The sequence below is a fragment of the Budorcas taxicolor genome, chromosome 6 (assembly GCF_023091745.1).
Source record: "Budorcas taxicolor isolate Tak-1 chromosome 6, Takin1.1, whole genome shotgun sequence".
Lineage (NCBI taxonomy): Eukaryota > Metazoa > Chordata > Mammalia > Artiodactyla > Bovidae > Budorcas > Budorcas taxicolor.
The window spans coordinates 63733673-63877851 of NC_068915.1; the positions used below are offsets into that span (position 1 = coordinate 63733673).

The window sequence follows — 144179 nt, forward strand, 5'->3', positions numbered from 1 at the left end:
ATTTATGTTAAATTAAAGGATGAAAGTTTACATAGATGGATGAATGATCACTACTATTAATTTAGCTTACTCAGAAACCAGTGTTTCAATTGTGTAAATGAATGGCACCCCACTCCAGTACTCTTGCCTGGAAGGTCCCATGGATGGAGGAGCCTGGTGGGCTGCAGTCCATGGGGTCGCAAAGAGTCGACTGAGCGACTTCACTTTCATTTTTCACTTTCATGCATTGGAGAAGGAAATGGCAACCCACTCCAGTGTTCTTGCCTGAAGAATCCCAGGGACGGCAGAGCCTGGTGGGCTGCTGTCTGTGGGGTCGCACAGAGTCGGACATGACTGAAGCAACTTAGCAGCAGCAAGCATAACATATGATTATGACATTCATTACTGCAATTTTTCAATATAAAAATAGAGGCTCAAAGAGGTTAAGTGACTTCTGCACAGTCACACATTTAATGTGTAACAGATCGAATGTGGAAATTCAGTTCTGTCAGCCCCATTTCCTTTCATTAATTTTCATTTCTTAGAAGACTACTTATGGTTATCTAAAGTACCAATGTTAGGGTATATCTGTTTGGAAATATTAAACAATATTTATTTACAACCTCCAGCAAATATTTTTTAGCTAAACAGAGCTGCTAATGAGCCAAGAGATAGATATGTCATCATTTTCTACCTCTGGTGACAGAGAAATAGGTTTGTTTTTTATCAGTGTTTATCAAGTAATTATTTTGGCAGTCTATATTGCAGCTTAAGGTCTCTATACTATAAATTACTACTCTTATTAAGGCAGAAAAAATACATGTTGTGTTCCATTAATTTTTTAAAAATACATTTTGCTCAGTGTTCTCTACATGCTCCTTTTGCTAATACCACATAAGATTTGTTCAAGATCATCTGCCCTTTAAAGACCATGCTGCTTCTATTTTATGAGCCACAGTCACATGAAAGTGGGCATAAATTCTGCTTCATTGAATGAACTTTAAAGAGTTCAATATGTCCTATGACACGAAAAGAAAATTACAGGGTTTTCCTTCATTAATATGAACATAATTACCTTGACTTTTAATTTGGCTATTTCTTATTAGCTTCCACTTTTGTCTTAGAAGAAAAATCGGAATCTAGCAGAATTATTACTGAACACTTACAAGTTTTCAGTTTGATAGTGAGTAAATGTTAGCAAAAACATAATATACACCTGAAATTATGAAAATTGATATAAGTGGTAGTTAATTAGTACATTTTTATAATAATAATTTCAAAATGTAATAAATTTTTATATAATATAAATTTACCCTACTGATATAATTAATTTTTATAGAAAAATTTCCTAGGAATTACATATATTCTGCCACAAGTTATCTAACTGCAAGGATATTCAGCTCCCTCATGCACAAAACAAAAATAAAATTTCTACCTGTCTCTTAGGTAGTATGTATTTTATCTTGATCTCAACCACTTAATTTTATTTTTCTCTGTGTTCCATAATATACCTAAACTTCATAATATACCTAAATCAAGGTAAATATAACATATATGTACATGTATATATAAATGTGTATAAAATGTGAGGATTAAATCGAATTTTGAACAGGAACAGTTAACACAGGCAGGGGCAAGTTGCAAACACTCAATAAATATTACTAGTTATGATTATTATGATTACACTTGTCAGCAACAACAATAATTTCTGCTCACACATTTGACTTTAAGTTTAAATCTACTGCAATCTACAGAGATTACTTTCAGTGGAGTCTTAAACTTTTTTTTGAACAGTTGTATATTTTTTCATCTTCCTAGAATAACTTTAAAAGAGTTTATTCTTCTTATTCTCTTTAATGTGATAATTTTTTTCCTTGGGAGCAAGAAAGAAAATGTTCCACAACTGCCAAAGAGAAATAATTGCAGAATTTTGGAAAAGACACTGTTCCAAACATAACTAACTCCCTTTCAAATAAATAAATATTTATTTGAGGTGTTTAATAAATCTAAAACTAATATTAAGAATCAAAGTAATTAGAATGGGAAAATTAATAAGCAAATAATGATTCACAAAGAAAGAATAAGAGATGTCAGAGAAGCAAAAAATTAAGCAGATGATAGCTGGATGCTAATATGATTTTCTAAGATAAATGTAGTCACAGAAAAGTTAATTCCCTTCAGGAATAAAGATCTATTTTTCTTGGCATTTGTGCACTTAGGAATGTACTTTCTTGGCTTGTATCCTTTATTCCTTTATTCTTGTAATGGGCATTTATTGCTCCCCAGTATCCAGGTTCATTTTTCTTTCCTGTCAGCACCTAGTTTTTCCTTTGGAGAACACCCTGCTGACTTTGTGAGTTATGTGATTCTGACTAGAATGACAGCACATTTGGAAGAAACATTGTAATACCTACTGTTAACTCCAGAAAGAATGAAGGGATGGAGCCAAAGCAAAAACAATTCCCAGTTGTGGATGTGACTGGTGATAGAAGCAAGGCCAGATGCTGTAAAGAGCAATATTGCATAGGAACCTAGAATGTTAGGTCCATGAATCAAGGCAAATTGGAAGTGGTCAAACAGGAGATGGCAAGAGTGAACGTCGACATTCTAGGAATCAGCAAACTAAAATGGACTGGAATGGGTGAATTTAACTCAGATGACCATTATATCTACTACTGTGGGCAGGAATCCCTTAGAAGAAATGGAGTAGCCATCATGGTCAACAAAAGAGTCCAAAATGCAGTACTTGGATGCAATCTCAAAAATGACAGAATGATCTTTGTTCATTTCCAAGGCAAACCATTCAATATCACAGTAATCCAAGTCTATGCCCCAAGCAGTAACGCTGAAGAAGCTGAAGTTGAATGGTTCTATGAAGACTACAAGACTTTTTAGAACTAACACCCAAAAAAGATGTCCTTTTCATTATAGGGGACTGGAATGCAAAAGTAGGACGTCAAGAAACACCTGGAGTAACAGGCAAATTTGGCCTAGGAATACAGAATGGAGCAGGTCAAAGGCTAATAGAGTTTTGCCAAGAAAACACACTGGTCATAGAAACACCCTCTTCCAAAACACAAGAGACGACTCTACACATGGACATCACCAGATGGTTAACACCAAAATCAGATTGATTATATTCTTTGCAGCCAAAGATAGAGAAGCTTTATACAGTGAGCAAAAACAAGACCGGGAGCTAACTGTGGGTAGGATCATGAACCCCTTATTGCCAAATTCAAACTTCAATTGAAGAAAGTAGGGAAAACCACTAGACCATTCAGGTATGACCTAAATCAAATCTCTTATGATTATACAGTGGAAGTGAGAAATATTTTGAAGGGACTAGATCTGACAGAGTGCCTGATGAACCATGGATGGAGGTTTGTGACACTGTACAGGAGACAGGGATCAAGACCATCCCCATGGAAAAGAAATGCAAAAAAGAAAAATGGCTGTCTGGGGAGGCCTTAAAAATAGCTGTGAAGAGAAGCAAAAAGCCAAGGAGAAAAGGAAAGATATAAGCATCTGAATGCAGAGTTCCAAAGAATAGCAAGAAGAGATAAGAAAGCCTTCCTCAGTGATCAATGCAAAGAAATAGAGGAAAACAACAGAATGGGAAAGATCAGAGATCTCATCAAGAAAATTAGAGATACCAAGGGAACATTTTATGCAAAGATGAGCTCAATAAAGGACAGAAATGGTATGGACCTAACAGAAGAAGAAGATATTAAGAAGAGGTGGCAAGATTAATGGAAGAACTGTACAAAAAAGATCTTCATTACCCAGATAATCATGATGGTGTGATCACTCACCTAGAGCCAGACATCCTGGAATGTGAAGTCAAGTGGGCCTTAGAAAGCATCACTATGAACAAGCTAGTGAAGGTGATGGAATTCCAGTTGAGCTATTTCAAATCCTGAAAGATGATGCTGTGAAAGTGCTGCACTCAATATGCCAGCAAATTCGGAAAACTCAGCAGTGGCCACAGGACTGGAAAAGGTCAGTTTTCACTCCAATCCCAAAGAAAGACAATACCAAAGAATGCTCAAACTACTGCACAATTGCACTCATCTCACACACTAGTAAAGTAATGCTCAAAATTCTCCAAGCCAGGCTTCAGCAATATGTGAACCATGAACTTCCAGATGTTCAAGCTGGTTTTAGCAAAGGCAGAGGAACCAGAGATCAAATTGCCATCATCCACTGGAAAATGGAAAAAGCAAGAGAGTTCCAGAAAAACATCTATTTCTGCTTTATTGACTATGCCAAAGCCTTTGACTGTGTGGATCACAATAAACGTGGAAAATTCTGAGAGAGATGGGAATATCAGACCACCTGACCTGCCTCTTGAGAAACCTATATGCAGGTCAGGAAGCAACAGTTAGAACTGGACATGGAACAACAGACTGGTTCCAAATAGGAAAAGGAGTTTGTCAAGGCTGTATATTGTCACCCTGCTTATTTAACTTCTATGCAGAGTACATCATGAGAAACGCGGGGTAGGAAGAAGCACAAGCTGGAATCAAGATTTCCGGGAGAAATATCAATAACCTCAGATATGCAGAAGACATCACCCTTATGGCAGAAAGTGAAGAGGAACTAAAAAGCCTCTTGATGAAAGTGAAAGAGGAGAGTGAAAAGTTGGCTTAAAGCTCAACATTCAGAAAACGAAGATCATGGCATCTGGTCCCATCACTTCATGGGAAATAGATGGGGAAACAGAATTGATGCTTTTGAACTGTGGTGTTGGAGAAGACTCGAGAGTCCCTTGAACTGCAAGGAGATCCAACCAGTCCATTCTAAAGGAGATCAGTCCTGAGTGTTCTTTGGAAGGACTAATGCTGAAGCTGAACCTCCAATACTCTGGCCACCTCATGCGAAGAGTTGACTCATTGGAAAAGACTGATGCTGGGAGGGATTGGGGGCAGGAGGAGAAGGGGGCGACAGAGGATGAGATGGCTGGATGGCATCACTGACTCGATGGTCATGAGTTTGAGTGAACTCCGGGAGTTGGTGATGGACAGAGAGGCCTGGCGTGCTGTGATCCATGAGGTCGTAAAAAGTCGGACACGACTGAGCGACTTTACTTTCACTTTTCATTTTCATGCACTGGAGAAGGACATGGCAACCCACTCCAGTGTTCTTGCCTGGTGAATCCCAGGGATGGAGGAGCGTCCCAGACGGGAGGTCTGCCGTCTATGGGGTCGCACAGAGTCGGACACGACTGAAGCGACTTAGCAGCAGCAGCAGCATTACTGCTAGACGTCTAGAAAGTTTATCTTAAGTGATTTAAAAAATTTTTTGAATGAGGCTTAAAACTTCCAATCCAATTCTAAGAATATAAAGAAATACCATGTTACAAAAAAAAGCTAGAAATTAATGTGATAGAGTATTATTAACTAAAGATTTTGTTCAATTTTCAGAAAATTTTTATGCTAGTGTCCATTATTTGTTTTCATACCTTATTCAAGACTCCACAGTGCATTTAATTGCATTGAGCAGCTTCAGCTGTATGCAACAAAATTTGGTAAACTCTCTTTACATTTTCATTCTATTACAAATATTTTCTATTTCCTTGTGGCATCTTAGACACAGCTATCATTTAAAAGTGGACATAATTTCCAAATACACGGGATTTTTAAAGTATTTTTGATAGTAATTTCTCATTTTGATATTAATTTCTCATTTAAATGGTTTTCTTCTCTGCAATCACACTCTCTGTTTTTTCAGTCTTCTAACTTTATTGAGATTTCAATGGCTTAGTTAAAGATTTCTCTTGGTAAAAGTCACACTGCACTTGAAATTATGTGGGTTATTTTAAAATATTTTTTGATATTGAACTCTAAAATAATACCAAGTGATATGAGAACAGATTCTGTATGATCTCAATAACTTTAGACAATCAAATATTTGTACCGGGTCTTACATCCCTGGATATGTTCCAGTGTTTCCTAGTTTACAGTCTATGGGAACTTAAATAGAATTTGTATCCTACTGTTGTGTGAAAACTGTATGAATCTTAATTATGTTTAATTCATTCATAGTATTTTTTGGTTTACTATATCTTTCTACTTTTCTGTATTTTCATTATATTAATTTTTGAGAGTTTGATATTAAAACTCCAACTAAAAATCTTATCTGCTTAAAAAGTAATTGTAATATACAGTGGAACTATATGTAACTTTGTTCTGTATTTTCCAAGTCTCCTGCAAATTTATTTTCATTAAAAAAATAATAAAGTCTTTAAACAGGTAATTAAGTTAAAAAATGGTCATTAGAGTGGGCCCAAATATAGTACAACTGATATCCCTATCAGAAGAGATAAAGAAGGGACAGGTATTGAGAAAAGACCACGTGAAGACACAGGAAGAGGATCCTCATTTATAAGCAAAGGAGGGAGGCCTCAGAAGAAACTAACACTGCTGACATGTTGATCTTGAACTTGTAGCCTCCAGAACTGTGAGAAAATAAATTTGTTTAGGCCACCCAGTCTACAGTGCTTTGTTATTATAGCCTTAGCAAACAAATAGACCCTTTAAATGCCTTTAAAAGCATAAACAAAACAGCTGTGGTTTAGTGTACTATGCGAGACTGTAGCTTCCCTATTAAACATTCATTGTATGGGGAAATAAGCCTTGGCTTATGTGAGTTTTTAATTATGTGTGCTCTTCAGAAATCCTTGCCTCAAGTAAAATGCCACTGTTCCAAATTCTGGCCTTGTTTCTTTTCTCAGTATTAACTCAATATGTCATACCTTTTTACTCATTTATCCTCACTCAGCAGAGCTTTTTGGGCATGGTTAAGGGTGTTGATGCCGAGGCCAGTAACTAAATGTACAACTTAGGCAGTTACTTAAAAAGCTAGCGCCATATTTTTTTCTCAGATATGTGTACTACAGAAAGAATCATAAGAGTACCTGCATTAGCGTCCTCTGTAAGGATTAAATGAGTTGATATATACAAAGTGTATATATAGTACGTGCAATTATTCTGGAAATGATCACTCTGCTTGATTAGGCTCCAGTTATCTCTTTCAGAAAAACTTTATAACCTTCAAGGCCCAGGGGGGGAAAAAAATGAAACCTCAATTCTGAAACTTCAATGATTCCACTTCCTCTTTATTCCTAGGTTCAGTGCTAAATCATTTTGTGTTATCAAAGGTATTATAGAGGTTTGAGCTTTGATTTTTAGTAATCTGGATTCAAACATAAATTTTTTTCCATTTATCTATTATACAATTTCAGATAATTTGTCTAATTTGTCTGAGTTTCCACATCTAGCACATTACATGACACAGTGATGTTCAGTATTTTTTTTTAATAAACATGTGTTTCATCTGTGGATCTAGGAGTATAATGTCAACTACCTAACATACTGCAGTATTCCCAAAGTGTGGGAGTAGTGAAGGTACCAAGATTATTCTGGTGAGACACAGACTGACACTAAGGACACTGAACCATACAGAGAAAATCCGCCTTTCAATTTTATTTCAATACTTCTGATTATGTCAAGAAGAAAACTCTCATTTTGGTGCTATGTTTTCAAATTCCTTAATGCTTGTTAATTTCCAGTTTTAATCAAGAAAGATTCTGAGCCTTTATCAGGTAACATCTATTGAAACTGAATCACATTTTTTATTAATTATACTTATTTTTACTTTTAAATTTGTGACAGCTAACAGCTCTTTTTCCACTTACAGAAAATAATACATTTTTCTTCTTTTAAAAGAAACCCATTCAAGTGTAAGAGGTAAATTGATTTAAAGAAAAATGTTATGGATATAATAGAGGTGTGAGGACATGGTGAAAATCACTAAGGATAATAAGTAACTTACTGAAGTTTCAGGCAACTAACTTATATGAACTATATTAGGAATGATTGTGCTCAATACATTTCAAGGTGGTTCTTAAGTTCACTCTCTAACAAAGAAGAGAGTAGCAAATTGTGATGTACAGTTACTGTTTTAATATATATAGCAGTCCCCTAAATGAACTAGAAACAATATAATGGTGAACTCAACAGGTGCCGCTTTTCCCCCTGAATATTGCGAAAAAGAACATGGGGCGAGGGGGGCAGGGGCCGCTGGGCGACACTAGACACTGTCTTATTATCTCTTATCTTTATCCTTAGCCAGAACTCTCTTCCCTGCAAGGTAAACATTGTTTAATTAGTAACCCAAAGGTCACGAAAACTCCAGGACTTTCAGGATGCAACTTTTTTCCACTTTCACTTCCGGCCCAAATTTTCCTAGGATACATTGTTGTTTAGTTGCTAAGTCATGTCTGACTCTTTTGTGAACCCATGCACTGTAGCCCACCAGGCTCCTCTGTCCAACGGATTTCCCAGGCAAGAATGATGGAGTGGGTTACCATTTCCTTCTCTGGGGAAGCTTCCCAACACAGGGATGGAACACGCCTCCGATGCATTAGCAGGCAGATTCTTCTCCGGTGAGCCACCAGGGAAGCCCTAAGATATATTATTGCTATCAATTTTACTGCCCGTTTCCATTCAGATGCATTTCAACATTAGCGATGTTGCAGGCAACATGGAGAATGCAGCAGTAATTTTAAAAGTTACTCTAGTATGTTGCCATCTGGCAGTTGGTTAAAAAGCAACCTTCTCTTAGGAGGACAACTCGCACCGCGCTAAACCTTCGCTCAAGCGATCGCGCTGACGTATGCAGACGTCACGACGTAATGCGTCGTGCAAACGTCTGCGAGCGGCGCTGTTCTCGGTCGTCTGGTCCCTGCAGCTAGATGTGGCGTGTTGGCTCCTCACGTTTTTTTCCGCGGGTGGCCGAAGTGTGTTTGAATCCTGTCCGCCACCTCTTAGCGAGGGGGCAGTTTTGAAGAAACCGGAGCCTGGGGTGATGGCGCCATTGCGTCCCGGGACCTTCTCCTGACGCCTCCGCTGCGCAGGGGAATGTGGACGCTTGCAGGTCAGGGTTGGTGGCGCGGACGCGCGCTCGCGGCCTGGGTCACCCAGGCGGCGCGTAAGGGGCTTCTCTGGCCTCACCTCGCGCCGGCCCGGGGGACTGCAGCCGAGTCCAGGCCTCCGGACCGGCGCTACAGCTCTGCAAACCGCAAGGTGACCGCCTTGAGTCATTCACATTTTAAACCTAGGGAGGGTGCTCCTGGTGAATTAGTGAGGGCTTCTTAGTACTGACTACTTGAGAATGCAAGTTGCACTGTTGTGAGGGAGGCAGGGCTCGGAGCGCGGGGGTGCGCTTCCGTTTCGGACCACAGTGCTCACCAGTGTGACCTTTCCTCATTGGTAATATCAGGATCTTTGTTTATGCGAGGGATTGTTCTCAGCATGTATTTAGTTTTAAAAGCGTATTGAGGAAGCTTCTAGTTAAGTTTTCTTGCGACTTTTTAGCCACGTGACCTAGGCAAGTTACCTGACCTTTCTCTGTTTCTTCGTTTGTTGAATGAGATGCTTATAAAAAAACGTTGAGTGGCTGTGAGACTTGCGCGAAGTGAGGCATAGAACGTTTAGTTCAATACCTAGAATCTAAGAGGTGCTGGGTATGCCTTAGCTTCTTTTTATTATTTCCTCTTAACTCAGCTAGAGCAGACGCGTGCTCATTCTGTCCCCGTGGTGGGGAGGTGGGGCTTTTTGCTCCTCAGTGAACGACCGACTCTGCGGTCCCACGGACTGTAACCCGCCAGCTTTTCTGTCCACAGAATTTTCCTGGCAAGAATCCTGGAGTAGGTTGCCATTTCCTACTTCATAGGATCTTGGTGAACAAGGCACGGAAACCGCGTTTCTTGTGTTTCTTACACTGGCAGGATTCTTTACCACTGGCGCCACCTGGGAAGCTTCAGCGACCCTAAAACTATACTTCGTTATAGTTGTGAAGAGAAACGGTTTAGGCAGTAAAGTACTTGAATGAAAGTTATGAGTAACTGGAGAAAGAAAAAGACTATCATTATTCAGTTTTACTCTTTTCTAAAATGCCTGTAGAATGGATTTATGTTGCAATTGTAAGACTAAAAACGGTGCAGTACCTTTTGAATGATGGATGGAAAAATCACAGGGCAGACAATTCAGGTTTAGATTTTTGCAGAATATCTTTCAGGTATAGTTGCACTTGTATTGAAGCGCTTACTGGAATAAAAAAAGGAAACAACCTCATGAAAATTTTGTATTTCGTTGTAATTTCACTTTTTTTTCTCATTATGAGATAAATTTGATTGGAAAAGTGAAACTTTCTGGGTCCAAAAAAATGACATATTCTATGTGCAACTGAAAATCACAAATTAACTTTTTAAAGTACTTTAAAAATTTAAGTGGAAAGTGAGCCTTTTTTTCCTGATAATATAATTTTTTCCCCTTCTCTCTCCAGAGAAGTTGTTAAGTAACAAAGTCATCTAAATTAAACTTTTGAAGGCTCTGTTAGGAGCACAAATTTCTAAGTAGACCTGACTCTGTTGATTAAATATGTGATGGGGGCCAAAAAAAATTTTTTTTTCTTTCAGCTTCTCTGTAGCTTTTTTTAGTTCAAGAAATTTTGTTAGACCAGGTGCTCTAAGGCTGTAGAGGAGTTCTAAGTATCTTGTGTTCTCCATTTGTGAAAATACATTCAGCTCCTTTGAAATGGTGAAAATATTATAAGGGACTTTTGTTTACCATATGGTCTGTATATGGTCATATAGCCTTTGTCAGTAAAACTAATGTATTTGATGGGCCCTGTTGTAATCCATTGCTTGTAATATGACTTTAACCATACATCTCTTTACTGTCAGAGAAATAATATAAACAATATGAATGCTATAAATAAAGTTGTTAAAAGAAGACTAAAAGAGTAGTCTTTTATTTAGTGTACTTGTTTCATATTGTAGACAATTTATACTCATAAATGTAATATTTCCTTCCCCTTTTCTAGGAAAAAATTGATATGTCTTGTTTTCCCGTTGAAAACACTAGAAATTTCAGTATCATTGCACATGTGGATCATGGCAAAAGTACTTTAGCAGACAGGCTCCTGGAACTAACAGGTATTTTCATTTTATAGTCTACACCTAATTAATAGCAATGAGTAATTGATAGTTACTTTTACTAGCATACTTTTACTATGTTTTTTAAAATTTTGGTTTTAAGTTTATATGCAGTATTGTCTATTTTTGAAAGCTTATAGAAATATCAATACACATTTCTCTTTTTAGGGGCAATTGATAAAACAGAAAATAATAAACAAGTTCTTGATAAATTGCAAGTGGAACGAGAAAGAGGAATCACTGTTAAAGCACAGACAGCATCTCTCTTCTATAACTACGAAGGAAAGCAGTACCTTTTAAATCTTATCGATACACCAGTAAGTTTTAATATCAATTTTGTCTCTGTTGTTAAAGTCAGCTTTGTATTAATAGTACAAGCAAATCCTTTTTTTCAGTTTTTAAACTGAACATTAAACACTTCACTTTGCTTTTTTTTTTCCTCTGTGTTCTTAGGTTAGTGAAATTATTTCACAAGAACAGGCTACAAAGAAGCTTAATAACTTTTTATTCAGTGGAGTCAGTAGATTTGCCAAAATGCCTCTCCCTAAGAAACATTTAAACTCTTTAACATTTAGAGGTTTTAATATTTTTTGTTTCTCAGGGTCATGTTGATTTTAGTTATGAAGTATCCAGGTCACTCTCTGCTTGCCAAGGTGTTTTACTTGTGGTTGATGCAAATGAGGTAGGTACATTTAATTTTATATGATGTGATATGCTGTTTTGTTGTTCCAAGATTTTTCTTTTAAGATGTTTGGAAATAGAATTTTTGTGTTTGAAGAAAGTAAGAATTATTTTATTATTTAACCAAAATTATGTTTTGGTCTTGTTAATTTTAAGTTTTATTACACTAAAATGGCCTGTGAAATTGACTAATTCATCCTTTAAAATTTTTAAGCTCATCAGAGGAATGGTTCAAAAGATTTTGGAAGTATGTCATATATACATCCTACCAAAAAAAACCTCCCAGTTTTAAGCACTTCTTAATCTGTGGTTTCAGTTTTTAGCAGAACTAGAAAATCTATCTTTGATGTCATTTTGGGTGTTTTTAAGGTAATAATTTGAGAAATGTTACATTTAAAGAAACATGTCAATAACATTACCAAGTTCTCTGTTGTGAACATAACCATGAAAACATACTGAGGAGATAGTATAAGAGCCATGATATACTATTTATAGTAAGCTTTTGATATACTTCAGTATTCATGGACTTTTCATTCAAAACCCAAGGATTTTTTTGTTGTGTTAAATCCTCCCTAATCCTGTCAAGGACAGTCAATCTCTACCTTAACGTACATATACTTGGCTTTATAAAATATGTCTCATAGTCCTTTAGGAGGCTTCGAGGTCCTTAAGGATCCATGTGTTACTGCTTTGTTTCCAAAGCTTAACACAGTACCCTCTAAAAAATGTTTCTAAAACTGAAAGGAATTTTCACAGGGAATGATCCAGATGCATAGAAGTATAGATACCATAGTTTGCCTTGTACCTTTGCTTTTGATGAAGATGTGTGGAATGGTCTTAAATTTCAGCTTTTGTGATAGATAATAGAATGATTATCTTAGTGTCTTGTGTCTTCTTGTTTGCTGTTCTTCATAGGGTATTCAAGCCCAAACGGTAGCGAATTTTTTTCTTGCCTTTGAAGCACAGCTATCAATAATTCCAGTTATAAACAAGGTAATTTGTTAGCACAACAGTGCCATTTATTATTTTACTTTCTAAAGGTAAATTTAGTGTTTGAGTATCACTTGTACTATTTTTTATATGAAAATCTTCAGGTATTTATTAAATGGAATTAACTATTGAACATCATGGAGGTTGACACAAAACTCCTGTGCAGTCAAAAATCTGCATGTAACTTTTGACTTCACACAGACTTAACTACTAATATCCTCTTATTGACTACAATCTTACCAATAACTTAAACAGGCTGTTAACACATACTTTGTATATTATATGTATTGTATATAGTGTTCTTACAATAAGATAGAGAAAATGCTAATCAAATCATAAAGAGGAGAAAATACATTTACAGTACTGTTTATCAATACCCTGAGTTTACATCATCTTTTATAAGGTGAATCCTCTCTCAGTACTCACATCAGTATTGTCTTATGTGATAACAAAACACCATAGATGTTATATGTATTACTGACACTAAACGTCAACAATTAAAAGATAACGTGAAAAGGAACTTCACATTTATTTATAGGTAAATGATAGATGCATTGATAACAATGAAGCAGAAATATTGCTTTATGCTATGACATTATGTGACTGCTTCATGGTAACCTAGTGTATACACTAAGGAAAGATTCATTAAAGTTTTTATAGTATACAATATTATAGTCACATTCATAACAGTATTGGAAACATTGTTACAGTAAAAAATGTTTATCTGTAATTATAGGCTGATATTTTCTCTAATTATGAGAGGCATACTGAATGGTAATGTAATTCCTTGAAAGCAAAGTTATAAAACTGAAAGCCAGCACATTATTAATTTTATGTTAAATATCACTTATGCCTTTGTTAGGGATAAGCTATCCACCTCAATACAAGTCTTGCACCTGATACTCTACAAGTGTAGTTTTACATATTTATTGAAAAAAATCTGCAGATAAGTGGGCCCATGCAGTTGAAACTCTTTATTATTCAAGGTCAGTTGTATATTGGGATTTCTTTGAATTGCATATGATAAAATTTCAACTCTAACTCCTCTATCCTGGCATGTAGTTGAGAAGATAGTCTCCCTGAATTACATGGAGCGATGGAGAGGCTGTTTCTGTAGGAAAGGGCAGGGCAGGCCAAATAGTCTGTTAAACTAAACTGTAGAGGAAAAGAAAAGGACATTATGAAGTAGGATGAAACAGTGTAACACAGGATGCTTAACAGTTAAGTGCTAAACTGAGAACAGTGTTGATAAAGCTTAACTTTTATGTTTTAAAATTAATCAAGAATCTTAATTAATCTGCTTTGCATTCAGTTTTATTTTTTGATATTGAAGATAGGTTTAAAGGGAGCAAAGAAAGACAGTTTGTTGTTATAAGCTATATATAACATAAAATCAGTGTACATGATGTTGTTATTGATCTCTTTGGCTCTGAGTAGCTAATGACCTCAATTTCTTGCTTGCTTTGCTGTCTGCCTTCTAATTTCAGTGGCCATGAGTGTTAAAATTTTATTACCTTTTTGTCATTTTTCTTTCAATACTTTTGAAAATAAAATTGTTAAGGGGTCAGTTAGTTCAAAAGCAAGTATGCGTCTATCTCCAAATATTAATATGTAATACATTTTAATTTCATTATATTAAGATGTGGTGATTTTTTTCTTTTAAGATAGATTTGAAGAATGCTGATCCTGAAAGGGTTGAAAAACAAATTGAAAAGGTGTTTGATATTCCAGGTGATGAATGTATTAAGGTAAATTTTTTTTTTAGAAGACTTGATTTTACTTTCCAAACTGTCAGGTAATTGGCTTAAGTAAAATTTCATAGTATTTGATAGCACATCATTATTATATTGTGTAATTATAATATTATAGTTTTACAAAGTTCTTTTCACTGATATTTCACTTGATCTTTGCCAAAAATCCTTACTACATGGTTAGGACAGATAGAAATTTCTCTTATGATACAGTTGAAAGGATGAAAACTGAAAGATTTTATCACTTTATAGATCTAGTTAGCTAATGTGCCAGGACTAAAATGTAGGTCTTTTGCAACTCTTTGTAATATTTCTAATATGCCATTTTGCCTCTGTGGAAATATTTTCCTTGAAGAGTAGGGTCAGACTAATTTCAAGGCATCGTAGATATCATTCTTAGAACTATATTTAATGTAAATCAAAGTTGATAATATTTTAAATTAAAATTTTTAAATCTACCTTTTAAATGATAGTTGAGTGTTAAATCAGTTCAGCTCAGTCACTCAGTTGTGTCCGACTCTTTGCAACCCCATGGACTGAAGCACATCAGTCTTCCCTGTCCATCACCAACTCCCAGAGCTTACTCCAACTCACGTCCATCAAGTTGGTGATGCTATCCAGCCATCTTATCCTCTGTCGTCCCCTTGTCCTCCTGCCTTCAATCTTTCCCAGCATAAGGGTCTTTTCCAGTGAGTCAGTTCTTCACATCATGTGGCCAAAGTATTGGAGTTTCAGCTTCAGCATCAGTCCTTCCAGTGAATATTCAGTACTGCTTTCCTTTAGGATTGACTGGTATGATTTCTTTGCAGCCCAAAGGACTCCCAAGAGTCTTCTCTAACACTACAGTTCAAAATATCAATTCTTTGGCACTCAGCTTTCTTTATAGTTCAACTCTCACATACATACTTAACTATTGGAAAAACCATAACTTTGATTAGACAGCCCTTTGTCGGCAAAGTAATGTCTCTGCTTTTTAACATGCTGTCTAGGTTGGTCATAGCTTTTCTTCCAAGGAGCAAGTGTCTTTTAATTTCATGGCTGCGGTCACTATGTGCAGTGATTGTTAAATAGCCATAGCTAAACTGTACTATTCTACATGCTTGTGTAGTAAGTATATCAGTGTAATAATGTTTAGCTTTTATTTTCAGGCTTGTTTAACTTTTGAAAAAGCAAGTTTCAGCTGATGAAGTGGATTTTTTGCTTGTTTTTTAAACTTTAACACATTGGTTGGTTATATACAACTTGGAAAAAGCAATAATTTTTTTTCCTTGGATACATACATAGAATTTAATGTTTTTTATTAAGAGGGACCTCATTGTAAGGCAGTCCTGAAATTATGGTATCATGACTGGAATTATGTTAAAGTATATTTAGCTGAAAATTCATTCATACACTTAATTTGGTGTGTCCCAGCTAGGGATGAAGCAGTGAACAGTACAGGCAAGACATCTGTCTTGTTTTTATATTCTACTTGGGGAGGCACTCATTAAATAAAAAAGAAGGAAGTATAGTAATTAGTGAATGAGACCAATGTTTTCAAGGAACATTCGACAGAGTGTATTGTTCCAGGTAGAATGACCATACCTAACTGAAAAAAAGTCTTTTTCTTAGAGAAGAGCTATGATGCAGAATAACTTAGGGAATTTTTCTCTGATGAACTGAGACTTGAAGAAAAAAAAGAATGGGAGAAATAATTTCTGAAAGAGAAAAGAGCAAGTGTAAAGGCTTGGAATGTTTGGGAAGGTTTGACATGTTTAAGGAACAGAAAGAAGGCAAGTTAGATGAGATGGCTTTGTAGGGAGAGGCAGGGGTCAAGTTATTCTGGGATTCTTGCTGTGCTAAAGAGTTGAAAACTTTTAAGATAATGAAAGGATTACAAAGCAAGAGAGGAAAACTGATCATTCAGAGACTGGATCAGTAAAGGGTAAGAAAAGATACAGGGCAACCAGTTTGCAGTAGTAGTCCAGGGGCAAAATGGTGGTGGCTAAGTATGTGATGCTGATATTTTAATAAGTGGCCAAATTTGATGTGTGTTTTGTGGATATGGTAGATTTTGCTGGTGTGTTATGTGTTCAGTTCAGTCGTTCACTCCTGTCTGACTGTATGGGACCCCATGAACTGCAGCACGCCAGGCCTCCATGTTTATCACCAACTCCCGGAGTTTACCCAAACTCATGTCCATTGAGTTGGTGATGCCGTCCAACCATCTCATCCTCTGTCGTCCCCTTCTCCTCCTGCCTCCAATCCTTTCCAGCATCAGGATCTTTTCCAATGAGTCAATTCTTTGCATCAGATGGCCAAAGTATTAGAGTTGCAGCTTCAACATCAGTCCTTCCAATGAACACCCAGGACTGATCTCCTTTAGGATGGACTGGTTGGATCTCCTTGCAGTCCAAGGGATTCTCAAGAGTCTTCTCCAACACCACAGTTCAAAAGCATCAATTCTTTGGGACTCAGCTTTCTTTATAGTCAAACTCTCACACCCATACATGACTACTGGAAAAACCATAGCCTTGACTAGATGGACCTCTGTTGGCAAAGTAATTCATGTCTGCTTTTTAATATGCTGTCTAGGTTGGTCATAACTTTTCTTCAAAGGAGCAAGTGTCTTTTAATTTCATGTCTGCAGTCACCATCTGCAGTGATTTTGGAGCCCCCCAAAATAAAGTCTGATACTGTTTCCACTGTTTCCCCATTTATTTCCCATGAAGTGATGGGACCAGATGCCATGATCTTAGTTTTCTGAATGGTGAGCTTTAAGCCAACTTTTTCACTCTCCTCTTTCACTTTCAAGAGGCTCTTTAGTTCTCTTCACTTTCTGCCATAAGGGTGGTGTCATCTGCATATCTGAGGTTATTGATATTTCTCCTGGCAATCTTGATTCCAGCTTGTGCTTCCTCCAGCCCAGCGTTTCTCATGATGTCCTCTGCATATAAGTTAAATAAGCAGGGTGACAATATATAGCCTTGACGAACTCCTTTTCCTATATGGAACCAGTCTGTTGTTCCATGTCCAGTTCTAACTGTTGCTTCCTGACCTGTATATAGGTTTCTCAAGAGGCAAGTCAGGTGGTCTGGTATTCCCATCTCTTTCAGAATTTTCCACAGTTTATTGTGATCCACACAGTCAAAGGCTTTGGCATAGTCAATAAAGCAGAAATAAGATGTTTTTCTGGAACTCTCTTGCTTTTTCAATGATCCAGTGGATGTTGGCAATTTGATCTCTGGTTCCTCTGCCTTTTCTAAAACCAGCTTTAAATCTACACAGTTTTGGCATTTGTGGAGAGGGTAGAGTCAGAGATATTTAAGTCATAGTGTGTATGTAGCATTGATGCCATAGGAATGGATGCCATTTCCTAGGGAGAAAATGTAAGTAGAAAAGAGATCCTAGAAACCATTCTACATTATTCTCAATTTGTAGAGTGTTATGAATAAGAATTTGAGAAGGATTAGAGTAGGATTCAGAAGATAAGGGTGTGAGGATTGAGTTTTCAGAAAGGTGGGAAAACATATTGTAGCAGGAGAGAAGGCAAAGAGGTTGTGGATATAGTGCAGATGGATTTGTATATTTGAATAAAGGAGTTTTTGATATCTTCTGTTTCCTTGAATGAAGTAAGAGGCGATGTTATCAAATAAGAGTGAATTGGCCACAGGGAAAGTGTGTAGATTGAAAAGGAAGGTGGTGTGAATTATCTTAATTAGTGTTAACGTGAATTTAGTAAAGGATGTGTCCTTGGACAGCCAGCAGATCTTAACTGCACATTGAGATCTGTGTCATGAACTTACAGAAACCAACCAGACCAGTTACTTGACTGTTCTCCAGTAATGTTGAGCTGCTCTGATTATAAGCATAGAAAAGGCACATAGTTGGATGCAGTTGCAGTTAAGTTTTTATTAATACCAAATGCTTATGAGAGAGAATAGAAAGTAGTTGAATGGAATGATTACCAATAGTGGGCCCTTGGAGTCTCAGCTGGGAAAAGAGGCAGGGGGGCAACATAGATAATGAAAAAAAAGTCCATTCAATAAATTAGAAATTGTGATCTTAAAGGATTGTTGCGAAGAGTGTACTAGAGTCTAAAGCATCATTCTTATTAGGAAGTAGTTTTGCCTCTCAGGAAACATTTGGCAATGTATGAAGACCTTTTATGTTGTCACGCTGGGGAATAGTGAGTGGCTGAGAATCCATGGATGCTGTTATGCATCTTGCAGTGAGCGCATAGAACAGCCCCCCAAACAAAGAGTTATCCAGGTCAAAGTGTCCTTAGTGCTGAGTTGAGAAACTCTGATCTAGAGGGACTTTGAAGGGCAAGAGGAAGAATTCAGGGAACTGAGTTTGAATAAAGATTTCAGGGATAGTTCAGTTACTGGTAATGGCATAGGTGAGTCAGATGAGCATGTTTTGAGTGTTTTGGCTGCCTTTTCAGTGTAAGAACAATAGTGGTACTATACCTTACAGTTAGCCTTAGCTGTATGCCATCCACATATATTGTTTATTCACACAGCAGCCTTGAGGTTTATGTAAAATATGAATAATCACTTTATTTGTCAATGAAGAACTTGAAGCTTGAAGAAAACATGTATTGGCTAAAGTCATGTATTACAAGTAGAGTCATAATTATAACCCAGATATTTTGAACTCTTAGTCCAGTGCTCTTTCAGTACGACAGTCAGAATGCTTTTGTAGAGAAATCAGAGAATCACCTAACCGTAATGGAAGGGCAGTTGTCAATAGATAATATGGTGTGTGCTTCCTTTTACCAGCTTTTCAAGCAAATTGATGACTTTTATTAGAGTTGTTTCTTTTTTCTAATCATACAGCTCAGTCACAGGATAGAAAAGTAAAGTCTTAAGTATTTGTTTCACATACATATTTTCAGATTTCTGCTAAACTTGGAACGAATGTTGAAAGTGTTCTTGATGCAGTCATCAAAAGGATACCCTCGTGAGTATTCTGCTGCTCTGTGTATACTATTTGTTTATCTTTAATAGTAAAAGTCCATCAGTTTGATCTGTTATTTTAACTTAGTTATTTTAACTTAGTTGTTATGACAAATATACTCTTGGTGGTCAGTGAGAATACATTTTAAATTTATATCTAGTAACACATAGAAGGCAAATACAGATAGAAAAAAAAGATAATAGGGATCTCTTAATTATTGTAACGGACTTGAATACATTGGTAATTATTGTTTTTGTTTTAATCCTGAACAAATATATTTCATCCATTTTATAAATAGTTTAAAAATGGTTATTTAAAATGTATTTAGGGTTTTCCTGGTGGCTCAGGTTGTAAAGAATCTGCCTGCAGTGCAGGAGACCTGGCTTCCATCCCTGGGTCAGGAAGATCCCCAGGAGAAGGAAGTGGCTACCCACTCCAGTATTCTTGCCTGGAGAATTCAATGGACAGAGGAGCCTGATGGGCTATAGTCCATGGGGTTGCAGAGTTGGACATAACTGAGCAACTAACAAAATATATTTAAAACTCAAGAGTGAATTAAAATGAATATAAATACAGGCATTATACCTTACAGAAAGGTCCTTTTATTTGGGCTGTCAGTTAATCTTTCTCAAGTACTAGAGTAAATTAAACATAATATTTGAGTTAGGCATTTTGTTAAGATTTTTATTTATTATTTAATTTTAAATTACTAGTATTTGTTCTTTACTTATTTTTAATAGCCCTAAAGCGCGTTGCAGAAATCCCCTGAGAGCTTTGGTATTTGACTCCACCTTTGACCAGTATAGGGGTGTGATTGCCAATGTAGCATTATTTGATGGAATGGTTTCGAAAGGAGATAAAATTGTATCTGCACACACTCAAAAGACATATGAAGTTAATGAAGTAGGAGTTCTAAATCCTAATGAGCACCCAACTCATAAACTGTAAGTAATCTGCATTAGTAATTAAAAGGCACTCGGTATGTGTTTTTGTTGCTGATTTTCTTAATTTGGTGTGTTCAGGATGATCCTAATTTGGTAATTTAGGAAAAAAAAACAAAAAACAAAACTTGACTGTTTAATGCAGCTATGTAGTGAATGCTCTTTCAGAATTTCATGGGTGAGGGACAGTAGGAATTTGATGTGTTTTTTATTCTTTTTGGCCATAACTGATTTTCTAGTTGTGACTGGGTCCAACATTGATATATTTGATTTGACAGTGAAAGAGAGAGTTCTCTCATGCATATCCATACTTGGTATCAATCTTTGATAGTTAATTTTTTTGTAGTTAGATTTTCAGCATAGAATAGTGAAGAAAACTTGATAATTATTTTGTTTAGTGTGGAATTCATGGTAAAACTTTGATTAACTAGAATTTATGGCATGAGATTAGCATAGTAGTGTACCTTATAAAACTGAGTTCTGAGTTCACTTATAAAGTATTTATTGAGTGCCTGTTCCATCAGTACTCTAGATACTAATAACAACGATTACCTTGGGCAAATAGTTTTCTAAGGTCTTTATTTCTTCATTTGTCAAATTTAAGATTGAACCAGGTCTTACTTGATGGCGTAATGTTGTATGTCTAAAACTACCACTATTTTGTCATTTTTTTATGTAATTGAAAGTTGTAAGGTTTATTGTAATTTTACTCAACTATTTCTAAAGTTTGTCTGTATTCTTATTTACTTAAGTATAGTTGATCATTACAGTATCATGTTAATTTCAGGTATACAGCATTGTGATTATTTTTACAGATTATACATCATCAAAAGTTATTACAGATAATAGCTATAATTCCCTGTGCTGTACAAAGTCTGTCTATATTCTGTCACATATATTGATCATTATTGCATCTTCAGTATGATTTTTGTATTTCATCCTAAATGTAAATTATCATATAGGAAATTTGCTTTAAAAAAACAAAAGCTGAAACTCTGAAATCTTTGGATTTGCTCTTTTCCTGTAAGAGGCACATCAAATAGGTATCAGATTTGTAGAGAGTTCACATTTTTATTTGCTAGGTTAAAACCGTTTTTGCTTTTTCTTCCTTTTTTAAAGGACATTTGTAATATAATTCACTACTAAATATCACAAGGAGTGTTTTATGTTTCTGTATCTATCAGTTTCACTATTGTTTTATATGCAGAGATGGGCAGAGTCATGAAGAAGGTCCCTAGGCTTGTGTTGCAGAGGTCCTTGGTCATGGATTGTAAGACTTGGGATGTTCTTTTGCTGACAGTTCTTAGAGCTGAGAATTAGACAGTTAACTAGAATGCAGCACCTAGTTTCAGCTTGGTGAGGTTTTGTTTGGAAAGTGCAATCATTTCTTGGAGAAGTAGAGCTAATTATGAGTATGCATAATGAAACACTAAAATAGTAAATATTTCCATGTAATAATTTTATTTAGATATGCAGGACAGGTGGGCTATCTGATTGCTGGGATGAAAGATGTCACTGAAGCACAAATAGGAGATACATTATATTTACATAAACAACCAGTGGAACCCTTGCCTGGGTTTAAATCAGCGAAGCCAATGGTATTTGCAGGTGAGGAGCTCACATATTCAAAGGATAAGGGCCAATTTATTCTAAGCAGAAATAATAATTATTAGGAATACTCACTTTAAATAATCAATTTCTGTTTAAATAACAGCTACTCTGTTTTTAAAATTTTTTTTGTGGGTATGATATTTAGGTATCAGTTAATTATATATGTATGATACAACTTTATATGGGAGATCATTTCCTCCTAAATTTAAGGACTTCTTAAAAAAATAGCTGTTTGAAACAAGCCCTCTGATAAATTAGAGGAGCACAGTAATAATGCATTTCCTTCTTGTTTCACTAGGGAGTAGGTCATTATATTTGAATACTCTTCTACATAGGGTGTTTTCATGACTAATTATCAGTCATTTTCTGAGTGCCTTCCCCTTAGCTGGCCTTTCTTTAATACTGTACCGTTGTGCTAGTGTCAGCATAGCAAAGAAGAGTGTCACCTCATGTATACATACCTTCAGAACCTGTTACTTCTGTGTGATATTACAGGCATTTGAAAAAGGAAGACCTGACTGAAGGTTATCAGATTACTCTGTGCTGGGTATCCAGTCCTTGTTTTCTCCCTTTTGTATCTCATTGGGAATTACAAATATTAATTTGTAATTAATATTAATGCCCCTGTTAAGACCAAGTCAGTCAGTCATTTAGAGTTTGAAGGACTTAAGTGGTATGAGGACTTGGGTTTGATGTGAAAGAGACACTGATGAATCAGTTTTTATTTCCATTTCTTCCTGTTATTTATCTGCTAATGGGATTTTCTTTGTGGTTGTGGGATATCTTGCACTTTTGTTTTGAAAATAAAGATGATGTATTTTCTTTTTAGGTGTAATTCCCATTGTTCTTTTTCGTTTTCCCTATACTTTTTGCAAAAGCAGAAACATCTCTTTGAATATGAATCTAGTGGTAAATTCAAAGTTTATAAAACTTGCAAAATACTTTGAAGCCAATTTAATTTAATAGTCATAGTTTTCTTAGCAAACCAATATTTTGGTCAGTGAAATACAGAAAGTAATTTAAAAGCTAACTGATTAATTTTAAACTTTGCAGCAATGCATATTAGGTTTTCTGGGCAGAGTGTCACAAGTAATAATTAGAAATCATTGTGTCCCCAGGAGTGTACCCTATAGACCAATCTGAATATAATAACCTGAAGAGTGCTATAGAAAAACTGACACTAAATGATTCCAGTGTGATGGTTCATCGGGATAATAGCCTTGCTCTAGGTGCTGGCTGGAGGTAAGCTTCAATTATGTTGTAGGATTCCATTTTTATTGAAAATAAAGTTTAAATGGCTTACTGGTTTTGACCATTTTTGAAGATCAGTTCATATTAGTGTAAAATGAACTAAAACATGTCTGTCTGTTTCTCCCTGTGGATGCTTATTGTATGGATTAGTTTTATAGCTACTTTAAATAGAATCCCAATGGAAGATTTTATCTTATTTAATGAATTTATGCTAGGTTTTAATTATGATGTGAATTGATTGAATGACTTTTGATTCCACCCTTCCCCCAGAAAATAGTAATATCAAATCAAAGAAAATAGAGCCCATGGGACATAAACATTTTGGAGTTTGGCTTTTTCTCCCTCAGGTTAGGATTTCTTGGACTTTTGCATATGGAAGTTTTCAACCAGAGACTAGAACAAGAATATAATGCCTCTGTTATTTTGACAACCCCTACTGTTCCATATAAGGCTGTTCTTTCATCAGCAAAATTGATCAAGGTACTGTTGTGAGCTAGCATACATAAGAAAACTAAATAATTATATGTGTGTGTATGTATATGCAGAATATGAGACACATTTTAGTATACCAGTAGCTGACTAGCTATTAAAACTAAATATTTATTGATTAATAGTAATAAAAGTTGAATTAACTTATGATAGACAAGTTTCTTCAGAACTAATTATGCATATTTTTCTTAACCTGATGAAATCTCCACATTATCAACACTAGTCTGTTACTAAGAGTAAAAAGTATAATTAGTTCTGAAAATACTGTTCTAAATTCAGCACAAAAAATAAGAGTGTGATTTTGGGCATAAGTAATTCATTTTAGGATTAGTAAAGCATTCTTTCCTATATGATCGTGGGAAATTTTAGATTTCAGGTTAACAGTAGAAACAATATTGTATTCAATGTAAGTTACAATATATTTGTTTTAAACAAATATTAACTTTAGCATCTGTAAATATTTTCCAACAGATTAACTTAGGAAACTAATTACAGTGATGTACATGGGACAGATTGAAATGTATTCTTATATCATATTTTTTCTAAGTGGTATATAAAATGATTTTAGTAAATATCAATAATCAGAATATATTAATAATTGTTATTAAATATTATTTTGGGGAGTTTTTCTCTCTTGAATCTAAAGTGTGATAAGATAATATTCTAACCTTTAGGAATTCTTTTGTTTTTTATTAATTCCAACACATTTAATAACAAAAATTCTAACCTATATTAGTAGCAAATTTAAAAACATGGTAACTACTAAGATTTCTTTTTAACTATTGGTGACTTTTCTTATTTTTTAGGAATACAGAGAAAAGGAGATTACAATCATCAATCCTGCACAGTTCCCTGAGAAGTCAAAAGTAACAGAATATTTGGAGCCAGTTGTTTTGGGCACCATTATCACACCAGATGAATATACTGGGAAAATAATGATGCTTTGCCAGGTATAAATGTAATACAGTTTGATATAAAAGTACATTTTAGTCTTCTCAAACAGTGGTACCCAGCTTAGGTTTTGAATGATTTCTGTCTCTACAGAGCCTGTTGAATTGAACAAAAGAAATTTTCATAAAGATCTTCATATATTTTATGTTTAGATATACATACATATAATTACAGTATTTTTGACTTTTAAATAAGAAAACAGAGCCAGAATTTTTGATCATCTTGAATTTATATTTTAGCTTAAAGCAGAGAAATTTGATGCTTTTTTTCATCTTGAGTAGCTAAAAATATAGTTTCCTTTTACCTTTTTTGACTATTTGGAATTGGGTATTATTTGAAAGATAATTACAATACTTTAGCTTTAGAGACCTTTGATTGAAAGGTATTCCTCATTTTGCTTTAGTTCTTGCCACATTATAATAAATGATTTAATCCATAAATTTGATATAGTCATGAGAAAGTACATATTTAAAATATTCTGACATATTGGAAAGAACTCTCAAGTGATGACTAGTGGACTTGAATTTTTATTGTCTTGTCCCATAAAAGATGTAACTTTAGTCGCTTAATTTCTCTGGATCTAAATTTCTTTTATTTGTAAAATAAGAAATCAGAGCTTGACTCCACCTGTAGCTAATTTGATTTATTGTTAAGTGGAATATTGTATAATTTAAAAAGAGACTTATTTGATTAAAAACAAAAGGTTAAAAGTTTTGGTAGGAAGTATATTATAATTGAAATACAAAATGGTTCTCCCTGTATTATAAATATTTGTCAGCTGTTTTTATTGGACCATTAAAGAAATATTCCTTCATTTTGCCCACTCTTTAAAGTTGATAATTGACATCTGTCTATATTTATTAAATAAATAATTATGTAAATAAGTTATCATTCAAGCCATTTTCCTTCCCTTTTCAGGCTCGAAGAGCAGTTCAGAAGAATATGATGTATATTGATCAAAATAGAGTAATGCTTAAATATCTCTTCCCTTTGAATGAAATTGTGGTGGATTTTTATGATTCTTTGAAATCTCTGTCTTCAGGATATGCTAGGTAAAAATTTAATGGGAAACTCAAATATCTGGACAGTTTTTTTTCAGTATTGACCAGCAGGTGTTTACTAGTATTCCACTTACTTAATCTTGGTGATATAGTGACAGAAATTTTCATGGCCTCTTCATAAGAAATGTACTCTTGTAAGTTGATTAAAAATTGCATGTTATTTGAAAAAGCTACTGTGACCTAAGTGGCACTTTTAAAATGTATTTGAATGTTAAATAATCATAGGAGTATTTGTGTACATTTGGAAAATAGAAGTGCTTGTTTAGAGAAATGGTAGGTGTGCCCCTATTTGTAAACACTTCAATAACTTGTTCTTCCTAGGAGTAAGTAGTCTGCATAATGAAACCCGTTATCTTATCCCATAAAAGTACATGGAGGAATAGCCCGTTAGAATTAAAGGGAGAGTAGAGCATTGTGGGGGTGTTTTTTGTTAGGACAAATAACTAGATGCCCCTAGTGTCCTAAAATCTTATATTAGTGGATAGCATATACTAGGATATAAAGGAAATATATAATGGGGAAGTTGACAGAAAAGTGAATGTTCACATCTGGTAAAACACATGCATACATGAATGTGTATGCATATTTAAAATTATAATTCAAAGAAAAATCCCAGCATTTTGAAGAACATGCTGCAGTGACCTGGACGTTCACTTTGTGAAATGAGCTTTTTGATGAAGCAAGTCAGCATAACTCATGATACAGTTATTTTTTCTAATTGGTCACCGAATTTTTTTTTTTAATGTCTTCTTTCAGACAAGACCTTGAGCAAATAAGTAGCGATGTAATTTAAAATGAATTGAGGCCGCATGTTGTTAAACAGTTACTATAATTAAAAGGATAATTACTAAGAGTTTATAATAGTTAACAAGTCTGTGAATTCTAGCTTGCATTTGGGTACCACTTTCTGAGTTAAGTGGTCTTAAAATCTTTTAGCTGGGAAACAACTTTCACATTGAGAGAACATGGCTTATTTTGAACTATTTAAAAATAATTCCAACTGCCAAAATTAAGTAGTCCTTATGTTCAGGAATACATGAGGATATTTTTTCATATTCTAAAAAAATTGAAATTATAAAATTTGGAAGCACAGAAAATTTTAAATCTGTGAACATAGTGAAAATCTCAGGATTATGTCTATGTCTTGTCTCTTTATATTTTGCATAGTACTTAAATGGTACCTTTGTGTAGTATATGATTAATGTTTATTGAAAAAAGAAAGGATTTGGGGAACACTTTAGACAGTAGTCAGGTTTAACTGACTGTTAGTGTCACCTTTGGAGAAGGCAGTGGCACCCCACTCCAGTACTCTTGCCTGGAAAATCCCGTGGACAGAGGAGCCTGGTAGGCTGCAGTCGATGGGGTCACAAAGAATCAGACACGACTGAGTGACTTCACTTTCACTTTTCACTTTCCACTTTCATGCATTGGAGAAGGAAATGGCAACCCACTCCAGTGTTCTTGCCTGGAGACTCCCAGGGACGGGGAGCCTGGTGGGCTGCCATCTATGGGGTCGCACAGAGTCGGACACGACTGAGGTGACAGCAGCAGCAGCAGTGTCACCTTGTGACCTTCCTGCTGAAAACCTTTCGAAGCTAAACATTTGCAACTATAGGTACTGGTTTGTTTTAGAATTACGGCAGTAGGAATGCACATGTTCTCATACATAACTGCAAAGACACGAGAGCAAAATTGAAATTTTCTTTCTCATCAGATGTTAGTTTTGTAAAACCTGTCTGTTTTGATTATTACTGTAAGCTTTGACCGTATTGTTAGAAATAGTTGACACTTATTAAATGCTTATTGTGCTTAGGTAGGCTCTGTTCTTAACACTTTTTATGTTCTAGGTATATGTATTAACTCATCATCAAAAATGCTCTGTGAAGGTTTATACTAAAGAGCCATATATGAAATTCAGAAGTCTCATTTATTAATGGCTACTTAGCACTGCCCTAGCATTGATTTAACTGGTAATAGAAAACTTAACAGAAACCCAACTCATGAGTCTGAGACTGTATATACATTCACTAGTATATACATTGTCTACAGCCAGCCAGCTTCTAGGAAGGAACTTTGGGAAGGTGACATTTCTTTCAATGTACTTTCTTAGCCTGGTTTAACAGTTTTTTTCCTTTCCCTCAGTGGGGCATGTTGATTTTTGTACCTGATTTTATAAATGTAAAAAGATACAGAAGTTTGTTCTTTACCGTGATCAGGTCGGCCCATTTATCTCAAATTTGTATGTAATTCGTTTGAAAGTTAGATTTTTGGGGAGTGATAACAGAGGAGGTAGAAAAAAGATATTTTGAAAAGAAAAACAAATGTAATCTCTCGGGAAATATAGTGTTTATGGATAACTTGGATATTTTTCTTTGTTAGTTTTGATTACGAAGATGCGGGCTACCAGACTGCAGAACTTGTAAAAATGGATATTCTACTGAATGGAAATACTGTAGAAGAGCTAGTAACTGTAGTACACAAGTAAGCTGAATAGTAACTAATTACAGAATGTGAAAGTTGCTATTTCTTTTTACTTTTTCATTTATTATTTGTTGCTCATTTTTATTTGACAGCTATATTTTGAAAATTAAAAGGTGTAATTAATTTCCATGTACTAGTTTTTCCTTCTTTTTCCATGCTTCTTTTACCAAACTGTTGACAAAAGAATAGAATTAAAATAGCCTAAAAGGATAGTGTCATGGAAAGAAATGTTTTCTTTACCATATACAACAAAGTAATGTTTTCTAAACTATGGTAGACTTAGAATTGAGAAATAAAAAATTTTTTTAAAATTTCCATTTCAAGAAATAGTGGTTGGGTAAAATAAATTATGGAACACCCATATAATAACCTATTATTTTAAGCCATTAAAAGTATATTGTAGAACAATATTTAGTGGTGTAAAAATGTCTATTAAGTAAAAAGGTAGAATATATCACAAACACTGTAATCCAAACTCTAAATAATGTAAATATGTATTCAGAAAAATAACTATAAGTATGGATATATGTTTAAAAAATATTCTAGAGTGTTTAACAGTGGTATTCTGTGGGTGAGGGAAGGGCATTAAGAATGGTTTTTATTCTCTATGTTTTTCTAGATTTTCTGTAAGAGATCATGTTATTTTTGCTGTCAGAGGTCACATATGATTCAGAGATTAAGTGGTGTTTATTAAAGAATCCACCTGCCAATGCAGGAGATGTGGGTTCAGTCCCTGGGTCAGGAAGATCCCCTGGAGAAGGAAATGGGAACTCACTCCAGTATTCTTGCTTGGGAAGTTCCGTGGACAGAGGAGTCTGGTGGGCTATAGTTCATGGGATCGCAGAGTTGGACATAATTTAGCTATTAAACAACAACAACATGATAAACAAGTTCTATTTGTACCTCCTTAATAACCTTTACATTGATTATGCATATTAACTAGAAAACTACTTTTATTTAGGATATATGAATAGCTGCATTTTTTTCTGTCTCAGAGACAAAGCATACTCTGTTGGCAAAACCATATGTGAACGTCTGAAGGATTCTCTTCCTAGGCAGCTGTTTGAGATAGCAATTCAAGCTGCCCTTGGAAGTAAAATCATTGCAAGAGAAACGTGAGTTGAAATTCATTTTTGTTCCTTGGTTGGTTTTAGCAATGATATACATAAAAAATGAAAGAATATTAAAAAATTTAACTTAACATTGCCCTAAACTTTATTCCTACTTATAGAAATGTTAATCTCTTAATTCCACTAACTTAACTAATGACTGTTACTTTGAATTACTTATATGACACTTTTGGGTGATAATTATTTGCAGTTATTTCTCTAATGTATATGGTTTAAGGAATTTTATTTCCATTCATTTTATTCAGTGACCCCACTCAACTTTCTGGTTAAGGAATTTCTGTAGTTTTTATGGTTTATCACATTTAATAGTCAGTGGTGAGATAATTGGAGAAGACAATGGCAACCCACTCCAGTACTCTTGCTTGGAAAATCCCACTGGCAGGAGCCTGGTAGGCTGCAGTCCATGGGGTCGCTAAGAGTTGGACACGACTGAGCGACTTCACTTTCACTTTTCACTTTCATGCATTGGAGGAAATGGCAACCCACTGCAGTATTCTTGCTGGGAGAATCCCAGGGACCAGGGAGCCTGGTGGGCTGCCGTCTGTGGGGTCGCACAGAGTCGGACACGACTGAAGCGACTTAGCAGCAGCAGCAGCAGCAGTGAGATAATAACCATTTTAGTATTTTTGAAAGTAGTATTTTTAAATTGAACTAGAAATGCCTTTATATAAATTTTCATCATCAAGGTCACACCAGTCTTTATTTGGGCCTCTTCGAGACTATCCCCAAAGTTTTTTTTAATTAATAAAATCTGTGTTGATATTCATTTTGAATTGTCTGTTTTATTCCAAATACATGAAATACAAGAGCATGTAAGCTATCTAATGATTGTCTTCTGGCAACTTTACATAAGTATGACCCAATCTTAGTAACTTTAGTAAAGGGGGGATTGTTTTTGAAAATAAGTACTTTTAAAAGGTATAATTGTGTACTTAAAATTTTCTCTTTTACAGTGTGAAAGCCTATAGGAAAAATGTTTTGGCAAAATGTGTATGTATCTACGTGTGTTCTTTATCTATTTTGTAAGTTTAAAATCAGAGAGGGTATAAATACCTTGGGTTTCCACTGTTGGTTTTTATAGTACTTTTTATTTCATCTATGTTTTCTTTTTAAATAGGTAAATGTCAGCTTGACTTTAATGATTGCATATTCATTTTGCTCACATTCTTAAGTATTTTCCTATCTTGTTTTTTAAAATTTCCTTATATGCAACTACCTAAGAATGTTTTCATAACAGTTATGATCAGGATAATGTTTTGATTTTTAAGGAAGAATTTGAAAACAATGACTGTCTTACAAGGGGAGTTAAAATTGAAATCCATCTCTCCTACATTAATTTGCGAAGTTTGCTGTTTCTTCTGTTAAAAAAGATTCTTAGTTATTATGAGAATTAAATGATAAATGCTTTTTCTAAATCTTTAACATTGGGACTGACACATTTAAGCCTATACAAGTTTCTGTATTAGACTACAGCTATATAATCCAAAATTTCAAGGCCTTGAATCAGTAAGGAGATTGATAGCTTTTCTTGACTTGCATAATATAGTATTGGGCTTCCCTGAGAATCTTCATCTCCTTCAAAAACAAATAAAGCACTTATCATTCTTTGAGAAGATAGTAATAGTAAATTTAGGATCTGCTAGGAAGGGAATTAGAGGTAACTTTCCAAGTGTCTACTTCATGGATAATAACTATAAAGTTGTAACTGTAATTAATTGATATCTCTAATTAATTGTAGGATTATTTTTCTATGGAGTGATTTGGACTTCAATTTCTTAAAATGTTTTTCAGTATGGTGGTGATATTACCCGAAAAATGAAGCTTTTGAAGAGACAAGCAGAAGGAAAGAAAAAACTCAGGAAAGTTGGCAATGTTGAAGTTCCAAAAGATGCTTTTATAAAAGTTCTGAAAACACAATCTGATAAATAATTGGTGGGAAAATATAAGGAATTTTCATAAATTAAAAATTGTGTATCTTTTAATTTTCCTTCAGTTCAGTTCAGTCACCGAGTTGTGTCCGACTCTGCGACCCCATGAATTGCAGCACGCCAGGCCTCCCTGTCCATCACCAGCTCCTAGAGTTCACTCAGACTCACATCCATTGAGTCAGTGATGCCATCCAGCCATCTGATCCTCTGTTGTCCCCTTCTCCTCCTGCACCCAGTCCCTCCCAGCATCAGTCTTTTCCAGTGAGGCAACTCTTCACATGAGGTGGCCAAAGTACTGGAGTTTCAGCTTTAGCATCATTCCTTCCAAAGAAATCCCAGGGCTGATCTCCTTCAGAATGGACTGGTTGGATCTCCTTGCAGTCCAAGAGACTCTCAAGAATCTTCTCCAACACCACAGTTCAAAAGCATCAATTCTTTGGCGCTCAGCTTTCTTCACAGTCCAACTCGCACATCCATACGTGACCACTGGAAAAACCATAGCCTTGACTAGATGGACCTTTGTTGGCAAAGTAATGTCTCTGCTTTTTAATATGCTATCTAGGTTGGTCATAACTTTTCTTCCAAGGAGTATCTTTTAATTTCATGTTAATTTTCCTTAGTAATTATAATATGTTGAACACAACAGAAGGAAAATTATAAAATTTGCTTGTTACCTTCAAGGTTTTCAATTTTAAATAAGCTCTTGGCTTTTCTTTGAAAGATAGTAATGGGTGGATAAGAACTTAGATTCTGAAACCATATTGCGTGGTTTCACAGTTCTGTGCTACCACTGACTAGGCAAGGTGACCTTGACCAACTTACCCTTTATTTACTCTTTCGTAAAATCAGAATTATACTATTACTTCATAGGCTGTATTAAATACTACTATGTTTAAAATGTTCAGAAGGCTAAATGACATATAGTCAATGTTAAGTGATTCTTACTAGTTTTCAAGCATATTCTTTATACTAAAAGGCCTCATACTTAAAGATTTGATCTTGTTCCAATCCCACAATAAGGTTGTTAGATGGCTATATTTAGATGATATATATGAATCTGTTATTAAATAACAGTACTTAGACCTGTGATCTAGTTTTTCATAAAATTTTTACAAATGTTATTTGGAAACCAGATAGTTTACATATAAATTAAAATAAGGATATGAGCTGCCTTATTCTGAGAATTAAAATGCATTTATGTAAAGGGATAGATGTTTGATATTAATAGCATATTAATAGCAACTGCCATTAATGACAGTCTAATAATTATTGTCTAGATTTCATAACTGAGACTAATTGAGACTGAAGCTTTAAATAAATTTGTTAAGGTCACACAGTCAGTAAATGGCTGTCTTACTTCAAAGCATGTCTTAGTAAATAAACAAGAGGGCATATTATATTATAGTAAGATAATTTAGCCACTGATTTTTGTCCTTTACCTTGAATAAATTCAATGAGGATAAGACTGTCAGTGATAAAATTTATATAAGGTTGTTATGAGATAGTGGCAGATAGTGGCAGTTTACTTACAATTGTGAATAGAGGTTAAGTAACATGTGGCTTAGTCCCAGTTACATAACCAACCATCTTCTTCATTTCTTCTAGCTCTGGTAGATCAGATGGATTATGAGATCTAATGACAGTATTATTTTAATGTAATTTCTGAGATGTTCTGTCATACCATTATGGCCAGGGAAAAGTTAGAATTTGGTACCTGGCACATAGCATGTACTGTGTGTCTGCTGTTTAATGTTTGTGCCTTACTTGTATGTTTACTGTAAAAGACCTTGATGCTGGGAAAGACAGGATGAGATGGCTGCATGGCATCATCAACTCAATGGACATGAGTTTGAGCAAACTCTGGGAGATAATGAAGGACAGGGAAGCCTGGCGTGCTACAGTCCATGGAGTCGCAGAGTCGGACACAACTGAGCAACTGAACAACAAAAGTATTCGTACAGCTTGATACTTTCTTTTCCCTTTAACCTCTGACTTTTTAGGAAACAGTTTTACTTTCAGTAGTAGTACAAAAAGTATTTTTCAGATTTTTTTTTTTTAGCATACTCTTCTCTCCCCAGCCACTTTGATAAAACATGATTTAGAGTTGTGTATTCCCCCAGAGTAGCAGTCCCCAACCTTTTCAGCACCAGGGACAGGTTTCCTGGAAGATTTTTCCACTGCTGGGGGGTGACTTGGGGATGATTCAGGCACATTACATTTTTAATAAAATTTTATTTTTATTATTATTTTTTGGCTGTGTTGGGTCTTCGTTGCTGCATGGGCTTTTCTCTAGTTGCAGTGTGCAGGCTTCTCATTTCAGTGTCTTCTCTTGTTCTAGCACGCAGGCTCCAGGGGTTCGGTAGTTGTGGCTCCTGGGCTCTAGACTGTAGGCTCAGTAGTTGTGGCTCCTGGGCTCTAGACTGTAGGCTCAGTAGTTGTGGCACCTGGGCTCTGCAGCATGTTGATCTTCCTAGATCAGGGATTGTATGTCTCCTCTGCACTGGCAGGCAGACTCTACCACTGAGCCACCAGGGAAGCCCTCATTTATTGTGCACTCTCTATTATTACATCAGCTCTACCTCAGATCATCACGCATTAGATCTCAGAAGTTGAGGACACTGCCCCAGAAGACCTTAATTATATTACTAAGATTTCTCTGTACATTAAAATATCATAAACCGTTAGTATTATAATAGCCACCATTTATTGAGTTTAGTATGTTGACAGCCACTGTGCTGAGCTCTATAGACAATCCCTCATTCAATCTACACAACAATGGAGGTACAGGCACTATTACCCTATTTCATAGGGGAAGAAACTCAGACTTATGTATTCCCCAACAGCATCAAAACAGTGGTTTCTTCAGATCACAATGCTTAGCTACCATGCTTTATTGCCTCTTGTGGAAATATCTTCAACAGACTTTAATTACCAGGTATGGGACTGGGAGATACTACTGATTTCACCAATTACTCAAAAACCATTTATAATACTCAAGTCTATTAAAACTTCATTATCTAGAATTAAAGCAGCATCTTAAAACTTTATTATCTAGAATTAAAGCAGCATATTTTATCCTAACAGTCTTATTCATTTTTATTTTTTAATTTTCTATTTAAATATTTTTAAGACTATATTTCAATCACATAGGCGATTAAGCAGGTATATAAGCGATGCTTCTACTAGGTGGGCTTATAAAAAACAAAATATGCAGAGTGAAAAAAAGTATTTTTCACTCCCTAAGAAGCAGAATTTGTATAGGCAGAGGCATTCTCTTAAATCTAATTGCATGATGACAACAAATAAAAAGTATTAATAAATGCAATCTCATAGCTACTATTAAATGTTAGAATATTTCAGATGCATGTGTTCAATTTTACTTCTGGAAATAAAATTTAGATAACTTAATATTTGTTTATTACAAGCTTTATTTGCATTAAAGATAGAAAACAGTATACTTTTATTTGCAATTTAATGATGCAAATTGTTACGCAATCTAAAATAGTTTACAGTAATTCCTTTATATTTCATCATATCCTTTTATATAGTATATATATGTAAGGAATAAATTGTTTATTGTTTAAGAGGTTTAATAATTTTCCTTAAAAAAAATTTCCTTCAGTGTGTTTCTAGGTATAAAGCTCATAATTGCCAAAATACGTATATTAAGTGCATGAACCCAAGTCATTAAATAAAACTAAGGTCACATTTGTAAAAAGAGAAAAAAAAGTGCTAAAGAAGACGGTGCACAAAAAACATGCACTTAATACATACTTTACATAAACTGTAGTTTTAGGCACTGCCATCTCTTCAGATTTTCTGTACCAACAATATCTTACAGGACTTTTGATGTCCAGATGCTACTGCAGAAAGATGACCAAGGCAACCACGTGCAGAAAGCTTGTATGTAATGCAGAGAAAACAAAGATAGCATTCGGAAGTAAAGGCTTGCAATGATAGTTGTATGATACCTGAAAGGCTTGGAGTGTCGTCCTGTTATTAAAAAGTTAAAGTCTAATAATGCCACTGGAGTCATATGAATGATACTTGATGTACAGAAGTCACCTTTAAAATGATTTAAAAATTGTAAATAGGCAGACATTTCTGTGGTGTTACATTGACAGTGTGGCTTCTGTAACAAGTAGCTGATCGGTTGAGAGCCAGTGATTTCTCCTAAACCCCAGTATAAAATGGACACATTGTAAATATGGAATGTTTAATATAGATATTAGACTTCAAAAATGACAATATTCAAAAATCCCCCAAGTTTTAGTCATATTGCATAGCTGAAAATTCATATATGTATAAAAGTGTTCTGTTCATTCAAGCAGAATTTTGATCCAATCTCCTTCAATTTCCTTCTTTCATACTGTACAGTGGGTCCACAAGTTTATTGTGCACATGCATTAAACCTTAAAGAAAAAAAGCACATTTCTAGTTTTATTTTGAACTGTATCTCATTTACTTTAGAAAAAGAAAGATTTAATAAAATACAACGTATGTTAGCTCCCACCTAATACAAAATAGTTGCATTTATTGGAAAGATGCAAACAAAAATGTTTTAGACTGTTTAGTTTTCCCTTCTCTAGAGGATCTTCTTGACCCAGGAATCGAACCTGGGTCTCCCATACTGTAGGCAGATTCTTTACTGTCTGAGACACCAGGGAAGCCCCCAGTACAAAATGGCTGTATTTATTGGAAAGATACAAATAGAAATGTTTTGGAATGTTCAAACTACCTAGCAAGTATCAATTTATGGTTATGAAATCGTAGATCTAGAATGGGGTACAGGTTCTTTGTAAGTAGTAACCCAAAGTAACAGCAGTTTTGGCTTTAGAATTTCAGTATGACAAAATAACAGATTTGAACACTAATTACATCTAAAGTTTATTGAGTTTGACTCTCTGAGAAGCTCAGAGTCAAACTCTAGTCACACTCTACTGAGGAGCTCAGAACTGTTGTTATGTTAGTTCTCCAATATATTACCCTATCCACTCATCTGGCAAATTATTTTTCACTATTTTTACATGGGTGTTTACAATAGGGGTTGATGACAGGTCACTCAGACAAGTTTACTAAAACAATGTAGTAGATAACCTATTAATTTCCAAGTAAATTTAAATTTCATCTTATAATTGGCATGCTTGTAAACTCTCCTTAATTATTAAAGCTTCTTGGGGAAATCTTCCAGTTACTCATGTCTTTGGGGAAGTAGATGATCCCAATTAATCAACTAAAGATTTTATTTGGAGGTCAGAGAAATCAGTTAAATTTACCACGCTGTTAAGAACATGGAGACTGGGGAAAGGGACTAATGTGGTTTTCTTAAGAAATGGAATTACTGGATTGAGGACACAGGGTACTTGCTAGTAAGAAAGTGTTCTTTATCAAAAGACTACAGATTCACTCTAAAATTCAAACTGTGAAGACCCATTTTTAAGAGCTAAGGGACATGTAAAGAACATTAAGGTCCTACTACATGTAGTAGGAGAAAGATCAGGAGTGGAACAGTCCTGAGAGAATTATTCACTAGTGCAGTTGAAAGAATGTTAATTACTCAACAGCTTACTTCAGTGTCTCATGAGCACCTCAGACTTGTTGACAAAGTCCAGATCCATTTTCCCCTTCTATACCATTTCTTTAAAAATATTAGTATATGGTATTATCTATCCTTTGCTGAGCTGCTAACGCCAGACAACTGAAATTCACAGGTGATGTTTTTTCTTTTAAACTCAGGAGCAAGACTGGTTGACATTCCTTTCAAAATACATCGCAAAGTAGCTATATTCATCTCCACAGCTGGTTGAAGCCACTTTCCTCTCTAATTTTACGACCAGCTCAACACCCTATTTGCATACTTTTCCCTTGTCTAATTAAAGGAAAAAAAAAAAAAAAACAAAAACTAGATTATACCATTCCCCTACTTAAAATTCTCTTATTGCTATGGTCACTTAGAAAATAATTTAGATTTTAATCTATTGTCTTTGTTTATCCTTCTGATCTCATGTCCTTCCACTTTCCCCCTTTTATGTTACACTCAACCCTGGCTTTGTTGCTAATACCTCAGAAAGGCTAAACTTGGTCACAGTGCCCGGTCTTTATATTTGCTGTCTCATTTAGCTGGGAATGCTCTTCTCCCTGAGCAAAGCATGATTTTTCTCCTTTAGGCTTACTGGGTCTCAACTTTAGAACGACTTGCCCTCAGAAAATAAACAGGTTCAGGACCTTACATCTACTGCTCTAAATTCTGGGTCTATAAAGATGATGGATACATGGTGGAAACTCAGTAAACATTTACTTTAAAAAAATCTGTGAAGGTTCAGTGAGATGGCTTCTGGGAAGCGTTTTTTTTTAATATAAACAAAATGAATTTAGAACATATATTGTTAAAAAGGAGAAAGGGAGAGAGTGGAGACCAAGATTCTGTAACTCAAGGTCCTTAAGACTGAAAAGTATCAAGAGCAGTGGCAGAATGGCTAGACATGGAAGGATGCTTAATCATTAATGATAAATTTAGAATCTTGGAGGTAAGACTGGAGGGACTGAAGTTAAAGTGTTCCATGCAGCTGGAGAGAGATAAGGGTCAAAAGGTTAAAGTGAGTAATGGGAAGAGTTTGAAGACATTAAAGCAAGGAGCACAATTAACCCAAGAAATGAAAGAATTATGTATAAAAAGAACTAAACTAAGCAAAGGCACTTGATTGGTTCTGCCTCCACCTCAGGAATATGACAGCTATTTAGCTATCTGGCTTTATATATAAAACGAAGTAACCTCTGCTCAAAAGTTCAAAATAGAAAGCAAGGTACTTAGCATAGTGCATTAAAGTCCTATAATGATGTTTGGTTTCTATGTCTTAGATAATGTAATTTCTAATACTTGAATGTTTCTATAGTGACAGTTCCACAAGTTATTTAACCTTCCCTTCCATGCTTACCAGTGCTTTGAAGATAAAATGCCTATGATAAAATCCATGAGAATGTGGACAAACCAACAAATACTTTATTTATTTGACTGTTTCATGCAAACTATTTCTGAAGCTAGATTTTAAATTACTTATTTACTGGCATGTGTTATTTGCTCAAAAAATGTTAATACATAAGAATATTTTTCTCAGGGCTAATAACTCCTCCATTATTCTTTTGAAAGGTCATGACATGTGAGCCCTCATTTGCCTTTTCACTAAATTTTTAAAGTATAAGCAAGCCCCATTTTAGCTTGTACTTTTAAAACAATATATTTTGTTTTCTATTCTACTAAGAGGAACTTTTTCTGCTACTGTGTTAGTTCATCCTTGCACCTGTGCTGTTGATTATGCCATTTTCTTGAAAGCTAAATGCTAGGCATCTTCAACAGCTCTCAGTCCCATCAGCTCAATTAAAGTTTTCTTAAGTACTATATAAATATAAAAATCTCCTCCTTAATGTACCTTGGATTTCACAGTGAATGACATAATTTAGGTCTTAAACTGAAGTGGTATCAGTGTCACGTGTTTATCCATCTACCTGCCCAAGTTCCTAGAATTTACCAAGTGTCTCCAATGTACTAGGTATCCTTTGAGATGCTGAACTAATGCAGTGAACCAAAACTAAAGTCCTACCTTTATGGAGCTACATTTTATTGATATTTTCTCAAATCACTTAATGAGCCAGTTTTTATGAAGAATGCCAACTACCTTCAGGCAGGGAAACTTACACTTCTTTTGAGTAATACCACAGGAGACAATATACTTGAAGGCACTGTTTGAACTCATGTTTCCTGGCTGATGACATTAACTGGAAAATATAATTTACATTTCCCAAAAATGAACATTAAAGGGTAATTTTTTATACTGCAAAAGTTATCTGCTCATGAAAAAAATTTACCAGATAATTATCTCTAAATAGAACCAATCTTATTTAAAACAAGATTTAACTGAAAAGTTTACAAACAGTATGTAAAAAGCAGCAAAGTGGAGACTGGAGAGATCTGAGAGGAGACAACAGAGACAATGGTAATCTCAACCATGTAGTTTAGAAGATACAGGTCTTCTAAGGTATCAGCTCTTAGAGGACCATTCTACTTGATATAATTCACCTACCATTTGCTTAAAGCTTTGACCATGGTAAGAATACATCAGAGCTTAGAAATGCACAATGTAAAACATCAAGATAAACATTACAAAGCCAACTCATAAAGTTTTTTTTTTAACTAAACACTAAGATAAAGCAACTTGTACATAAGATGACTTGTACATAAGCTAAAGCAACTTCCTATACAAGAATGTGATAAAAATAATTGCCATTTAAATCATAAATAGAAATAAGTAAATTCTAATGAGAATGATGAAAATGTATAGACTTCTGACATGCTGCCTGAAGAAGAAAAGCTAAATATAGATTTTATGGTTTGGTTCAATCTGAACTCATTCAAGGTCTATCAAGCTATTGGAGTAGGGCTTAAAAAGGATAAAACAAAACAAAATGTTCACCATGATGATAATGTCTTGAAAATATATTACTTCAAGGACATAGCACATAGGTTTTATTTAAAAAAAAAAAAACTGGAATAAAACAAATTAAAATGTTTTCCTGTGATCTACTTATATCTTTCAAACGATATATACTGAAATAAACTTCCATTTGCTAATGAATTTTATTGATTTAGATGTAGTTAAGATTTCTTTAGGAGCTAATAATTAGAACCCTTTAAGATTCCTGTTGACACTTTTAAAGGGATGGCAGAAGAAAGAATAATGGTATGAATGGTATTTGAAGAATTAAAGATAACTATGCGATTCGTTTCCCCCAGTATATCTAGCAATAATATAATAATGAGGACATGACAAATATATAAAATTACATTTATAACATGTATATATTTATGAAGTCAACCATTCTACCTTGTATCAAAATCCCTTACTGTAAAATGAGGTCTATATATAACCCAGAACAATATCTCCAATCCATTTTTCTCCATATTGAAGGAGGCATCCTGACAGAGGCTGATGTCCTGAATCTCTTCAGAAATATGTTCAGCTTCATAATTTGTAAGTGACTTAACATCCCTACTAAGCCTGTTAATTCACCTATAAATGGGATTATAAGAGTAGCCATGTCATACAATTTTGAGAATTAAGTAAATCAGTAAGTATATTATGTTTAAAATAGTGCCTGGTAATATAAGTATTGGCTGTTATTATTTTCTGATAAAAACCAGACTGATCAGACAAGTATAGGGGGTTTATCTGGGAATTACTTGTGCTAGAAAACGGCAATGTTAAATGAATCTCCTCTAAACTTGCATTAAAGTATGTGGATATTGAAGACTGCTTCTGTTAACTTTGTCAAGGAATCTAATAGTTGTGATGAAACCTGGACTACATGGAAACATATGGGTAAAATGCCATCAAGAGCTCTATCTCATTCATAACCCATAACTGAGCTATTCTCTGTTTTTACCTGTCAAATTACTAATTACAATTTTCAGTTTAGTTTGGTATATTTGTGACCTGGTAAAAAGCTGGTAATTTAACTGATAAAAAAGTGTTCAACATAAGGGAAACATTTAAGTAAACTATGACATCATATAGCCATTAAAAATACTTTTGAAGAATATTTAGTAAAACAAGAAAATTCTCACAACAGGTTAAGTGCAAATACAAAGCTCTATATCTATGATCAAAATTTCATGTTAAAAATGAGACTATTTTCCCTGTTTGCCAAACTTCATTTGTACTACAGTCAAGATTTTTTGACATTCACACACTCCCACGAACCACGAGTTACTGATTTCCTTTAAATTGAATTTTCAAGTTATTACTATATTTCATGAATATGAGATGCTGAAAAAGTATAAGACATGCTATTATTTTATGTACCACTAAGGAAAACTTGCTACCAAATAAACTATATGAAGTCAACTTTAAACATCCCAATTTCAAATTAGATAAATGTGAAAAAAGCAGTATCTTAGAGCTAATAAAATACAGTAACCTCTTTAACCTTGTCAAAGCAATGATATCCATGAAATACAAGTTTGGTTGGTTCAGTATATATTTTTTCTAATATATATTAAACACCTAGTTATTAGAGTAAAAAGATTAAAAATATATTTTCATTCATATATCACCAGTATACTAACTACATACTTTGTGAATTACTGACCTATATATATGACTAATTACATCATATTCAGTCACATTAAGTTTTAATTGTTATCTACAATGGAACATTTGCCCAGTCTACTTTTGAAACTTCAATGCTCACCTTTAAAGTATTTCACAGTTTTAACTCTTAATTCTAAAGTAGCATCTTCATCACATACAAAAATAGTTCGGGGATGCTGCTGGAAAGCTGAAACAGTCCACATGTGATTGACTCCTTCTTCTATTGCTTTGTAGAGAGCAAATGCCTTGTGTGCGCCTGTAATGAGGATCATTACCTGAAAAATCATGAACAATTCTTAAAACACGTTCAAATGACCTAGAAGCTCTATTTTTTAAAACAAAGAATTTAGCACCGATATTTTTCTGAGGATTGAAATAAAAATAAATAGCTCCATATTTCTTCATAGTCCAAGATATTTATTTCTACTCTTTAAGGTAATAGGCAAGCACAAAGTAAACAAAGTAAAACAGTATCTTGTAATGGAGTATTACTAAATATACCATAATGCCTATGATATTTAACACATATAATAGTGATGTGCAGAAGAGACCTGGGAGAATAAGGAAAAAGAAACAGGCTGTTTTGTAAAAGCAGAGTTACATAAGTTACATAACCAGGAATGATTTACCAAATTGCTCTAGTCCAGATATGTAATAGATATTACTTTGGAAAAGCAAAGGACTCTAAAACAATAGATATTTTAAAAGTAATCTAGAGTCTGAAGACTGTTCACTGAATAGGTTCTATATAAAGCTATTTTGGAACAAAACTAGATTGAAAGAAGGATTCAGAATCTACTTAAATACAGGAACTATCCTTTTTTTCTCTTAAGACTCACATGTGTTACATAATTGAGACCCATCCTTAGGTACAGAAAACCCAAGCTCTTGGTCGCAAATCCCTAATAGCCTATAAGATAATTCAAAGAACATGTACAAAAGTGAGTAAGTGTATAGATGTCTGAAAGAATCGTTTCTTTAACATCTTTAGCAGTAACTCAATCCTATTTTACAAGTTAAAAGTTTATGAAATAAACCTTTAAACATTTTTTCTCATTACAGTTGTTAACTAAAAAATGAATGTTAAGGTGGTTTTAATTCTAAAATATCTATAACAATGTAAAAATTCTATATTTCGTATTTTACTGCCAGACCTTCTAAAACATGGAGGAAATTAAAGATTAATATACCAGATATTATTGTATTTCTTTTATCAAGATTCACTACTTTCCATTTTGGAGCTATATCTTGAAAAATATCAAAGCCCAAAAATGCATTTACAATGTGTATGAATTGTACTGTTTTTATCGATACTTGTTCTTAAGTATAGAAATCTCAGTTCAGTGAAGAATTAATATGCCTATAATTAAAGGCATTTTTAAATTAAAAGTACCTATGATTAAAAGCATTCTTTTAAACATTAACAATGCTTGATATAATAAGGTAAGCACAACACTGATTAGTGGCTTTATTAATTAGTTTTCCTTACTGGAAATTAAAGACACAGGAGTTAAAACAACAACAACAAAATATTCAAGTTCTTTGCTCTGTCTTCTATCCAGAATCTTTGGAATTAGAATCAGGGGCCGTTAGGTGACTATTATGCAATCTGGCATAAATCCTTATACTATCATTTGAAAAGTCTCTTTAAAGCAACTTTAACACCATTAAATGGGAATATGTAGTGATAATTGCATGATAGATATTTACTGAAATGGACATTAATTTATTTCAGGAGTTTTAAGATGATTTGGTGGTTTCAAAGTTAAACACTGAACTTAGCACTTTCTATGAATCATCTAACTCCTCAAAATAACAGCATGAGATAAATACTATTCTTATTTTCCTATTTTATAGATAAACTGAGGCACAGATATTCAGTACCTTGCTGAAGGTCTTGGTAAGGCTACTATATAAACAAGAGGTCTGATTCCAGCAACCACATCCTTAACAACTACAATAAGACATATATAACTTTTTAATTAAGAATTATGAAGACATATCTGGAGAATCAGGAATTGAAAAACATTGTTCTCATAATGTAATCTGATGTTGCTAATGTGACCATTTCTACTCTATCTGTTCCACTATTTTTCAAGGAATAAGAGAATAAGTATGAACAAGATTTAAGAGTAGCTCCTGTCTGAAACCAAGTCTTTAAGGATAAGCAGAAAAGGGGGCATTTCAGACAATTATGGGTGGTCCATAAAAAGCTATAAATTTGGTACGGCTGAATCATAGGGTAATGAATGGAAGTGGCTAAAAACTGACTGAAGTTTGATATATGAGCCTTTTCATGCCAAACAAAGGGGCTGGATATCATCTTGTGATGAAGTAGCAGGGAATCAGAGACACATTACATACACAAGTAATAACTAAATTATGGTTTTTTTTTTTTTTAATGGGCTATAATATAGAGAACGGGATAGGTAAAGAAAGGAGATAGGCATGAAGTTTAGGATGGGTTTGCAATAATCCTCAAAAATAAAAACTGATACAGACCAGAAGTAAGGCAGTTCTGATGAGAGCTGGTCACTTATCTCTAAGTTAAATGGTGGAATGTGGTGACTGGTATGATGTGAAGAAGCCTAAATGACAAAAGTTTCAAGCTCAGATAATTTTCATGGAGAGTGCTGCTATTCACCAAGGGAGGCAAAGACAATTTTGGTAGAAAGATGAATTTTGAACAATTAAAGGAGTCACTTGAAAATATGAATTCTGCAGCTTCAGAAAAATAACTGGCTAAAGATTGGTAGTTATCACTGTATTGAGGGCAGTTGATCTTTCTGGAATAGTACTAAATCTACTGAGAAGAGTAATACAAAGTGAGACTGCTGTTGATGTGTTAATTAAACAAACAAAAACATGCACACAAAGAGGTCACTGAGAAGACTGCCCAAAAGTGTGCATACTGGATATACAGTGCTAGGATGAGAACCCAAGGCAGATGGAGGACTGACTGAGAAAGAATGGCCAGGAAGGAAGAACAGTAGTAGTTTTATGACAGAAGAAATAGGAATAGATGATGAAAAAGAGGCCCAGTAGGGTAAGACTTGTAAAAGGAGGATGGTTTTAACAGTTAAGAAATCATTGGTGACGTCTCATATTCAGTAAGTCAACAAAATAAAAAGTGGATTTTTAAGTTTTAATGGTCATCACAAAAATAAATATTCAAATTATTATATATAACAACTTTAAAGATGCTGCAACAGTTAAAAACAATTTTGTGTCTTTTCTTTTGAAATTACCTTAAAAATATAAGCATTATCTTTAAATATATCTCAGTAAAAATAAATTTTAATGCTTTGAGGGTAAATTTGGCTTTCGTCAAACACCCGAAAGTTAGTAAAAATCAGATCTGATAGGTTAGGGAGATAGCCAAGCTGTGGATAGAACCAACCTGTCTAAAATGAATTATGGGCAAAAATAACTCATTTAAACTGTTTCTAACAGTAACTGAGTATATGTGACAGGCAGTCTACTGTGTTAGATATATATAACCCAATAACGCTTGGAGATTATAAATTAGGAAAAGATAATAAACAACTAAACACAAAAAACAATTATAAACTGCAAAAAGTGCTATAAAGACAAAACAGAATAAAAGACAGTAATTTTGATTATGAGGATTATGGTTAGAAGAGGGAGCTCTGAAAGCTGAAAAGTGAATGGTGTTATTTTAGCTAAGCAAGGACTAGAAAAAGTATAACATTTCACAGTTAACATCAGTGTAAGGCCTCAAGCTAGGAAAGGAGTGAAAATTGCGGGCAGTGACCTGTGTGGTTCACAATCTAGTATATAATTCCTAAGTCTTAAGAAATCTGTAATAACTTACAGGTGCCACTTCCAACATGTGTATGGAAGGTCCTCATTATCTGAGCTGCCCAAATGTGAAGATACTCACTGATGCACTGAAGACTTAATCTCCCAGTCAAACCTACTTTCCACTCAACAGATGCATCTGCCCCACACATGGATCCAAATTTTACATGTACTTGCAGTTATTGGAAATGACATTGAAGAATAACTCACATCAGAGTTAAAACTACTAGCAGATGAAAATCTGTATGCATTAAGCCCATTAAAACTGAAGATAAGCACATCATTAAGTATAATCATGGGATACTTCTTCTTTCAAAAGAATGTTATGAAAAATCTAGCAGCATTATTTACAATAGCCAAGACAACAGGAACAACCCAAGTGTGCATCAGCAGAGGGTTGGTGTAAGAAGATGTGGCTTGAGTGTACACACACAAATATTACTCAGCTATTAAAAAAAAAAAAAGAATTGGTGCCATTTGCAGTAACATGGATGAACCTAGAGAAGAATATCATACTAAGTGAAGTAAGTCATACAGAGAAAGACAAATATAGCATTCATATGTGGCACCTAAAAAATAATACAAGTGAATCTATATAAAACAGAAACAGATTCACAGACACAGAAAACAAATTTGTGGCTACCAAAGGGAAAGGGGGATAAATTAGAAATATGAAATTAAAAGACACAAACTGTAAAACAGCTAAGTAACAAGGATTTACTCTATATGGAAATGATCTGAAAAAAATATATAACTGAATCACTTTGCTGTACACTGGAAACTAGTACAATATTGTAGGTCAACTATACTTCAATTAAAAAAGAATGATATAATGATAAAGCATTAAAGCCCTTAGGAGAATGATGAAGCCCTAGTAGTTTTGTCATAATTTTCTCTATAATCATGCTGGGAATAAATACTATGAAGTGAATGGTATCATGTAATTTTGTTGGAAAACCTGAACAAAAGAAAAAAAAAGTCTGAAATAACTCTCTTCTAAGAATTAGCGTAAGAATTGCATTATAACTTAAATCTTGCTAAGTGTAAGAATCTTTTTCCATAACTTTGAGTTTTGTATTTTAGAACTAAGATTGCTCTGAATTATTTTCAATTTATTTACTATGAAAAAGGTCTTTTTCATAAACCAATTATTATTTTCACATGAAAAACTCTTACATTCTGAATGACAGTTTTGTTTATGTATTCAAGCCTAGATGTATTTATATCAAGATCAGTTACTTATTCACCATACATTTTCTACACTCTTTCCCCTGAACCTATCCAATCCTGCTGCTAAGGGATGGAGTTTTGGGGTTTCCATATAATTTAACTACTTATAACCATGAGCTGACTATAATTTGGTCTGTTATTCTCAGGGCAGGAAATAAAAGATGAATTAAAAACTAAAAAATCTAAGAGTCTACTGTTCAGAACTCTTACCTTCTTAAACATACCAAATTTAGAACAGATCACATCTTAGAGGGGTTCTTTATCCACTGGAAACCAACTAAGCTATGCTTCTACAGTCAAGAAACACTAAATTACCTTCAGCCTCCAAAAGCAGTTTAATGTTAATTAGAACTGCATCTTTGCTGTAACAAGTCCTTTCCCAAAACTATATATAAGTGTGATGTTAGGACCTCAAACTGTGAAACAGGAAGAGGCAAGTGAAGCAGTACCTCAAAAGAGGTGGTGCCTGATTTTTAATTTCCAGCTCCAAAGACTTAATTTACTTGAATTCTAAACATGGCAATGAGCCTGACAGCAATTACTGAAAGCTAGACAACAATTTATATTGCAAATATGATTAAATCAAAACCACTTATTTGACACTATAATTTCTCCAAAATCTACAAACATCAAAGGAAAAACATCAAAGAACATTTAATTCTTACTTCTCTAGCATCCATCACTGTCCCCACACCAACTGTTAGAGCCATAGTTGGCACTTTTGATAAATCTCCGTCAAAATATTTAGCATTTGCCAAAATGGTGTCCATTGCTAGAGTCTTTAATCTTGTCCTTGATACTAAACTGGATCCTGGCTCATTGAAAGCAATATGACCATCTGGACCAATTCCTTTCAAAAGAAATACATACATACACACATATACACATAGTTAAATAAGGTTTCTCACATAAAGTAAATAAGTTTTCTCCAACTTAAACATGATTTTCAGACCAAAGAAATAGTCATAAACACACTTACCTTGTTTTATCTGACAGCTGAATTTCTAATGCTATAGTAAGATATTTGTTCCTATATTTGATTCAACAAGTATTTCAATGTTTTCCATATGCTTAGCATTGAGCTAGCATGATTCTAATAGCAGCAAAATTAAATATCACTTTATATTAGAATAATACTTTACAGTGTATAAAGCATTTTTCACATGCATCATCTCAACATCAGACATATTTAACAATCTTGTAATACAGTCAGATTAGGCATATCTATTTACCTCATCTCCCCCACCTATTTTTTAAACTCAAAGGAAACTCTGATGCTCAAGAATAATATATGACTTATTCAAGGTAATAATTTAGTAAATAACTAAGACAAAATTCAGTCTAAATCTTCTGATTCCTAACCTAGCAGTCTTTATAGTCACAGTTTAACTTGCTTGCTTCTTAGTCTAGATAGAGCAGTTAACTACTGGCCCTCTCTGTAGTACAGCTTCCTCACTTATAAAAATGTCTACATCGGACAAGTTATTATCTAAGGCAATAGTCTTCTTCAAACTTTTAAAAAATGTAACCTATAGCAAGAAATACACTTGACATTGCAATGTAGTACACATATAAATACAATTAAGAACCGCATGAAATAATACTTACTAGGAGTCATTCAAGCTACTTTTGATTCCATTTCATTTCATTTACAAAAGGGAAATGCTGAATGTGACTGACCATACTGATTTCATAAGCTAATAATGTGTGACAACCACAATTTGAAAACACTACTTTGAGGAGATCTACTACCAGCTCTAATACTCAAGACTGTCTCTAAAATATAGGTAAGAATATGACATTTCTTATTTGAAGGAAATTGGAGGTAAATCTTTTTATAAAATCAAGAATCTTCCTGTGTAGTTATTACTAAATCAAGTTTTACATACATGGACCCTACTTACTAGACAGATTGCTGGCAACTTCAATCAAAAAATAAACCCACAAGTTCTCCAGGTCAAAATATCTGTCATACTTATATTCTGCATATTTAATGATACATAGGCATATCTTACTGATTCTTAATACATAATTCTAAAAACTTCCCCAGGCTACAACAGGTAAAATATGACAAAGAGTAACCTGGTTTTGAAGGAAGAAAGAAACGAAAACCTTAGGAAGCAGGTATCAATTTATTTAGTTGCTAAGTCATGTCCAGCTCTTTGCAACCCCATGGACTGCAAAAAGCCAGGATCTTCTCTCTGTGGGATTTCCCAGGCAAGAATACTGGAGAGGGTTGCCAATTCCTTACCCAGGGGATCTTCCCAATCCAGGGATGGAACCCACATCTCCTGCATTGGGAGGTAGGTTTTTTACTACTGAACTACCAGGGAAGCCCAAGATATGAACTACCAAAGCACAATGTATGCTAAGTTGCTTCAGTCGTATCCGACTGTTTGCAAACCCATAGACTGTAGCCTGCCAGGCTTCTCTGTCCATGGGATTCTCCAGGCAAGAATACTGGAGTGGTTTGCCATTTCCTCCTGCAGGGGATCTTCCCGACCCAGGGATCGAACCTGGACCTCTTATGTCTCCTGCATTGGCAGGAAGGTGCTTTACCACTAGCACCAGCTGTGAAGCCCTTAATCTAAGGAAATCTTTAATAATACAGGATTAACTTTTAATCTAGTACATAAAGCCCAGACCTATATGTGGTTAATATGCATGCTTTGTTTCCACTATTAAGTATGTATGTATGTACTTGGGAATTTTAAACCATAGATATGTCTCTCTCTAGATTTGTAAAACTGTTCTGCCTTTCCTCTTCAGTATAAATCTGCCCAGATACTTTTATTTATTTTTCTCTATAGAGGAAAGGATAGAAACAGGAAAACAGAGTTCTAGAAAAAACAGGAAGTCCTCCAAGATCAATTCTAGTGGTCTCACTGGTGATTTGAGTCATACAGAAGTGTACAGCAAAGCTGAAGTTAACTACAAAGGCTCCTGAGGGAGAAGGGTCAATACTGTATATTCCCTTACTGACCATGAGTAATTACCAAAAATTGAACTTCCGGATATAAAACTGTATTTTTTAAATGTTTAGATTTTTTTTTAAAAAAAAGCTTTATCAAATTTTCTTTAAAATAATCATCAACTCTAAAAACCATGCTTAATTTTTATTCAATCTTTGAGTCTATGCTAAGATATCAACACCCCTATGAAACATCCCTAAAACCTCTGAGTCCGGGTTGTGTGTCTTCCCTGTGTCTATAGTTCTGTGGGCTAGAAGGTAAACTTCATGAAAGTAAAGACTTTTTTTTCAGTACTATATCCTGATAGAACACATGACACATAGGAGGCCCTCAATAAAACAGATGAATAAATGAAAGGAGGTTGGTATTCTTTGGTATGTTCAGTATAGTTTTTTCCTCCTCCTTCCCTGCTCTGATCCCCTTACAACAGGGCCTAGATCAATTATAACACCCTATATCTCATCTCTTTTAGGCAGAACTGTTGTGGTCTAGAGATAAGTACTTGTGCTAAGCTGAAACAATCAGAATTTCTCTCTAGAAATCTGAAATTTGACCAAGGGATACAAAAAGAAAGAAGTCATCTAGAGCTGAGGCATTTGATGATAACACTACAGGAGAGGCTCAGGTGAGTCCCTGCTTCAGTGATCTGAAGCTCGTGGTTCTTGTTCTTCTAAAGACGTATTTTTTTCCAACTCTAATATCATTTCTGTGAATTACTCCATAATCATCCCAATAAATTCACTTTTGGTCCCATTAGTAGATTACAGTTACTTCCAAATCAAAGAATCTAATCATGTAACCGAAGTAGAGGGTTACAATCTTCCATTGTCTTTTATTTTTACCTTTTAAACACAAATTATCTTAAGATCATTTTAAAGTTAATAATGCATTTAGAATCTATTTGTAGATTTCCATGTTTGTGTATTTTATTGTTGGATCAGAAATTGCATGATACTCCTTATTCTTTCTCCCAACACTCTCTCATCAGAGGAAGAATTTCTGGCAATGTATTTCCTCCTTTCTCCTATCTATAGAGGGATAGGAACTCTTGCTCCGTTTCCTAGGAGTGAGCAATGGTGGGCTACTCTGAAGCTCTTCTCTGGTCTTACTATTTCCAATTCAGAGGGGAGAAGTAGGCAACACCATTCTAGCCTCGAGCCCAACCTGCCATCTCTAATTCAACTTTACCTTCAATAAGGCTGATATTTTGATCCCATTTGGCTCAGTTCTTAGTGTTTTTATTAACCAAACCCTGGAACAAAAGAAGGGTAAGTGGTAAGACCCAGATACCAAGCCTCATCTTGAAAATCCAATGATAACAACCTAGATCAACAAAGGTAAAGAATCAAATGAGATTCTTTCATGAGACACATCCAATAATGGGGTATTCCAAACAGGGAAAAGTCCAAAGAACATGTGATAAGCCAACCCTTCATTCTCTACATACTGTTATACGTCCCTTGGATGATAAATATGAACTGTCAGACCCTGGATTGGCCCATGACTACAGTGAAGGTGTTAATGGAAGAGGAAAGGAAATCTTAGGTTTGTTTTTGTTTTTGTTTTTTTTTTGCAAGGGGAGAACTACGGGAAGTTTAAGATAAAAACTGTTTCAAAAACAAAATATTAAGTCACTTTTAGTAGTAAGAGTCATTAATAAACATAAATAATTATGATTATGTGCTATTAGTTTCAAAGGGAGAACTAAGGTGGGTTATTTGAGGAAATGCACCAAAAAATTTAGCTAAAAAGAAACCAGAAGTGACTTAAAGCTATGAGGAAAAAAGAAAGTTCTCCTACAAGTATCTGAAAAGCAAGATTAAACGTTAAACATTACATTAAGCTAAAATATTTTCTGCAAAGTAGGCAAAGGGAAAAAATGGAGTTAAAAAGTTCTTATCAAGTCTTTTCCCCCCAGGAAATTCTATTTCCTGGCATTAAGATCCTAAAGGATTTGTCACAAGAAGCCTTATGTAAGATCAATAAATTAACAGGAAAAAATAAGCCCTCCATTAAAGTAAAAAAAAAATACTATTTATGTTATCCATGTAGTCATTTTTTAGTACTGAAGTTTTAATAACTGCTATATCTTTTTGTGTAATGGTATGAGTGAAAAGTCGCTCAGTCATGTCCGACTCTTTGTGACCCCATGGACTATACAGTCCACGGAATTCTCCAGGCCAGAATACTGGAGTGGGTAGCTGTTCTCTTCTCATATAATGGTAAATGAGTGAAAATGCTTCTTGACATAACTGAACAAGATAGGTATATTATTTTACAGTAAATTTACCTTATTTTGGTATAGAGTTTATAAAATCTAAAGAATACATCAGTAGTGCACACAAACATTTCAAATGTCTACTGCCTTGCCTTGGTATTGGTAGGTTCAAATGACAATTATCCCAGAATTGAGCCATATGGACAAAACTAGAATGCAAATATTTTCCAGGAATACTGAAGTAATATTAGTAAGTTTTATTTAAAACATAGATATTTTCTATTTTGAAAAGTAAGAGTCTAACTTGAATTCTTGCTCAAATAAAAACCATCCCCTATATTTAAAGCAGTAATTGATATCAGTTCTGCTGGGTAGACAACAATTTCTTCAAAGAGAAAAACTTCATTCTTGCCAGATAGCCTTAGAGGTAAATCAATAAAACAGCGGGACATTCAATACATTAAGAAAAAATTACTTTACAAACTATACCTCAGAGACAAAGAGTAGAGTAACACTTAATGGAATGCCAACTATATACCAAGCACTTCACTAGGCATTTTACACATTATAAAATGGTTAATTCTCATCAATTTTGAAATGGTTAATATTAATCCTATTTTACAAAGGATGAATTATACTTAGTTAGTATACTGAACTAATTTACTGAAGTCAATAAATTTCCCAAGATCTTACAGATAGTAGGTGGCCAAAACTGGATGCTAGTTTTTGTCTAACTATAAAATCCAATTTTCCTCAAAGGCAACCAAACACCCCAAAAATACCCGACCACCTCAACCATAAGTTAACCTCAATACAGGTCTAATTCATACAATTTTGAGCAGCTTCTAATAAATCATAAGACATATCTAGATCTAACAGATATGTCTACCTCTAGATATCCAGTGTTAATTTAGAGCTTTTAGTATGTCTAGATGAATACTAAAGAATCTGGCAAAAAAACAATTTTGGTTTCAGTTTACATGATGTTGTACTATTCAGATGCTTCACTGTGATGACAGAAAATTATATTGTCATTACAAAGGTAGAGACTCTTTCACCTCTCTTCAGTGGTAGATCAGGAAGACAAAATATACACACACATATGTATACGTGGGTGTGTGTGCAAATGTGTACCTAGAAATTTTAAGTGGAACTTAAACATTTATTTAGATCTTATTAACACAATTATAAAGCTCAATTCATACTAGCTAAAGGCTGATGATAAAATCTGACATTCTTGACACATTTCTTGGTGAAATGAAGCAATTTAATGGTCAGTAGAAAAATGTTAAAATCCACCTGTACCATATGCAAACTTTTAGAGATTTAATGCTGTAATCTGATAAGAAACCTGGGTTGGAATTTTAAAGAAACAGTAAAAGAATTAGAGTATCATTTAGGAAAAGAAACACATCACTCCTTTTCTAAGATGTGGTAAAGTGTCAGTTCTAAAGAGGTAATTATAAGACTTCAGCAGGGATTAGGAGCTATATCTCAAGCCACAATTTAAACAATTCCCCCCTGCAACATTAAGATTATTTTTTGATGAATATAAAGTAAAACAGAAATCAATAGCTAAATAAATGGGTATTACAGGCAGTCACAGATGTTCTTTACATTACACGAAGGTAAGTTTTTTTTTTTTTAAATTTAAAGCACCTAATCCAAGTTAACAAATGACTAATGACAAAATGTTTTACGTACCTCCAACAAAAAGATCAATTCCTCCAGCTTCTTTTATTTTCTTTTCAAATGCATCACATTCTGCTTGCAAATCTGTAGCATTCCCATCAAGGATATGAGCATTATTAGGATCTATATCAATATGCTTAAAAAAGTTATTCCACATATAAGAATGGTAGCTTTCAGGATGATTTCTAGGAAGTCCTAAACACAAAGTTAATGAATAAAAAAATAACTATTTTCAGAAATAAATCTAAAGTTGACTTTTCTGATTAAGCCACAAATGCTATTTATATATTCTATGCCATATTCAATTTAAAAGCATTTTTATATGGAATAAATGCGTATTATGTCAGGCATTATTTTAACCACTGTAAATGTATTAACTCAATCAATGTGTACAACATCTGTGGAACTACTAGTATCAATCTCACTTTATAGATGAACAGAAACACTGAAAAGCTAAGGCACTCTCCTAGGGTCAGGGAGCTCATGGAGGGGCTGGAACACAGAAGTCTAGCTCATGTGCATTTAATCACTATATTCCACTTCTCAAATACAAAATTTAACTAGTAAGACTGATTTATGTCTTAAATTCAATATAATTAAGTGGCTGCTGCTGTTAAGTCGCTGTGGTCGTGTCCGACGCTGCGATCCCATAGACGGCAGTCCATTAGGTTCCTCTGTCCCTGGGATTCTCCAGGCAAGAATGCTGGAGTGGGTTGCCATTTCCTTCTCCAATGCGTACATGCATGCTAAGTTGCTTCAGTCATGTCCGACTCTATGTGATACTACGGACAGCAGCCCACCAGGCTCCTATGTCCACAGGATTCTCCAGGCAAGAATACTGGAGTGACTTGCCATTTCCTTCTCCAAATTAAGTGGTTACACAACTGAAATCTTTGTCCATTTTCCTCTTCTGTTATTTCTGTTTGCCTGCAAGGTATACTTAACTATGACAGTTCTTTGGCAATCAAGCTACTGTTAAAAATAAACACCTATAAAATGTAAATGTTAACACAGAGTTCGTATGTTTCCAGTTCAGCAAGTTGTGCTTAGTTGCTCAGTCATGTCCGACTTTTTGTGACCCCATGAACTATAGCCCACCAGGCTCCTTCTCTATGGGATTCTTCAGGCAAGAATACTGGAGTGGGTTGCTATTTCCTTCTCCAGGGGATCTTCCCAACCCAGGGATCGAACCATCATCTCGTGTGTCTCCTGTACTGTTGGCAGATTGTTTACCCACTGAGCCATCAAGGAAGCACAAGCAAGTTAACAATCAATAAATTATAAAAGCTTCAAGGCTACAAATATAAATAGCCTTATATTTGAAAAAATTTTACTAATTACTTTACATACATATTAATTACTTTATCCCCACACTGGTTTTAACTTTGTTTTGAGGGAAAAAGAAAAAGAATGAGAAAAATGTCAATGAACTGGCTCAAAGTTGATGGAGCCAGGACTGGTAAGTAGCAGCTGAAGATGAGGGCAGAGCTTCTAATTTCCAGTCCCACGGTCCTTCCACTGTGTCATGCTGTCATTACATAAATATAGACATTTTTACATAAGCTTCCAACCCCACTACAAGGTGATACATTACACTCTAGAAATATATTCATTCAAAACAATTTTAAATAATATGTTAATATTCTCAAAATATATTCAATTTAAAATATAACATGTCCAAACAATACATTCAAACAATATAGCTTACCTACATATTCATCCATGTTAAAGGTCTTCACGTATTTAAAAGAAAGGTCTCCATTCTTGTGATATTCTATAAGTTTTTTATAACATCCTAAAGGTGTACTCCCTAAAACAGATAAAGATTCCATTTTCTAACAGTCTAATTTTTAAAAAAGTGTATATTAACTTTATTCTCATCTTAGTTAATAGTATTTTATACATATTAGGCAAATGATTTGAATATGAATACATATTCAATTAATGAATAAATGTTGAACTAGTCTCTTTACAAGATACCCTAATATTTTAGGAAATCAGAATTTACTGAATAAAGCTGAGAACCTGTCAGCTTAAATTACAGCTTGGAAAATTCTTATATTGTCGGCTATCTGGAATTAATGGTGTATATTCCAAGAGTAGAAACTTCTAGAAAGCACACATTTGAATTAAAAGAAAAATAAACATCCCACTGATAGAGAAAAAATCTTTATCTAGGGAGGGATTTGTAGCACAAACGATATGTAAATAGGTCAAGTGTTGACCATTTAATGAAATCAAAGGGGAAACCAGAGCTGAGTTTAAATATTGCCTCTACTTTCAAAATAGAAAGCGGCAAGGATTGAGTGAGGAACCTTATCCTTTTTTAACTGGAATTCCTGCTTCTCATTTTGTGTTACTGTCAACAAATATCAGCTAAAATGTATAAAGTAAAATGGTTTCTAGGAAATGGGATCTTGGCTTTGGATACTTCATTTGAGCTCTTAATGTTATTGTTTTATAAATGTGATTCTTTCATATGTTTTACAAAATTAAGATCTGACTGACAAGAGCTCCATGAAATGACACAATAAACATAAGTGAATTCAGCACCTTGCGGATGTTTTTCAAAATTGCTTCATTTTTTTAAACTACAAATTCAAAGACTAAATTGACTGCATTCTTATAACATTCTTACAACAAACAACCTGGCCCACACAATCCTGGTCACAGTACTGGATTTTTAAGCCACCGACCATCACAAAATAAAACACAGACACATAAAGTTTCCATTCAAGAAGCAGGGAGAAGTATGGCAGAACTGAACAGCATCTGGCAAAATAAAACAAACAACCAAAAAACAACAACAACAACCACAAATACAGAAGAAATCTGGAGTAGTAAAAAAAACTGCCTCTCACTTAAGATGATAGGATAATAGAAGTAGCTAAATATCACACAGACAGGTTCAGAGAACAGAAAACTAATAGGTTTTCTTAAAGTTAAAACCACAAATTGTTTTAAATTGTCATTAATGATTTAAAATTTATGTTGTCAAACTTTCTAATTCCTTATCAAAGAACTACAGCCCACTAACATGAGACCAGGATAAAAGATGGACAAGTATACTTTTCTTTCTTCCTTTCTAGGAACGTAACAAATTTTCTGCGTCTATCTTTTGATGTCAAGAGAAGAGTTATAGGACTCCCTCCATAATTTAAGAGCATATGAAGAAAAATGTGATGACAAAAATACATTCATTTTCTACTTTTTAATCAAAGTGGCTGAATAGAAAAAAAAACAATGAAAGATATGATACAGGGTAAACTGGCGAAATAAACTTGATTTTAATATATTTGCTTTGCAATACTCATTTACTAACATAATTATTTCAGTAAGTGTTTACTATGTTTCAGATAAAACAAAGATTAGGACTCTTTCTACCATAGAAGGACTCACAAGATATGGATAGACAAGTACTAAATAACCATAACAGAAGGAAAAATATTATAAAATAAACTATAAGAGATCTGGAGAAGCATAACAAATCAAAGGAGGAAAGACTACAGTCTTGGTTGTTGAAAGGAGGATCAAAAACGGCATTTCAATGGAGTCTTTGAAGAAGAGGTGAAATTCCCACAATCAAAGAACGGGGTAAGTCTTGACTGAAAATAGAAAAAAGATGGGGGAGAAGGTTCAGAGATGACATCTGTATGCCCACCATGTGCTAGATGCTGCGCTGGTGTTTCCTATGTGAGCTAATGTAAGTCTCACAAGTCTGGGAAACTGGCATCATGTTTCCCATTTTGAAAGTGAAAGAACTGAGTCAAAAAAATTAAGGAATGTGTGAAATATAACACACATGGTAGTGAAGTCAGAGATTTAAGAGATTCTGCCTGGTTCTGGAGCTCACAAAGTTTTTATTGTACAGCACATTAGCAACACTAGTGAAAGGAAAGCCAGCAAGACAGGCCTGTTCTTGCAACTACAAGCAGTCTAACTTGCCTACCATGATTCAGTGTAAGGGAATGGTGGGAGTTAAATCTGGGAGGCAGCTCAGGCCCATAGCATGCAGGCCCTTAAACGTTATGCTTGTCAACATCACTTCAATAAATACGTATTGAAGAGATATTCCCCAGGACTGTGCTTGACTGTACTTGTATGGGTGTGCATGCACAGTTGTGTCCGACTCTGTGACCCCATGGGTTGTAGCCTGCCAGGCTGCTCTGTCCATGGCATTTTCCAGGCAAGAATACTGGAGTGGGCTGCCATTTCCTATTCCAGGGGATCTTCTCCACCATGGAATCAAATCCGAGTCTTCTGTGTCTCTTGCACTGGCAGACAGAGATTCTTTACCACTGTGCCATGTGGGAAGCCCCAGAATTGTGCTTGGTGCAGCATAATTATAATACAGCATGTTATTCACAATTACAGAAATGTATGTTCACATTTCAAAAGCACAGGAGTGAGGATGGGGCATGATTAACACTGTCGATGGTCAATGAAGGAGAAAAGAGAAAAATGTTAACAGAAGTTTTTCAGAGATCAACCCGTGGCAGGTGTATTACTAAGCAGTTATACTATCCAAAATAAAGCAAAAGGGTTGTATATTTAAATACACACAAAAAATGTTTAGCATTGCTAGTGTTTATGACTCTGAAGTCTTTCTGTCCCCACACTCAAATTACTGTTTATTGCTTCACAATTAACACAGAGTGATTAAGGCAGCTAGTCTGAGCATGGCCTAGGTTCACACAAGGCAAACTGATACAGAGGTCTTATTTAATCACTACAGCTCACATATCAAAACTGTGGGTGTTAAAGGGCCCACTTCCAGTGTACAAAATTTAAAAAAAAAAATCGCTCTTTGCCATTCTCACCAAGAACTACTTCCATGGACCAAAAAACAAAACAACAAACAAAAATAACAACTTGGTGAGTCAGAGTACCTTTCATGGAAATTATGCAAGTGAAAAAAATTATGATGGTAGCTTTTATGGGTTGACATGTATGGGGGACGGAGAAAAAGGAGAAAATACTGTTTAAATAAAACACATTTATGAGAATCTTAAAGTTATATAGTGTTTACAGTATATAAAGGACTTGCTCTCATATGAGCTGAAAAACAACTTTGTAAGCTATTAATTTCCTTACTTTCATTAGGTAAGGAAAACAAAAATCAGGGTGTAGAATAAATGCCCTGCAGTCATCAAAACAATAACAGCTCTCATCCCAGAACCAATACTCTTTTCTATGGAAGTCAAAACATCAAATAAAAGTACCACGGTATCAGTGACACTTGGTTATTTTTAAAGAAAAAACCTTAACAGAGAACTAAATCCAGCAAAATATATAATTAATGCTTATGTTCCTTCTGTCATGAACACATCAGTCTTCAATTTTTCACTGATAGTATTTATAAAATAGAAAGAAAATAATCACAGAAATAGCAAAGAGCTAATAAGATGATATGGAGAAGGAAATGGCAATCCACTCCAGTACTCCTGCCGGGAAAATTCCATGGATGGGGGAGCCTGGTAGGCTACAGTCCACGGGGTCGCAGAGTCAGACACGACTGAGGGACTTCACTTTCTTTCTTCCACAGTTCCCTTTTGGAGAAGGAATTGGCAACCCACTGCAGGGTCCCTGCCTGGAGAATCCCATGAACAGAGGGGCCTGGTGGGCTACAGTCTATGGGGTTGCAACGGACATGACTAAGCAACTAACACACACACACATACAATAAGATGATACGAGGTAAAATTAAGAGGCAATAGGACATACTTTAGGTACCTCTTAATGATCAATGAGAAAGCTGATCTCCCAAGAAATTTCTTGAATCATGAAAGCAACCCCTTTAAATACAAACAAAAAACTACTAGGAAAAAGGGACAAAAAAATATCATGACCCTTACTTGAGCTATATTTCTATATTTCCTTTTGCATTCTGGAGTGGTAGATGAGTCAGAATTTTAACCAAGAAAATAGTAATGGAATTTAGATACTAGATATGGAGAATCTATATCTATATATTTGACTTTATATGCTAATATGTTAAATCAGTGATATGACAAGAAATAAAAAGGAAACATTCTACCAAGGAAAATCCTTCAATCTCAGAACCTTGAGTATCTAACATGGAAAAAATGGTATATTACCTGTTGGCAAACCCAGTGTAAAATATCTGTCTTGTCCAGGTCTGAACTGAATGATCCGATTACAGATATATTTGGCTGCCCATTCACTAGCCAAATCATAGTTATCAAGAATTACAAGCCTCATTATGGTGACGCACAGCTTCCAGGACAAGTTCAAACCTGAGAAAATTTCATTGTAGAGCACTTTAAGTAATTAGCAGATAGTCAAACAGAAGCATAATACACTGATGGCTTTAAAAAGGATACTACTTAAGAAAGACATGCATGTATACAAATACAATCTGTACTTTTAAAATAGCAGTAATAGCTGCTCTCTACTGAACAGACTTCAGGTGCTGGGCAGTGGGCTAAGTCAATTAAGTATAAATATTAATCCTTACGACAAGCTTCTAAGGTAAATACAATGTCCAGTTTCAGATGAGTAAAGGGACTGACACAGTTTAAGTTCACATACTTGTTAAGTGACAAAGTCCAATTTTTTATCAAGGCAAATTTACTATAAAGACATCACACTGCAGTCTCCACAGGGATACTATATAAAGCAACATAAAACAAATCTAAAGGCAAACAAAGCAGCACTCATTTATTGATTGCAAGTTAATGGCAGTAATGATTACTCAGCACCTTATGCATTACTTACTAAAATCCAGAACTCTCCCTATGAATGATGTAATAACCAAACCTCTCTTCTGGTAAATAATGCTTTTATAAAAGTAACACCTGCACTTTAAAACATTTCAATCAATACGGAAAGGTACAAAGAATCTGAAAAAAAAAAAAAGAAAAAAAGACCCAAATCCTGCCACCTCGAAATAAAGTTCATTACTATTAGGTATACATCATTCCATACATCTATATAATGCACATATACAAATGGGATGTATAGAAATTTCTAACCATGGTATCATACTAGACATTCTATTTTTAACAAAAAGCACTTAATTTTCTGCCTTCAACAGAAGCAAAACAAAATAAAGTTAACTAAAAACACTGCAGATCTCCAGTCAAAATAATTCTTCACAAAAAGCAATTTCAGTTCCTAGAAGAATATTATAAGGTTAAGAAAAAATATTATACAAATATTAAGAGAGAGGAGTCACTTTAAAACTGTATGATTCCATTTTGGACAATATGGCTTGACCTGCTACCATGAAATACGTGAAAACTGTTTTCTTCTACTTCTGCCCACCCCCTGATTTCTGTAAGATGTGTTATTTTTATATTGTCTAGATTTATAACATTTACACTGTGCTTTACAACCATAATTTCCAGATTTTAATTCTTAGTTTTGTATTTAAATGGATGTTACACCAATTCTTTCACCAGTCCTGAATGCTGAATTCAAACTTTACATAGAGTAGTAAATCAAATTCTTTACATTGGTGGGAATAGGAGGTCTTATAATAATGAATACACTGAATCTAAATATGTCCTTAGGAACATATGATTTAGAAATCTGGCATAACAAAAACTTACAATCGCCGTGATCTAGAATTCTCGCACAGTAATGAGATAAACAACATTTACAAACAATAATTCACACAGTAAGTCCAACAAATGGACTTAATTCAGTCCAGGAAATGGACTTGGCCTCTATTTAAACTCATTAATAACCTAGTGGCAGAAACTACTTCAAAGTTACACCAAGGAATCAGAAACATTTCCAAGCTGTTTTCACCATCAAGAAATAAAATTATTTCTAATAAGAATATTCAGCAAAATGACTACTGATAAAAAGAGGAAAAAAAAAAAAACCTGTAAGGTGAGGAGGAACTGTCATGAGAGTTTTGGGGGCATGCTATTTCTTTTCTCAGTTCAACACACTTGTGAGGGAGGGCCTATTAAATACTAAGCACTCAGCTCTGTAGACACATAAATGACTAAGATAAAGATCCTACTATCAAAGGGCTTAGACTCACTTAATAGTCTCTGGTGTATTAAAAGAACTTATCATCCTCATTCTTCAGATATAGAAAACTGCAACTCAGAAGTTTATTACCGAAGTTATAAAGCTATTAAGTGGTGGAGGGTCTATCTGACTGAAAGACACGTGCTCTGCAAAAGTGTCTTATAAGGAAGAATCACTTAGGATCCCTGTTAGAAAGATTCCCAGGACCTGTCCCTGGACATAGTGTTGCAAAAGATCTGCAACGGGATCCAGGGAATCTGCACTTACACAAATATCACAGGTGATTCTCACAATCAGGATAAATTTGGAAAAGAACATCATACACGATGACTTCATTGTACAGAGGTTCAAGTAAGCCCTTCAGACCAAGTACATCGTTTCCTTAAACTCTTCCGTGTGCCCAGAGTTCACTTCCAAAAGTCCCAAATGAATCACCTCAGAAAAGTTGAATGTTTTTGCCACATGTGTTCAGATTTTTAAATGTGTCTTTTCCCAGTTTTCACCAATCCTCAGAGATCCAAACGGATGCGGTCCTCCACCATCCTCTAGCATCTTGACTCTACAGCACTCAGAAAATGACACAGCAACACCTCTGTCCTCATCTTTCTCAGGTGCTGATTCACTTTGGGTGTGCATCCCTTCGACAAAGAGCTGACAAACACAAACCTCAGAACTTTAAAGCTGGGTGGGAACTCCTGCACAACTTGGGTTACACAGCTATTTTATTAGTATCTATACTAGAATCTGGAATCTAAGCTTCCAGAATCCCTGCTATGCGTTTTTCCCCTACCACACACTACACCTGACCTCAAAAAACCTCTGAAGCGCGGCCTGGAAGGAGGCCCTCTGGGAACGGGGGGTCCAGTCCCGACGAGGGGCCAGAAAAAGCAGCGAAGGCTGTGGTCCCCGCCGCGGAAGGCGAAGGCTGCAAACCCAACCTCACCTGCCCGGCTGCTGGGCCCATCACTCCGCAAACCATAATGAATGCAAATGAGGATGACTATCGCGCAAACAAGTGTCAGGGGAGGCCCCCTCCCGGAGGCTCAGTTCCGAAGAGGATAACCATAAGTTAGAGGGAGACAAGGCTAGGGAACACTACGGCCCTCGCCTCGAGACTTCTGGGAACCCCATCCGCCCGGCGTCCCCGTCTCCGCATACAGCCCACCGGTGGAGGCAACGACCAGGCAGGTCCCCGCCCGACTCCCTTCTTGGTCCTTCCCCGTGGGCTCACCTGTTGACCCACTGGCTCTTCCGACACTGGAACAGCTAGAACAACCAACACCCAGCAACCCGGAGCGACCCCAGCCGGCGCGTGTAACGCGGAGCCTCAGGACCCGGATGTAAACCCAGGCGCACAGGAGACCGCGGCGCGTCCCGCGAATCCTGCGCATGCGCGCGCGTCAGGCTTGCTAGGGATGTGCCGAATAGAGGTCCTTGTGAGTTGCGCCAGACAGGAAGCCTTTGCTTACGTGAGTTTCCAGTTCCTGCAGCATCGCTTAGACGGTTTTTTTCACCTTTCAAGGGTTGACTGGCAGTAAGTTCTTTGGGTTTATGAGATTTAGCACATAGGACTGCAGTGCTCATGCATAAGCATTTATAGTAAATAGCAGTATGGATTCATGTCTCTCTTACCCCAGGCTATTGAGTGTGTACTCTACAAGCACAGTGACATCTAAGCGCTTGTTATCAATAAGCTCATCAAAGTTAAATTGGATATGCTGCAGAAAGGCAAGCCTTGGAGAGGCTCAGTACGCCTAAACTTCAAAAGGAGACTGATGAAGTACAAACTTGTGCTAAGTTTCTAGTAAAGGGGTAGAGAAAGCAGAATCTGATTTGAGCTCATTATCGTAGATCTTTGTTCATGAGGGGAATGGAAGGAAGCGGGGCTGGGAAATTACTGTTAAGAAAGCAACACTCAAAAGAAAGGTCTTGTGGCTTCACTAGGACCCATTAGAAACAGTGCTTAGAGTTATGTTAGGAACTAAAATCTGATTACCATTATCAGCATGGGGTGACAGGCAGACTCAAGTTTCCTTGGACGCTGCAAAGTTAAGACAAATGTTCCCAGATTCCTTCTGAACTTCTGCACCTGAGCTGAATCCAGCCTGCACCTCTGGGTCAAATGAATCCCTCCGGCTCACATTTTTAAGGCAAGAGTGTTGGTGGTGGTTTAGTCTCTAAGTCCTGTCCAGCTCTCTGTGATTCCATGGACTGTTGCCTGCCAGGCTCCTCTGTCCAAGGAATTTTTCCAGACAAGAATGCTGGAGCAGGATGTGATTTACTGCTTCAGGGGATCTTCTCTTAGGGATTAAACCTGGGTCTCCTCCATTGCAGGTGGATTGTTTCCCTACTGAGCCACCAGGGCAAAGAGTAGATTGTTCTGTTCTCAGATATAACTTCAAATAGCAAAGTTCCTCACAAACATATACTAAGGGACAAGGATTTTTAGCACTATAGTCTTGAGTTAGCTTACAAAAGCTGTTGTTAACACCTCCCCAGTATTATAATATATCATCTAACAAAAATCAATTTTGTATCCAGTGTAGTAAAAAAAAAAAAAAAAAGACCTGCATATAATAAAAAGAGCCTTGCAGAAAATATTATTGGAGCATAAACGAGTAATTGTGAAATTTATTCTTTCTCAGTGGTTTTACTTCTTCATGCTTTTCCATCACTAGAAAGAAGTTCTGTCTCTGCCATTAGTGCTTGACAATCATTACTTCTGCTTTGATTGCACAATCATGTCCTGTCTTCCTTTTCAAGTATGTGTTTCTCACCTCTTGCAAGGCATATGCGATTTTATTGTATAAGATTAAAACAATGTTACTGCCATTAAAAGCAAAGTATGTAAAACTAAGCAGAGAAATTGTTTTGGCAAAGACAAGAACATTTGTCCATTCAATAAATATTTACTGATTATGTGTTTTTGTGCCAGACACCAGCATGAGAGGACAGACATACAGTCCTTGCTTTTTGTGAACTAAGAGCCTTGTGGGGATACAGACATCACCCAGCAAATCCTAATAATGGAAAGTAGTCTGAGAGTACTGAGTAGCCATGGGACTTTAATGGAGACGTTCCTTTGTGTTTGGGGACGACTTGGTCATAGAAAGGACCTGTGTCTTGTCCTCCAAGTAAAGCCCCAGACAATGACAATAGAAAGGTACCCTGAACCAAGGTTTAGGATGAAAAATTTGGTAGGAAAGTTCTCACAGGTTGTCACCCAGCAAAAGTGACAGACTTAACAGTGGCATAGGAGCAGACTATAAAGGTGACTATGTGGGTGACAGGAAAAAATGCCTGATGACAGCCCTGGTCTACTCCAGGTTACAGAAAGACACATCAGACAGCAGTCAGCTCGTGGTCGTGAGTAGCTGACATGGACCTGAAATAGGGATTCAACATGTACCAGTGGAGGGCAATGGACAAAAGCTGTTTTGGCAGACACCAATTGGGATATATACTTTAGACAAAAACACACATAAAGGGATGCCTATCCTTTGCAGTTGGTGTCAGAGAAGAGAAAATAGCCCCAGAACAGATGCCTTTATGGACGTAGACACCAGGAGTCTCCCCACCTTAGATGTCATCTTGAGTCAAAGTGGGGAAGATGGATATTCCGAAGTGATAGAATTTACACTTAAAATGTCTAAACAAGGAAACACTGAAACACTTAAATGAACCTGAAAATAACTTTTAAGTTGCCTGGTCTCATGAGAATGGGACTGAGGGAAAGTTTTAGGTAAAAGTTATTTAACACAATGAAACTGTATATTATATAGATATATCACAGAAAAATAAGAAATGGCACATTGGTATTTATGGCCTATGAAATTTTTTATATTCTATTCAGTTTTGTGAAACTCTCTTGCTTTTTCAATGATCCAGTGATGTCGACAATTTGATCTTTGGTTCCTCTGCCTTTTCTAAATTCAGCTTGAACATCTGGAAGTTCATGGTTCACATTCTGTTGAAGCCTGGCTTGGAGAATTTTTTTTTTGCTCCAAACCTCTTTTATTTTTTAAATTTAATTAAAAAATTTTAACATCAAATTCATTTTTGGGGGGTATAGCTGATTAACAATGTTGTGATAGTTTTAGGTGAACAGCGAACAGATTCAGTCATACACATACATGTTTCCATTCTCCCCCAAACCCGCCTCCCATCCAAGCTAGCACATAACATTGAGCAGAGTTACATGTTCTATACAATAGGTTTTTGTTGGCTATCCATTTTAAATATAGCGGTGTGTACCTGACCTTCCCAAAGTCCTTAACTATCCCTTCCCTGCAGCAATCACGAGTTCGTTTTCTGTGTCTATGAGTCTGTTTCTGTTTTGTAATTAGGTTCATCTGTATCATTTCTTTTTCTTTTTATTTTTTTAAAATTTTTTTACTTTATTTTACTTTACAATACTGTATTGGTTTTGCCATACATTGACATGAATCCACCACGGGTGTACATGAGTTCCCAAACATGAACCCCCCTCCCACCTCCCACCCCATATCATCTCTCTGGATCATCCCCATGCACCAGCCCCAAGCATCCTGTATCCTGCATCGAACATAGACTGGTGATTCGTTTCTTACATGATAGTATACATGTTTCAATGCCATTCTCCCAAATCATCCCACCCTCTCCCTCTCCCTCAGAGTCCAAAAGTCCGCTCTACACATCTGTGTCTCTTTTGCTGTCTCGCATACAGGGTCATCATTGCCATCTTTCTAAATTCCATATATATGTGTTAGTATACTGTATTGGTGTTTTTCTTTCTGGCTTACTTCACTCTGTATAATAGGCTCCAGTTTCATCCATCTCATCAGAACTGATTCAAATGTATTCTTTTTAATGGCTGAGTAATACTCCATTGTGTATATGTACCACAGCTTTCTTATCCATTCATCTGCTGATGGACATCTAGGTTGTTTCTATGTCCTGGCTATTATAAACAGTGCTGCGATGAACATTGGGGTACATGTGTCTCTTTCAATTCTGGTTTCCTTGGTGTGTATGCCCAGCAGTGGGATTGCTGGGTCATAAGGCAGTTCTATTTGCAATTTTTTTAAGGAATCTCCACACTGTTCTCCGTAGTGGCTGTACTAGTTTGCATTCCCACCAACAGTGTAAGAGGCTTCCCTTTTCTCCACACCCTCTCCAGCATTTATTGCTTGCAGATTTTTGGATCGCAGCCATTCTGACTGGTGTGAAGTGGTACCTCATTGTGGTCTTGATTTGCATTTCTCTAATAATGAGTAATGTTGAGCATCTTTTCATGTGTTTGTTTGGCTTGGAGAATTTTGAGCATTACTTTGCTAGTGTGTGAGATGAGTGCAGTTATGCAGTAGTTTGAGCATTTTTTCGCCTTTCTTTGTGATTGGAATGAAAACTGACCTTTTCCAGTCCTGTGGCCACTGCTGAGTTTTCCAGATTTGCTGGCATATTGAGTGCAGCAGTTTCACAGCATCATCTTTTAGGATTTGAAATAGCTCAACTGGAATTCCATCACCTCCACTAGCTTTGTTCGTAGTGATGCTTTCTAAGGCCCACTTAAGTTTGCATTCCAAGATGTCTGGCTATAGGTGAGCAATCACACCATTGTGATTGTGAAGATCTTTTTTGCATAGTTCTTCTGTGTATTCTTGCCACCTCTTCTTAATATCTTCTATTTCTGTTAGGCCCACAACATTTCTGTCCTTTATCAAGCCCATCTTTGCATGAAATGTTCCCTTGGTATCTCTAATTTTCTTGAAGAGATCTCCAGTCTTTCCCATTCTATTGTTTTCCTCTATTTCTTTGCATTGATCACTGAGGAAGGCTTTCTTATCTCCTCTTGCTATTCTTTGGGACTCAGCATTCAAATGGGTATATCTTTCCTGTTCTCCTTTGCCTTTTGCTTCTCTTCTTTTCACAGCAATTTGTAAGGCCTCCTAAGATAATCATTTTGCCTTTTTGTCTTTGTTTTTCTGGAGAATGGTCTTGATCCCTGCCTCCTGTACAATGTCACGAACCTCCATCCATAGTTCTTTAGGCACTCTGTCTATCAGATCTAATCCCTTGAATCTATTTGTCAACTTCCACTGTATAATCATAAGGGATTTGATTTAGGTCATACCTGAATGTCTTAGAGGTTTTTCCCTACTTTCTTCAATTTAAGTCTGAATTTGACAATAAGGATTTTATGATCTGAGCCACTGTCAGCTCTTGGACTTGTTTTTGCTGACTGTATAGAGCTTCTCCATCTTTGGCTACAAAGAATATAGTCAGTCTGATTTTTGTATTGACCATCTGGTGATGTCCATGTGTAGAGTCTTCTCTTGTGTTGTTGGAAGAGGGTGTTTGCTATGACCAGTGCGTTCTCTTAGCAAACCTCTATTAGCCTTTGCCGTGCTTCATTCTGTGCTCCAAGGCCAAATTTGCCTGCTACTCCAGGTGTTTCTTGACTTCCTACTTTTGCCTTCCAGTCCGCTATAATGAAAAGGACATCTTTTTTGGGTGTTAGTTAAAGAAGGTCTTGTAGGTCTTCACCGAATTGTTCAACTTCAGCTACTTCAGCGTTACTTGTCGGGGCGTAGACTTGGATTACTGTGAATGGTTTGCCTTAGAAACGAACAAAGATCATTCCATTGTTTTTGAGATTGCATCCAAGTACTGCATTTCGGACTCTTGTTGACTGTGATGGCTACTCCATTTCTTCTAAGGGATTCTTGCCCACAGTATTAGATATAATGGTCATCTGAGTTAAATTCACCCATTTTAGTCCATTGTAGTTCGTTCATTTCTAAAATATCAATGTTCACTTCTGCCATCTCCTGTTTGACCACTTCCAATTTGCCTTGATTCATGGACCTGACACTCCAGGTTCCTATGCAATATTGCTCTTTATAGCATTGGACTTTACTTCCGTCACCAGTCACATCTACAACTGGGTGATGTTGTTGCTTTGACTCTATCTCTTAATTCTTTCTGGAGTTATTTCTCCACTGATCTCCAGTAGCATATTGGGCACCTGCCAACCTGGGGAGTTCATCTCTCAGTGTCCTATCTTTTTGCCTTTTCATACCCCCTGTTCATACCCAGGGGGTTTCATGAACCTCCCTGTTCATGGGGTTTTCAAGGCAAGAATACTGAATGGTTTGCCATTCCCTTCTCCAGTGGACCACGTTTGGTCTGAACTCTCCACCATGACCTGTGGTGGCTTTAGCACTAGGTAAAAACTCTGAGTTGGACAGAATAAAATAAGGCTTTTAGAGGCTTCTTCCAAGGTTCGTCTACCTTAAACAGAAAGTGAAAGCATTTGTCGCTCAGTCATCTGCAACTCTTTGGGATCCCATGGACTGTAGCCCTCCAGTCTCCTCTTTCCATGGACTTCTCCAGGCAAGAATACTGGAATGGGTTGCCATGACCTTCTCCAGGGGATCTTTTCGTTTCAGGGATAGAACTCAGGTCATCTGCATTGCAGGCAGATTCTTTACCTTCTGAGCCACCAGGGAAGTCCTTCCTTAAATAGATTAAATAATAATGGCTGTTCCTTGGGAATGAGATATAAAAGTGGTTCAGTCCAATTTTTGCTCCGTATAGTAATGGGAATGTAGGATTTTGTTTTTGTTTTTCCAAAGGCTGTCACTGATCTGAGAGCAGGGAATGGGATGAGGGTAAATTAAAACACAAAAAACTGACTGTTCTTCCTGATAGTAAACTACCTTTCATAAAAAAAAAAAGCCCTCCCCATGTTACTGAAAATCTGTCACTAGTTTCCAAAGTTCTCAGAAACTTCGTTTTGATGGTTTGTCAGTTTTCTTTTTACTTATATGGAGGAGCAGAGTTTTCGATATATTTATCCTGCTATTTTTGCTGATATCCTCAGTTGATTACTTTTTGAGTGAGCAGTGTTAGTTTCTCTTACATGGAATTTTAAATTTTATGTTGCCAAAATTATTGGCATAGCATTGATTGTAATATTACCTTGTTATCGCTGCATTCCATAGTGATTTCAACTCCCTCATATCTGATACTGTAAATTATACCTTCATTTTTTTTCTTTCTAATCACTGTGGTTAGATGTTTATTAGTTTAATTGATCTTTTCAAAGAACCAAATTTCGGGTTAATGGGGTTTTGCATTGCTTTCTTGTTTCTGTATCACTGATTTCTATTCTAATCTTTATTATTTCCATCTAATCTCTATAATTTCCCTAGGTCTACTCACTCAGGATTGAATCTCACCCCCCCCCCCCACCTTTTTCCCCCAGTTTCTTTAGGTGGAAGCTGAGATCACTGTTTTGCAATCTTTGCTACTTTCTTATATAAACTTGTAGTTCTATGTATTTCCTTTCTTAAAACTGCTTTAGTGGCATCCCACAATTTTTTATATCTTCTTTTTTCATTTTAATTCAGCAGAAAATTCTTTCTAATTTTTTTTGGTTTCTTTTTGGCCTATAGGTTATTTATAAGTATATTCTTATTTGCATATTTTTCAGAAGCTTTCTGTTTTTTATTTCCATTTTACTTCCTTTTTGATCAAAGAACATCCTTTGTATGACTTGATTCTTTTTAAATATGTTAAGACTTGTTTGTGGCTCAAAATATGGTATATATTTATGTGCACTTGAAAAAAATGGAATTTCTATTTTGGCCTAGATTGTCTATTAGATAAAGTTAGTTGATGGTATTCAAGTCTCATATCTTTACTGATTTTATGTTAATTATTTTATAAATTAATGAGATAGTAGTGTTGAAATTAGACAATTATTGTGGCTTTGTGTATTTCTGTTGTCATTTTATCAATATTTGGTTGATGTCTTCTGGTGCTCTATTATGTACATAAACATTTAGGTTTGTTTCCTACTCATGATGAATTAATCATTTTATAATTATGAAAGGATCTTCTTTATCCTTAGTAATATTCATTGTTCTGCAGTCTTCTTTGATATTGATATCACCATTAGAACATTTTTGACTTGCATTTAAATGGAATAACTTTCTATTATTTTCTTCTTAGTTTATTCATGTTTTTTATGTTTAAAGTTGTTTTTTTTTTGAAAGCAGATCTATTGGTGCATGATTGATATACAAAAATTGCATATATTTAATGTGTACAAGTTGATGAATTAGGGCATACACCTATGAAACCATCATCACAATCCAGAAAATAAAAATAGCTATCACCTCCAAAAGTTTCCATATGTTACCCCTGCCTTTAGTTAGCATGAGATCTATCCTCTTAACAAAAACTTTGAGTGCACAGTACAGTATTGTTAATATAATAGGCACCATGTTACATAGCAAATTTCTGGAACTTAACTTCATAATACATTGATAGCAAATCCCCATTTTTCCCTGCCCCTTGCCTCTGGCAACCAGCAGTCTATTACCTGCTTCTATGAGTTTGACTATTTTAGATATGTTGGGCTTCCCTGGTGGCTCAGGGGAATCTGCCTGCCAATGCAGGAGTTGTGGGTTCAATCCCTGGGGTTGGGAAGATCCCCTGGAAAAGGAAATGGCGACCTACTCCAGCATTCTTGCCTGGGAAATCTCATGGACAGAGGAGCCTGGTGGGCTACAGCCTCTGGGGTTGCAAAGAGTTGGACAAGATTTAGCAGCTAAACAGCAATTTTAGATGCCTCATATATGTAGAATCATGCATTATTTGTCCTTCTATGACTGACTTAATCCAGGCTAGCATAATGTGCTCCTGGTTCATTCATGTTGTTTCATTTGGCAGCATTTCCTTTATTTTAAGGTTCAGTGATATTTTACTGTATGTGTATAGCACATTTTTAACATCCATTCATCTGTTGATAAACATTTGGATTGTTTCCATATGTTGGATATCGTGAGTGGTTCAGTGAACATGGGAGTGCAGGTTTCTCTTAGAGATCTCCTTTCAGTTCTTTTGGATATATACCCAGGTGAGAGATTGCTGGCTCATATAGTAGTTATATTTTAATTTTCTGAGGACTTTTGATACTGTTTTACATAGTGGTTACACCATTTTATATTCATACAAGCAATGTCCAAGGTTTCCAGTTTCTCCACATTCTTACCAATATTTGTTATCTTTTTGGGGGGAATTGAAGGGGATAATAGCCATCCTAACTGGTGCAACCAAATATCCATTGTGGTTTTGTTATGCATTTCCCTCTTGATTAGTGGAGAAGGAAATGGCAACCCACTCCAGTATTCTTGCCTGGAGAACTCCATGGACAGAGGAGCCTGGTGGGCTGCTTAGAGTCAGTGGAGTCACAAAGAGTCTGACACAACTGAGCAACTGAGCATGCACGCTTGATTAGTGATGTTGAGTACCTTTTCATTTTGGTCATTTGTATCTCTTCTTTGGATAAATGTCTATTCAAGTCCTTTACCAGTTATTTAATTACATTATCTGTTACTTTGCCATTGAGTTGTAGGTGTTCTTATTATATTTTGGATATTAGTCCCTTAACAGGTATATGGTCTGCAAATATTTTCCCCCGTTCTGTAGCTTGCTTTTAATGTCAAATTGCTTATTTTTATTTTTTTTGTTGTTGTTGTTTCGCCTTTGCCTGTGCTTGCTTTTGGTGTTATCTTCAAGATATGGCTAAAGCAATGTCAAGAATCTTCTCCTATATGTTTCTTCTAGTAGTTTTACAATTTCAGGTCCTTTGTTCAAGTCTTCAGTCTATTTTGAATTGATTTTTGGGTCCAATTTCATCATTTTACATGTGGAAATTGGCTTTCTTAGCAGCATTTATTGAAAAGACAGTTCTTTCTCCATTGTGTACTCTTGACTCCCTTGTCAAAGATCAGTTGACTACTTGTGCTTGGGTTTATTTCTGGGCTGTCTATTCTGTTCCATTGGCCTGTATATCTATGCCAGTTCCATACTGTTTTAATTATTATGTTTTCACATTATATTTTGAAATTGAGAAGTATGATGCCTCAAGCTTTGTTGTTTTTCCTCCAGATTGCTTTTGCTATTTGGGGTCTCTCTGGCTTAATATGAATTTTAGGATTGTTTTTTCTATGTATTATTAAACATACCATTGAGATTTTGATGGGGATCACATTAAATCTATAGATTGTTTTGGGCAGTATAGATGTTTTAACAAGTTTTCAATCCATTAACATGGGATATTTTTCCATTTATTTGCATGTTCTTTAATTTCTTTCATCTGTGTTTTGTAGTTTTCAATGTTTATATCTTTCATCTTCTTGGTTGAGTTTATTCTTCAGTATTTTATTCTTTTTGGTACTATTGTGAATGGGATTGTTTTCTTAATTTCCCTATAAGGATAGGTCTTTGTTAGTGTAGTGAAATGCAACTGATTTTTGTATGTTGATTTGATTTGATTTTATATGTTGATTTTATGTCTTGCAATTGCAATAATTCATTTATTCTAACAGTTTGTAGAGTCTTTAGACTGCATATAGGACTAGATTATCAGCAAATAACGATAATTTACTTTTTTGTTGATATTCTCAGTGCATCTTTATTTCTTTTTCTTACCTAATTACTCTCACTGTAACTTCTAATATTATGTTTAGAATGGCGAGAGTAGACATCCTTGCTTTGTTTATGAATTTAGGAAAAAAGCTGTCAGTTTTTCACCATTTAGTATATTAGCTTTGGATTTTGTTATATATGGTCTTTATTATATTGAGGTAGATTATTTCTGGCTTTCTGATGACTCAGCAGGTAAATTCTTTCTATACCTTTTTTGTTCAGAATTTTTTATCATGAAAAGGTGTTGAATTTTCTTAAATGTATTTTCTATATCTGTGATGATAATCATGTGATTATTATCCTTTATTCTGTCACTGTAGTGTATTATGTTAATTAATTGGCATATGCTGCACCATCCTTGAATCTCAAGGATAAATCCACTTGGTCATGACATGATTTTTAATGTGCTGTTGAATTCAGTTTACTCGTATTTTGTTGAGGTTTTTCTTGTATGTAGTTCATCAGGAATATTGACTTGGACTTTTTTGTTTTCTCTTATGTTTATTTGCACTGTAATATGTATTATTTCTTTCTTCTGCTGACTTTGGGCTTGGTTTATTCTTCTTTGTCTAGTTCTTTGAGATGTAAAGTTAGGTTGTTTATTTGAGCTCTTTACTTTTTATAATGAGAGCGTTTATCATTATAAACTTCCTTCTTAAAAGTGATTTTTTTTCAACCTTTAAACTTTGTTATGTTGTATTTTCATTTATATTTGCTTCAATATATTTCATAATTTCCCTTTTTATTTACTGTTTGACCTAATTTTGATCAAGGAGTATTGTTTAATTTTTATGTATTTGTGAATTTCCTTCTGCTATAACTTCTAGTTTCATTCCATGTAGTCAGAAATGATATTTGATGTGATTTTAGTCTTCTTAAATTTGTTAAAATATATTTTGTGACCTAATAAAAATACAGGATATATTCCATTTCAAACACTATAGTTTTCACCTTCAAAAATTTGATTGGAGTTTTTTGGTTCTATGTTTTTACTTAATACCTTCATTCTTTCCTTTAACATCTTGACCATATAGAATATAGATAACTTTTTAATGTTCTTGTCTACTAAGCCTCTTATTTGTGTTATTTCTTGCTGTCTTTCAATTGATTGGTTTTTCTTTTTATTATGGTTCGTATTTTTCTGCTCATTTGCATTTCTGATAATTTTCAATTTATTTTTATATCATGTATTTTACTTTTTCATGTGCTGGATATTATTATTTTCTAAAAATATTTGGGTTTTGTTCTGGGACATGGCTAAGCTACTGAGAGACAGTATGCCCTCTTGGGTCTTGCTTTTAATAAACTTTTAAAAATATTTTTTATTGGAGTAGATTTACAATTTTGTGTTGTTTTTAGGTATACAGCAAAGTGAATCTGTTACACATATGCATATATCCACCCTTTTCAAGATTTTTTTCCCATATAGGTCATTACAGATTACTGAGTAGAGTTCCTGTGCTATACAGTAGGTTCTTGTTTTTTAGTCCTGATATTTAGACAAAATCATGTCCAACTCTTTGTGACCCCATAGATTGCAGTATCCCAGGCTTCCCTGTTCTTCACTGTCTCCTGGAGTTTGCTAAAACTCAGGTCCATTGCACTTCCCTCGTAGCTCAGTCAGTAAAGAATTTGCCTGCAGTGCAAGAGACCTGGGTTCGATCCCTGGGTTGGGAAGATCCCCTGGCGAAGGAAATGGCAACCCACTCCAGTATCCTTGCCTGGAAAATCTCATGGACATAGGAACCTGGTGGATTGCAGTCCATGGGGTCGCAAAGAGTCGGGCACGACTGAGCAACTAACACACAACACAACACACAGGTCCACTGAGTCAGTGATGCCATCCAACTCATCCATCTCATCTTCTGCTGTCTGCTTCTCCTCCTGCACTCAAAGGTTCTTATTAGTTATCTATTTTATATATAGTATTGTATATATGTCAATTTCAGTCTCCCAATTTGTCCCACCCCACCCTAGTCCCTGGTGACCATACATTTGTTTTCTGCATCTGAGACTTTACTGCTGTTTTTTAAAATATTCTTTACCCATGTGGGCCATTATAGTGCATAAGTAGAGTTCCCTGAGGTTTATGGCGGGTTATTGTTAATTATCTATTTTATGTATAGTAGTGTGTGTATGTCAGTCCCAGCCTCACAGTCTATCCCTCCCCCACCGATCCCCTAGATAACCTAAGTTTGTTTTCTGCACCTGTGACTCTATTTCTGTTTTGTAAATAAGTTGATTTTGTACCATTTTTTAGATTCTAAATATAAGTGATATCATATGATATTTGCCTTTCTTTGTCTGACTTACTTTAATCAATAAGACAATCTCTAGATCCATCCGTGTTGCTGCAAATGGCATTATCTTAGTCTTTTTATGGCTAAGTAATATTCCACCATGTTTGTGTATATATGTGTGTGTGTGTGTGTGTGTGTATACACATACACCGCATTTTCTTTATCTACTCCTCTGTTTCTGTTGATGGACATTTAGATTTCTTCCATGTCTTGGCTATTGTAAATAGTGCTGCAGTGAACAAAGGAGTGCATGTATTTTTTCAAATTATGGTTTTCTCCAAATACATGCCCAGGAGTGGGACTGCTGGATCATACAGTAATTCTATATTTAGTTTTTTTTAAGGTACCTCCATACTGTTCTCCATAATGATTGTACCACTTCAGCTTCCCACCAGTAGTGTAGGAAAATTTCCTTTTCTCCATACCCTCTCCAACATTGTTTGTAGATTTTTTAATGATGGAAATTCTGAAACATGTGAGGTGATACCTCACTGTGGTTTTAATTTGCATTTCTCTTATAATTAGTGATGTTGAATATCTTTTCATGTGTTTTTTGGCTATCTGTATTCTTATTTGGAGAAATATCTATCTAGATCTTCTGCACGTTTTGATTTTTTTTTTCTTATATTGAGTTGCATTCAGTTCAGTTCAGTCGCTCAGTCGTGTCCGACTCTTTGTGACCCCAGGGACTGCAGTATGCCAGGCTTCCCTGTCCATCACCAACTCCTGGAGCTTATTCAAACTCATGTCCATCGAATCAGTGATGCCATCCAAGCATCTCATCCTCTGTCATCCGCTTCTCCTCCTCTGTCATCCGCTTCTCCTCTTGCCTTCAATCTTTCCCAGCATCAGGGACTTTTCCAATGAGTCCATTTTTCACATCAGGTGACCAAAGTATTGGAGTTTCAGCTTCAGCATCAGTCCTTCCAATGAATATTCAGGACTGATATCCTTTAGGATGGACTGGTTGGATCTCCTTGCAGTCCAAGGGACTCTCAAGAGTCTTCTCCAACACCACAATTCAAAAGCGTGAATTCTTCAGCACTCAGCTTTCTTTATATTCCATACCTTACATCCATACATGACTACTGGAAAAATCATAGCTTTGACTAGAAGCACATTTGTTGGCAAGGTAACGTCTCTGCTTTTTAATATGCTATCTGGATTGGTCATTGCTTTTCTTCCAAGGAACAAGCATCTTTTAATTTCATGGCTGCAGTCACCATCTGCAGTGATTTTGGAGCCCAAACAAAGTCTCTTATTGTTTCCATTGTTTCCCCATCTGTTTGCCATGAAGTGATGGGACCAGATGCCATGTTCTTAGTTTTCTGAATGTTGAGCTTTAAGCCAACTTTTTCACTCACCTCTTTCACTTTCATCAAGAGGCTGTTCAGTTCTTCTTTGCTTTCTGCCATGAGAGTGGTGTCATCTGCATATCTGAAGTTATTGACATTTCTCCCTGCAATCTTAATTCCAGCTTGTGCTTCATTCTGGCATTTCGCATGATGTACCCTGCATACAAGTTAAAAAAGCAGGGTGACGATATGCAGCCTTGACGTACTCCTTTCCTGATTTGCAACTAGTCTGTTGTTCCATGTCCAGTTCTAACTGTTGCTTCTTGACCTGCATACAGGTTTCTCAGGAAGCAGGTCAGGTGGTCTGGTATTCCCATCTCTTTAGGAATTTTCCACAGTTTGTTGTGATCCACACAAAGGCTTTGGCGTAGTCAATAAAACAGAAGTAGATATTTTTCTGGAACTCTCTTGCTTTTTGATTGGCCAATGGATGTTGGCAATTTGATCTCTGGTTCCTCTGCCTTTTCTAAGTCCAGCTTGAACATCGGAAAGTTCATGGTTCGCATACTGTTGAAGCCTGGCTTAGAGAATTTTGAGCATTACTTTGCTAGCCTGTGAGATTAGTGCAACTGTACAGTAGTTGGAGCATTCTTTGGCATTGCCTTTCTTTGGGATTGGAATGAAAACTGACCTTTTCCAATCCTGTGGCTACTGCTGAGGTTTCTAAATTTGCTGGCATATTGAATGCAGCACTTTCACAGCATCTTTGAGGATTTGAAATAGCTCAGCTGGAATTCCATCACCTCCACTAGCTTTGCATTAGCTGTTTGTGTATTTTGGAGATCAGTCGCTTGTTGGTTGCTTCATTTGCAAATACTTTCTCAAATTCTGTGGGTTAGGCATGGGTCTTTTCATTTTATTTATGGTCTCCTTTGCTGTGCAAAAGTTTAACTAGGTCCCATTTGCTTATTTTTGTTTTTATCCTCATTACACTAAGAGGTGGATCAAAAAGATCTTGCTGTGATTTATGTCAGAGTGTTCTGATTATGTTTTCCTCTATGAGTTTTATGCTGTCTGGCCTTATGTTTAGGTGTTTAATCCATTATTATTTTTTATAATGTTAGGGAGTATTCTAATTTCATTTTCTTACATAGTCTGAGAAGATAAATGAGGGGTTTAACTTTTTAAAGTGGGTGAGGTTTTCAGTCAGTTGGCTATAAAGAAAGACTGGGAAACTTGAAGCTACCTTTGCCTAGCAGGCTCTTCGTTTTAAATCAGATTTTAGGTTTATTTATGATTGCTTGGCATTTGATATACTTGGAGGAGGGGTTAAAGTCACCATGCATAAGACTAACTTTAATTGGAGGTTCCCAACTGCCAAACACTGAGCAAGAATAAGAGAATACTCTTAGAATAAAAATTAAAGAGGTTGGGCAATTGGTCAAATGAGAAATACACAATGGTTATCACACTTAAACAGCCTCCTGATACAGAGATACGGTGATTTAATGGTTAAGGGTGAAACAGTGGTCTCTGTGTAAAAGATTAAAATGCTAGTATGAGTGATCATTGATTTAAATGTTTCATTGAAATCAAATTCTCCAGCATCTGCCTACTATGGTTTATATCACATCTTATTTACTTTTGTTATAGAAGGTTTCATTCTGCGCCATGAGATTTCTCATCTGTCTGCAGCAATCACAGTCAAGTTGCTGTTTCTTGAAATTAAAACAACTTTTGTTTTGAAAACCACAAAAACTAAGCTGTATAATTTGAGAAACTTATGTAAGTTCTGAGATTTTCAGATTTCTTTAGATAAGAATCATAAAATTGCAGATGTAAGAATATGTAATACGATTTAGGGGATTTTAATTTTAATAACATAGACTAAAGCACTCTTGTCTATAATTTAATAGGGAAAATTGTCCTGGGATCATAAACTATGAAATTATAGCTTCAGAGGCTTCTCAATGACAACTAACACCAAGATTAAATAAGAGCTTTAGAATTAAACATCACAGCATCATTGTATTGAGGTTATATCTTTGTAAATAATAGCTATATAGCTAAATCAGTGTATTATGAAATTTTTACCACTAGAAGTTAAGGAGAAAAGTTTAGGTGTAAGATGAATCAGTGATTTAAGATTGTAGACTAAAGAAATTAGTGGCAACATTTTTTTTAAGCTGATAAAACTAGTTGTACTATGTAATGAAATGCTTAATCTTCATGCAGAGATTTTTAAATGGACTGTAAAATTTTATCATAACTAAAGTTCTAAATAATCTCCGTGAGGATAGGGACCTTATAAGTCTTGTCCACACAGGTGAATTCAACACCCAGCCTAGCATCTGGCACATAGCAAGTGTATGCTGCTGCTAAGTCGCTTCAGTCGTGTCCTACTCTGTGGGACCCCTTAGACGGCGGCCCACCAGGCTCCGCCGTCCCTGGGATTCTCCAGGAAAGAACACTGGAGTGGGTTGCCATTTCCTTCTCCAATGCGTGAAAGTGAAAAGTGAAAGTGAAGTCGCTCAGTCATAGAGTTCCTTTTATTTCGATTTAAAGTTGGAGCTGCTATTCCTCGCTTAGACACAAGAGGGCATGATTGAACCTGATATAGGAGAGGATGTGCTGATACTCTTGAGAAATAAATGGGTTTTGTTTTTTCCAGTTGTTCTCTGTGGCATAGCAGGTCACTCTCGTTTTCATGGTGACTCAGGTGGTAAAAAATTTGCCTACAATGCATGGAACCTGGGTTCAATCCCTGGGTCAGGAAGATACTCTCGAAAAGGGAATGGCAACCCACTCCAGTATTCTTACCTGAGAATTCCGTGGAGAGAGGAGTCAGGTAGGGCTTCAGTCCATGGGGTCACAAAGAATCAGACATGACTGAGTCACACACACACACACACACACACACACACACACACACACACTCACACACAGGCGGATCTTCTATAGCATAGCAAGCTTTCACGATGGCTCGGCTGGTAATAATCCACCTACAATGCAGGAGACACAGAAGACGTGGGCTCAATCCCTGGGATACCTTGGAGGAGGGAATGGCAACTGGATCCAATATTCTTGACTGAAAAATCCCACGGACAGAGAAGCCCGATGGGCTGCAGTCCAAGGGGTTGCAAAGAGTCCAGCACAACTGAGTGACTAAGTATGAGCATGAGAGACATAGAGAAAGGACTATTAAAAAGCTGAACTTTACTGAAATTTAAATTTACCACAATATAAAGCTTAATAGCCACTTTCATTCATAATGTTTGAGATATACTGGAGAACTGAAAAAGCAAAAAGCAAAATAGAATGATGTAAAATTTTAGGATTTTTTTAAATATAGCAACATTTCCTCACAAACTGCCATAGAAATCAGGCTTTTATTTGGATAGCATATTCCTTGCATTTCATTTTTGCCCACTTTAGTAAGTAGTGAACAGAAGCAGATTAGTGTAAGAAGATTAACCTTAATAAAGAAAATGTATTCTTCAGCCATATAAAGTTATTGCAAAATTCAGACTTAAATTGAAGAAAGTATGGAAAACCATTAGACAATTCAGGTATGACCTAAATCAAATCCCTTATGATTTATACAGTGGAAGTGATGAATAGATTCAAGGGATTAGATCTGATAGAGTGCCTGAAGAACTATGGACAGAGGTTCTTGACATTGTACAGGAGGCAGTGATCAAGACTATCCCCAGGACAAAGAAATGCAAAAAGGCAAAATGGTTGTCTGAGGAGGCCTTACAAATAGCTGAGAAAAGAAGAGAAGCAAAAGGCAAAGGAGAAAAGGAAAGATATACCCATTTGAATACAGAGTTCCAAAGAATCGCAAGGAGAGATAAGAAAGCCTTTCCGTGATCAATGCAAAGAAATAGAGGAAAACAATAGAATGGGAAAGACTAGAGATTGCTTTAACAAAATTAGAGATACAAAAGGGAAAGTTTCATGCAAAGATGGGCAGTATAAAGGACAGAAATGGTATGGACCTAACAGAAGCAGAAGATATTAAGAAGTGACAATAATACACAGAAGAACTATACAAAAAAGATCTTATGATCCAGATAACCATGATGGTCTGATCACTCACCTAGAGCCTGACATCCTGGAATGAGAAGTCAAGTGGGCCTTAGGAAGCATCACTACGAACAAAGCTAGTGGAGGTGATGGCATTCCAGTTGAGCTACATCAAATCCTAAAAGATGATGGTGTGAAAGTGCTGCACTCAATATGCCAGCAAATTTGGAAAACTCAGCAGTGGCCACAGGACTGGAAAGGGTCAGGTTTCATTCCAATCCCAAACAAAGGCAATGCAAAGAATGCTCAAACTACCACACAGTTGCACTTATCTCACACACTAGCAAAGTAATGCTCAAAATTCTCCAAGCCAGGCTTCACCAATACGTGAACCATGAACTTCCAGATGTTCAGGCTGAATCTAGAAAAGGCAGAGGAACCAGAGATCAGATTGCCAACATCTGATGGATCATCAAAAAGCAAGAAAGTTCCAGAAAAACATCTATTTCTGCTTTATTGATTAGGCCAAAGCCTTTGCCTGTGTGGATCACAACAAACTGTGGAAAATTCTGAAAGGGATGGGAATACCAGACTACCTTACTTGCCTCCTGAGAAATCTGTATGCAGGTCAAGAAGCAACAGTTAGAACTGGACATGGAACAACAGACTAGTTGCAAATCAGGAAAGGAGTACATCAAGGCTGCATATTGTCACCCTGCTTCTTTAACTTATATGCAGGGTGCACCATGTGAAATGCCAAAATGAAACACAGGCTGGAATCAAGATTGCAGGGAGAAATATCAATAACTTCAGATATGCAGATGACACTACTCTCATGGCAGAAAGCAAAGAAGAACTGAACAGCCTCTTGATGAAAGAGGAGAGTGAAAAAGTTGGCTTAAAGCTCAACATTCTAAGAACATGGCATCTGGTCCCATCACTTCATGGCAAACAGATGGGGAAACAATGGAAACAATAAGAGACTTTGTTTGGGCTCCAAAATCACTGCAGATGGTGACTGCAGCCATGACATTAATAGATGCTTGTTCCTTGGAAGAAAACCAATGACCAATCCAGATAGCATATTAGAAAGCAGAGACGTTACCTTGCCAACAAATGTGCTTCTAGTCAAAGCTATGGTTTTTCCAGTAGTCATGTATGGATGTGAGAGTTGGAATATAAAGAAAGCTGAGTGCTGAAGAATTCATGCTTTTGAACCATGGTGTTGGAGAAGACTATTGAGAGTCCCTTGAACTGCAAGGAGATCCAACCAGTCCATCCTAAAGGATATCAGTCCTGAATATTCATTGGAAGGACTGATGTTGAAGCTGAAACTCCAATACTTTGGCCACCTGATGTGAAGAACGGACTCATTGGAAAGACCTCGATGCTGGGAAAGATTGAAGGTGGGAGGAAAAGGTGCTGACAGAGGACGAGATGATTGGATGGCATCACTGACTTGATGTAAATGAGTTTCAGTAAGCTCCAGGAGCTTCAGGAGTTGGTGTTAGACAGGGAAACCTGGTGTGCTGCAGTCCATGGGGTTGCAGAGTTGGACATGACTGAGAAACTGAACTGAACTGAATGACAAATAAGGTGTGGAATTTGAATAGTAGTCGCCAATATTTTATATGTTGGAAAGATGGGGGCATTTTATTGACCAGCCTAGACTTAATAGGTGACTGTGCTGGTTCTATGAAGATCAAGGCGTAGACAATTCCTGAAAGTTGTATATTATAATTGTATAGGGAAGTCGCTCAGTCGTGTCCGACTCTTCATGACCCCATGCACTGCAGCCCACCAGGCTCCTCCATCCATGGGACTCTCTAGGCAAGAATACTGGAATGGGGTGCCATCACCTTCTCTGATGAATGCGTCTACCTATTTGTAAAAATGTGACTGATGAAAACAGTGCAATCACTAGGTTATCACACTGTGCGAATTCAGTTGTCAAGAGGGAGCAACTCGAAAGACATCACACAATCTATAAACCAGCTAGAAGGAGCCATCCAGACTTTGCCCTGCTGAACCCTTTCTGGGCGATGATTAGACAAGTCCTCATAGATGATATACTGTGTGCAGAAGCGCTGATCAAAATTAGATTTGGCATGGTACACAACTGTATTGATGGTTTGAGTCACGTCACTGTCTGGCTTGGGCTTTCTAATGAGGATCTGGCCCCCACCAGCAGTGACAAGCTTAATAAGGTTTTCCTTTGGATGGTGTTTGAAGATTCCCCCAAATTAGAATGGCTATGACTGTATAGCTATTATCAGTAATAATTCATCCGTCTTACAGAGGAGGGCTTGCATGCCCTAATTAAAAAATAAAGAGTCTAACAGATAACCTAACCCCCTAGAATCACTTGTCTATAACTAATTCCCTATATATTTATCTTCCTTGGCAGAGGTCACTGTTCCACATTTGTGGCTGAAATTGATAGACATTCTTCAGCTTCTTATTTGATCTCCGGGAAGCATTTGGTGGCATTTGCCTGTCTTCTGTCGTAAAATATTACTGTTTCCTGTGTTCTTGATTACTTTCATGAACTTTCCTTTTCAGCCTGTCAAATGGGTTTCTCTTTCAGAGCTTCCCTTTTTGGCCCTTTTCTCTAATCTCACTCTATCTAGACACTTTTGCTCTATGACTTCAGTTATATTGTCCCCAAAGTATATAATTCTAGCTTAGCTCTCAAACTTGAGCTCTGGACTTTCCAGTGAGAAATTCAAGTGTGTTCAAAGAGATCTAGTCATTCCCTACCCTGAACCTATTCTTCTTTCAGTGCTTTGTCCATGAATGACAATACCATCTGTACAGTGATCCAAAAGTGAAACTGAAAGTGAAGGTAGAAGTGAAGTCACTCAGTCATGTCTGACTCTTTGTGACCCCATGGACTGTAGCCTACCAGGCTCCTCAGTCCATGGAATTTTCCAGGCAAGAGTACTGGAGTGGGTTGCCATTTCCTTCTCCAGGGGATCTTCCCAACCCAGGGATCAAACCTGGGTCTCCTGCATTGCAGGCAGATGCTTTACCATCTGAGCCACCAGGGAAGACACAGTGATCCAAGCCAGGTGTCTAAGCGATCATTTTGTGTTCTTCCTTTTCAGCTTCCATATCTGATCAGACACTCTAAGAGATACTATTGGTTGTCTGTCCAGCAGCCAATTCCAACCCTCTCTTCACTGTTGTTATAACCTACCTCCCACTATAGAGGTTGAAAGGGCCAGATTTTCTTCTCTCAACTTTCCTTGAACTCAAGGCATGGGCATTTTCCCCTGTCTGATTAATGGGATTATTTGTTAAAAAGCGAAGACATCACTTTGCCGACAAAGGTCTGTATAGTCAAGGCTATAGTCTTTCCAGTAATCACGTATGATTGTGAGAGCTGAAGAATTGATGCTTTTGAATTGTGCTGGAGGAGACTCTTGAGAGTCCCTTGGATTGCAAGGAGATCAAACCAGTCAATCTTAAAGGAACTCAACCCTGAAAACTCATTGGGAGGACTGATGCTGAAGCTGAAGCTCTAATACTTCGGCCACCTGTTGTGAAGAGCTGACTCACTGGAAGAGTCCCTGATACTGGGGAAGATGGAAGGCAGAAGGAGAAGAGGGTGACAGAGAATGAGATGGTTGGATGGTATCACTGATGCAATGGACCCAAGGAAAGGAAAGTCACTCAGTCATGCGGGCAAACTCTGGAAGATGATTAGAGGCAGGGAAGCCTGGTGTACTGCAGCCTGTGGGATCACAAAGAGTCCCACGTGACTTGGTGGGTGACTGAACAACAACAACAAAGGAAAGATCTTCCTCTCTTATTAAAAAGCAAAGCAATGCCTGTACAATGGATTTCTCCCCTTCTTTCCTGTTATGGGCATTACTTTTTGAGAATCTGATGCACAAGTCTGCAGCTTGAGGCCATGAAAAATAGAAATACTACATGGAGAAGTCAACACAGAGTTCTGACAGGCATGTGGCAACTGTGCCTAACTTTGTTCCTCTTATATAAGAAAATGACCGCCAATTACTCTCCTACTTACAGTTGAATTTTTCTGACTTGATGTTATAAAGATCCACCTTTGAAGGCCAATTGATTTTAACTCCTAAACACCTCTTAAATCTTCCTCCATCTTTGAGTCCCCTTGTTTAACACCTCTATTGGGTCTTTTCATTTCTTGCATGGATTGCTGCCACAGCAGCCTGGCTGGTTTCTCTTCTTCTATTCTTTCTTTTTCTCCAGTCCAGCTTTCCCTCAGATATCAGAAGGATTTTAATTTCAAACTTTAGATCATATCACACCTCTTCCCTTTTTACAAAATGTCCAGTGGTTCCTCTTAACTAGTAGTTCAGGGGTCAAACAGTTTCTAAGCATCAGCTAGTATTTCAGCTGCTAGATCAGCTCATCACATTTCCATAAATGTGTTTGGTGAAGAAATATTGAGTTTGAATGGATCTAGACAATTTACTACTCATGGGACATCAGGTAGCATGAGCTTCCCCTTGCTCTTCCCTCTTCTCAGAGGGGGTGATGTGAAGTGGATCCTGGTGGATGTTGCACACATAATGGGTTTAGGTCACAGCTGAGCTTAGGAAACCACTTTTATTAGAGAATTGCAAACTGCAAGGCAATCTGACTATTGTTTGCTTCCAAGGGAGACATTACCTTAAGTATCTTGATCAGGAAACGAATCTGTCCTTCAGCCTAGAGAGAAACACTCTCTAGCCTCCAGGGATGATTGTTGTATGAACATACTTGAAAAGATAGAAATGCAGTGGAGAATTGCTCCTGACAAATAGGAACTAGGTTTGAGAATTAAACAGATCTGGAATTACGTTTATATGTAAATTTATATTAAATTAAATGGTTTCCAGATTTATTTCTCTAGTCCCAGAGTCTTCCCTAAACTCTAGTCTGATTAATTCAACTTGCTACTTAATTTCCAATTGACTTGAATGTCTGATAAGAATATCAAATGTATGATATCCAAGTCTAAGCTCCCGGTATTTACCACCAAACCACCTCCTCCCAAAGATTGATGGCAATTTGTCTTTCTGGTTGCTCCAGCTTCAAATCTTGCTCTCATTTTTGACTCCACTCTTTCTCTTACACCCTGTATTCAATCTGTCTGCAATCCTGTTGACTCTGCTTTCAAATATGTTGAGAATCTGACAACTTATCACTTTTATACTGTTATCACACTCATATGAAGATATGTTCTAACCAGTCTCCCTGCTTCCTTTTTTCAGATTGTTCTCAGTATAGCAGCCGAAGGGATCCTGTTAAAAACATGTCCTTCTAGGATCAAAATTCTTCTCTGGAGCAAATGCCGAAGGCCTGACTGAACTACAAGGTCCTATATTATCTGCCCCCTCCAACAGTGTATCCAGATCTCATCTGCTGTTGCTCTTCCCTTTTCTCACTCAACTTCAGGCACATCAGCTCCCAGCTCAGAACCTTTATACTCGCCATTGATTCTCCTTTAAGTGCCTTCCCCTTAGATATCTGCTTGTCCAACTCCCTCACTACCTCTAAACAATGACTCAAAGGTCGCCTTCTCTCATGTATTCTCTGCCTACTTGACAAATACACTTGGATGGCTAACAAGCATGTCAAATGTACTACACTGAATACGAGGGCCTCCCTGAACATCTTACTTCAGTCTTCACTCCTATTTCACTTATACATTTCATTTATCACTACCTACCAAACTATGTGTATGTGTATATATAAAATACATTTAATTTTTACTTTGTATATTTTCTGTTGCTCTCTCTAGAATTTTATTTTTTTGAAGGTAGGTATTTTTATCTATTGTCTTCACTACTGTAGTCTCAGTAGCTGAAACATGCCTCTCACATGGTGGGTGCTCAAATAATTATTTGCTCAATGAATGAGCTTTGGCTTTATCCCTTATTTTCCTCAGGCTTTGGAAAAGTTAACCTAAGCTTTATCTTTCTTATCAGTAAAAAGGGAAAAACAATAGCACTCCCTTGTAGAGTTATTGTGAAGGTTATATAAAACCCTTAGCATGCATAGTGCCTGGCACCCAGTAGGCACTCTGATTCCCTAGGGATGGAGGTACTTCGCCATCCTCATTCCAGTTTGTATTAGCCATGAAACTTCATAGCATTCTGTCTTACATTCTACATTGTTGTTGAAGTTATTGTCTAATTCTTGTTTGTCTGCCTACCTTGGCATTTGACTTATAGTAGGAACTAAGAGAATAAAGGGCTTCCCAGGTGGTACAGTGGTCAAGAATCCACCTGCTAATGCAGGAGGCACAGGTTCAATCCCTGGGTTGGGAAGATCCCTGGGAGTAGGAAATGGCACCTCACTGCAGTGTTCTTGCCTAGAGAAAGTTCCATGGACAGAGGAGCCTCGTGGGCTGCAGAACTTGCGTCTCCTGCGTCTCTTGCATACCATTCACAAAGAATAGAACCCTACTGAGCACATTCATGCACACACAGGTGAAAAAAGTAATTTGGTAGGTTACAATTTGCTGAACCTCAGAACTAACATAGAGTGGGGAGCAGGCTGGTAAAACCATAAAGAAAAAACTGAGGTTTAGTGAGATTCACAGCATTGCCAGATCTTATCTGCTAATGATTTTTTTGTTGTTTAGATAAAAATGAGTCTCACATTTTTTGAATGGTACGGAAATGAAAGCATTTTTGAAATAGAAGAAATCCATGTACACATGAACAATATGTGAGTTCTTCAATTCCCAATTGTTGTGGACCTTTGCAAGCATTTAAACACATTTTTCCATTTTGATGAAATTGTGCTAGAAGTGTGATATCACCTTTACTCTTCTCATTCTCTTGTGCTTCATATATATAGATATTATTGGTAGATCAAGCAAACAATGCCTAATTTTATTAAGCTGTTTGTTTTTAAAGAAGAGATCAATTCACAATACAATGTTTGTCTTCTCAAAAATAAAATAGCTCATTATTATGTGCTATTTGAGGATTTAAAAATAGATTTTGCTTCTAAATTAGTGTCTGAATGACATTAGTTAAAATAGCTTTAGAGTCATGGCTTAATATTCAGCAAGTCTTTGGTAATGTCTTAGTAATTATTTTGACAAAGCAATTTATAGAAAACACTATCTCATCAATTTAAAATTATCATCTTACAAATCAAAATAGTTTGGAAGTACTGATAGGTGATTGAAATAAGAAAGATATTTGACAAAGAGGGAGCAGTTTCTGGGTATCTGGGGAAAGTTGGAACAATTTTTGTTGGTGTATTTATTTCCTATTGCTGCTGTAAAAGTTACTATAAAGGATAGATTAAAGGGGCGCAAATTTATTATCTTACAGCTGTGGGAGTCAGAAGTCTGAAGTGTGTTTCATTGGGTTAAAATTAGTGTGTCAGCAGAGCTGCCTTCCTTCCTGGAAGAAGGAGTTCATTTTCTTGCCTTTTCCAACTTCTAGAGGTTTCCTGGATTCCTTGGCTCATGGCCCCTTTAATCTGCAAAGCCAGCAAGGCCTTTCTCCATATGCCATCTCTCTTGTTCCGATGGTTCTGCTTCTCTCTTCCACATTTAAGGGGCCGTAAGTATTAATTCAGAGAAGGCAATGGCACCCCACTCCAGTACTCTTGCCTGGAAAATCCCATAGGTGGCGGAGCCTGGTAGGCTGCAGTCCATGAGGTCTCAAAGAGTCGGACACGACTGAGCGACTTCCCTTTCACTTTTCACTTTCATGCACTGGAGAAGGAAATGGCAACCCACTCCAGTGTTCTTGCCTGGAGAATCCCAGGGATGGGGGAGCCTGGTGGGCTGCCGTCTATGGGGTCACACAGAGTCGGACACAACTGAAGAGACTTAGCAGCAGCTGGATAATCCAGGATAATTTCCTTACTTTAACATCAGCTGATGAGCAACTTTAATTCCATCTGTAACTGTAACTCCCTCATGCCACATAAGGTAACATATTTACAGGTCCTGGGGGTCAGAATATGGACATCTGTGAAAGCAAAAGTCGCTCAGTCATGTCTGACTCTTTGCAACCCCATGGACTGTAGTCCACCAGATTCCTCTGTCCATGGAGTGGATTAATTGGAGACAGAGGCCCCAAAATTGTATAAGATTGTACCATAGTTATAGTTGTTTATTTAGATAAAGAGTTAAGAAGTGAATACACACTACAGATTTAATACTTGCTCACATCTCAGTTTGCTTTTTAAGAAGTTTTGATCATTTTAGAAAGTTCTGATCATGCTTTGTTCCAGATTGAACCCATCACTGGAAATTACCTTCTCTAACAGTACTTATTTTCCTGCTGATTTGCTACTTTTATTTTCTAGTGAATGATTTTGCACTTATCAATAATATATGCCAATTGATTGGATATGAAATTTCTAGTACTCAATATCTCTTTATTGTTATCTTTATTTCCTATTGCTGCTGTAAAATTTACTACAAATGATAGATTAAAGGAGCACAAATTTATTATCTTACAGCTGTGGGAGTCAGAAGTCTGAAGTGTGTGCAGGTAGAGAATGATTTCTTTACTCATTATACTAAGTTTGCACAGATTTCTACGCACCACCAGGGGAAAGGGACTGCATTTGAAACAGCAAGAGATGCAAAAATGAGCAAACAATAGTTTTCACACATTTAAAAAACTTACAGAACTTTATCTTCAAATAACATATCTTCATATAACAAATCTGTAGACCATTATTTGAAGCAGATGAAAACTGTTTTGTTGGCAGAGAGCTCTAACCTCACTCCTCACTTGCTACTCTTAGCAAATCCATCTTGAAAAAGTAAATTCATGTGTCTTCAGGGAAGGTACTAGGAAGTTGAGGATGAAACAAATAAAAACTTTTATTTTGTATTTATTTTTTATTAAAAATGTTTTTCCCAGCTTTATTGAGATATAGTTGACATATAGCATTTATAAGTTTAAGGTATACAGTGTAATGATTAGCTACATTTATATATTGCAAAATGATGCCACAACAAGGTTAGCTAACACATCTATCACCACACGTAGTTAAAATTTGTGTGTGTGGTGAGAACTTTTAAAACCTACTGTCAGTAATTTTCAAATACGCAATACAGTATTGTTAACTATAGTCCTCATGCCGTACATTACATCCTCAGAGTTTATTCAGCTGGAATTTTGTACCCTTTGACTACTTCCACATTTCCCCCCACCCCCCACCCCTGTCCGTGGCAACAGACAAAAATTTTAGTAGAAGACAGAGTGTCCAGGGTAGACAAAGAATGAGGTACAATGTGGAATGGAAGTTCTGGAAATAGAAAAGTCATAATAAGCTGCTGGAATCTGTGGTGCTGGGGCCATGATTTAAAGTTCAAATAAGGTTTCGGAAGAGCCAAGATAATAAGAACGCTTGCTGGCAACCCACTCCAGTATTCTTGCCTGGAGAATCCCATGAACAGAGAAGCCTGGTGGGCTACAGTCCACGGGGTCGCAAAGAGCTGGACACGACTGAGCAACTTAACTAACTTGCTCCTTGGAAGAAAAACTATGACAAACTTAGCTTATGAAAAAACAAATACATCACTTTACCAACAAAGGTCCATATAGTCAAAGCTATGATTTTTACAGTAGTCATGTATGGGTGTGAGAATTGGACGTGAAGAAGGCTGAGTGCCAAAGAGTTGATGCCTTCAAACTTTGTTGCTGGAGAAGACTCTTGAGAGTCCCTTGGACAGCAAGGAGATCAATCCAGTCAATCCTAAAGGAATATTCTTTGGAATGACTGATGCTGAAGCTGATGCTCCAAGCCTGATGCCAAGAGCTGAATCATTGGGAAAAGACTCTGATGCTAGGAAAGATTGAGGGCAGGAGGACAAGGGGGTGACAGTGGATGAGACGATTGGATGGCATCACTAACTCAATGGACGTTAGTTTGAGCAAACTTAGGGCGTAGTGAAGGACAGGGAAGCCTGGTGTGCTGCAGTCCATGAGGTCAAAAAGAGACATGACTGAGTCACTAAGCAGCAATAACAAAAATTATAAAGAAGCAGCCCAGGCAGAATAAAGAGCTGAGTGAGGGCAAAGAAACCAAGGAGGACAGGGTATGATTGTAGATAGCACATAGTTTCACCAAGAGAGTAGCACTGCTGAAGTTAAGAGAAATTGAGAAATTTGAGTTAAGACATGAAATGAGGAAGGCTGGAGGAAAGCCTTAAATAGTAGAGTGAAGAAATTGAGTTTATTTTACTCGTTCATGGGAAACTTGCACTAAACAGTGTAGTCAGGAATTAGCAGCAGGTTGGATTACAAATTTGCTGACCATAAATAGATGGGGAAACAGTGGAAACAGTGTCAGACTTTATTTTTTCTCTAAAATCACTGCAGATGGTGATTGCAGCCATGAAATTAAAAGACGCTTACTCCTTGGAAGGAAAGTTATGACCAACCTAGATAGCATATTAGAAAGCAGAGACATTACTTTGCCAACAAAGTTTTGTCTAGTCAAGGCTATGGTTTTTCCAGTGGTCATGTATGGATGTGAGAGTTGGACTGTGAAGAAAGCTGAGCACTGAAGAATTGATGCTTTTGAACTCTGGTGTTGGAGAAGACTCTTGAGAGTCCCTTGGACTGCAAGGAGATCCAACAAGTCCATTCTGAAGGAGATCAGCCCTGGGATTTCTTTGGAGGGAATGATGCTAAAGCTGAAACTCCAGTACTTTGGCCACCTCATGTGAAGAGTTGACTCACTGGAAAAGACTTTGATGCTGGGAGGGATTGGGGGCAGGAGGAGAAGGGGACGACAGAGGATGAGATGGCTGGATGGCATCACTGACTCGATGGACGTGAGTTTGAGTGAACTCTGGGAGATGGTGATGGACAGGGAGGCCTGGCGTGCTGCAATTCATGGGGTCGCAAAGAGTTGGACATGACTGAGCTGAACTGAACTGAACTGAGCTGGATTAAAAAGTGATTATGAAAACCTGTTGATAGTTTCCTTTGAGTGAAGCAAAGAATGCACATTGGTGAGACGTGACAACTACTTTGACTTTCTGTTGTGCAGTACAGTGTGTCCTAGCTTGTGACAATGAAAGCTCTCAGTCATAGCCACTGACTCCAAAGACTTTCTTTCTTGCAACCCACTCTGCTCTTTTCTGTAACAACACACATGAACTTTTCCTATTCCTAGAAGGGCCGTTAACTTGGTTTAAACACAGAGCTCAAGTGACTATGCAACTTATTTATGTTATATCCTTGACAGTGGTTTCATTGTGGTGAATTCCCACAATACCTGATTTGGCAGGTGTGAGCGGGACTTTACAGGTCTTTAGACCTCAAAGGAAATCATAGCTTATTTTTCACATGTTCTGTCAGTGTTTGTTGTAAATAAGTTTAGTAGATGCCACTGTCGTATCATACAATATATAGTTTTTCGGTAATAACTTTTTCTTTTCATTGAGTCTTAAGCTGAGTATTCTGTCACATTCTTTCAGTTGTTATTACTGTGTTATTTGTGTAGGTTTCTGGTTCACACCACTGAAAAAAACACTCATGGCAACTTTTATTCACTTTCTGTGGAACACCACTGAAGGGCCCTGTTGGCCCCATTTCTGTATATGGCACCATCATTCTTTCTGTTTCTTAGGCAGGAAACCAGGGAGTCATCACTGATGTTTTCTTTTCCTCTCTCCAATTCATTTGATTTTAAAAAATATGACAATTATCCACACTCTCTGTCTGAATACCATTTACAGTATGACATCAGCTCTTTCATTAAGGGAGGGATCTACTTCTCTTCTCCTTGAATCTGAGCAGGCTTTGTAAAATCTTTGGAGAAATGCCTTGTTACCTACTTTGATTCATAGATGATGTACTGTTTCCAAGCCTAGGCATCAAGCAGCCCAGCAAACTTCTGTTGCCCTCACACATCCTGCCTGTACCTCTGTTCTGCCACCAGGAGAACAAACCTGGGCTAGCCTGCTGGAAGACAAAAGACCTTGCACGATGAATCAATGGATTCATCCTGACTGAGGCCCCAGACATGTGGGAGAATCCAGCCAATATTAGTAGAGCTATCTTACAACTCATTCACCAATTGGCTGAGGCACATGAGCAAGGCCCTTCCAAACCTTCCTGATCCTCGCTAGTCCATCAACCTACTCTTGAAATAAAGTCTTTATTTGAAGCCACTAAGTTTTGGGTGGTTAGTTATGCAGCAAAAGCTAACTGATTCATGCCCCTGCACTTAATTGTTCTCTGAGTATTATAGCTTTTACCTCTTTAATATAATTCCTTTGAATGTTGGAGTTCCCTGGAGGTCCAGTGGTTTGGACTTGGTGCTTTCACTGTCAAGGGCAGAGGTTCCATCCCTGGTCAGAGTGCCGAGATCCTAGAAGCCATGCGGTGCAGCCAAAAGGAAAAAAGAGCTCTTCCTGATTTCTTTGCATTTCATTTTTGCCTTCTTTGTTGCTTTCTATCTAAGTTTTAATCCTGCCTCATTTCTACTACCAGAATACTCATTTTATTCTTCTTCTTAAAACTCTTTAATGGCCCATCAAAAGTAATAAGGTGCACACTGCTGAAAGCAGTCACCCTGATAGCTAAGAGCCCAATTTATTGTCTCAGACACCCTGGTGGTGGCGGTGGTTTAGTTGCTAAGTTGTGTCCAACTCTTGCGACCTCAGGGTCTGTAGCCCACCAGTCTCCTCTGTCCGTGGGATTTCCCAGGCAAGAATACTGGAGTGTATTGCCATTTCCTTCTCCAGTGGATCTTCCCGACTCAGGGATCAAACCTACGTCTCCTGTATTGCAAAAAGTCTCTGGCATTGCAGGTGGGTTATTTACTGCTGAGCCACCAGGGAAGTCTCAAACTCCTTGGCTCCTTTACTTTACTGCTGTGTGACCTGGGACAAGTTACCAAACCATTTTGTGTTTCAGTTTCCTCATGCTTAAAATGGAATAAAAATGAGACTTTTAAAGTAGAGTCGAGAATAGAACCTATCATATCATAATTGCACAACTTATATGCACTATGATTTTTACTCTCTAGTATGAAAGTGAAAGTCACTCAGTCTTGTCTGACTCTTTGTGACCCCATGGACTATACAGCCCATGGAATTCTCCAGGCCAGAATACTGGAGTGGGCCTTTCCCTTCTCCAGGGGATCTTCCCAACCCAGGGATCGAACCCAGGTCCCCTGAATTGCAGAGATTCTTTACCAGCTGAGCCACAAGGGAAGCCCATGAAATAAGACCATTCATGAACTGGCTCTTTTATTCTCCCTCTAAAGTCATGTGTCATTCATTATGACTTCTTCAGAACTGAATCGAAACCCTTGGTTCTTCCAATATGTACCATGTTGTTTAAAGCCTCCATATTTTTATTCACGTTGCTTCAATTTTTCCAATACCTGGTCCCTGCCTCTCTTTTCTCTGGCATTTAGTCCCTCTCTCTGACTATATCAACTTCTCTTTCAATGCTTACCTCAAGCAGTGCCCTCATATTGAAGTCTTTTCTAGACTCTGCTGGTGTAATCAATTAGCCATGCCTTGATTCATGCCCCATAGTATCCTGCCCATTCTCCTCGCATGGCATGTCTCAGCTTATTTACTTCATACTGTTGGTTCCTTTAAACAGTGCCCGGTTTGTGCTTGGTTCTCCATCATCTAGAACAGTGCATGACACATGGTATGAACTTCATACATGATGATTATAAATTTAGGACATTATAAAGTCACAGAGGAAGTAATTGAGAAGAAATGAATCAGGCTCTAATTTTCTGTTTCCAAAATGCTAAAGCCACTGGTGCTCTTGGAGTAACTGCAGATTACTGTAGCCAAGGAGGCTATTGGGGAGGGGTTGAATATAGGCAACAGCATTGCAGTAGGACACTGGTGGCTTATGCTTGTGGATCGTAAAAAACTTGGAAGATGCACTATAACTAGAACCCTGAGAAAAAGTTGAAATCTGGGAATGTGGCATTACTAATAGAGGTATGCAGACATTGCCTACTTTGGTCAGAACAGAAGGGTTCCTACCACTTTAGTCTCTATGAATGAATACAATTTAAAAATTGGGATTCTTGACAGTAAGATAATCTTCAAGTTACATATGCTATGTGCTGACTTCATATTTCTTATATATTTTTTGTTAATATTTTCTCTTCTTGTAATGTTAATGTTCTTAATGCTAGAAGGAAGGATGGAATACTTCTGATCATATATGCTATAGGATATACTGTCAGAAATGTTGGGATGGGATATATTTCATGAAGTTGCTGTTTCATGAATTTAGTGACCCAGGTTTATTTCCAGTGACTAAGAAAGCACTCCAGTAGAGTCTGTTTGTAAACCAAACATCATGTAACACAGTGGAGAAAGTTGGAACTGCGTATTACACATTAACTGCCCACAGCTCTCCCCTCAACAAAGGGAAACCATTCTATTTTCCATCTCTGGGTTTCCCAGGTGACTCTAGTGGTAAATAATCCACTTGCCAGTGCAGGAGATGTAAGAGATATGGGTTCGATCCCTGGGTGGGGAAGATCTCTTGGAGAAAGTGATGGCAACCCACTCCAGTAATCTTGCTGAGGGAATGCCATGGACAGAGGAGCCTGGCAGGCTACAGTTCATGGGGTGCAGAGTCAGACATCACTGAAGCGACTTTGCACACACACACACGCATGCAGACTTTCCATCTCTACTGTAAGAACTTCTTGTCAGTGGAATCATATGGTATTTGTGATGTGCTTATTTGGTTTGGCTTAATGTCCTCGGGGTTCATCCATGTTATAGCATAATTACCTTCCTTTTTAAGGCTGAATCATAAATCAGCCTTAAATACATACATGTAAATGTATATATCATGTTCTGCCTCTCCAGTCATCCATCAACAGATGCTTGGGTTGCTTCTAAGATTCAGCTATTGTGAATAACATTGCTATGAATGTTGGTTCGTAGTCATCTCTTTGAAACTGTGCTTTCAATTCTTGTGACTAGATACCTGGAAGTGGAATTGCTGGATCATATGGTAATTCTAAATTTTTGGGAAACTGCCATACTGTTTTATACAGCTGCTGCTGCTGCTGCTAAGTCACTTCAGTTGTATCTGACTCTGTGTGACCTCATAGATGGCAGCCCGTCAGGCTCCCCCATCCCTGGGATTCTCCAGGCAAGAACACTGGAGTGGGTTGCCATTTTCTTCTCCAATGCATGAAAGTGAAAAGTGAAAGGGAAGTCACTCAGTCATGTCTGACTCTTCACGACCCCATGGACTGCAGCCTACCAGGCTCCTCTGTCCACAGGATTTTCCAGGTGAGAGTACTGGAGTGGGGTGCCATCACCTTCTCTGGTTTTATACAGCAGATGCAGCTGTTCCATTTGACATTTCCCTCAACAGCACAAAATGATTCTCTATATCCTCATGAACACTGTTGAATTTATGTAGTAGTCATCTTAATGGGTATGAAGTGATGTCTCATTGTGGGGTGAAATTTCATTGTAATTTTGATTTGTATTTACCTAATGTTTAGTGGTGTTGGATAAGACTTTTGAGAGTCCCTTGGACTGCAAGGAGATCCAACCAGTCCATTCTAAAGGAGATCAGCCCTGGGATTTCTTTGGAAGTAATGATGCTAAAGCTGAAACTCTAGTACTTTGGCCACCTGATGTGAAGAGTTGACTCATTGGAAAATACTTTGATGCTGGGAGGGATTGGGGGCAGGAGGAGAAGGGGACGACAGAGGATGAGATGGTTGGATGGCATCATGGACTCGATGGACGTGAATCTGAGTGAACTCCAGTATTTGGTGATGGACAGGGAGGCCTGGCGTGCTGCGATTCATGGGGTCGCAAAGTCGGATACGACTGAGCGACTGAACTGAACTGAATGTTTAGTGAAGTTGAACATATTTTCATGTGCCTATTAATCATTTATGTATCTTTGGAGAAATATCTACTGGAGTCCTTTGCTTATTTTTGAATTGGGTTGCTTGTTTTTTATTGTGGAGTTTTAGGAGTTCTCTATCTATCCTGGATTTTGACCCTTATCAGATATATGATTTACAAATAACTTCTCTGATTTTCTGAGTTGCCTCTTTACTTTGTTGATAATGCCTTTTGATACACAAAGTTTAAAAATTTTCATCAAGTTCAGTTTGTCTCTTTTTTTGTTTGCCTGTGCCTTTTGTGTCATATCCAGGAAAGTGAAAGTAGTTGCTTGGTCGTGTCTGACTCTTTGCAACCCCATGGACTGTAGGCCACCAGGCTCCTCCGTCTATGGGATTTCCCAGGCAAGAATACTGGAGTGGGTTTCCATTTCCTTCTCCAGGGGATCTTCTCGACCCAGGGATTGAACCCAGGTCTCCCACATTGCAGGCAGACGCTTTAACCTCTGAGCCACCAGGGAAGCCCACCAAATCCAGGAAATCACTGCCAAATCCAATGCTGTGAATTTTTTGCCCTGGATTTACTTCTAAGAATTCTGTAGTTTGAAGTCTTATGTTTAAGTAAGTATTCTGAGTTTTGTTTTGTTTTGTTTTAGGTGAAGGTTTTACTTCATTCTCTTGCATGTGAATATCTAGTTCCTCTTCTACTTGTTGAAGAGATTGACTGTCTTTTCCCCATTGAATAGTCTTGGCTACTCTGGTTGAAAATCATTTGATTGTAGAGGAAAGGGTTTATTTCTGGGATTTCTGTTTTTCACTGGTCTATGTGTCTGTCTTTATGCCAGTACCACACTCTTTTGATTATGATAGACTTTATGAGTGAAGTTTTGAAATCAGGAAATGTGAATCCTCCAGCTTTATGTGTCTTACACATTTTTGTGACACCCTTTCCCATGGAAGCACTTAATAGATACTTCAAACATGTGTAGATTTAATGATGGAACTGCAACTATTATGTAATGTGGGACATGCTGAGAGACTTGCTCTCACCTTGCAAACCTAGAATACTTTTCACAGAACTATTTTCAACAGGAAGATATCAAACATTTTTCATAATATAAAATTTCCAAATACTGCTTAACTGGAAGCTACTATTCTGGTGAAGAATAAATTGATTTATTCTCACAATGTTTTGCCTTCTGTATATTCATTAACATTCAGGTGATTGTTATGACAGAAAGAAAATCTTTTTCAGTTTAGTCATGGATTCTGAGCATAAAGTTTTTCCCGTGCTAAAAAATTGATCTGACACAATTTCTTATCCATAGCAAAATAGCATGATCTCTTTATTACAGTTTTGACTCAACATTATGGTATGGATTAAAAGTCTAAGGAAATATTATAGAGGATGTTAACATTGTATTTGGCAATGCCACGATATAAAGATATGAAGAGAAAATGATTAGAATCCAGGGAAGTAAATATCATAAGTGATGTACATTATAAATCATCTTAGTAAAAGAAGTCTAGGCATTGTAGTTTTATTAAACAAAAAATTATGTTTGTTTTTAAATTTATGAGCATATCATTCATCATCTTTTCAATTTTTCTTAAAGTGAGAGTTTCAAAATTTAAGGCATCTGAAAATTCATTGTGTTAGTTAAGGTAAGTGAAGTGAAGTGAAGTGGCTCAGTCATGTCCGACTCTTTGCAACCCCATGGACTGGGGCCTACCAGGCTCCTCTGTCCATGAGATTTTCCAGGCAATAGTAGTGGAGTGGATTGCCATTTCCTTCTCCAGGGGATCTTCCTGACCCAGGGATCGAACCCAGGTCTCCCGCATTGTAGACAGACGCTTTACCGTCTGAGCCACGACCATCTCAGCCACAAGGAAGTCCTCGTTAAGGTAAGGCTTGTGTGCTATTATTAATAGAACTAACAAAATAGTTCAGTGGCTTAGAAAACAAGTCGCCTTTTTTCTTTGTGCTATATAGTCTGTGGTGAGCATTCTAGGTTGCAGAGCATTGCCCTACAGCTATGCTCTGGGCAATCTTTCATAGTACCAGCTTCCTTATCTTTTGTTTTTGATGATTCCCTGAGGTATTGTCTTCTCCAGCTTGAGTGAAGCTGGTTTCAGGCACTTCCTTATTTTAGTTTGTGAGAAGAGAACCAGAACACAGGAACTTAGTGCAAGGTTTTATAGGTCAGGCTGGGAAGGGGTAAGTGTCATTTCTGCTGGTGTTCCTTTGGTGACAGCTCAGTCATTAAGCTACATGTGGCTACAAGTTGTTGTTGTTCAGTCACTCAGTTGTTTTCAGTTCTTTGCAACCCCATGGACTGCGGCACTCCAGTCCTCCCTATCCTTCACCATCTCCCAGAGGTTGCTCGAACTCATGTCCACTGACTCGGTGATACCATCCAACCATCTCATCCTGTCATCTCCTCCTGCCTTCAATCTTTCCCATTGGAGATGGTCATTTCCAGTGAGTCGGCTCTTTGCATTAGGAGCCAAAATATTGGACCTTTAGGTCCAATACTATAAAGGACCTTCAGCATCAATCCTTCCAATGAATATTCAGGGTTGATTTCCTTTAAGATAGACTGGTTTGATCTTCTTGCTGTCCAAGGGACTCTGAAGAGATTTTTTTCAGCACCACAGTTCAAAAGCATCAGTTCTTCGGCACTCAAGACTTTTTTTTATTCTCCAGCTCTCACATATGTACATGGCTAATGGAAAAACCATAGCTTTGACTAGATGGACATTTGTTGGCAAAGTAATGTCTCTGCTTTTTAATACACTGTCATGGTTTGTCATTGGTTTATTCCAAGGACCAAGTGTCTTTTAATTTCATGGCTGCAGTCACAATCTGCAGTGATTTTGGAGCCCCCCAAAATAAAGTCTGTCACTGTTTCCACTGTTTCCCCATCTATTTGCCATGAAGTGATGGGACCGGATGCCATGATCTTCATTTTTGAACTTTGACTTTTAAGCCAGCTTGTTCACTCTACTCTATCATCTTCATCAAGGGACTCTTTAATTCCTCTTTACTTTCTGCCATAAGGGTGATGTCATCTGCAGATCTGAGATTTTTGATATTTCTCCCTGCAATCTTGATTCCAACTCATACTTCATTTAGCCCGGCATTTCTTATGATGTACTCTGCATATAAGTTAAATAAGTGGGTGAAAATATACATCTTTGACATACTCCTTTCCTAATTTTGAACCACTCCATTGTTCCATGTCTGGTTCTAAATGTTGCTTCATGACCTGCATACAGGTTTCTCAGGAGGCAGATAAGATCGTCTAGTATTCCCATCTCTTTAAGAATTTTCCACAGTTTGTTGTGATCTACACAGTCAAAGGCTTTAGCATAGTCTTTGAAGCAGGAGCTTTCTGGAATTCGCTACCTTTTTCTATGATCCAGCAGATGTCGGCAGTTTCATTTCTGGTTCTTCTGCCTTTTCTAAACCTAGCTTACATATCTGGAAGTTCTTGGTTTACATACTGTTGAAGTTTAGCTTGAAAGATTTTGAGCATTACTTTGCTAGCATGTGAAATGAGTGCAATTGTATGGTAGTTGGATATATTCAGATGGATATATCTTTCCTTTTCTCCTTTGCCTTTCACTTCTCTTCTTTTTTCAGCTGTTAGTAAGTCTTCCTCAAATAGCTGGGAATTGGGAAATAAGGTCCTAGGTAGGCAGTCATGTCAGCTCTAGCTCTCTTACTATGTACAAAAAGGAAATCAACTTTGGATAACAGGCAGTGTCTTCCTCGGTCACTCAGACCAAAGCTTCAGCACTGAAATCAGATTGATTGTATTCTTTGCAGCCAAAGATGGAGAAGCTCTATACAGTCAGAAAAACAAGACTGGGAGCTGACTGTAGCTCAGATCATGAGCTCCTTATTGCCAAATTCAGACTTAAATTGAAGAAAGTAGGGAAAAGCACTAGACCATTCAGGTATGACCTAAGTCAAATCCCTTATGATTATACAGTGGAAGTGAGAAATAGATATGAGGGACTAGATCTGATAGACAGACTGCCTGATGAACTATTGACTGAGGTTCGTAACATTGTACAGGAGACAGGGATCAAGACCATCCCCTGGAAAAGAAATGCAAAAAAGCAAAATGGCTGTCTGGGGAGGCCTTACAAATAGCTGTGAACAGAAGAGAAGCAAAAAGCAAAGGAGAAAAGGAAAGATATAAGCCTCTGAATGCAAAGTTCCAAAGAATAGCAAGAAGAGATAAGAAAGCCTTCCTCAGGAATCAATGCAAATAAATAGAGGAAAAAAACAGAATGGGAAAGACTAGAGATCTCTTCAAGAAAATTAGAGATACCAAGGGAACATTTCATGCAAAGATGGGCTCAATAAAGGACAGAAATGGTATGGACCTAACAGAAGCAGAAGATACTAAGAAAAGGTGGCAAGAATACACAGAGGAACTGTACAAAAAAGATCTTCACAACCAAGATAATCACGATGGTGTAATCACTCAACTAGAGCCACACATCCTAGAATGTGAAATCAAGTGGGCCTTAGGAAGCATCACTACGAACAAAGCTAGTGGAGGTGATGGAATTCCAGTTGAGCTATTTCAAATCCTGAAAGATGATACTGTGAAAGTGCTGCACTCAATATGCCAGCAAATTTGGAAAACTCAGCAGTGGCCACAGGACTGGAAAAGGTCAGTTTTCATTCCAATCCCTGAGAAAGGCAATGCCAAAGAATGCTCAAACTACCGCACAATTCCACTCATCTCACATGCTAGTAAAGTAATGCTCAAAATTCTCCAAGCCAGGCTTCAGCAATATGTGAACCATGAACTTCCAGATATTCAAGCTGGTTTTAGAAAAGGCAGAGGAACCAGAGATCAAATTGTCAACATCTGCTGGATCATGGAAAAACCAAGAGAGTTCCAGAAAAACATCTATTTCTGCTTTATTGATTATGCCAAAGCCTTTGACTGTGTGGGTCACAATAAACTGTGGGAAATTCTGAAAGAGGTGGGAATATCAGACCACCTGACCTGCCACTTGAGAAACCTATATTCAGGTCAGGAAGCAACAGTTAGAACTGGACATGGAACAACAGACTGGTTCCAGATAGGAAAAGGAGTACGTCAAGGCTGTATATTGTCACCCTGCTTATTTAACTTCTATGCAGAGTACATCATGAGAAACACTGGGCTGGAAGAAGCACAAGCTGGAATCAAGATTGCCAGGAGAAATATCAATAACCTCAGATATGCAGATGACACCACCCTTATGGCAGAAAGTGAAGAGGAACTCAAAAGCCTCTTGATGAAAGTGAAAGAGGAGAGCGAAAAAGTTGGCTTCAAGCTCAACATTCAGAAAACGAAGATCATGGCATCTGGTCCCATCACTTCATGGAAAATAGATGGGGAAACAGTGGAAACAGTGTCAGACTTTATTTTGGGGGGCTCCAAAATCACTGCAGATGGTGACTGCAGCCATGAAATGAAAAGATGCTTACTCCTTGGAAGGAAAATTATGATCAACCTAGATAGCATATTCAAAAGCAGAGACATTACTTTTCCAGCAAAGGTCCATCTAGTCAAGGCTATGGTTTTTCCTGTGGTCATATATGGATGTCAGAGTTGGACTGTGAAGAAGGCTGAGCACCGAAGAATTGATGCTTTTGATGTTGGAAAAGACTCTTGAGAGTTCCTTGGACTGCAAGGAGATTCAACCAGTCCATTCTGAAGGAGATCAGCCCTGGGATTTCTTTGGAAGGAATGATGCTAAAGCTGAAACTCCAGTACTTGACCACGTCATGCAAAGAGTTGACTCATTGGAAAAGACTCTGATGCTGGGAGGGATTGGGGGCAGGAAGAAAAGGGGACGACAGAGGATGAGATGGCTGGATGGCATCACTGACTCGATGGACGTGAGTCTGAGTGAACCCCGGGAGTTGGTGATGGACAGGGAGGCCTGGCGTGCTGCCATTCATGCGGTCGCAAAGAGTTGGACACGACTGAGTGACTGAACTGAACTGAATGGGAGAAGGGAGACTGGAAATCCATTATCATTTACTACCTATGTGATCTTGGACTTAAAGCCTTTGCCACTGATCTGACCTTGAATACTACACTTTTACCACTTACCATTATGTGAACTTGAGCACATAATTTCTGCTACTCATCACCCAACTGACCTTTAGCAATTAAGTAAGTTCTGTCATTATGTCCTTTGGACTTTGGACAGATAGTCTCTACCACTTACCTTTTGTGTGACTTGGACTCATGACCTCTATTATCTAACACCTTTGTGACCATCTTCTTGTAATTTCTACCACTTTAGCACCTATGTGACCATGGCCTATAACCTTGATAAGCATCTTTTTCTCATTTTTACTGCATAGGATTGTGTTATACAAGGTAATTAATATAAAGACATTAGAAAAATGATGAGCACGTAGTGTTCGATAAATATATGCTACTGTTTGCTGCCATTACCACCACTGCTACTGGTGTTACTACTGTTTTGTATTATCTAGTTAACAGAAAACTAATAAACGTGATAATTCATCTTATACTGATCACATGGAAGAATGTTTTGGGACCTCTATGTTATTAATGTGGATTTTGGTTATTACAAAGCATAGAAATGCTCCTGAAATTAAAAGTTAGAGTCAATATAATGATACCTTTACAAGCATTTAATGTATAATCTGAGAGTATATAGTATAGTCTCAGATTAAATGGGAGAGTAATACATTTGCATATTATGGCTTTATTTGGTAGTCATAAGATTCAGTGACTCATTTATTGGATATGGGCATTGTAGGGGAAATTAAAACATCAAAAGTGGGATAATTTATTCTGAATATAATGGAGTTAAATTAACTGTCAGTGTATTTTATTCATCCTTTCATTATGCTAACCTCCCAGGGAAACTAAGTGACCTTGATGATTATAAGCTCAAGGCATAAACCATCTAGTTGGAAACCCAAGTCCAAGAACTAAAAACTCCAAATAGCAGTTTACCAGATTTTCCGAAATGAAATTCAGTTAATTTGTAAATAGGTCCTTAAATACAAATGATTTATCCCTTTCCACATGGAGTCAAATAACTTGGACAGTTGAAAAGTCCTTATGAACTAAAGAGAGTAAACAAATTAATGTCAAAACTAAGTGCATTATAATATTTAAGAATTTGAGGAATCTTCATAGCTTCAGCCTATGTTCTCTGGGATGGCAATATTTATTTAGCAAAGAATAATTATTTCATCCACAACTGACCTCTTACTTACTAAATACAAACTATCAATCTGTAAGCCTAGACATTGGATTGTGTTCTGTCTGGATTTTGCTGAAGTAGTACTAGCATGAAAATGTAGTTTAAGGTCAGTTATTCAAAAAAAATACTCTACCTTATGTTTATGTTTATGGCTTTAAGTCAATTTTCAAATTAATTTTCAGAGTATAGTGAAAGTGAAAAAACTCATTGTAATTAGAATTAAACAACAGTATTTTATAGTTCAAAATTAGTAACGTTCCACTTTTCATGAGGGATAGTTCATGGAAATGCAGGAGAGAATCATGCAGTTTCTTTAATTTTGTTTTACTAAAGATATGTTTCCTTGACACTAATGTACTGTTAGTCAAAACCTTGTCCTGAGCAGCATCTTATTTTGTTTCTTCAGTTTACAGATACTAAAAAGTTTTGCCACTGGGGGTCACTGTTTATCAATATTTTGAAAAACCAATTCCTTGATGATAAAGTGATGTAACTGGGTAACCAGTGAGCAGCTTACAGTTTAAAGAAACATTGCTGCAGGAAAAGTCTAAATTTAGATGTGGAGTTTCCTAGGGACTAAAATAGCATCTTTCATAAATTAAGTGATTCCACAGAGCCAATGACTTCTCTAGAGATTTTATTCAGAGATAACTAAATAGTAATTACATTCAGAATAGCTATGTATGTATTTTAGGAGACTTAAAAATGCTTTACCGATTTGAGGCGGTTATGGGCTGGTTGCTTTCACAGTTCCCAGGGAATGATAGAGGAGACACAGAGCAGGGAAATGGGCGGAGTGTGCCCAAGGCATCAGGCAGGAGAGCTAGGTTCTGCTCTGGCTCCATTACTCTCTGGCCAAGGCCCTCAGTCAGTCTTTTAAGCCCCGCCTTTTTCCCCTTTGTAAAATGAAGATGGAAGGTGCTCCATGATTGCAGTACTCTCTCCTAGTCCTGTCTTTCTAAGAGTCCTTGTCAGTATCTGTCAGGTTTTAAAGTTTTCAGATGAAAGGAATGAACCTATTTTTACTCTTTCATCTTCATGGTAGAGAAATATCAAGACAACAAAACAAAAGTGCTATGTTTTCGTATATTGTGACAGCAGAATGAAGTGACTATCACTAGAAGATTTCCTTTTTCAGTGATGTAAAGGGGAAACTGACACCCTGGAAAGTCTATAACATTTTAGGTCAGGTTGATGTGCTTTTCATAAGTTTTGCTTAAAGAATTATTATTTTTATCAATGCCTTTTTTTTTTTCAATTATTTATTTGCTGCTGACTGATCCAAAAAAGTAAAGATTCCTGTCCCAAGGGTGGTGAAATTCTTCTCCTTTCCCAACTTGCAGCCGAGGAAGCTATACTCTTATTGAACGCTGTACCTTCCATTTTTAGGCTTGCAGCTGTTTCAATCTGCAGGACTATTCAAGTGTCCCCTGATCCTGTGCCTCACATCTATCAATGATAAAAAGTAACTAATCTTGGGAGCAGACTCTTAAAAAGAATTTTACACATTAAATTTTCTTTATTATAACAACCCTGCAAAATAAAGAAAGTTGTATTACCTACCCCATTTTGGAATTCTGGAAATTAAGATCCAGAAGAAGTAAGTGATTTATCCAAGTGATTTGTACAGTTGAATCCAGATCTTCAGTCTCCAAATGTTTTCTTTCTGAAGACCCGAGTTCTCTTTTATACTGAGCTCAGTTCGCAGAATTCTGTTCTGGCATATTTTCCTGTGTTTGAAACTCTGGACTAATAGATTATCTTACTATGCCATCTACTGTGGACCGAATTGTGCCCCCCCAAAATTCTTATGTTGAAACGTTACCCCCCAGTAACTCATAATGTAACTGTATTTAGACAGGGCCTTTAATGAGATGGGCTTCCTGGGTGGCACTAGTAAAAAACGTACCAGCCAATGCAGGAGACATAAGCAATGTGGGTTCAATCCCTGGGTCAGGAAAATCCCCTGGAGAAGGAACTGGCAGACTTCTCCAGTATTCCAGCCTGGAAAATCCCATGGACAGAGGAACCTGGTGGGTTACAGTCCATGGGGTCCAAAAGAGACGCTCACGACTGAAGTGGCTTAGCGCACATACACTCCTTTCCTTTAAAGGGATGATTAAGTTAAATGAGGCCATTAGTTTGGACTCTAACCCAATTTGACTGGTGTGTTTATAGGAAGAGAAATTTGGACACATGTAGAGATCCCAGGGAAGTTCATGCACGGAGGAAATACTGTGTTAAGACAAAGCAAGGAAGTTGACCATTTACAAACCAAGAAGAGAGGCCTAGGAAGAAAACAAACCTACTGACACTTTGATCTTGGACTTCCAGCCTCTATAACCATAAGAAAGTTAAGTTATATTGTTAAAGGTACCCAGTCTTCTGTGCTGTTATGTTTTTGAAGCCTTATCTGAATAAGACACCGTCCATTCATTCACCCATCATTTTGAATATTATGACCTAATATCTAACATGCCAAGTACTGTGTTGCTCTCTGGGATACAGAGATAAAAGTTATAGTCCATGTCTTCAAAGCCCTCATAATCTAGTAATATAGTAGTGATCTGGGAGTAGGGGGAAGCAAATAGTTAATACTATAAAGTATGGCTGACAGAGACATCAAAGAAAATCATGGAAATTCAGAGGAGACTTTGTCTCAGCCTGAGTTAAAATGGGATAGACACAGAGGCAGGGAGGCCAGAGAAGGTATCTTGAAGAACAGTGAAAGTTAAATATCCCTTCCCCCTACAAGCCATTTCATAGGATCTAGTCATGGTCTCCTTGGAAGGAAAGTTATGACCAACCTAGATGGCATATTGAAAAGCAGAGACATTGCTTTGCCAACAAAGGTCTGTCTAGTCAAGGCTATGGTTTTTCCAGTGGTCATGTATGGATGTGAGAGTTGGACTGTGAAGAAAGCTGAGCACCGAAGAATTGATGCTTTTGAACTGTGGTGTTGGAGAACACTCTCTTGAGAGTCCCTTGGACTGCAAGGAGATCCAACCAGTCCATTCTAAAGGAGATCAACCCTGGGATTTCTTTGGAAGTAATGATGCTAAAGCTGAAACTCCAGTACTTTGGCCACCTCATGCGAAGAGTTGACTCATTGGAAAAGACTCTGATGCTGGGAGGGATTGGGGGCAGGAGGAGAAGGGGATGACCGAGGATGAGATGGCTGGATGGCATCACGGACTCGATGGACGCAAGTCTGAGTGAACTCCGGGAGTTGGTGATGGACAGGAAGGCCTGGCGTGCTGCGATTCATGGGGTTGCAAAGAGCCAGACACGACTGAGTGACTGACCTGAACTGACTGAGTCATGGTCCTGGACTCCATGTGGGTGAGGGCCAGTTATCTGCTAAGATATTCTTGATTTCAAATATATGCATAGGTTTTCAGGATTGTTTGGCTCTGGATTTTCTTTTCTGCTACTCTGTCAACAAACCCAATATAGCTCAGATACCTTCTGTTTTTCCTGAAGTACCTACACCTTCCTTTCTGTCAAAATCCCTTTGGAAGCTATGTCTCAGCACATGTAACTGGTTCTTACCATATCTTGTGAAAACTTGTAGTTCTGTGTTCTAGACATGTGACAGTTTCTCCTGTCCAGCAGAAGTTGACCAGGCCATTGTAGACTTTGTTCTAAGATCTAACAGTATCTCTATAGAATCATGCAGAAATTTTATATGTATATACATGCATTGTGGTTGAAGCCAGACCATAGGCTTCCTACCAAATAGCTATTTATGGAGTTATCATCTTTCTCTCTTCATAAAATTAGAGATAAACGTGACATCATTATTTTGACTACCACTGGCGAATAATGAGAAAATATTGTCTATTGTGATATAAGTTTACAGTGTTTATAGTAATGTAGGGCTTGAGAGAGGATTTTATCATGGAACTTGTGGCTATTCATATGGAAAAAATTTTGATATTCATAAGGAAAAAAATTGAATTTAACCCCTTCTTTATACCATATGCAAAAATTAATTCTAGGTATCTTTTAGATTTAAGTTTGAATGGTAAAATAACAAAACTTTTAGCTCACTTGGAAGAATTCTGAGCATCTTTGAGACTAGACTTCACAGTGTTATCCTATTTGTCTGCTTTCATGACCATGCATTGAGTAATGGTGACAAGGTGTCCTCCAGAGATGCCTGAACACGTTAAGAGGAACAAAGGTTCTTTCCAGAAAGAGAAGAAGAGAGCTAGAGTTTCAGACTTCATCGCGAGCTGCTGCTTAGTTACGTCCGCTGAATTTATTGATATGGCTGCCAAGTTCCAACAAAAGGCTAGTGACAGTATCTAGGCATAGCTAGTATGACTATGGGAATTGGGAGTGATGGCATTTCTCTGGTCAGGAAGGAGGCCGAGGAAATGAGCCACATCTCTACACATGATGCCCGCCAGCAACACCTGCATGGTGCTCAGGGAGCTCAGGGGAGTCACTTCCTTACAGATTGGCATATTTTATCCTGCAGGGTGGCTTGGCTCAATGAGGGCCTGGGACTCTGTAGAGGAGGGACAGCAAACTCTTGGGGAAGTAGGAAGGAGACAGGCCATCCACACCACCTTTGAAGGCCCTGATCAGGGCACATTCACTGTAGTCCTCCACAGCACCTGGTATGGGACCTGATATCCATGCTGGCTGAGATTTGGGACAAGACATTCATGATGTTGGACAGCCCATTGTTGATCTGGGGGAACAAATAAATGCTCAGTTCAGTTCAGTCGCTCCGTCGTGTCCGACTCTTTGCGACCCCATGAACCGCAGCACACCAGGCCTCCCTGTCCATCACCATCTCCTGGAGTTCACTCAGACTCACGTCCATCGAGTCCGTGATGCCATCCAGCCATCTCATCCTCTGTCATCCCCTTCTCCTCCTGCCCCCAATCCCTCCCAGCATCAGAGTCTTTTCCAATGAGTCAACTCTCACAAGAATAGACCCTGGGAAAGACCAAAGACAAGGAGCTTGAGAAAGCAAAAGCCTATCTCAATTGGCTGTAAAGTGTCTGGTAAAGGTAACTGGAAGGAAATGTGGTTTGACCTCATTGCTGCAGGACCCCCACCTGAAAAGACAGACCAGCTACCCAATGCTGTGTGTTGGCCTGTCAAATGCCTTAAAATGTGAACAGTAGTTCAGATCTGCCCCATTTACCCCTGCTTCTCCACATGCTACATCAGAGGTGTCAGGGCATCGTTCTATTTGGGATGAACGACTCCCAAGCCCTGGTTATAGGATGCAGGCTGTAATTGCCTCCAGGTGAGGGCTATTAGGAATGACTGGTCCCCATGTTGAGCTCACTATTCAGGGTCCCCCCAGAAACAAACAAAAGGCTCTAGTTAATAATGGAGCCAAATGTACTATAATCCATATAACCCTCAGAACATTCCTGGCCCCCCTCAGTGGTTCAGTTCAGTTCAGTCGCTCAGTCATGTCTGACTCTTTGCGACCCCATGGACTGCAGCATGCCAGGCCTCCTTGTCCATCATCAGTTCTTGGAGTTTACTCAAACTCATGTCCATTGAGTTAGTGATGCCATCCAATCATCTCATCCTCTGTCGTCCCCATCTCCTCACCTGCCTTCAATCTTTCCCAGCATCAGGGTCTTCTCAAATGAGTCAGCTCTTTGCATCAAGTGGCCAAAGTATTAGAGTTTCAGTTTCAACATCAATCCTTCCAATGAACATTCAGGACTTATTTCCGTTAGGATGGACTGGTTGGATCTCCTTGCAGTCCAAGGGACTCTCAAGTCTTCTCTGACACCACAGTTCAAAAGCATCAATTCTTTGGTGCTCAGCTTTCTTTATAGTCCAACTATCACCTCCATACGTGACTACTGGAAAAACCAAGCCTTGACTAGATGGAGCTTTGTCGGCAAAGTAGTGTCTCTGCTTTTTAATAGGCTGTCTAGATTGGTCATAACTTTCCTTCCAAGGAGTAAGTGTGTTTTTATTTCATGGCTGCAATCACCACCTGCAGTGACTTTGGAGCCCCCCAAAATAAAGTCTGCCACTGTTTCTACTGTTTCTCCATCTGTTTGCCATGAAGTAATGGGACCAGATGCCATGATCTTTTCAGCTTTTCACTCTCTACTTTCACTTTCATCAAGAGGCTTTTTAGTTGCTCTTCACTTTCTGCCATAAGGGTGGTGTCATCTCCATTTCTGAGGTTATTGATATTTCTCCCTGCAATCTTGATTCCAGATTGTGTTTCTTCCAGTCCAGCATTTCTCATGATGTACTCTGCATATAAGTTAAATAAGCAGGGTGACAATATACAGCCTTGACGTACTCCTTTTCCTATTTGGAACCAGTTTGTTGTTCCATGTCCAGTTCTAACTGTTGCTTCCTGACCTGCATACAGATTTCTCAAGAAGCAGGTCAGGTGGTCTGGAAGTCCCATCTCTTTCAGAATTTCCCACAGTTCATTGTGATCCACACAGTCAAAGGCTTTGGCATAATCAATAAATCAGAAATAGATGTTTTTCTGGAACTCTCTTGCTTTTTCCATGATCCAGAGGATGTTGACAATTTGATCTCTGGTTCCTCTGCCTTTTCTAAAACCAGCTTGAACATCTGGAAGTTCATGGTTCATGTATTGCTGAAGCCTGGCTTGGAGAATTTTGAGCATTACTCTGCTAGAATGTGAGATGAGTGCAATTGTGTGGTAGTTGGAGCATTCTTTTGCATTGCCTTTCTTTGGAATTGGAATGAAGACTGACCTTTTCCAGTCCTGTGGCCACTGCTGAGTTTTCCAAATTTGCTGGCATATTGAGTGCAGCACTTTCACAGTATCACTTTTTAGAATTTGAAATATCTCAACTGGAGTTCCATCACCTCCACTAGCTTTGTTTGTAGTGATGCTTCCTAAGACCCACTTGACTTCGCATTCCAGGATGTCTGGCTCTAGTTGAGTGATCACACCATCGCGATTATCTGGGTCGTGAAGCTCTTTTTTGTACAGTTCCTCTGTGTATTCTTGCCACCTCTTAATATCTTCTGCTTCTGTTAGGTCTATACCATTTCTGTCCTTTATCGAGCCCATGTTTGCATGAAATGTTCCCTTGGTATCTCAAATTTTCTCTAAAGAGATGTCTTTCCCATTGTGTTGTTTCCCTCTATTTCTTTACACTGATCACTGAGGAAGGCTTTCTTATCTCTCCTTGCTATTCTTTGGAACTCTGCATTCAAATGCATATATCTTTCCTTTTCTCCTTTGCTTTTGGCTTCTCTTGTTTTTGCAGCTATTTGTAAGCCCTCCTGAGACAGCCATTTTGCTTTTGTGCATTTCTTTTCCATGGGGATGGTCTTGCTCCCTGCTTCCTGTACAATGTCATGAACCTCCATCCATAGTTCATCAGGCACTCTTGTCTATCAGATCTAGTCCCTTAAATCTATTTTTCACTTCCACTGTATAATCATAAGGCATTTAATTTAGGTCATACCTGAATAGTTTAGTACCTACTTTCTGGTTTTCCCTACTTTCTTTAATTTAAGTCTGAATTTGGCAATAAAGAGTTCATGATCTGAGCCACAGTCAGCTCTGGGTCTTGTTTTTGCTTACTGTATTAAGCTTTTCCATCTTTCACTGCAAAGAATATAATCAGTCTGATTTCAGGTTGAGCATCTGGTGATGTCCATGTGTAGAGTCTTCTCTTGTATTGTTGGAAGAGGGTGTTTGCTATGACCAGTGCATTCTCTTGGCAGAACTCTATTAGCTTTTGCCCTGCTTCATTTTGTACTCCAAGGCCAGATTTGCCTGTTACTCCAGGTGTTTCTTGACTCCCTACTTTTGCATTCCAGTCCCCTACAATGAAAAGGACAACTTTTTTTTGGGTGTTAGTTCTAGAAGGTTTTGTAGTGTTCATAGAACCATTCAACTTCAGCTTCTTCAGCATTACTGGTCGGGGCATAGACTTGGATTACCGTGATATTGAATGGTTTGCCTTGGAAATGAACAGAGATCATTCTGTCGTTTTTTGAGACTGCATCCAAGTACTGCATTTCGGACTCTTTTGTTGATTATGATGGCTCCTCCATTCCTTCTAATTGTTTCTTGCCCACAGTAGTTGGTATAATGGTCATCTGAGTTAAATTCACCCATCCTACTCTATTTTAGTTCACTGATTCCTAAAATGTTGACATTCACTCTTGCCATCAGTGTTTTTCAGTCTGTCTACCCTCTGATAGAGGTTATTGTGATTTTGTTTCTTTCAGTGGTTGTGGTTTTCAGTCTGTCTACCCTCTGATGGAGAAGGATAAGAGGCTTATGGAAGCTTCCTGATAGGAGAGACTGACTGAGGGGGAACCTGGGTCTTGTTCTGATGGGCAAGGCCATGCTCAGTAAATCTTTAAGCCTATTTCATGTTGATAGGTGGAGCTGTGTTCCCTCCCTGCTATTTACCTGGGGGCAAACTATGATGGAGGTAATGAAGATAATGGTCAATTCAGCTCAGTTCAGTTGTTCAGTCATGTCTGACTCTTTGCTACCCCATGAATTGCAGCATGCCAGGCCTCCCTGTCCATCACCAACTCACGGAGTTCACCCAAACTCACGTCCATTGAGTTGGTGATGCCATATCGCCATCTCATCCTCTGTCATCCCCTTCTCCTCCTGCCCCCAATCCCTCCCAGCATCAGTCTTTTCCAATGGGTCAACTTTTCGCATGAGGTGGCCAAGGTACTGGAGTTTCAGCTTTAGCATCATTCCTTCCAGAGAACTCCCAGGACTGATCTCCTTTAGAATGGACAGGTTGGATCTCCTTGCAGTCCAAGGGATTCTCAAGAGTCTTCTCCAACACCACAGTTCAAAAGCATCATCTTTGGCTTTCAGCTTTCTTCACAGTCCAACTCTCACATCCATACATGACTACTGGAAAAACCATAGCCTTGACTAGACAGACCTTTGTTGGCAAAGTAATGTCTCTGCTTTTGAATATGCTATCTAGGTTGGTCATAACTTTCCTACCAAGGAGTACGCATCTTTTAATTTCATGGCTGCAGTCACCATCTGCAGTGATTTTGGAGCCCCCCAAAATAAAGTCTGACACTGTTTCCACTGTTTCTCCATCTATTTCCCATGAAGTGATGGGACAGGATGCCATGATCTTCGTTTTCTGAATGTTGAGCTTGAAGCCAACTTTTTCACTCTCCTCTTTCACTTTCATCAAGAAGCTTTTAGTTCCTCTTCACTTTCTGCCATACGGGTGGTGTCATCTGCATATCTGAGGTTATTGATATTTCTCCCAATAATCTTGATTCCAACTTGTGCTTCATCCAGCCCAAGCTTTTGCATGATGTACTCTGCATGTAAGTTAAATAAGCAGGGTGACAATATACAGCCTTGACGTACTCCTTTTCCTATTTGGAACCAGTTTGTTGTTCCATGTCCAGTTCTAACTGTTGCTTCCTGACCTGCATACAGGTTTCTCAAGAGGCAGGTCAGGTGGTCTGGCAGTCCCATCTCTTTCAGAATTTTCCACAGTTTTTTGTGATCCACACAGTCAAAGGCTTTGGCATAATCAATAAATCAGAAATAGATGTTTTTCTGGAACTCTCCTGCTTTTTCGATGATCCACCAGATGTTGGCAATTTGATCTCTGGTTCCTCTGCCTTTTCTAAAACCAGCTTGAACATCTGGAAGTTCATGGCTCATGTATTGCTGAAGCCTGGCTTGGAGAATTTTGAGCATTACTTACTAGCATGTGAGATGAGTGCAATTCTGCAGTAGTTTGAGCATTCTTTGGCATTGCCTTTCTCAGGGATTGGAATGAAAACTGACCTTTTGCAGTCCTGTGGCCACTGCTGAGTTTTCCAAATTTGCTGGCATATTAAGTGCAGCACTTTCACAGTATCATCTTTCAGGATTTGAAATAGCTCAACTGGAATTCCATCACCTCCACTAGCTTTGTTCATCGTGATGCTTTCGAAGGCCTACTTGACTTCACATTCCAGGATGTCTGGCTCTAGGTAAGTGATCACACCATCATGATTATCTTGATTGTGAAGATCTATTTTATACAGTTGTGTGTATTCTTGGCACCCCTCAAAACATCCCATGCATGTAGTGCTGTAGTCCATGCCCCCAACCCTGCAGCAGGCCACCACCAACCCACACCTTCCCCGGAGACTTCCAGTCACCTACAGGCAAGTCTGGGTCAGTCTCTTGTAGGGTCATTGTTCCTTTCTCCTGGGTCCTAGTGCACAAGGTGCTGTTGTGCCCTCCGAGAGTCTATTTCCCAGTCCTATGTAAGTTCTGGCAGATCTATGGTGATGTTAATGGCGACCTTCTCCAGGAGGACTTATGCCATACCCACACCCAGAGCCCCTGTCCCTGCAGCAGACCACTGCCGACATGTACCTCCACAGGAGAAGCTCAGACACAGTCTGTTCAATCTCTGTGGGGTCCCTGGGTCCTGGTGCGCATAAGGTTTGTTTGAGCCATCTGAGTGTCTCTGGTGGGAATGGGGTTTGATTCAAAATGCAAATTCACCTCTCCTACCGTCTGCTGGGGGTTCTCCTTTGCCCTTGGACGTGGGGTATCTCCTCACAGCTACTCCAGTTCCTGCCGTGTTACTGGGGTATCTCCTCACGGCCATTGCTCCTGACCATGGATGTGGGGTATGGAGTACAAATGGTTATGGTCAGTGTGTCTCTTTGATGTTGCAAGCTGGGTGTTTTCACCCATGAGAAAATAAGGGTTTTATCATCCCAATATCAGCTAACATAGTAGGCACTGACATTCTACAAGGTCAAACTCTGCCAACCTCCCTGGTGGCTCAGAGGGTAAAGCATCTGCTGTGATGTGGAAGACCTAGGTTTGATCCCTGGGTTGGGAAGATCCCCTGGAGAAGGAAATGGCAACCCACTCCAGTATTCTTGCCTGGAGAATCCAATGGACAGAGGAGCCTGGTAGGCTACAGTCCATGGGGCCACAAAGAGTCGGACATGACTGAGCAACTACACTTACTGGTAAATTCTACCTCTGGGTTAAAGTAATCAAACCAGTGCTGAAGGAAACACCAACTGGGAACCAGGTCTGCCACACCAAGGAAGAGTGTTAACTGTCAAACAATATAAATTTCCTGTAGGGGATAAGGTAATAGAAGAAGATATCCTATAACTGCACTGAACAGGTATTGTACACCCTGACCATATGTATGTTGAACAACAATTTTAAAGATAACAGCATAAAGATGAATGTGTTTGTGCATGAAAGTCAGTCATGTCCAACTCTTTGCAACCTCATGGACTGTAGTCTGCCAAGGCTTCTCTGTCCATGAAATTCTCCAGGCTAGAGTACTGGAGTGGGTAGCCATTCCCTTTTCCAGGGGATCTTCCCAGCCAAGGGATCAAACACAGGCCTCCCACATTGCAGGTGGATTCTTTACCATCTGAGCCACCAGGGAAGCCCATAAAGATGAATAGGGAAAGGGGAAGACAGAGTGACTGGTGGAGATGATGGGTTAGGTGGTGGTGTTTTGTTGATGATTGTCAAAAAGATGACGTTTGATCAATATCTGAAGGTAACTAAGGAATGAGCCATGTAGGTACCAGGAAAAAGAGGATTCTAAGCAGAATGTAGCAAGTGCAAGTGGCCCGAGGTGGAATTTGCTTGGTGTGTTAAAGCAACAGAGTCCAGTAAACCTGGAGGAGAGTAAGAACCAATAGTGGTGGCCATAAGGCCCACGAGTTGTCATGGATTATAGGTAATGGAGTTGGAATTTACTCTAAACTTTGAAGTCAAAGGAAGATTTTATTATATGCAGAAAAATATTTAAGATAGATTTTGGCTAAACATGCTGAAATTCCTAAAATTGACTAATGGTTCTAGTTCTAATTCTGCTGGGCTTTATAGTCAAAAGTGGAGAGAATTAAACTTTTATGTAGGAAACAAATATAGATAAACAATATTCTGGGGAGGTATGTGTTTCCCAGAAGTCAATGATAATAGCATGCTGAATTGATAAATAATAATAATGTAACTCTATTCCAGTTGTTCTGAACTGTGTGTGGAAGCATTTGAGCACTTTTAATTACTTCAAGGAGTTAGGGTAAACTAGAAAATTATTTCTTAATGTAGCCTCATATAAATAAGTATTGTATATTTAAGCACTACTAAACACAGTCAAAATAAATGTATTGTCCATTCTGAACTTGTAAGACCAGGCTTAGTTTGAAGCTTTGCTCTTTCACATTCTTACTCTTTCACCTTGAGCAAATGCCCACAGCATCTTTGAGTCTCTGTTTCTTAATTCCAAAAATGGGCATAATAGTCTCTAATTCGTAGGTGATTTCTGGTAAGCAATTACTCCAGTTTTTACCACATAGTGCAGTCCGTTCTAAAGGAGATCAGTCCTGGGTGTTCATTGGAAGGATTGATGCTAAAGCTGAAATTCCAATACTTTGGCCACCTCATGCGAAGAGTTGACTCAATGGAAAAGACCCTGATGCTGGGAAGGATTAGGGGCAGGAGGAGAAGGGGACGACAGAGGATGAGATGGCTGGATGGCATCACCGATTCGATGGACATGAGTTTGGGTGAACTCTGGGAGTTGGTGATGGACAGGGAGGCCTGGCATGCTGCGATTCATGGGGTCACAAAGAGTTGGACACGACTGAGCAACTGAACTGAACTGAACTGAACTGAAGCATTTAAAAATAGTTGTAGTTATAATAACTATATTGTTTTTGTCTCTCCTAGTTTTGTTACATATTGTAACTAAATAATAGGTTACAGTATTTGTATTCTCTTCACTAAAGCACACTTATTAATGTTTATCGATACTCTTTTCAATTTTTAATAAATCCTGAGGATCTGAATATAATATGTACAAGAATAAAACAAAGAAATCCTATAACTGCAAATAATTTAGAAAAGAATATTCTTTTAAACAAATCAATTAACATGAAATTTTAATTTCAGAATAACCAGCCTTTGCTTAGTATTATGAGGACATTTTGTTATTGTTCAAAGAATGTTTGACAATGCCTATTTTTTCTTGACTCACCTGGCATATGCAAATAATGCATGTTCAGTGAATGCTTGACAAAGAAATTGCATGTGTGTGTGTGTGTGTGTGTGTGTGCATGTGCAAGAGAGAAAGAGATTTTTTAAAATGAAGTACCACTGGGACTATGGGCTTCCCTGGTGGCTCAGATGGTAAAGCGTCTGCCTGCAATGCGGGAGACCCGGGTTCCATTCCTGGGTTGGGAAGATTCCCTGGAGAAGGAAATGGCAATCCACTCCAGCACTGTTGCCTGGAAAATCCCATGGACGGAGGAGCCTGACAGGCTACAGTCCCTGGGGTCGCAAAGAGTTGGACACGACTGAGCGATCTATGGTATGGTATGGTACCACTGGGACTGATGTGCGTTTCAGATAGGGAGGTAAACCAGAGCAGCCACTATGGGAAACAAAATGGCTGTTCCTCAAAAAGAACTGTTACGTGATTCAGCAATTCCACTTCTATGTATGTACCCCCAAAATTGAAAACAGGAGCCAAAACAGACATATTTATAGCAATGTTCATAACAAACATTCACAATAGCCAAAAAGTGACAACAACCCAAATATCCATCATCAAGTGAATGGATAAAGCGAATGTTGTATATATATACAATAAAATATGATTTGGCCTAAAAAGAATGGAATTCTGATACATGCTACAACATGGACAAATCTGGGAAACATTGTGCAATTTGAAATTAGCTGGATTTTTAAAAACATTGTATTATTCTACTTATATAAAGTGCATAGCCTAGGCAGATTCAGAGCAGAAAGTCTAATGAGGCTACCAGAGGCTGGGGGAAGGTGAAAATGGGAAGTTTCTATTTCATGGGTACAAAACAAAGTTATGAAAATAGATAGTGGTGATGGTTGTAAAACATTGTGAATGTACTTAATTCCAGGGAATTGTATGCTTGAAGTACTTAAAATGGTGAATTTTTTGTTTGTATATTTTAACTCAGTTAAAAAGAAAAAATATAGTTTAGAATTTTAAAGTGTAAAGTATCTTCAAAAGTAAATTGACTTTTAAATGCCCAAGTAAATACAGTTATTGATTTTAGTGATGCATGTTGGTTTATACATTCAATTACTGAAAATTTATGACACATTAGGGTTGTTTTCCCAGCTTGTTTCCTAGAACATTATGTACCAGCCATGTAGTTAGGGGAGAGGGGTACCAGGTGTTCATATTTTTACACTCTCCAGAGTTGTTTTACCTTATTATGGTAATATGGTTCTTGTAGTCACAGGCATTGCTTCAGAGATGGGTAGTTGCCCAGGCATAAGATAATATATTAAGAGTTACAGTATTAATATCTACAAAAGGAGCATAGCTGTAAACTAACTACTACAACTACCAAAGACTTCCTTTCTCCAAGAAGTGGAGAGTTGACTGTGCCATGGACACTTTTTTTACTTTTTTAAAAAATTAAAGCATAATTGGTTTAAAATATTTTAGGTGTATAGAAAAATGATTCATTTATACATATATATATAAACATATGTATATATGTGTATTTTTCTGGTTATTTTCCTTTATAGATTATTGCAAGGTATCATAGGATACAGAATATAGTTCCCTGCACTGTACAGTAGGTTCTTGTTTATTTTATTATCTGTTTTATTCTAATCTGATAATCCCAAATTCCTAATTTATGCCTCCTCCCTCCCCATTTTGGTAACCATATGTTTGTTTTCTATGTCTATGAGTTTATTTCTGTTTTGTAAATAAATTCACTTGTATTATTCTTTTAGATTCCACATATAATGGTATCATATGATACTTGTCCTTCTCTGTTTGACTTTCTTCCCTCAGTATGATAATCTCTAGGTTCATCCATGTTGCTGCAAATAGCATTATTTCATTCTTTTATATGGCTGAATAATATTCTATTGTGTATATATGTGTGTGTAAATATATCACAATTTTAAATATATCACAGCTTTATAATAACTGCAATTATATAATTTTTTCTGGCTATTAAATACTACTGTCTTAGAAATTCTTATAGGTGTGGTGTTTCAAGATCATGTTACCCCATATTTTCCAGATATAAATAAACAAGTTACATAAAATCTGCTGTTTAATTTTATTGGTGCACTTAGTAAGTTGTTGAAGTTTGTCCAACAAAGATAAAGGCCTTTTTATTAATGATTCATATAATTGTTTGAACTTTAAATTTTCTCTTTTAATAGATGGATGTGCACTCATCTGTTAGAATTTCAGTTTTTAAATTTTAGGTACTGTATCTATACTTACTTTTGTAGGTTATTATTTTTTGTGTGTGTTTGTTTTCTTACTGAAGTATAGTTGATTTATAATGTTGTATAAGTTTCAGGTATACAGCAAAACAATTTGTATATATATATATATATATATATACATATACACATATATATTTTTTCAGGTTCTTTACCCTTATAGGTTAATTCAAAATACTGAGTATAGTTACCTGTGCTACAGAGTAGTTGGTTATTGTTGATTATCTATTTTATATATAATCATTGGAAGGACTAATGCGGAAGCTGAAGCTCCAATACTTTGGCCACCTCATGAGAAGAGCTGACTCATTGGAAAAGACCCTGATGCTGGAAGGGGTTGGGGGCAGGAGGAGAAGGGGACAAGAGAGGATGAGATGGCTGGATGGCGTTACTGACTCGGTGAACATGAATTTGGGTGAACTCCGGGAGTTGGTGATGGACAGGGAGGCCTGGCGTGCTGCGATTCATGGGGTCACAGAGTTGGACACGACTGAGCAACTGAACTGAACTGAACTGAGCTGAGTGTGTATATGTTAATCTCAAACTCCTAATGTATCCCTATCCTTCCTTTTCTGTTTGGTAGCCTTAAGTTTGTTTTCTATGTCTGTGAGTCTATTTCTGTTTTGTATACACGTTCAATTGTGTCACTTCTTAAGATTCCACATATGAGCAGTATCATATATTTGTGTTTCTCTGGCTTCACTTAGTATAGTATACTTCACTTAGTAATCTCTAGGTCCATCAGTGTTTCTGCAAGTGGCATTATTTCATTCTTTTTTATGGGTGAGTAATATTCCACTGTGTGTGTGTGTGTGTGTGTGTGTGTGTGTGTGTGTGTGTGCGCGCGCTTGTGTGTATCTATATATATCATCTATATCATATATATATCCAAGTCATGGCTTTTGTAAATAGTGCTGCTGTGAATGTTGTGGTGCGTGTATCTTTTTTATTATGATTTTTTCTACATATACTCCCAGGAGTGGGATTCCTGGATTGGATGGTAGCTCTATGTTTAAGTTTTTAAAAAACCTCCTTATCGTCCCTGAAATGGTTGTACCAATTCATATTCCCAATGGGGTCAGATGGTTCCCTTTTCTCTATACCCTCTCCATCATTGATTATTGGTAGACTTTTTGATGATGGCTACTCTGATCAGTGTGAAGGTGATAATCTCACTGTAGTTTTAATTTGCATTTCTCTACCACATATTCTTTATTCATTCATTTGATAGGCATTTGGGTTGCTTCCACGTCATGGCTATTGTAAGTATTGCTGCTGTGAACATGGGGATGCATGCATCTTTTAAAATTAGTTTTTCCATAGATATTTTTATGACCTAGCATCACAGAACAGAACCAGCCAATACTAAACACTATGTTCCAAGTAAATTCACTGGCATGTTATAAAAAATTAGAGGCTCACCTATCTTCTGGAAAGGTGTCAGATACTTTGGTATTTTTTTGGAATATAAAAATAACTTGAGAGCTACTAGAAAAACCACTGGCAAACAGAAGGAGAAGCATGTGACACTATAAAACATTACCTGTGTTTTCATTTTCTTTGTTTAATATGCTAAACGCAAAATAGTGCTTGGTGTATACCTAGGTTCATTTAACCTAAACTCTGAATTTTTGCCCAAAAACATTCAGAACAATGTCCACCTTTCCCCGCAGCACTCCTTACTTACAGCAAGAGAATCTTCTAAAGCAAATGGAGACAAATTGTTCTCAGCCTGGAACTAAATCACCTTTGGTGGAGGTGGAAAAGGCCTTTGACTGCAAAGAATACAATAGCTGAAGTTATTTTGGTTCTGTTTCTCTGCTCAGTAAGTGAAGGCTTGCATCCTTTCTCCTCCCTTCTTCTCTTTCCCCATTATCTTTCAAAGAGGAATGGCAAATTCAAGATAAAGATAAAATAAAATAAAGATGATGGGGACAATTGAATCAGATATAATCTTAAAGTGGAGAAGGCAGTGGCAACCCACTGCAGTACTCTTGCCTGGAAAATCCCATGGATGGAGGAGCCTGGTAGGCTGCAGTCCATGGGGTCGCTAGGAGTCAGATAGGACTGAGCAGCTTCACTTTCACTTTTCACTTTCATGCACTGGAGAAGGAAATGGCAACCCATTCCAGTATTCTTGCCTGGAGAATCCCACGGACGGGGAAGCCTGGTGGGCTGCCATCTATGGGGTTGCACAGAGTCGGACACAACTGAAGCGACTTAGCAGTAGCAGCAGCATAATCTTAAAGAGACAGTGTTTAAATTCTAGTTTTTATGTTTTAGTTTTCCAAGTTTATATAAGATTCAGTTTAATTTAGCTTTTGTAAAGGTACAGTACAGGCTTTCATATACAAGGAGAGGTATTAAATTGGAGTTTAGAAGGTGAAATTACTTTCTATACATATATAGAAAGGAGGTTATATTGTAAGTGCTACCAAACAAGAATCTTAATATTCCATATCTAAAGATTTTAATCACTTGACCATTATCAGTCTAAATGTCTAATTATGGGGAATAAATTACCAAAATTGTTATGTATTTTTCTAAATAGCGCTTTGGTAAGTCAGGAAAGGCATTCAAGGGGACACAACAGTTGGAAGTTTTAAAAGAATAAACGCATAGAAGTAACTGGAAGCAAAATCTAGCCAAGATGTTGAGCAGATGTGGAAACTACCATTTGATAAGGATTTTGTGCTTTTTGTTTTACGTAATGTACATGACTTCAAATTTCCTGTAGACAAGGAAAATCCAGGATTCTGTGTTTAGAAACCTAATGGCATGTCTAGAGAAATTATTTCTCTAGAATTAGAGAGAAAAGGGAGATGTGTGGGTAATGAGGAGAAAAGTTTCAGTTCCTTGAGAAGATGATCTAAATTTCTTAATGAAAAAACCCCTTGAAGCACTCCAGCAAAGGTGTGGGGAGTGTGTGGGAGGGGTCAGGGTAGGAGACTTGAGGCTCTACTGAGGATCTTCCAGTCCAAGCGATCCAGGGTGACGGAAAGCTCTGTGTACAAGACTTAGTCTACCTTGCTTAACTCCTTTTCCACCATTTTTTTTTATTTGACTGTATTTGTTATATAAATAAAATGATAATAAGAGCAACAATTCTGAAAGAAATGCATTCACTCAAAAATCTATCTCTTCAATCATTTTTATTTGGCTTTTTTTGTTTGTTTTTTCCTGTTCCTTCACAATATTTTTTTTAATATAAATTTATTTATTTTAATTGGAGGCTAATTACTTTACAATAGTGCATTGGTTTTGCCATACATCAACATGAATCCACCATGGGTGTACACATGTTCCCCATCCTGAACCCCCTCCCACCACCCTCCCCGTACCATCCCTCTGGGTCATCCCAGTGCACCAGTCCCAAGCATCCTGTATCATGCATCAAACCTGGACTGGCAATTCATTTCACATATGATATTATACATGTTTCAATGCCAGTCTCCCAAATCATCCCATCCTCGCCCTCTCCCACAAAGTCCTTAAGACTGTTCTATACATCTGTGTCTCTTTTGCTGTCTCGCATACAGAGTTTTCGTTTCCATCTTTCTAAATTCCATATATATGCCTTAGTATACTGTATTGGTGTTTTTCTTTCTGGCTTACTTCACTCTGTATAATAGGCTCCAGTTTCATCCATCTCATTAGAACTGATTCAAATGTATTCTTTTTAATGGCTGAGTAATACTCCACTGTGTATATGTACCACAGCTTTCTTATCCATTCATCTGCTGATGGACATCTAGGTTGCTTCTATGTCCTGGCCATTATAAACAGTGCTTTGATGAACATTGGGGTACACGTATCTCTTTCAATTCTGATTTCCTCGATGTGTATGTCCAGTAGTGGGATTGCTGGGTCATAAGGCAGTTCTATTTCCAGTTTTTTTAAGGAATCTCCACACTGTTCTCCATAGTGGCTGTACTAGTTTGCATTCTCACCAACAGTGCAAGAGGGTTCCCTTTTCTCCACACCCTGTACAACATTTATTGCTTGTAGACTTTGGGATAGCAGCCATTCTGACTGGCGCGTCACAATATTTTTTGTTCACATGCACCTGTGTCATTTAAAAGTAGTTGTAATCACTTCAAAGATACTATTTTGAATTCACCATAGCATTTCACCCTAGCATCTGTTTAAAAGAATTATTTCATTTTCTTGTTAGCTTTAAAATCATCTCATTAATGGCCATGACCACCTCGGTGTGCTAGTGCTAAGTTGCTTCAGTTGTGTCCAACTTTTTGCCAGGTTCGTCTGTCCAGGGGATTCTCCAGGCAAAAATACTGGAGTGGGTTGCCATTTCCTCCTCCAGGGGATATCTGACAATTAAGTTTTATCAGTCTTTTGTAGCCACAAATAATATTAAGGACAAGTAATAAAAATCCATTTTTAGAGAGTAAATGTTTTTGTAAAAATATATCAAAAGCCAGAGGTACAGGGTGGGACATTAAAGCTTCAGCTAAGACCAACACTTCTTAGAAAGGGCAGAAGTATGTAAAAGAGACATAGAGGAGAAATTATCCAGGCTCCTTGTGAAACAATGGATAATGAGTGTGCAAAGGAGCCAATAATACTGATATGTTCAGCACTATTTAGCTTTTTTGTCCATTTATTGTATCTTATTTTAAACTTTTTCTAGTTTTTCTTATTTTATTTTCTTATTCTTTCATTTTTCTTATTTTTTCTTTATAAGGATTTAAAGAGGAAGCATATTCCTGATAATAATTGTTCTTGATAAATTGTGCCAAATTATTTCTAAAAGAGTTTCTTATTGATTTTGCCATTAACATAAAATAAGAGTAATCAATTCTTCCAAATGTTATTAGCAGTTTCCATATATTACACAGCATTTAAATGAACTGAATAGAGTTTTTCATGGTGAGAACAGAGTGAGAAAAAGGATTGCCTGAATTGTTTTGGAGATAAAGAGAGTGGATATATCTGAGTATAGTTATGCTTGCTAGTTTTATTGTATCCTTCATTACCGAACTATTGCGTTATTGGTTAAAAAAAATCTCTTCTCTAGGAACTTCTTCCCGTCCATTCATGGTTGAAATGAGAGTTGCCATATTATTGCTACACAATTTTATTATTTTCCATTGTCATAATTGGTTGGGCCAGAGATAAGACCATGACCTATTTGGGCTATTGAGTCTTTCCACCTATATTGAGAGAATATAGGTGGACATTGGAATCAATTTATCCTTGGTTCCAAGACTGTAATATGGGAGGCCCATGGGCTGTTGGTTGTTTGTTTCATCATATGGATTGTGAAGGAGGAGAAGCTTGTGTAGGGGAATATCCTATAAGAGGAATATCTAGAGAAAGAAGCAGACACTGGTTGGAGAAATAAGCTGATGGCACTGGGTCTCGTTCCAATTCTTTCATGCTGTTTAAATCTTGAATTCTGCCTTCTTATTTACTCTTTAGGCCTTCTGGATAGACACACACTACACTTGTGCACTTTTCTACCTGTATGGTGACCTGCTGTGGAATCTGATCTTGGAATCTCATGCTGCTCAGAGATGAACTTTGCTCTTGGTTAAGCCTCCAGTAACTATCAGTTAATTCTATTATCCCTATATTTTTGGAAAAAAAATTAGCTTATAAACTAATAAGTTGCAAATATAGGTTAATAGTTTAATACATGTTCCCAAATCTGGTAAATCAGAACTTTCCAGAAAGATACTATATTTTTTTATTTCTTTGTTATGCGAGTTATTTCAGAAAACTTAGGGAGAATCACTCAGCAAAACTTGAGACACTGGAATAGTCTGATTGGCCTCTCGCTATTTTCTGAGTTTCCTCTCTGTCTCTGGACTGACTACCTCTCTTTTCTGTGCTGCATATTTCTGCTTTTCGTCAGCTGCCGTGTGTGGTCCATTTCAGATGCGGGGAGGGGGAAATCTATACAAAAGCTGACAAAGGATATCCATATTTGGTCAGAACTAAACCGTATAACTCCATTTGGACTTCATGATCACTTGGTAAAAAGTGAAATCCCATGAGCGCCTGCCAATGCCACTCTTCACTCTTCATCTACTTACAACTTGCCACATCTGGACACAGTCACATGAAAAGTTTGTTTCACTTTTAGATCCACTGCTAACCAACAAAGTCTCTCAATATTCCCTGTTCCACTGGATGAGGGAAACGTTTCCCCCAACCCCTGGCCATGAGTCATGTACAAACAGACTGGCTAACATGGCATCAGGTGCTCACTCCTGATCCAGTTCCAATGACAGAAAGTACGGATTTGCAAAGAGTGAGCTGTGGTCAGTTCAGTTCAGTTCAGTTCAGTTCATTTCAGTCGCTCAGTCATGTCCGACTCTTTGCGACCCCATGAATCGCAGCACGCCAGGCCTCCCTGTCCATCACCATCTCCCAGAGTTCACTCAGACTCACGTCCATCGAGTCCGTGATGCCATCCAGCCATCTCATCCTCTGTCGTCCCCTTCTCCTCCTGCCCCCAATCCCTCCCAGCATCAGAGTCTTTTCCAATGAGTCAACTCTTCACATGAAGTGGCCAAGGTACTGGAGTTTCAGCTTTAGCATCATTCCTTCCAAAGAAATCCCAGGGCTGATCTCCTTCAGAATGGACTGGTTGGATCTCCTTGCAGTCCAAGGGACTCTCAAGAGTCTTCTCCAACACCACAGTTTAAAAGCATCAATTCTTTGGTGCTCAGCCTTCTTCACAGTTCAACTCTCACATCCATACATGACCACAGGAAAAACCATAGCCTTGACTAGACGGACCTTAGTCGGCAAAGTAATGTCTCTGGTTTTGAATATGCTATCTAGGTTGGTCATAACTTTCCTTCCAAGGAGTAAGCGTCTTTCAATTTCATGGCTGCAGTCACCATCTGCAGTGATTTTGAGCTGTGGTCACATAGGCATAACAGAAATCCTCTTAGCAGAGGGACTGGGCAGACATGATATTAAACGATTCAGTTTCTTAAGTGAAATCTCAATTGATCTTTAAAAATTTTTGTTTTAATTTTTATTTTTTAGCTTCACTGCACAGCTTGTGGGATTTTAGTTCCCAGATCAGGGATTGAACCTAGCCCCATGGCAGTGAAAACACTGAGTCCTAACCACTGGACTGCCAGGGAATTCTCTGAAATCTCAGTTCTCAGTTGATCTTAACCACGAAATGAGCTAAGAAGAGATAACCATTTGTTTTTTAATTTAAAAGATTACTTATTTCCTTTGTTCCTTTTTTCTTTGTTTTATACAAATGTTCACACACACACACACATGCACAGACACACACATATGCACGATAGTTAGCTAATGATCCTAATTTTTCAGAATTAACCAAGTAGTAACTCCAGTTGTGGTCTCTGGTGTTTACTCAGCTCTTTGGAGGCATTATTAGTCTCAATTTTCTTTCTTTTTTTGTCTTCCACTTCTCTGTCAGAAAATAAAATAGGACAGAACAATAGAAAGAGCACATAGAGATCAGCAAATTTTTAGATTCACTGACAATCACCAACTAGATAAATGTCTTTGAGAACCCATCTAGGTTTATATAACTCCCTATCTCTCTCTCTATATATATATATGTCTGTGTGTGTGTATGTGTGTGTGTGTATGTGTATATATATGTATATATACACACACATATACATATATATTTATAAATGTATATTTATAAATACATAATGACATAGTAGTGTTTATAACAATATATTTAACATATGCAAAAGGAAAATTCCTCTACTCAACACATGTATTTATAAAATTGTCAATTTCCCAAATATAAATTACTATGGGTTCAAAGTTTTAAGTAGTAATACCAAAATGAATAAATTATCATCTATAAAATTTACAGTGTCTAGAAATTTTGGAAGGATATCTGGACCCAAAGGAGAATAACATTTCTTTTTACTGAGATGAAGAAGCTATTCCTTCCGTGAGTCCTCATAGAGAGGGCACCATATAAAAGTAATAAACAATATTTTAAATTATCTCCTGAAAACAATTACAGCAGTTTCTGTCATGATTAAGGGAATGGTCTCTGAAAATTTGGCTCAAGTTTTCATATAACCATTTTCAAACTAAGTGACCTTGAGCAAATTACTCACTCTCTCTGTGGCTCTACTTCTTCATTGTTAAAACAGGGAAAATAATCATTAACTCAAATGTGTTGTGAGAATTAAATGAAATCTCATACATGTGACTCTTAAAGTAGTGACTGGCACATAGTCAACACTTATAATAAACTGTCATTATTTCTGAAATACAGTTCATTATATTTTTAAATCTCAGAATAGATAATAGTCTAACACCAAATTACATTTCTGTCACAATAAGGTTTTGAACAAGCCAAAAGTTTCAGAGTTCTGTGACAATCAGACTCAATCCAGGGAGATGTTTTAAAGTAGGCAAATAAATGGACCACCTGTTCTTCAGACAAGCATCTGTAAATAGTTTTGTTCAACTTAGTTTTTGATAGCTATTGATCAGCAGTGATTGTGTGGTTATACTCTTTGACAGGTACGTGGAGTGCAGCTTGTCTGAGCTGTTGATTAAGTGCAAAACTCATGTTTTGAAAGGCCTACAAGATTTAAAGTTGAGAAGCTCGATAAAAGCATGTCTTAATAGAAACCCTCTATCTCTGTAGGGAGATGGGCAGAGGTTACCTGTGGAAAATAGCAACATTCTAGTTAAAATATAACTTGGGATTTGACCCCACATCTAGATGGAGGTGTGATTAGGCTCACACATTTTAATCAGAAAGCAGATGTACAATGATTTCACCTGAAAATGTTTTGAAAGCAGATATAAACAAATGCTCACCTCAGCTGTAAATAAAAACTCAGTGACATCCTCATTTAATGTTTAACCTTGATAAGTATCCCTTTCTTGTATGTGCACCAAATGTATGCCAAAGTAACTGAATGGATCTAACATACTGCATAAGTTTATTGATTAAGAGCCACTTAAGAGTTATAGAACATGAACTCAAAATAACCATTTTGTTTATAGAATGTTTCATGGTACAGTTTATATTGGAAATTGCTCTGGTGGCTAACTGTAGCCTTGGGTGTTGGAAGGCAGCTGTGAAATCAGGAAGGTGCATTAGGATACTAAAGCAGGAAAATAGGTGAGATGTTTGTGGCTCATGAAGAGTCAGTTCAGAGATTTGTGAAAGCCCCTGATAGGGAGCCCACGAGTTTCATCCCCAATCCTGATGTATGTATCACCAGTTTCAGAAGACTCCTTCAAGGAATATGAGAAATAAAAGTTAAAATATCATAAAATGATCTTTTAAACCTTTGAGGTGCTTTTTAAAGAAGCATACACAGCTTTGAATGGGGCAATGTACTTTTTAAAGCAAACCATACACAGCTTGCCAGGAATTTGAACAGGTATCCGAAATTAGAGTTTTCAGTAGTAGGAGTCAAGTGACAGTCCCTTTGCAGATGACATAGATAAGAATGACCAAAATACCCTTTTTTTTTTTTTTTTGCCACTTCTTTCCTCTGAATTCTGGAGACTTTAAAGTTCACAAAACTATCAAAGTGAACATATAGTTATACGGAACCTCCAAGTCTCTTACTGAAAAGTGATATCAGAGAAAAATTCTATCAGGGTTCTTATTTTTGGCTGTCCAACTAGGCATGTTTCAGAAAACGAAATCATAATCTTTGAAGCCTGCATTCCAGGGAATCTAACTACACTAAGATTAGAAAACCTGTAAAGCAATATATTTATATTGCCCACCTGGCAATATTAAGAAGTATAACCAATATAGAACACTTTTTAAAGGAAGATAAGGTCATATTGCCAAAATATTAATATTAAATTCAGGAGTTTATTGAGAACTTGGAAGAATCTGAAACTTTATCCTATTTTGAAGCTAACATATCAGCCTGCTACAGTTTTATGTATACTGGTTTTTTATTCAGTCTCTAAGTCATGTCTGACTCTCTGCGACCCCATGGACCACAGCACGCAAAGCTTCCCTGTCATCCACTATCTCCAAGAGCTTGCTCAAGTTCATATCCATCGACTCAGTGATGCTACCCAACCTCGTCCTTTGCCACCTTCTTCTCCTTCTGCCTTCAATCTTTCCCAGCATCAGGGTCTTTTTCAATGAATTGGCTCTTTGGATCAGGTGGCCAAAGTATTTGAGCTTCAGCTTTAGCATCAGTCCTTCCTATGAATATTCAGGGTTGACTTCCTTTAGGATCGACTGATTTGATCTCCTTGCAGTTCAAGGGGCTCTTGAGTCTTCTCTAGCACCACAATATGAAAGCATAATTTCTTCAGCTCTCAGCCTTCTTTATGGTCCAACTCTCACATATGTACATGACTACTGGAAAACCCATAACTTTGACTATATGGACCTTTGTGGCAAAGTGATGTCCTTGCTTTTTAATACACTGTCCTGTCTTAGCTTTTCTTCCAAGAAGCAAGTGTATTCTAATTTCATGGCTGAAGTCACCATCTGGTGATTTTGGAGCCCAAGAAAATCTGTTACTGCTTCCACATTTTCCCCTATTTGCTAAGAAGTGATGGGACTGGATGCCATGATCTTAGTTTTTTGAATGCTTATGCCAGCTTTTTCACTCTCCTCTTTTACCCTCATCAAGAGGCTCTTTAGTTCCTTTTTGCTTTCTGTCATTAGAGTGGTATCGTCTGCATATCTGAGGTTGTTGATATTTCTCCTGGCAAGCTTGATTCCAGCTTGTGAATCACCCAGCCTGGAATTTTGCATGATGTACTCTGCAGGTAAGTTAAATAAACAGGGTGACAATATACAGCCTTGATGTACTCCTTTCCCAATTTTGAACCAGTTCATTGTTCCATGTAAGGTTCTAACTCTTCTTGACCTGCATACAGGCTTCTCAGGAAACAGGTAAGGTGATCTGGTATTCCCATCTCTTTAAGGATTTTCCACAGTTTGTTGTGATCCTCATAGCCAATGAATTAGAAGTAGATGTATTTTTGGAATTTTTGCTTTCTCTATGTGCCAATGACTCTGAGCAATTTGATCTCTGGTTCCTCTGACTTTTCTAAATCCAGCTTGAACATCTGGAATTTTTCGGTACACATACTGCTGAAGCCTAGATTGAAGGATTTTAAGCATAATATTACTAACATGGGAAATTTGTGTAGTTGTCTGACAGTTTGAACATTCTTTGGTATTGCCCTTCTTTGGGACTAGAATGAAAACTGACCTTTTCCAGTCCTGTGGCCACTGAGTTTTCCAAATTTGCTGATGTATTGCATGTAGCACTTTAACGGCATCATTTTTTTAGGATTTTGAATAGCTCAGCTGGAATTCCATCATCACCACTAGCTTTGTTTGCATAATGCTTCCTAGGCATTGACTTGACTTCACTTCACACATCAAGATGTCTGGCTCTAGGTGAGTGATCACACTATCATGGTTATCCTAGTCATTAAGACCTTTTTTGTGTAGCTCCTCTGGGTAGTCTTGCCACATCTTAATCTCTTCTGCTTCTGTTAGGTCCATACCATTTCTGTCCTTTATTATGCCCATCTGGCATGAAATGTTCCCTTCATATCTGCAATTTTCTTGAGATCTCTAGTCTTTCCTGTGTATTTTTTCCCTCTGTTTCTTTGCATTGTTCGCTTAAGAAGCCCTTCTTCTCTTCTTGCTATTCTCTGGAATTCTGCATTCAGTTGGGTATATCTCACCCCTTTCCCTTGCTTTTTGCTTCTTCTTTCCTCAGCTATTTGTAAAGCCTCCTTAGACAGCCACTTTGCCTTCTTGCATTTCTTTTCCTTTGGGATGGTTTTGGTAACTGCTTCCTGTACAATGTTATAAATCTCCATCCATATTTCTTCAGGCACTTATCTACCAGACCTAATACTTTGAATTTATTTGTCATGTCCACTGTAGAGTCACAAGTGATTTGACTTAAGTCATGCCTGAATGGCCTAGTGGTTTTACCTACTTTCTTCAATTTAAGCCTGCATTTTGCAATAAGGAGTTCATGATCTGAGTCACACTCAGCTCCAGTTCTTTCTTTTTTTCCCCTGACTGTATATAGCTTCTCCATTTTCAGCTACAAAGATTATAATCAATCTGATTTCAGTATTGACCATTTGATGATGTCCATGTGTAGAGTCATCTCCTGTGTTATTGAAAAAGGGTATTTGCTAAGACCAGTGCATTGTCTTGGCAAAATTCTGTTAGCCTTTGCCCCACTTCATTTTGTACTCCAATACCAAAGTTGCCTGTAACTCCAGGTATCTCTTGACTTCCTACTTTTACATTGCAATCCCCTATGATGAAAAGGACTTTTTTTTTTTTTTTCAATGTTAGTTCTAGAAGGTCTTGTAAGTCTTTATAGATCTGTTCAACTTCAGCTTCTTTGACATTAGTTTTCTGGGCATAGACTTGAATTACTGTTATGTTGAACAGTTTGCCTTGGAAACAAACTGAGATCATACTGTCATTTTTGAGATTGCACCCAAGTACTGCATTTCAGACTCTTTTGTTGACTAGGAGGGCTACTCCATTCTTGCCCACAGTAGTAGATATAACGGTCACCTGAATTAAATTTACCCATCCATTTTAGTTCACTGATTTCTAAGATGTTGATGTTCACTCTAGCCATCTCGTGCTTGACCATGTCCAGTTGACCTTCATTTATGGGCCTAACATTACAGGTTCCTGTGCAACATTTTTCTTAACATCATCAGACTTTTACCACCAGACACATCCACAACTGAGTGTCATTTCCACTTTAGCCCAGCAGCTTCTTTCTGTGTGGAGCTATTAGTAATTGCCCTCCGCTCTTCCCCAGTAGTATGTTAGATACCACCTGACCTGGGGAACTTATCTTTCAATTTCATATCTTTTGCCTTTTTGTACTGTTCATGGGGTTCTTATGGCAAGAATACTGGAGTGGTTTGCCATTCCCTTCCCCAGTGAACCACGTTTTGTCAGCTTGCTATCTGCCTGCTACACTTTCATGGATATTGGTAGGAGACATGAAAGTCTTGAGTCAGAGATAAAGGATTTTATTACTCTAGGCTTGGCATACAGCATGAGTCTTAATCTGTAATGACCCCTTACTGCACCCACCCTCTGCCCCACCAAGTTCCACAGGAGCAATTTTGAGGTGGGCCCTGGTGGATGCTTTTCAGTTGGCACATTTGCACCACAGCTGAGGAACCTCGAACTTAGTAAACCTTAATCTTTTATAATATGGATTCAAGCAAACCTGCCCAATTCTTGCTCTAAAGGGAGATACTATCTTTATTATACTGGATATTTAATTCTGCCATTTGCTTCAGAGACCATATATCTATCTCCCATAGCTCTTTGCTATCCAAAACATACTTCAAAAGATAGCCCAGACAGTTTCTGTGTGTCTGCTCATAAGACATACACAAACATGAGAGACAGATGGAAAATTTTGTCCCAAGAATAGTTATGAAAAAATCCACAAATAAACATTAAAATGCAATTTTAAGTATAAATTTAGATGTATAATTCATTTGCATGATGCATTGTACAAGATACAAGATACATTTATCTTCATTGTAAAAAAAAATAATTATAGCTGTCTATGTCTGATGTCAGACTTTTATCTCTTTTAAGCACCTGGTTTGAGAAGCTATTCTGTATATGATTAGTCAGCTTTAATTGGGCTCTTCAATCTTGATACCAAGAACAGATAAGTGTTCTTTTGGGGGCCTTCAAAGCAGTAGACAAAGTTCAGCCAGACTTCTTTCTGATAGTTCTATTCTGTCCCCTCCACCTGCTTCTGTTCTCCTCTGCTTGACTTTTCATTACATGGTATACAGCTAGTTTAAAGGTCCTGTAGCCTGTAGGGAACAGAAAGGGGGCTACAAACAGAGGGAATATGGTGTTTTGATTTGTTTTGTTTTGTTTTTGCCACGCTGTTCTGTGAGGTCTTATTGCCATGTGGGGGATCTTAGTTTCTTGGCCAGGAATTGAACCTGCATCCCCCTCCATTGGAAGTGTGGACTCTTAACTACTAGACCACCAGGGAAGTCCTGGAACTTGATGTTTTTTAATTCCCTCTGCATATGATATTGAGAAAAATTATGACCATATTGGAAATTATATGCAGAACCCAAAACAGTATGTTCTAAAAAGTAGCAGTTTCCCTGAATTATATCCCTTATGTTGTCTTGCTGTTCTTTCTCCCAACTGTTTAACACTGTATTAAATGAACTGTAATTATACTTTCCTCTGTTTCACTTCCCTATCCACTGACCTGACCATTAAGCTCAAACCACACATTTTAGATTTTTTGGTATACAATAACTCACATTAAAATTAAATTTCTTTAAATAAATGGAACATAAGTAATTAAAATGTTAATTACTATATTTTTAAAAGCTAAAAATACATGTTACATGACAATGGAAGTCATTAAAGAGAAACTGCTATCAAATTAGTATTGGATGAGGCAAATGTAAATTTTTAGAAAATAAAGGGATGGGAAACACTTAAAAAGTTGTTGTATATAATACAACTTACAACTGACTCTAAGTTGTCTTCTAGTTTTAAAGAAACCTGTAACTGGAAACCATAGGGCTTTTATTTTTTATGTGGTTTATTCATAAAGAAGGCATCAAATTGCAATTTGCAGGCTTCTATATAAAGATGAGGTTTTGATCATATATCGAAAGATTGGTGAAAGCTGTCTGTCAGTCTGTTCCCCTATCTGTCTCCTCTTCTGAATTCTCCATTTCAACCAGAATATTCAACTAAGTGACAAGTGATGGTGATAGAAGTTGTAGGGGCTCCTCCTCCCCTGATGGCTATAATGACATGGGCACACTTCTGTTCCTCCAGAGGCTTTTGCATTTGAATATTCGATCCAGGTTGTGCTAATGTAAAATATAATCTTTTGAGGATAATTTCTTTCTACCTGTATTACTCAGGAAAGAGACTTCTTACACGAAACTAGTCAAACTATGTATGTAGCTTTGTATTTTTTTTGTTGTTGTTTGTTTTGTTTTGTTCTTTGCTTTTTTCACTTAAAATTGAACTATGAGCATTCACTCATATCATTTAGTCTTGGAAAATGTGACTTCTGGATTGCATGGCATTGTGTCCAATACAGTGGATACTGTATATTTAAATTTACTTAAAGGCTCAGAGGTTAACGAGTCTGCCTCCAATGCGGGAGACTGGGTTCGATCCCTGGGTCGGGAAGATCCCCTGGAGAAGGAAATGGCAACCCACTCCAGTATTCTTGCCTGGAGAATCCCATGGACTGAGGAGCCTGGTGGGCTGCAGTCCATGGGGGTCACAAAGAGTCGGACACGACTGAGTGACTTTAAAGAAGAAAGAATTATATTTAAATTTGCTTAAGTACTCAAATTTTGGGCATTTAGCTTGCTACAAATTTTAAATTTTAATAGTTTAAAACTGTCAGATATCTTCTGTGATTACTCTTGTGCTTATGGTCCAATTATTCCTTTGGCTAAATTACAGAGTTTGAATTGCCCATCAAATGGTTTGAAAAATTCTAAGGTTCTTGATAAATATAGCTAAAGTCCTCTAAAGAGCTTGTTCTAATTTAAATTTCTTCTAGGCAGCTTATTGCATCCTATTGAACAATAAATATTAAAATTTTATAGTCGTTGTCAAATTGTTAGGCCAAAATGGTGTTATTCTACTTTATGATACATTTGGATATAAGAGGAACATTCCCCAACATGTTTACTGATCATTTGTCATTATTCTCCTGTGAATTGCATGAATTCTATATTCTTCAAGAAAATATGATTATAGTTTATCATGTTTACCGCAAATATTTTTCATACTTTATGCTTTTTAATTTTTTCATGTTTGAAAATGCACAATACTCCAACAAAGCTAGAAATATAGAAATTTCAATGTTACTATTTAAGCACCAGACTTAAAAAAAAATCAGGGAAGATTTAAATTATTAAAGGGCTTGCTTGTAATTCAGCTCAGTTCAGTTCAGTTCAGTCGCTCAGTCATGTCCAACTCTTTGGTTGTAATTAACTAAAAGTAAATCAAGCAATCCTTAAATTACTTGATTAAACTTTATGAGTTTTAAGGACTATCGTAAATGTTGAAGAAAATGATGACTGATTATGACTTTACTGTAGGAAGATACTACTTTTGTAGTATGGAATATGATTACTCTCTTGAAAAAGTAAATCAGAGTAGTAAGTTTATTTTTCTTTGTCATTTAGCCATCCAAGAAAACTTCAAACATCCACGGTGCAGTTATATTATTGACATTGAGTTGTTATGTTGTTTAGTTGTCTGTGTGATTTTATGAAAGATAAGGTCTCTTTAAGGCTGGGCATACTGTAGACAATTTCCAAAAAAAAGTAAAACAAAACAAACAAGCAAAAAAGGCCTGTTACATTTCATAATAGAAGCATGATACACATATTCCAATTAGATGTACACACTGCTGTATTTAAAATGGATAACCAGCAAGGACCTAAGGTATAGCACAGGGAACTCTGCTCAATATTATATAACAACCTAAATGGCAAACAAATTTGAAAAAAGGTTAAATACATGTATATGTATAACTAAATCACTTTGCTGTATACCTGAAACTATCAAGCATTGTTAATCAGCCATATTCCAATAGAAAATACAAAGTTTTAAAAAAAAGTAAGTCTCAGTAGAAATGTAATCACTTTCATCAGAAGGAAAAGAAGTGAGACATAAATAGATATATGGCCTGTGTTGCAGAGTAAATCATACATATTACATTATGCAATCAAGGTTTGAGATGTTTTAGAAGCACCAGCCATGCAAACTTACCTGGTTAAAAAAAAAAAAAAGAGGAATCTAGAAAAGGAACTTTGAAAAATCACTGTGAGTTATTGAAATTTTAATATAGTAGAAAGATTTTGGGGGAAGTGTTCTTTTTTTTTTTTTACTGTACTCACATGGAGGTGCAGAAACTTTTCTAACAATCTGTTGAAGGTTTGCTTTTCTTCTTATGGGGTCTGGGCCCATCCTCTGCTGCCACACTGCCCTTGTGCAGATGTTTTATATGCAAATGCATGAGCTTTCACTTAAGGCAGGTTTACTGTCATCTCTTATCTCATGTCCTTGTGTCTTGCTCTGCCTTTACTCCTTTTCCTGCAGTTTGAAATGAAACAGCTGCCACAAACTTGTCTGAAACCTGCTTTAAGGTTTCAGAGCTTCTGAGTCCAGTACAGAACATACGAGTGAAAAAAGAGGGGCAGCTACTTGTTTTCAACGCAAGTTCATTCATTTGAATTTGAAATCGCAAAGTCAGATTCAGGAAAGGAGGAAAGAAAAAAGCTATCTCACAAGTAAAGAATTGACATTCAGAAAATCGATGGTTGGGTAAACTGGATTTGTAATACTTTTAAAACATTGAGGTAGAATTGACATAAGGTGAAATTCCCAGATCTTAAATAGACAGATTGCTAAGTTCTGATAAATATTAATACACAACAGAATCCTTAACATAAAATCGGATAAAGAAGAATTTATGGATTTGAGTGGGATGATGAGAACTTGCTATCAGCATTGTTCCTAGAAGTATAGAAAAAGTGGTGGTCTGTGCTAAATGAAGTTGAAATGCCAAAATTGCCATGCAAATGTGGAGAAAGAGACTAAAGGTTCAGAAGAGTAAGAATAGTGGAATGGATATACTATGTGTGGCCAAAAAACCTTCCAGATGATTGTGTTCCATAGCTAAGCTCAGAAGACATGCCATTCACTAAAGCCATGAGGAGTGTCCTGGTGAGTGCATTAACTTCTCTAAAAATGTTCACTGGTAACTCCCCTGTAGCCAGGACTTCGTGTAGGTTAAGACATTAACAATTAAGCTCCCTCAGGACCATGGTGATGAGAGGATTCTGAAACAATGAAAGGTAGATGATGGTGCTTAACCATCAGAAGTTAGAGTATCAGTTATTGTAGTCACTGCAGTGACAGCCTAGAGAGCTTGACACAAAGAGTTGGGAAAAGGTTACTTGAATACAGCATCACAAAGGGAAAAACATGTGGGCATCCAGTAAGAATACTGGTAAAACATATATAAAGAAAATGAGAATGGACAAGCAGGAGGCTGAGACAGTCACCTAACACAAATTCTCTATTTTCAGACCAGGAATCCACTGAAGAAGTCATCAGGCCGCTAGGGGGAAGTATGGTGAAACACAATTCAAATACTTACTATACTTACTCTTCTAGTCCTTCAATATTACCCTTGGTCATTTACTCACACGGTGACACACAGATAAAGGGGCATACGCAGGCACTGGAGAACTCTTGGATATTATGGGGTCTCAGTTGACCTTGATACTCTGTCACCATGGCCCCTGTTAGAGACATGTGAGGCTAGGTGAAAAATGAAATGCTGACCAAGGTCCAGCTTATGTTGGGACCAAGCTCACCCCATGGTCACTCCCTGGATATATAATTGGAATTGACATACATGGCAATTGACATCGTCATATACTGGGTCTATGGTATGTGGGTTAATAACCAAATGAAATGCCCCCTCCCCAGCCATGATGGTAAATAACAAACAATAGAAAATCATAGGAGATGGAGTATGGATGGAGGAGATTAGAGGTTCTATTTAGGACTAAAAAAATGAAGGGGTGGTGATACTCCTGTTAGTTAATCAGTTTGTCTGACTGCTAAGTTGCTTCAGTCATGTCTGAGTCTTTTTGAACCTATGGACTATAACCCTCCAGGCTCTTCTGTCCAAGCAAGAATACTGGAGTAGGTTGCCATGCTCTCCTCCAGTGGATCTTCCTGACCCAGGGATCGAACCCGTGTCTCTTATGTCTCCTGCATTGGCAGGTGGGTTTTAGCCACTGCAGAAACTAGATGGATACTGCGCATCACTCAAAGTTCAAGTAAATTGTGGCTTCCATATGTATGACACACTACTTTCCACTTAGTGCTGCAGTAAACTCATTCTCAATTTCTAGAAATGAGAAGTCTTATCTAATAAAAAATCTTACAAATAAAGGGATGGTCCTGATTGTGTTAATGACTTATTTTGATGGTTGACAAATTCCTTTTGTATGCCCAGAAAGATGCCATTCACCACTTTCCTACTTTCTAAAACACCTTACACTAGTTTCTTGGCAGGTATTTAGAACATGTGCACATAAACCATATGTGAACAATGGAATGGTGTGCTCTGTATTAATTTTCTAGGCAGCAATTAGTTGAGGTTATATTTGTTCTCATAAAACTGTTGAACTACTGTGCAGGGTTGGCTCAATTTTGGTGGAACTGATTGATTTCCTGGCAATATTTTCCGTTTTTCTACCCCATGCTGTTAGCACCTGAGTCAGAAATATGCTCAGCCTTGCTTTTGTTCTTGACACTTAATAGTTGTGACCATGTTAATTACCATGCTGTCGAATTGCGCAATGGGGACACTCTAGTACTGAGAGTGATTACAGCCTTGCCTTCTTCAGGAAGACTTTATTGGAAACTGTGTGCAATTTGTAATTAAAGTGCTAGTCATCCTTGATAAATGTATCTTTTTCTAAGTATAAAAGTCTATTGCACTTTCATCTTCGTTAAATATTTTGCAAGTTAGGTGTATCTGGGGATAGGATCCTAAGAGTCTCATGTTCTGTGGTTTGTGACAGGAATTAAAAATAACAACACTGAAACTGTTCCTTATTCTTATAAAACCTTTAAATACATGAAATAAAATGCATCCAATATAAAAATAATTTGCATCTTTGTATTTAAAATATATTTTGTTCAAGACTACACAAAACAAAGGGCTTCACCAGTGACTCAGATGGTGCAGAGTATGCCTGCAATGCAGGAGGCCCGGGTTCAATCCCTGGCTCAAGAAGACCCCCTGGAGAAGGAATTGGCAACCCACTCCAGTATTTTTGCCTGGAGAATTCCATGGATGGAGGAGCCTAGCAGGCTACAGTCCATGGTGTAGCAAAGAGTCTGACATGACAAAACAAAATTATACAGTTAAGTGGATTATTATAAAATGCAAAATGAACAACCAGGAAATCATGTCCACCATCAGTGACTAAACCCTGGATCACCATCCCTGCCCCCAAAGTAAACCCTCTGACTTTCATTACATAGACTTTCTTTTCTTTGTATTATTTTTTTTCATTGAAGCACAAATCTCTAAACATTATATTATAGTTTTACCTGTTATGGAACTTCATATAAATCAAACAATACAATAAATCTTTAATTTTTTATGACTTTTCTTGCTCAGTCTTCTGATTGTGAGACTCACCTCTGCTTGTTGATAGATTTAGTTGGTTCATCTTTATTGATGTATTCTATTGCTTGAGTATTCCACAATTTGGTATCCACTTTATGTTGATGGATATTTGGGCTTTTTCCAGCGTGAGGTTTTTGTAAACAGTATGTATATTTGTAGATTTCTTTTGCTGCATATGTGCACACATTTTTTTAGTACATACTTTGCAGTGGAATTCTCATTATAGTGTGTACATTTATACAAGTTAACACCTGACTCCAAACTGTTTTCAGAGTGGTTGTCCCATTTCATTGTCTCATCAGCAATGTATGGCAGTTCCTGTTGGTTTACACTGTTGCTAATATGTGGCTGTAAACCTTAATTTTAGCCATTGGTATGTTTTTAATATCTCTTTGTGATTTTAATTTTAATTTTCCTGATTTTCCTAAGACAAAATATTTTCATATGTTTACTTGTGACTAGTATGTCTTTGTGGGGCACCTTTTCCACTCTCATTTTCTCTTTGGATTACCTGGCCTTTCCTTTTTGATTTGTAAGAGTTCTTTGGTGTTCAGAGGTGTGTTTGTGTGCCTGTCACATCTTCTGTACACTGGTTTGCCTTTCACTCCCTTGATGGTATCTTTTGAGGAATAAGAGTTCTTAATTTTTATGTAGTTCAGTTTTTAAATATTTTTCTTTATATTTACTACTTTTTGTGTCCTATTTAAAAAACTTTTTCTTACAGTAAGGTAAAGAAGATATTCTCTTATATTGTTGGTATATTCTGAAAATTTATAATTCCTTTATGTTTGTATCTACATAGCCCTAAGTTTTCATATTTATATATGATGTGAGATAAAGGTATATTTTGTTGTTTTTTTTTTTCCCCCGAATTTTATCCAGTTGTTTTAGGATTGTTTATTGAAAAGTCTGCCTTTCCCACATTGTTCTACTTTGCTATCATTATTTTGAATTAAATGTTCATATGTGTATGAATTCCTTACTGGGCTCTTTTAAAATCATTTAAGTTGTCTGCCTGTATGTGTGTGTGTGAAAGTTGCTCAGTCATGTCTGACTCTTTGGAGCCCCATGGACTGTAGCCTGCCAGGATCCTCTGTCCATGGAATTCTTCAGGCCAGAATACTGGAGTCAGTAGCCTTTCCATTCTCCAGGGATTTTCCTGACCCAGGGATTCAAACCGGGGTCTCCTGCGTTGCAGGTGGATTCTTTACCAACTGAACTATGATATCCTGACATTAATATCACACTTTTAATTAAATATTGTTTTAAAGTAAGTGTTCACATCATGTATTAAAGCAAATCTTTCCCCTTCTATTTTGAATAGTATCTTGACCTTTCTAAGTTTATTGCAGTAAATTTAAATTTTAGAATAATTTATAAAGTTACACTCACAAATACCTACTCCATTGTAATTGTATTGATTCTGTGGAAGTTTGAGGAGAGTTGAAATTCTCAAAATATCAGGTCTTCCCATGAATAAGCATGCTAATCCCTACATTTATCTAGGTCTTCTTTAATTTTTCTCAATAATGTTTTATTGTTTTATATGTAGAGGTCTTACACACCTACCATTAGATTTGCTATATTTCACGATTGGTGTTTTGTGTTGTGCTCATTAACATTTTTATTTTCTAATTAATTGTTGTGGGAATTTATGAAATTACAGATCATTCCATCTTGAATTTATAATCATTAACTTTTCTAAAAATAAAAATGTTTATGTGTGGATTGTTTTATATTTTCTCTGTATACTGTCACATTATAGATTAGTATGGACTGTGTGGATCACAATAAACTGTGGAAAATTCTGAGAGATGGGAATACCAGACCACCTGATCTGCCTCTTGAGAAATCTGTATGCAGGTCAGGAAGCAACAGTTAGAACTGGACATGGAACAACAGACTTGTTCCAAATAGGAAAAGGAGTACGTCAAGGCTGTATATTGTCCCCCTGCTTATTTAACTTATATGCAGAGTACATCATGAGAAACGCTAGACTGGAAGAAACACAAGCCGGAATCAAGATTGCCGGGAGAAATATCAATAACCTCAGAAATGCAGATGACACCACCCTTATGGCAGAAAGTGAAGAGGAACTAAAAAGCCTCTTGATGAAAGTGAAAGAGGAGAGTGAAAAAGTTGGCTTCAAGCTCAACATTCAGAAAACTAAGATCATGGCATCCTGTCCCATCACTTCATGGGAAATAGATGAGGAAACAGTGGAAAGAGTGTCAGACTTTATTTTGGGGGCTCCAAAATCACTGCAGATGGTGACTGCAGCCATGAAATTAAAAGATGCTTACTCCTTGGAAGAAAAGTTATGATCAACCTAGACAGCATATTCAAAAGCAGAGACATTACTTTGCCGACTAAGGTCCATCTAGTCAAGGCTATGGTTTTTCCTGCAGTCTTGTATGGATGTGAGAGTTGGACTGTGAAGAAGGCTGAGAGCCGAAGATTTGATGCTTTTGAACTGTGGTGTTGGAGAAGACTCTTGAGAGTCCCTTGGACTGCAAGGAGATACAACCAGTCCATTCTGAAGGAGATCAACCCTGGGATTTCTTTGGAAGGAATGATGCTAAAGCTGAAACTCCAATACTTTGGCCACCTCATGAGAAGAGTTGACTCATTGGAAAAGACTCTGATGCTGGGAGGGATTCGGGGCAGAAGGAGAAGGGGACGACAGAGGATGAGATGGCTGGATGGCATCACTGACTCGATGGATGTGAATCTGAGTGTACTCCGTGAGTTGGTGATGGACAGGGAGGCCTGGCGTGCTGAGATTCATGGGGTCGCAAAGAGTTGGACATGACTGAGCAACTGAACTGAACTGAACTGAATGGTTAAGGTGATACATTCTAGAAGTTGACTGAGTTCCAATTCCAGCTCTGCCACTTTGTGGGCAGGTCTTTGGTAAGCTATTTAAACTTTTCCAGTTTTGTTATCTTATCTGTTAAAAATGCTATAATGATAGAATCTAGTTCATGAGGATTTTGTGAGGTTTATTTAGGTGCTGACCTGGGAGATTTTCCTGAGGAAGCTAGTTAGTAATAATTAGGAGACTAGGAATGCAGACTAAGAATTTATCTATATATATTTAAATAAAAAATTTTAGAGTGGTTTTCAATTTACAAAAAAATTGCAGAAGTAATACATAAAGTTCCCATATACCACACATCTGGTTTTCTCTGTTACTTGTATCTTAATGTTAATATGTATTTCTGTGCCAGGATTCCATCTAAGATATACATAACATTTCGTTGTTATGTCTCTTTAGGCTTCACTAGACTGTGACAGCTTCTCAGATTCCTTTTGCTTTTGATGACCTTGACAGTTTTGAAAGTACTGGTCAGGTATTTTGTAGGATGTCCCTCAATTTGAGTTAGGCTGATCTTTTCCCCATGCTTAGACTAGAGTTATGCGTTTTGGGAGAGGAAAACCACAGAGGTAAAATATCACTCTCATCACATCATATCTAGGGTGAAAATGTTGGTTGCTAAGTCATGTCTGACTCTTTGCGACCCCATGGACTATGGCCCGCCAGGCTCCTCTGTCCATGGAATTCTCCAGACAAGAATATTTGCTATAGTTAGTGTTAACTTTGTCTAGATACTGTTTTTCAGGTTTATTCACTGCTAAGTTACTTTTCTTCCTCTTTTCATACTGTGTTTGTTGAAAGGAAGTCACAATTGCTGTCTATACTCCTGGAGTGAGGAGTTATACACCACCCTCTTGAAGACACGGTATCTACATAAATTATTTGAAATTCTTCCACATGGAATATTTGTCTTTTCTTCCCCATTTATTTATTCAATCATTTCTTTATATGAACTCAGAAGTATTTATTTTATATTTTGGGCTATAATCCAATACTATTTTATGTATTTTGTTCAAATTGTTCTAGCTTTGGCCATTGGGAGCTCCTTTAATCCAGTCTTGTGTCTCTTTGGTTGATATACCACCATCAGTGAAGGTTTCCTTTTTCTTTTTGAAATTTTTAATGTGAAAATTTTAAAATGCCTCTAGTAGAGAATAAGAACAACAATAAAACAATAAGCCCTGAAGGAATTCTAAAGGGATGAGGCTTTATTTTCTGCAGAAAGGTAACGTGAGGGAACATTTAATTGCCTTATAATAGATGATGTACTGTATCTTGTTAGAATTAGTACCACTAATCACAATTCAAAGGGAAATGGACAAGAACTTAGGAATAGTTTTTGAATATGTAGTTGTGAGAGTTTGGAATTTGCCTAGGCAATCTTCCTCTGTTACACTAAAAAAAAAAAAAAAGGGTTTTAAGGTAACTGTAGGAGGAACTAATTTTTAGCGCATACTTACACAAAGTTTCTGGCACTTCGATTGTGTTATATCATTTGCATAATAGCCATCATCCTAGATTTTCTCTGCTCAAAGGCTGGGGAATAAACTCAACAGTCTGTTGTCCTCATACTACACTGAGATTCTATGAATCATCAAAAGCCAACTGAAGAATTTCAGGAAGCAAGAAACATTAGTTACTGTTATAGAAAGAAGTCAGTTCAGTTCAGTTCAGTCACTTAGTCGTGTCCGACTCTTTGCAACCCCATGAATTGCAGCACGCCAGGCCTCCCTGTCCATCACCAACTCCCAGAGTTCACTCAGACTCATGTCCATCGAGTCAATGATGCCATCCAGCCATCTTATCCTCTGTCATCCCCTTCTCCTCCTGCCCTCAATCCCTCCCAGCATCAGAGTCTTTTCCAATGAGTCAACTCTTCTCATGAGGTGGCCAAAGTACTGGAATTTCAGCTTTAGCATCATTCCTTCCAAAGAAATCCCAGGGTTGATCTCCTTCAGAATGGACTGGTTGGATCTCCTTGCAGTCCAAGGGACTCTCAGGAGTCTTCTCCAACACCACAGTTCAAAAGCATTAATTCTTCGGCATCAAGTCATATCCAAATTCTATAGCAATGACTTTTTTACTACTTTGCTACTCCTGTTTGTAAATCGTGGCTGATTCATGTCAATGTATGGCAAAACCAATACAATATTGTAAAGCAAAATAAAGTAAAAATAAAAATTAAAAAAAAATACAGAATAAAGTAAAAAAAAAAAAAAGCAGTGAATTACAAAGAATATGGTATAGAACACAGCTTGTTGCAAGTATATCAATTGTCAAGTGTTCTTTTCTGTCTAGTCACCAAG

At 37.2% G+C, this 144179-nt stretch overlaps 2 protein-coding genes across 3 annotated transcripts; one reads left to right on the forward strand and one right to left on the reverse strand.

Moving 5' to 3' along the window:
• Positions 1-8745: 8745 nt before the first annotated feature.
• Positions 8746-31744, forward strand: GUF1 (GTP binding elongation factor GUF1). Of its 2 annotated transcripts, XM_052642056.1 has the most exons (17): positions 8746-9065; positions 10867-10978; positions 11147-11295; positions 11580-11660; positions 12575-12652; positions 14314-14397; positions 19280-19344; positions 20082-20285; positions 21751-21890; positions 23012-23135; positions 23492-23624; positions 24440-24583; positions 25503-25636; positions 28025-28126; positions 29122-29241; positions 30210-30246; positions 31048-31744. In XM_052642056.1, the coding sequence occupies exons 1-17, from the start codon at positions 8901-8903 to the stop codon at positions 31183-31185; spliced, it is 2010 nt and encodes a 669-aa protein (XP_052498016.1). In that variant the 5' UTR covers positions 8746-8900; the 3' UTR covers positions 31186-31744. The 2 variants fall into 2 exon arrangements, with proteins under 2 accessions (XP_052498016.1, XP_052498017.1); XM_052642057.1 differs by lacking the exons at positions 30210-30246; positions 31048-31744 and having other exon boundaries at positions 29088-29163.
• Positions 31745-35534: 3790 nt separating this feature from the next.
• Positions 35535-62564, reverse strand: GNPDA2 (glucosamine-6-phosphate deaminase 2). The gene is made up of 7 exons (XM_052642155.1): positions 62502-62564; positions 59362-59520; positions 54972-55073; positions 53276-53458; positions 47047-47231; positions 41430-41604; positions 35535-35596 (listed from the first exon to the last, which is right to left on the reverse strand). Exons 2-7 carry the CDS (start codon positions 59483-59485, stop codon positions 35535-35537), a joined length of 831 nt encoding a protein of 276 aa, XP_052498115.1. The 5' UTR covers positions 59486-59520; positions 62502-62564.
• Between the last annotated feature and the right edge of the window lie 81615 nt (positions 62565-144179).

Bases quoted from the DNA above. Each gene is read 5' to 3' on its own strand.
- GUF1 (XM_052642056.1), top strand. From the start codon at position 8,901: ATGTGGACGCTTGCAGGTCAGGGTTGGTGGCGCGGACGCGCGCTCGCG. The intron at 21,891-23,011 runs GTGAGGAGCTCA...TTGTGTCCCCAG, and splicing joins GAAGCCAATGGTATTTGCAG to GAGTGTACCCTATAGACCAA. The intron at 28,127-29,121 runs GTAAGCTGAATA...TTTCTGTCTCAG, and splicing joins CTAGTAACTGTAGTACACAA to AGACAAAGCATACTCTGTTG.
- GNPDA2 (XM_052642155.1), bottom strand. From the start codon at position 59,485: ATGAGGCTTGTAATTCTTGATAACTATGATTTGGCTAGTGAATGGGCA. The intron at 53,459-54,971 runs GTAAGCTATATT...CTTTGTGTTTAG, and splicing joins TAACATGGATGAATATGTAG to GACTTCCTAGAAATCATCCT. The intron at 47,232-53,275 runs GTACGTAAAACA...TTCTTTTGAAAG, and splicing joins AATTGATCTTTTTGTTGGAG to GAATTGGTCCAGATGGTCAT.